The sequence below is a fragment of the Notechis scutatus genome, chromosome 11 (genome assembly GCF_049901735.1).
Source record: "Notechis scutatus isolate UNSWTSFEM ecotype Mainland chromosome 11, rNotScu1.2, whole genome shotgun sequence".
NCBI classification, from domain to species: Eukaryota; Metazoa; Chordata; class Lepidosauria; order Squamata; family Elapidae; genus Notechis; species Notechis scutatus.
The window spans coordinates 3360384-3504562 of NC_142019.1; the positions used below are offsets into that span (position 1 = coordinate 3360384).

The following is a 144179-nucleotide window of genomic DNA, read 5'->3' on the forward strand; positions in this document are numbered from 1 at the left end:
TGAAATCCGAGCTCTGCTTCAAAAGTTATGTATCCTACTAAATTGAATTCTACCTTACATTTTGAGATATGCCTTGGGATAACTCCACAGGAAAAGCTCGCACACGAAAACCACACAGATTTTGAATGTTTTCCATCCCATAGAACATGAAAATGAGCTTAATTGTGAAATCCGAGCTCTGCTTCAAAAGTTATGTATCCTACTAAATTGAATTCTACCTTACATTTTGAGATATGCCTTAGGATAACTCCACAGGAAAAGCTCACACACGAAAATCATGTTGATTTTCTATGTTTTCCACCCCATAGAACATGAAAATGAGCTTAATTTTGAAATCCGAGCTCTGCTTCAAAAGTTATGCCTTGGTATAACTCCACAGGAAAAGCTCGCACACGAAAATCATGTGGATTTTCAATGTTTCCCACCCCATAGAATAGGATAATGAGCTTAATTTTGAAATCCGAGCTCTGCTTCAAAATTTATGTATCCTACTAAATTGAATTCTAACTTACATTTGAGATATGCCTTGGGAGAACTCCACAGGAAAAGCTTGCTTAGGAAAATCATGTGGATTTTCTATGCTTTCCACCCCATAGAACATGAAAATGAGCTTAATTTTGAAATCCGAGCTCTGCTTCAAAAGTTATGCCGTGGGATAACTCCACAGGGAAAGCTCGCATATGAAAATCATTTGGATTTTCTATGTTTTCCACCCCATAGAACATGAAAATGAGCTTAATTTTGAAATCCGAGCTCTGCTTCAAAAGTTATGCCTTGGGATAACTCCACAGGAAAAGCTCGCACAGGAAAATCATGTTCATTTTCAATGTATTCCACTACATAGAACATGAAAATGAGCTTAATTTTGAAATCCGAGCTCTGCTTCAAAAGTTATGCCTTGGGATAACTCCACAGGAAAAGCTCGCACACGAAAATCATGTGGATTTTGAATGTTTCTTACCCCATAGAATAGGACAATGAGCTTAATTTTGAAATCCGAGCTCTGCTTCAAAAGTTATGTATCCTACTAAATTGAATTCTAACTTACATTTTGAGATATGCCTTGGGATAACTCCACAGGAAAAGCTCGCTTACGAAAATCATGTGGATTTTCTATGCTTTCCACCCCATAGAACATGAAAATGAGCTTAATTTTGAAATCCGAGCTCTGCTTCAAAAGTTATGTATCCTACTAAATTGAATTCTACCTTACATTTTGAGATAGGCCTTGGGATAACTCCACAGGAAAAGCTCGCTTAAGAAAATCATGTGGATTTTCTATGCTTTCCATCCCATAGAACATGAAAATGAGCTTAATTTTGAAATCCGAGCCCTGCTTCAAAAGTTATGCCTTGGGATAACTCCACAGGAAAAGCTCGCCCACGAAAATCATGTGGATTTTCAATGTTTCCCACCCCATAGAATAGGACAATTAGCTTAATTTTGAAATCCGAGCTCTGCTTCAAAAGTTATGTATCCTACTAAATTGAATTTTACCTTACATTTTGAGATATGCCTTGGGATAACTCCACAGGAAAAGCTCGCACACGAAAACACACAGATTTTCAATGTTTTCCATCCCATAAAACATGAAAATGAGCTTAATTTTGAAATCCGAGCTCTGCTTCAAAAGTTATGCCTTGGGATAACTCCACAGGAAAATCTCACACAGGAAAATCATGTAGATTTTCTTTCTTTCTTTTTTTTTTTTAACAAATTTTATTAATTTTTGAAGACAAACAAAACATAAACCTTGTACACATTAAACCTCTTTCCCTTGTAAATTTTTACAAGGCAGATAATACAATATTTTATACAGTGTGATTTTAATATATCCCATTTCTACTTAAATATCTTTTAACACTCTCATTTCTTCTCATTAAATGTAATCATCATATTCATATTTCCCTCTGTCTTGTTTGCAATTATTCTCCCGCTTTCCTCCAAGGTTTTACTAAATCTCACATAGACATAGACACACAAAACACATAAAGTAAAACTTCTTTTTCAAAAAAATAGCTTCGCCCGGATTACCACTCTTTGTATGGACTTCAATTAAATTCATATTCATCTTATATGCCATTACCTATCTTAATTACCATTCTGTAATTTCTTTATAACTTCTCCCCGCTTTCCTCTCTTCTTAATTCTATTTTGTTTATTAACTTAATTTAAATCATTATATTTCTATCCTTTGTCCATTGTTTTCCAATTGTCTATATATTTCATTCCCCATAGTAAAATAAAAGAATTTCTCCTGAAATCACAAATCAAAGTATGATGCCTTTCCATCGCACCTCTAAATTAACATTTAAGGTAACTCCAAATTCCCTATCTGATTCTGCTTAGTACATACTACTTACAAAAAGAAAATAGTGAATCCATAACATAATTAAATATGTCATTAAACATTAAATCTCATAACATTCCAATTATCTATTTCAAAAGCAAGTATTACAATAATATATTCATACTAACATCCACACAAGTCAATTAAAATCTATATTTAATCTAAATATTTTAGACCTTCCTTTTAATATTTTATTAAATCTTAAATTCTACCATTATTAAACCTTTAATATTTTAGTCTTTACTCAAATCTTATAAAATTATAATTTTCTATTTCTAATACAGATACTACAATACTATCATATGTACCTTGCAGAATCCTTTTAAAACCAAATTATATTACCCTTTATCCCTAAAAACCATTTCTTTTTCACATCTTGTTTGATACCCTCGTGGCCTTTTTCCCCCTTCTTCCTCCCTGTCTTATCCCATCTGGTCTTTTTACCCCCCTTAACTTCCCCTCTCTGTTGTATTTCTCTTTCCTTTTGCTTTCTAGCCTTATATTGATTTTGCATCTTATTTTTCTCTTTCTTAGATATTTTTTTAAGTCTTATATCCTTTTTCCCCTCTTTCTTTCTTCTTCCTTTCTTAAGCACCTCTATGGGTTCATTAAAGATGGCTTCTTCTTCTTCTTCTCCTTCCATCAAATGTTGTATTTGCTGATAAGTAGCAAGCGCCATTTCTAAAAAGCAAAAAATTTCTCCCACATCGTCTTTCTTTATTTTGCCATATTCCTCTCTCAGTTCATCAGCAGATAAAGTCATTGTAAATCCTCCTCTTCTTCTTCTTAAAACAGCCAAAGATATTTCCAAGCTTAAAACAAATCCCAAAGTCCCAAAGTCACCAAACAATCCAAACAAAGCACAAAATTCTTCCCTTCTTCCTGGGTTAAAATCAGTTGCAAGGGGAGAAAAAGAAAACCAGTCTGTATTTTAAGTTCTTATTACAGTAACTTCCAATCTCTAAAATCTTCCAGGCATCTCCTTCAACAAAATCTTAGTATAAATTTTCCTTTTGTCCTCTCCCTTCCCATTTATAACAAGAAGCTTTAGATTTTTACCTTTTATAGAATAGTAGCATTTTCAGCATTCATTTGTTAATTCCATGTGGAAGGAGAGTAAACTTTCACTTGAAACACTTTCACTCGCCGCTTGCCAATCTCTTCTGGAAACAAAGTATCTTTCAAACAAAAAACCAAATCTTAGATTTCAGGGTATTAAATATATCTTCTAATCCCAGTTCAGCCAAAAAAAACTTTCGCTTCAAAAATTTCTCCTTCTTCCTCCAGCACGATCTTGTCCGGTTGCTGGCTTCTTCGTGGCGGCCATTGCTGACCACCGCTGGACCGACTTGAGAAAAGGAGGTTATGCCGGGTGGGGAAGGGGTCTGCGAACACCCCAACCCCTTGTCCGGATCCTCCCTGTCTTCGGTTGCCTCTACGGGGCAACCTTATCCTCCAGACCCGTCTGGGTCGGAGGAACCAAGAGCGGCTAGCGCGGCGGGGATCGCAGAGATCGCGAAACCCTGCCGCCTCCGAAGCCGACAAACCGGAAATCATGTAGATTTTCAATGTATTCCACCACATAGAACATGAAAATGAGCTTAATTTTGAAATCCGAGCTCTGCTTCAAAAGTTATGCCTTGGGATAACTCCACAGGAAAAGTTCGCACAGGAAAATCATGTTCATTTTCAATGTATTCCACCACATAGAACATTAAAATGAGCTTAGTTTTGAAATCCGAGCTCTGCTTCTAAAGTTATGCCTTGGGATAACTCCACAGGAAAAGCTCGCACACGAAAATCATGTGGATTTTCAATGTATTCCACCCCATAGAACATGAAAATGTGCTTAATTTTGAAATCCGAGCTCTGCTTCAAAAGTTATGCCTTGGGATAACTCCACAGGAAAAGCTCGCACACGAAAATCATGTGGATTTTCTATGTTTTCCACCCCATAGAACATGAAAATGAGCTTAATTTTGAAATCCGAGCTCTGCTTCAAAAGTTATGTATCCTACTAAATTGAATTCTACCTTACATTTTGAGATATGCCTTTGGATAACTCCACAGGAAATGCTCACACACGAAAATCATGTTGATTTTGTATGTTTTCCACCCCATAGAACATGAAAATGAGCTTAATTTTGAAATCCGAGCTCTGCTTCAAAAGTTATGCCTTGGGATAACTCCACAGGAAAAGCTCGCACACGAAAATCATGTGGATTTTCTATGTTTTCCACCCATAGAACATGAAAATGAGCTTAATTTTGAAATCCGAGCTCTGCTTCAAAAGTTATGTATCCTACTAAATTGAATTCTACCTTACATTTTGAGATATGCCTTTGGATAACTCCACAGGAAATGCTCACACACGAAAATCATGTTGATTTTGTATGTTTTCCATCCCATAGAACATGAAAATGAGCTTAATTTTGAAATCTGAGCTCTGCTTCAAAAGTTATGCCTTGGGATAACTCCACAGAGAAAGCTCGCATATGAAAATCATTTGGATTTTCTATGTTTTCCACCCCATAGAACATGAAAATGAGCTTAATTTTGAAATCCGAGCTCTGCTTCAAAAGTTATGCCTTGGGATAACTCCACAGGAAAAGCTCGCACACGAAAATCATGTTCATTTTCAATGTATTCCACCACATAGAACATGAAAATGAGCTTAATTTTGAAATCCGAGCTCTGCTTCAAAAGTTATGCCTTGGGATAACTCCACAGGAAAAGCTCGCACACGAAAATCATGTGGATTTTCAATGTATTCCACCCCATAGAACATGAAAATGTGCTTAATTTTGAAATCCGAGCTCTACTTGAAAAGTTATGCCTTGGGATAACTCCACAGGAAAAGCTCGCACACGAAAATCATGTGGATTTTCTATGTTTTCCACCCCATAGAACATGAAAATGAGCTTAATTTTGAAATCCGAACTCTGCTTCAAAAGGTATGTATCCTACTAAATTGAATTCTACCTTACATTTTGAGATATGCCTTGGGATAACTCCACAGGAAAAGCTCACAAACGAAAATCATGTTGATTTTCTATGTTTTCCACCCCATAGAACATGAAAATGAGCTTAATTTTGAAATCTGAGCTCTGCTTCAAAAGTTATGCCTTGGGATAACTCCACAGGAGAAAGCTCGACATATGAAAATCATTTGGATTTTCTATGTTTTCCACCCCATAGAACATGAAAATGAGCTTAATTTTGAAATCCGAGCTCTGCTTCAAAAGTTATGCCTTGGGATAACTCCACAGGAAAAGCTCGCACAGGAAAATCATGTTCATTTTCAATGTATTCCACCACATAGAACATGAAAATGTGCTTAATTTTGAAATCCGAGCTCTGCTTCAAAAGTTATGCCTTGGGATAACTCCACAGGAAAAGCTCGCACACGAAAATCATGTGGATTTTCTATGTTTTCCACCCCATAGAACATGAAAATGAGCTTAATTTTGAAATCCGAGCTCTGCTTCAAAAGTTATGTATTCTACTAAATTGAATTCTACCTTACATTTTGAGATATGCCTTGGGATAACTCCACAGGAAAAGCTCACACACGAAAATCATTTGGATTTTCTATGTTTTCCACCCCATAGAACATGAAAATGAGCTTAATTTTGAAATCCGAGCTCTGCTTCAAAAGTTATGCCTTGGGATAACTCCACAGGAAAAGCTCGCACAGGAAAATCATGTTCATTTTCAATGTATTCCACCACATAGAACATGAAAATGAGCTTAATTTTGAAATCCGAGCTCTGCTTCAAAAGTTATGCCTTGGGATAACTCCACAGGAAAAGCTCGCACACGAAAATATTTTGGATTTTCAATGTTTCCCACCCCATAGAATAGGACAATGAGCTTAATTTTGAAATCCGAGCTCTGCTTCAAAAGTTATGTATCCTACTAAATTGAATTCTACCTTACATTTTGAGATATGCCTTGGGATAACTCCACAGGAAAAGCTCACACACGAAAATCATGTTGATTTTCTATGTTTTCCACCCCATAGAACATGAAAATGAGCTTAATTTTGAAATCCGAGCTCTGCTTCAAAAGTTATGCCTTGGGATAACTCCACAGGAAAAGCTCGCACACGAAAATCATGTGGATTTTCAATGTTTCCCACCCCATAGAATAGGACAATGAGCTTAATTTTGAAATCCGAGCTCTGCTTCAAAAGTTATGTAAATTGAATTCTACCTTACATTTTGAGATATGCCTTGGGATAACGCCACAGGAAAAGCTCGCTTATGAAAATCATGTGGATTTTCTATGCTTTCCTCCCCATAGAACATGAAAATGAGCTTATGAAAATCCACATGATTTTCTATGCTTTCCACCCCATAGAACATGAAAATGAGCTTAATTTTGAAATCCGAGCTCTGCTTCAAATGTTATGCCTTGGGATAACTCCACAGGAAAAGCTCGCACACGAAAATCATGTGGATTTTCAATGTTTCCCACCCCATAGAATAGGACAATTAGCTTAATTTTGAAATCCGAGCTCTGCTTCAAAAGTTATGTATCCTACTAAATTGAATTTTACCTTACATTTTGAGATATGCCTTGGGATAACTCCACAGGAAAAGCTCGCACACGAAAAACACACAGATTTTCAATGTTTTCCATCCCATAAAACATGAAAATGAGCTTAATTTTGAAATCCGAGCTCTGCTTCAAAAGTTATGCCTTGGGATAACTCCACAGGAAAAGCTCGCACAGGAAAATCATGTGGATTTTCAATGTATTCCACCACATAGAACATGAAAATGAGCTTAATTTTGAAATCCGAGCTCTGCTTCAAAAGTTATGCCTTGGGATAACTCCACAGGAAAAGCTCGCACAGGAAAATCATGTTCATTTTCAATGTATTCCACCACATAGAACATTAAAATGAGCTTAATTTTGAAATCCGAGCTCTGCTTCAAAAGTTATGCCTTGGGATAACTCCACAGGAAAAGCTCGCACACGAAAATCATGTGGATTTTCTATGTTTTCCACCCCATAGAACATGAAAATGAGCTTAATTTTGAAATCTGAGATCTGCTTCAAAAGTTATGTATTCCTACTAAATGGAGTTTTACCATCCATTTTGAGATATGCCTTGGGATAACTCCACAGGAAAAGCTCGCACATGAAAATCATGTGGAGTTTCAATGGTTTCCACCCCATAGAACATGACAATGAGCTTAATTATGAAATCCGAGCTCTGCTTCAAAAGTTATGTATTCCTCCTGAATGGAGTTTTACCATCCATTTTGTATTCCAGAGAAGGAACTTCCATTTGCAAGGCTTCGACGGCAGCAGGAATCCGCTTCTCTGCGGGTCTCTGCTGTGCTCGCCGCTGAGGTACCCCCGATCCAACTGGATTTGGGGGTTGTCGCTACCCCGAAGGGGCAGCAGAAGATAGAAGAGATCCAGGCAGGGGTTTGGGGATATCGCACCCCCTTTCCCCAGCCAGCTAGACTCTTTTTTCCTGAGGCGGTGGAGCGGCTGTCAGAAATGGCAGCCACAAAGGAATCTTCAACCGGATAAGACTGTGCAGGAGGAAGAACCAGAAGGAGAAGTTTTCTTGGCTGAACCGGGACATTAAGTTATTTTTAAAACACCCTGGAAACCTGACTTTTGGATTGATACATTTGTTTCCAAAAGAAGTTGTTAGAGCGGTAAAAGTGCTGAAGGAAAGTTCACTCCCCTTCCTTACGGAGAAAGCAAATGAGCACAGAAAAACCTGCTTCTTTAAGGTAAAAATAAGCTCTTTGTTATAAGTGGGAAGGAGAGGACTAAAAAAAATATTTAAAAAGTTGTTGGAGGAGACGTCTTGAAGATTATAAGACCAGCAACTAACTGTAATACGGCTTTAAAATATATTTGGGATTTTGCCCCAGGAGGAAAAATTGCAAAGAGAAGAAGAGGAAATAATTTCTGTCTGTTTGGATTGTTTGATAACTTTGACATTTGGAAACTAAGATTAAAAACATCTGGGTTGTTTTTTAAAAATTTACAATGGCACTATCTGTGGATGAATTAAAAATGGAATATGAAAAATTAAAAGGCAAGTCTTCCACTTTTTAGAAATGGTGGTTTCTACGTACCAGCAAATGCTTGAAGAAGAAGGAGAAGGAGAAGAAGAAGAAGAAAAGGAAGAAGCCATTTTTAATGGACAAAAAAGTTCGATTAAGAAAGAAAATAGGAAGAGAGGAAGGAAAAATGAGAATTTAAGATTCAATAAGACAACCAAGAAAAAGAAAAAGAAGGTGAAAACAAGGTACAATGTTAGAAAGCAATTGAAAAGAGAATTACAACAGAGAGGGGAAGTTAAAAAGGTGGAGGTTAGGAGAGGGGGGGGGGGCAAAAAGACCAGACTGGAGAAGAAAGGGAAGGAAAAAGGGAAGAAAAGCCACAAAGGTCTGAAACAAGATGCCAAAAAGCAGATTTTTTTTAGAGATAAAGGATAAAGGATAGTGTATAATTAAAGAAAGATTCTGCAAGAGTACATAAGATAGTATTGTAGTATTTGCATTTGAAATGGTCTATTGGAATATTATAAGATTTAACAAAATATTAAAATATTAAAATGTTTAATAATGATAGATCTCAATATTTAATAAAATATTAAAGAGAATGTTATGTTATGTTTCCACCCCATAGTTATAGTTTAATTCGTTATTGTTTTAATGTTATTATAAATTTACTATTTCATTTTCTTATTTTAAAATAATGTATTAATTAGAATTAGAACTAGAATGGAAATTATATACTTAACTATATTATAAGTTTATTATTCTTTTATTTTAAAATGCAACATGTAGAATGTACTAAGCAGAATCAGGATGGAAATTATGTATTATTTTAAGTTTTACTTTAGGGGAAAGATAGAAAGGCGTCACTTTTTAAAAGTGATTACAGGGGAAATTCTTTGCTAAAGAGAAGAGATAAATAGATGATTGGAAAAGAACGGACAAAAGATACAAGCATAATGATTTTGAAATAAGATGAAATAAATAAAATATAATTAAGAAAGTGAAAAGAAGGGAGAAGTTATATAGAAAATATAGAATGGTTAATAAGATATGAATGGTATATAAGGTGAGCATGAATTTGATTTAGGTCTGTAAAAAAAGATGTAACCCAGGGCTAAGCCACTTTTCAAAATAAGTTTTATGTTTTGTGTTTTGGTTAGCTATGTTTGATTGTGAATTAATAAAACCTTGGAGGAATAAAACTAAAGGGAAAGAAATTTGGAAAAGACATGTACAAATGATAATTAAGGAGGTTTTAACTTTTTATGTCTTGTTTTATGTTTTGTATTTTGTGTGTTTATGTTTGATTGAGAATTAATAAAACCCTGATAGAAAGAAATATAATTGAATAAAAGTGAAGGGAGAAACAATGAGAAATTTGGAAAAGATATATAGGTGTTTAAATGGAAATGTGATAATTTGGAACTATGCTGTATAAATGTTTATATTCGATTGAGAATTAATAAAATCTTGATAGAAAGAAATATAATTGAATAAAAGTGAAGGGAGAAATAATGAGAAATTTGGAAAAGATATATATGTGCTTAAATGGAAATGTGATAATGTGGAACTATGCCTTAAAAAATAATGTTTTATTTGCCTTGTTAAAACTTATAAATAATTTTTAGAAAGGAGGTTTTATGCTTTTATGTCCTATGTTTTGTTTGTCTTCAAAAAATCAATAAAATTTGTTGTTGTTTTTTAACTCCACAGGAAAAAGTTATGTACTCTGCTTCCTACTAAATGGAGTTCTACCATCCACTTTGAGATATGCCTTGGGATAACTCCACAGGAAAAGCTTCATGAAAATCACTGGGCTAGCCATCTTGGTGCCTCCGATCCTGCTTCAAAGTTATGGTCTGGAGGATAAGGCTTGCCGGTTCGCGGGCAGATCCCTGGCTAAGACTCCGATCCTGGGGTCTGGAGGATAGCTGCCCGTATGGCACGGAGTCCGGCTAGGGGTTTGGGGTGTTCGCAGAACCCCTTCCCCACTCGGCATAACCCCCTTTTCTCAAGGCGGTGGAGCGGCGGTCAGCAATGGTCGTCACAAAGAAGCCGGCAGCTGGACAAGATTGTGCTGGAGGAAGAAGGAGAAAGTTTCGAAGCGAAAGTTTTTTTGGCTGAACCGGGACCATAAGATGTATTCAATATCCTGAAAACCTTGTTTTTTGTGAACGATACTTTGTTTCCAGAAGAGATTTACAAGCGGCGAGTGTAAGTGCTGAAAGAGAAAGTTTACTCTCCTTTCCTATGGAATTAACAAATGGACATTGAAAAGCCTGCTTTTTTATAGAAGGTAAAAATTTAAAGCTCTTTGATACAAGTGGGAAGGGAGAGGACAAAAGACTAATTCATATTAAGATTTTGTTGGAGGAGATGCCTGGAAGACTTTGAGACTGAAAGTTAATTGCAATAAGACTTTAAAATACAGATTGGGTTTTTTTTTCTTTCCCCCCCCTTCCAATTGATACTACCCCCAGGAAGAAAAAGTGTGAAGGAAAGAACTTTGTGCTCTGTTTGGACTGCTTGATGACTTTGGGATTAATTGTTTTAAGTTCTGAAATATCTTGGTGGTCTTGAGAAGAAGAAGAGGGGGGGAAATGGCTTTATCTGTTGATGAACTAAAAGAGGAATATGGAAAAATGAAGAAAGAAGGCAAGGATGATTGGAGAGAAACTTTTCGCTTTTTAGAAATGGCGCTTGCTACTTATCAGCAAATACAACAACTGAGGGAGGAAGTGGATGAAGAAGAAGAAGAAGCCATCTTTAATGAATCCAAAAAGCTGATTAAGAAAGGAAGGAGAAAGAGAGGAAGGAAAAAGGACTTAAGACCTAAAAAAACATCCAAGAAAGAGAAGAATAAGATGCAAAATCAATACAATGTTAGAGAGCAAAAAAAAAAGAGAAATACAACAGAGAGGGGAAGCTAAAAAGGAGGAGGTTAGGAGAAGGGGGAGTAAAAAGACTAGGTGGGATAAGAAGGGAGGGGAAAAGGGGGAAAAAAGCCACAAAGGTATAAAACAAGATGGGAAAAAGATATTTTTTTTTTTTAGGGATGAAGGGTAATGTATGATTTTTTTTTCTTAAGTTCTGCAAGGTACATAAGATAGTATTGTAGTATTTGTATTAGAAATAGAAAATTAGAATTTTATAAGATTTAAGTAAAGATTAAAATATTAAAGGTTTAATAATGATAGATTTTAAGATTTAATAAAAGACTAAAAGGAATGTTTAAAATATTTAGTTTAAGTATAGAGTTTAATTGACTATTGTGTGGATGTTAGTATAAATTTATTATTGCAGCATTTGTTCTTGAAATAGATAACTGGAATGTTATAAGATTTAATGTTTAATTATGTATTTAATTATTTTATAGATTTACTATTTTTTTTCTTTTTTCTCTCTTTAAAATTAGTAGGTAGAATGTACTAAGCAGAATCAGATGGGGAACTAGGTGTTACCTTAAATGTGAATTTAGGGGAGCGATGGAAAGGCATCATACTCCGATTAGTGATTTCAGGAGAATTTTTTTTTTCTTTTACTATAGGGAATGAGATAAAAGGATAATTGGAAAAGAATGGACAAAAGATACAAGTGTAATGATATAAATTAAGATGAAATAAATAAATTAGAATTAAGAAGAGTGGAAAGCGGGGAGAAGTTATAATGAAGATATAAAATGGTAAATAAGATAGGTAATGGTATATAAGATGAGCATAAATTTAATTGAAGCCCATATAAAGAGAGGTAACCCGGGGCCAAGCTACTTTCTAAAAATATGTTTTATGTCTTTGTGTTTTGTGTGTCTATGTTTGTTTGAGACTTAATAAAACCTTGGAGGAAAGTTAGAGGAGAATAATTGTAAACAAGACAGAGGGAAATATGAATAATTGAATAAGAGTAAAGAGAAACAATGAGAAATCTGTTAAAAGATATTTAAGTGGAAATGGGAGATATTAGAATTATGTTGTATAAAATAATGTTTTATCTGCTCTGTAAAAATTTACAATGGAAAGAGGTTTTATGTGTTCAATGTTTAATGATGCTTTGTTTGTCTTTAAAATTAATAAAATTTGTTTCAAAAAAAAAAAAGTTATGTATTCCTACTAAATTGAATTCTACCTTACATTTTGAGATATGCCTTGGGATAACTCCACAGGAAAAGCTCGCACACGAAAATCATGTGGATTTTCAATGGTTTCCACCCCATAGAACATGAAAATGAGCTTAATTTTGAAATCCGAGCTCTGCTTCAAAAGTTATGTATTCCTACTAGGACTTCCAGTTTGTCGGCTTCGCAAGCAGCAGGGATTCGCGATACTGCGCGATCCCTGCTGCGCTAGCCGTTTTTGGTGCTCCGATCCGGACGGGTTTGGAGCTAAGGCTGCCCTGCAGGGGTGGCTGAAGATAGGGGGATCCGGAGAGGGGTTTGGGGGTGTTGCAGACCCCCTCCCCGGCTGGCAGAACCCCCTTTTCCCAAGACGGTGCAGCGGCGGTCCGTAATGGCCGCCACAAAGAAGCCGGCAGCTAGGTAAGAATGCGCAGGAGGAAGAGGAGAAAGTTTTTTTTTAAGTGAAAGTTTTTCTTGGTTGACCCAGGACTCTAAGACATATTTAACATAATTCCTGGAAATTATGGCTTTCTGAATGATACCTTCCAGAAGAGAAAATAAGCGGCAATTTTGAGGTGCTGAAAGGAAAGTTTACTCTCCTTCCCTACGGAATCAATAAGTGGATACTGAGAAACCTGTCTTTTTCAGTTAAAAAACTGGCTTTATGTGATAAGTGGGAAGGGAGAGGACAAAAAATATATTTATATGTTAAGATTTTGTTGGAGGAGATGCCTTAAGGATCTGAAGACTGAAATGTATTGCAATAAGGCTTTAAGATACAGATTTGGACTTTCTTTTTTTTGATTGATACTACCCCAGGAAGAGAAAGTGAGAACTTTGTCTTGGCTTGGACTGATTGATGACTTTGGGATTGTTCTATTTTTTTGAAATATCTTGGTTGGTGCAAGAAGAAAGAGGGAAAAAAAAGAAAAGAAAAGATTTATAATGGCTTTTTCTGTTGAGGAACTGAGAAAAGAATATGAGCAAACAAAAAAAGATGGCAAAGATGGTGTGAAAGAAGCCTTCCTTTTTTTAGAAATGGCGCTTGCTACCTCTCAACAAACACTACAACAGATGGAGGAGGAGGAGGAGGAGGAGGAGGAGGAGGAGGAGGAGGAGGAGGAGGAAGAAGAAGAAGAAGAAGAAGAAGAAGAAGAAGAAGAAGAAGAAGCCATCTTTAATTAATTTCAAAATTTAACTAAGAAAGAAGGAAGAAAGAAAGGAAGGAAAATGAAGGACTTAAGATTCAAAAAACACTCAAGAAAGAGAAAAATAAGGTGCAAAATCAATATAATGATAGTAAACAAAAGAAAAAGGAACACAACAGAGAAGGGAAGCCAGTAAGGCAGAGGCTAGGAGAAGGGGGGGTAGAAAGGTCTGGTGGGAGAAGAAAGAAAGGGAAAAGGTGGAGAAAAGCCACAAAGTTTTGAAATTAGATGGGAAAAGAGGAATCTTTTTTAGGGACAAAGGGTAAAGTATAATTTCTTTAAAAAAGATTTTGCAAGGTACATAAGATGGTATCGTAGCATTTGTATTAGAAATAGAAAATTAGAATGGTTTAAGAGTTAATAAGAGATTAAAATGTTGAAATGTTTAGTAATGATTGATTTTAAAACTTAATAAAATATTAAAGGGAATGTTTAGAATATTGAGTTTCAATTAAAGAGTTTAATATGACTATGGTATTGATGTTATTATAAAATTATTATTGTAGCATTTGTCTTTGGAAAAGGCAATGCGAATGTTATAAGATTCAATATTTATATCTATTATTTAACTATGTATTTAATCATTTTGGATTTATTATTTTTCTTTTATTAAAAAAAAAATTAGTAGATAGAATGTACCAAGCAGAATCAGATTGGGTATTAGGTGTTATTTTAAATGTTAATCTAATTAATTTAGGGGGAAGATAGAAAGGCATCATACTCTGATTAGGGATTTCAGGAGAAATTCTTTTTTTTTTTTCGTTATAAGGAATGAGACAAAGGGATAATAAAGAATGGACAAAAGATACAAATATAATGACTCAAATTAAGATGGATTAAATAAGATAGAATTAAGAAGAGTGAAATGTGTGGAGAAGCTAATATAGAAGACATAGAATGGTAAATAAAATAGGTAATGACATGTAAGATGAGCATGAATATAATTGAAGTCCATGTAGAGAGAGGTACCTGGGGCCAAGTTACTTTCCTAAAAGATTTTTTATATGTTTGTGTGTTGTGTGTTTATGTTTTTGGGAGAATTAATAAAACCTTGCAGAAATATAGAATGAGAATAATGATAACCAAGTCAGAAAGAAATAGATGAAATAATAATAGTGAAATTGAATAAGAGTAAAGAGAAGTAAAGAGGAACTGGATAAGAGGTATTTGTATGCTCATATGGAAATGGTTTAAAATAGAATTATATTGTATAAAATAAGGTTTTATTTGACTTGTAAAATTTATAATGGAAAAAGGTTCAAGTATGTAATGGTTAATGATGATTTGTTTGTCTTTAAAATTAATAAAAAAAAATTTTTTTTTTTAAAGTTATGTATTCCTACTAAATTGAATTCTACCTTACATTTTGAGATATGCCTTGGGATAACTCCACAGGAAAAGCTCACACATGAAAATCATGTGGATTTTCAATGGTTTCCACCCCATAGAACATGAAAATGAGCTTAATTTTGATATCCGAGCTCTGCTTCAAAAGTTATGTATTCCTACTAAATGGAATTCTACCATCCACTTTGAGATATGCTTTGGGATAACTCCACAGGAAAAGCTCGCACACGAAAATCTTGTGGATTTTCAATGGTTTCCACCCCATAGAACATGAAAATGAGCTTAATTTTGAAATCCGAGCTCTGCTTCAAAAGTTATGTATTCCTACTAAATTGAATTCTACCTTCCATTTTGAGATATGCCTTGGGATAACTCCACAGGAAAAGCTCGCACATGAAAATCATGTGGATTTTCAATGTTTTCCACCCCCTAGAACATGAAAATGTGCTTAATTTTGAAATCCGAGCTCTGCTTCAAAAGTTATGTACATGTATTTATGTATGTGTATATGTACATGTATATGTATGTATGTTTCTATGTAAATATGTACATGTATGTGTTATGTCTCACCTGTACCAACAAGGTGAGAAGTCCAAATTTCCAACTAAACACAAACAAGCAAGCAAGTCCGGTAATTACAGGGTTAAATTCCTTGAGCTGATAAAGTTCTTGGCAGTCTCACACAAGCTGTCTGCCAAGTCCAACATTAAAGCAGGAACATAAATCACAAGCTGTCTTCGCACACAGGATATTCCGAAGCTTCTCTCACTAAGTAACAAGTTGTCCCGAAAAAGTTCCCAGAGTGAACACACCCACTTTTATTCCCTGTGGGGCGTGGCAGTCCCTCATCTCCGTCTCTGATTCGTCCCTTCTTTCTGCGTTGCAGCTCGCACTTTTGCCTGCACCGTTGTCTCACATCAAGCCAGCATTCCTCAGCTTGATCCTCAGTCAGAGGCTCTGATACGCTCTCCTGGTTATCTGCCGAGACCTGAGGCACAATCAGGGAGGAAGGTCTTGTCGAAGAGGAAAGTCCTGGGGAGGAAGGCAACTCCAAATCCTCTAACAAAGCAGGCTCAAACCTCAGAGCCAAATCCTCCTCTTCCTCATTGTCCAAATCTTCGTCCTCTAACAAAGCAGGCTCAAACCTCAGAGCCAAATCCTCCTCTTCCTCATTGTCCAAGTCTTTGTCCTCTAACAAAGCAGGCTCAAACCTCCGAGCCACAACATGTATGTATGTATGTGTATATGTACATGTATATGGATGTATTTTTGTATCTGTATATGTACATGTATGTATGTATATGCGTTCTGTCTCACCTGTATCCACAGGTGAGAATCCCAAGTTCAAATATTCAAGCAAGCAAAAACCAGACCAAAAAGAGTTAACTGCCTTGTTTTCACAGTTCTTGGCAGTCTTCCTGGAATCCGTCTGGCAAGTCTGAACTGTCCATAAATCACAATGCCGCAGCCATACGCAATTCTTTCACACCATAAATACACTTTGCTTCAAGTGGGGGAGAGGCGTTAACACGCTCCTTATATATCCCCTGAAGGGGCGTGTCAGTCTCTTTAATTAATCATTGGCTTGACATCTCTTTTCTAATTGAGATTGACGTCTCAATCTTCTCCTAGTCCTAGCATCAAGCCAGCATCCGGCAGTTTCATCATCGCTTGAAGCCTCTGGCACATTTTCCTGATTAACAGTTAACACCTGAGGTGCAATCAGGGAGGGAGTTCCAGAAGAGGAAGGCGCCTCTGAAACTTCTAATAAATCAGGCTCATCTCTCAGATTCAACTCCTCCTCCTCCCCCAGACTCCTCTCAACGTCGCTCAATAATGCAGGCTTGAATCTTAATGCCAGATCTTTTTCATCACTCGAGCCTACATCTGCTGACAGACCAGGTTCAAACCTCGGAGGCACAACATATATGTATATGTACATGTACATGTATTATGTCTCCCCTTTAATTACAGGTGAGCAAAACGAAATTCAGCAGTTCCAGAAATATCACAAACCAAAAAACAAACCCCACAAGAGAACTGTTGAGGTATTTCCAATCCTCAGCAGTAAATCCACACTCTGTCCTACAATCCTGACGTGGCAATAATTCTCAAAGTCTCAAAGAGTTCTCATCGTGTTTTCACTCCCATTAATCACTTTGCTTCTGGCAAATTTCACCAGCCCAGCCGTTTCCTTTTATCCTCTTATGGAGCGTGTTAATTTCCCTAATTAGTCACTGGCTCGACGCCACCTTCCCAATTGAGATTGACGTCTCAATCTCCTTCTATTTCTTACATCAAGCCAGAATCTCTCAAAGTTCTCTTCTTCACTGGAAAACTCTCGCATGTTTTCCTTGTTAGCTATTCCTGGCTGCTGCTCAGAGGAAGAATTAGAAGAGGTCGAAGGTCCTGACATCTCTACTAAATCAGGTTCATCTCTCCTTGTTAAATCCATTTCCTCATCCTGGATAACATCCAAGTCACTTAGCAATGCTGGCTCATATTTCGCTGCCATATCCTCTTCGCTCGAACTCACATCTGCCAATGGAGCAGATTCCAATCCCGGAGTCACAACACACATGTATGTATGTTTGTATGTGTATATGTATATGTATGTATGTATGTATGTGTGTGTATATGTACATGCATATGTATGTATCTGTGTATATGTACATGTATGTATGTATATATGTACATGTATGTATATATGTGTATATGTACATGTATATGTATGTATGTTTGTATGTGTATATGTATATGTATGTATGTATGTGTATATGTACATGTATATGAATGTATGTTTGTATGTGAATATGTACATGTATGTACGTGTATGTATGTATATGTAAATGTATATGTATGTTTGTATATGAATATGTACATGTATGTATGTATTTGTATGTATACATGTATTTGTATGTATGTGTGTATGAGTATATGTACATGTATGTGTTGTGACTGAAAGGATCGATCCTGCTGTGAGTTTTGATTCTGATGACTCTGAGGATGAAAGGCTGGAGCCTGCTGAGAATTTGGAGTCTGAATTATTAGAAGACACAGATGTGAGCCAGGAGGATGAGAGGTTATCACACAGACACTCTTCGCCTGAACCCTCGACCTTATTCATGCCAACAATTGAGCCACAAAATGAGTCAGAAGAGTCGAGTGAGGAAGCTGACAGATCGTGGCTTGATGCCAGAACTAGGAGGCTGAAACGTCAAGATGTGGGGAGGCATCAAGCCAGACGTTGATTTAGGAAGATTGACACGCCCATCTAGGTGGTTTACGGAGGCAAACTCAGTTAGAAGGAGGAGGGCGAGTCAGTAATTAGCACGTTGCCTCAAGGAGTATAAAAGGACACAGCTGTGTGGGGGAAGATTTGTCAGGAACAAAGTGACTGATTATGTGAAGAGGTTTTCAGCAGAGGCTCGGAGCTTTGAGAATTTGTGCCAGGACTGTTTTTGCTGAACAGGGCGTGGAATATAATTGATGACAGCCGTTATCTTGTAAGACTCCTTTCTGTTGGATTTAAGTTTTGGAACGGCTGCTTTTGGTTTTGTGTTGTTTGAACTCTGAAGGGGGAGCCATAACATGTATGTATGTGTATTTGTACATGTATGTTTGTATGTGTATTTGTACATGTATGTATGTGTATATGTACATGCATATGTATGTATTTTTGTATGTGTATATGTACATGTATGTATGTATGTGTATATGTACATGTATGTATGTATGTGTATATGTACATGTATATGTATGTATGTTTGTATGTGAATATGTACATGTATGTATGTGTATGTATAGATGTATTTGTATGTATGTATGTGTATATGTACCTGTATGTATGTATGTGTATATGTACATGTATGTATGTGCATATGCCCATGTATATGTATGTATCTGTGTATATGTACATGTATGTATGTATGTGTATATGTTCATGTATATGCATGTATGTATGTTTGTATGTGTATATGTACACGTATGTATGTATGTGTATATGTACATGTATGTGTGTGTATGTATGTGTATATGTACATGTATGTGTATGTATGTATGTGTATAAGTATATGCATGTATGTGTATATGTACATGTATGTGTATGTATGTATATGTACATGTATGTATGTATGTATGTGTATATGTACATGTATGTATGTATGTGTATATGTACATGTATGTATGTGTATATGTACATGTATATGTATGTATGTATGTGTATATGTACATGTATGTATGTATGTATGTGTATATGTACATGTATGTATGTGTATATGTACATTTTATTTATTTATTTTATTTATTTGATTTGTCAATTGTTTACAAGATAATAAGTATAAGTGTATACATAGTTATGAATACATGAAATGGGTACATATAAGAAAAATAAAAGAAACAATAGGACAGGGACGGTAGGCACGTTGGTGCGCTTATGCACGCCCCCTAGAGACCTCTTAGGAAAGGGGTGAGGTCAATAGTAGACAGTCTAAGGTTAAAGTTTTTGGGGTTTGGGGAAGAATCTACAGAGTCACGTAGAGCATTCCAGACATTGACCACTCAGTTGCTGAAGTCGTATTTCCTGCAATCAAGTTTGGTGCGGTTAACCTTGAGTTTGTATCTATTGTGTGCTCTTGTGTTGTTATGGTTGAAGCTGAAGTATTCATTGACAGGTAGGACATTGCAATGTATGATTTTATATACCATACTTAGATCAGACTGAAGATGGCGTAATTCAAGGTTTTCTAGTTCTAGAATTTCAAGTCTGGTGGCATAAGGTATTCTACAACGAGTAGAGGAGTGGAGAACTCTTCTTGTGAAACATTTCTGGACTTTCTCAACTGTGCTAATATCAGATACATAATGTGGGTTCCAGACTGATGAGCTGTATTCGAGTATTGGTCTAGCAAATGTTTTGTATGCTCTAGTTAGTAGTGTGATATTACCAGAGAAAAAGCTACGTAGGATTAGGTTAACAACTCTTAATGCCTTTTTGGCTATGTAGTTACAGTGGGCTCTAGCACTTAGATCATTAGAGATGAGTACTCCAAGGTCCTTGACAGAGTTTGGATCATCAACAAGGTCTTGATTATTCAGCCTGTATTTTATTTTCTGATTTTTTTGCCAATATGTAAAACAGAGCATTTATTTGTTGAGATTTGAAGTTGCCATTTGTTTGACCATTCTGATACATAGTCAAGATCTTTTTGAAGGGTACCAGTATTGTCTGTGGTATTGAACAGCTTTACATCATCAGCGAAAAGAACGCAGTTGCTCTTGATATGATCACAGAGGTCATTTATGTAGAGTATGAAGAGAGTTGGTCCTAGAACACTGCCTTGGGGGACACCACTATTGACAGGTACAGAATTTGATAGGATGCTCCCAATTTTACCCATTTTTTGTCTCTTTGACAGGAATGCTTCTATCCAGTTATGCAGTTGTCCAAAGATACCATAGGATTTTATTTTTAGTAGTTTGTCGTGTACCACTGAATTAAAGGCTTTACAGAAGTCTATGTAGATTGCGTCTATTGCTTTGCCCTGATCGAGTTGTGTCGTCCATATGTTTTTGCAGTGTAAGAGTTGCAGATTGACAAAAGTCAATCATATTGTGGTCACTGCTGGAAAAGGGTTCTTTAGTTTGTATTCCATAAATTAAATTCAAACTATTGCAGAAGATGAGATCGAGGCAGTTGTTTAGCCTAGTGTTGTTGGTTACTAGTTGTTCCAGTCCCAGATTTGTAACAGCATTGTAGAAGGTTGCATGTATGGTTTCAGTTGTACATTCATTTAGGGTCCAGTCAATATGAGGTAGATTGAAATCACCAAGAAAGATAAAAGGGTATGGGCAGGATGCTGCCCATGTTAGTAGTGTATTTAGCTTGTTTACATGTTCGATGTCATAATCAGGTGCTCTGTAACATACTTAGAATCGAATTGTGATATTTAAGGATAGTTCACAGATGATGGTCTCAGAAAAAGCAAGCTCCTGGGTAACTTGGATATTTTTTAGATGTAAGGACTTTTTATAGAAGATAGCAACACCACCTCCTCTATGAATTTCATGATCTGATCGGTAAACATGATAGTCTCTTACTGTGATAATGGAGTCAGGGAGAGATGCGTTGAGCCATGTTTCACAGACAAATATAATGTTGAATTTAGCCATATTTAGTAAGAGGAAAAATTTGGGTATTTTATTCACGAGGCTTCTTGCATTGAGTAGCTTGCATTTAAGGCCAGCAGTAGTTGGAATTGAGGTAGTTAGGGGTGTGCGTGCCTAGTCTTGGGTGATGGTGGATTGGTTGAGGTAGGGTTGTGGTTGAAGGTTAAAGCTGAGTTGCGGGTTGTGTGACTTACTTTTGATACAGTCAGCATGGTAGTCAATGTACAGGTCCTCTCCATTGTCTAGACATTTTTTGAGTTCAGTGGGGAGTACATGGGAGCGGGCACATTGCTGTATGGTTAGGTCAGGGCGACAATGGAGGTTCTTATGGTTGATGTTGGTTTTGGCGAGTGAATTTATAGTGTAAATGAATTTACATTTGCTTGATTCATTTTTGCAAATGACCCTGCAGAAGTGTGGGGCCACAGAGCCGTCTCTGTTTTTGAGCTCTCGGCCAATGCGGGAAATGTCAAGTATTTCATCAGGGGAGATGGTTGATGCTTGATAATCACTGATGATGTTTCGGACAGTTGTGATGTCATCATTATCATTGATGTCTTCTAGATCAAATAAGATGCCATTGGACGTTTCCGTTCATGCTCAACAGCTTCTCTGATGAGGATTGGGATATCAATATTTGTCTGGGTTATATTTTTTTTGTGGATTGGGTTGTGGATTGGGTTGTGGTTATTGGGTAGAGATGTGGTTTGTAGCTATTGGATGTTCAGGTTTTTGCGTTGTGTCTTTTTTTTCAAGGTTGGATAATCTTTCTTTTAAGGCATCCAGGGATGCTACTATGGTGTCAAGGGATGTTAATAGTGTTTCAATGGTATCAACTCTTTCCAACAGATCCAGTTTGGGTCTGCATGATTTGCAGAGATATGGAAACTCATTGGATGATTCTAGATATTGAATCATTTGCTCGGGTAATCCCAAGAAGTCATGATGAGCTCATCATGAGAACATTTACACAGAGAACATTTGATGGAGTTTTCATTATCCTTTAGAGTTTTGTAGCATTTAAGGCATGTGCAGGAGTCTTGTGGTTCATTGGTGGGGATTACTTTCTCTTTAGGTTGTGGTTTGGCATTGGATTTTTTTCTTGGCATGGTAGGTTTGTTAAGATAGTACGTTGATTGAATTAATTAATGGAACAATTTTGGGTAATCAATATAGCCAATATCACACCAATCAATCAATTGCAGTAATCTCTCTAGTCAGATAATTTTCCTAAGCAACAATCAGCCTAATCAATTAATTACACTAATCACCAATCAATTAATTACACTAATCATTAATCACACTGTTCAATTAAATTCACTAATCACTGATTTTACTAATCAATTAAATTACATGAATCTTGATCTTTTAAACTAGTCAGTAATCACACTATTTGCACTAAACACTCTAATCACACTAATCAATTAAAACAATAAATCAATTAAACCATTAATAAAATATTTTATAGAAATTGATTGTCCAATCATTGATACAGGTGATGAAGTAGAAAAGTTTTAAGTTTTGAGGTAATGAATTAATGAGTGTTTGATTAAAGTAATGAGGTAGTATTGAGAGTCTGCAAGGAAAGGGTTGTTTGTTTACTAGCAGTTGTGATTTACTGGGTGAGAGGAATTTATTGCTCTGATTGCTGCTGCTATTACTCTGTAAACAATAGGCTGCTATTACTCTGTAAACAATAGGCTGTAACAAGATGTTCAAAGCACGCTGGGTTTTTTTTTTTTTTTTAAACAGACTTTATTCAGTTTTCACATTAAAAACAAAAATCTCTTTTTAGTGGACAACATATTTCCGGGTCATCATCTTTACATACAAATATGACAGAAATTATACATTGATATATGCATACTTAATTCTATTATTACCTTTTCCATTCCAAATTTTCAGTAAGGAGAGAAACAAACACATTAATTCTAGCCTCTTTCATTAATTTCAATTAATTTTGTTTCATTTCAATTATTTCAAATATAATCCTTTAATATTTATTTTTAAACGTAAAGATAAACAATATATATTTGCCTAATAAATAATAATAAGGTTTAATTCTAAATTCTTTCATTAATCCCAATCTAAACATTTTTAAATTTCATTTCAATTATTTCAAGTATAATCCTTAATATTTATTTTAAAAATAAAAATAAACAATATATATTTGCCTAATAATGGTAATAATGAAGTTCAATGTCTCTCCTTGCTTTTAATAATCTATATTAAACTTATTAAGCTTATTAATTTAGCTGGTTCTTTAGTCTGTCACATTCCCTTTCCATTACACTTTTTTTTTATAAATTCTAAATTAATACAGATCTTAACACACCCACACAAAAAGAAAAAAGAACAAGTGTAAGTTTCCCTTTTACTATTTTAAGTGTTCCACCTTAATGATTAGAATATACCTTTATTCCCTCATCTTAATTCCCAATAAACCATTAGTCATTACATCTTCTCAATTGGATTCCACAGCATATTTCCCCCCCTTTAATAAGAGTTATCAGTATCTATATTACCCTATTTTCTAAATATTTTTAATTGCAGAAATATTCTTATTACCCCTTGTCACCCTGCAGAATCCCCCCCTTAATTCATCAACCATTATCTCTGAAAAGGCAATTTCTTTTCAACATTTTACTAGTTCTGTGTTTCTCTCTTTCACCCACGTGTTTCCCACTGCTTCTCCTCCCCCTCTCTTGTCCATGTCTTTTCTCATTCTTTCTGCATTTCCTGACTTCACAAGTATTCCTTCTTTTAATTGTAAAGAAACAATTTCCTTTCAACATTTTACCAGTTCTGTGTTTCTCCCCTTCACATGCGTGTTTCTTACTGCTTCTCCTCCCTCTCTTTTCCCCATAACTTTTCTCATTCCAATTTATCTCCTTAATATCTTCCCTTCCCCTTTTCTGCTGAATCTTCCTGCGTCTCCTAACTTCACAATTATTCCCCCTTTTAATTGCTTTCCTGAAATTCAACTTTTTAACCTTCCTTCTTTCCCCACTTCTTTGTAACGTTCTTTGTGTTAATTGTCCATTCAAAATGTCTTCTCCTTGAGTCAATTCCTGCTCCTCTGAGAATCTTTCTTCTTGTTCTTCAATCGCCATTTCCATTTTTTCTAGCACAGAGCAAAGTGATTCGCCTCTTTCCTGTAGTAATTCTCTCATATTTTTAAGTTCCATTTTTAAATCCCAGAGAGATATCATCATTCTTATATTTTATGATCCTTAAAGTCCACAAAAAGAAACCACTTTTACTTTCCTTCTTCTTTCAATTTTTTAAAGTTCTCAGCTATTCCAGTCCAGGGTCTAAACCAAAAACATCAATCAGTCCCACAAACAATCTTTCCTTCCTTGCTTTTTCCTTTATTCTGGTTCTGCTTTCACTTTCCAAAATTCTTACTTTGTTTCAATATTTCTGTAATGTTATATCCATATCAGTTCATTCAAAAACAAAATGTTTTCCTTTTTATTTGAACTAAATTTTTATCAAAAGGTGACACTCTCCATTATACGAAGTCTTCACTTTCCCCCCCCCCCCTGTATTTTTATTTAAGGTTTTTCGAACCTCAATATTCCAACACAATCCAGTCTCCAATTTGTAAACTTTATTATTATTATTCTTTGACAATCTTAAGTCCAGCTTTAATTTTATACTTAATTATTCCCAAATTATTTTAGTCCAATTTCATAAAATCTTTAATTCCAGCTTCTTCCTTTCCCGGTTCGAAGCCCCATTTAGCTGACAAAAATATTTTCCTTTTTTTCTCTGTCTCTTTGTAATTTCGCCGCTCACGTTTCTTTTCTTAAAAGTTCTATGTTACCTTAATCCCGGGGTACTTTTATTTGGTTATGTTGCCCAGTTGTCCCGGTTCAGATGTTATCCACCTCTTTCTTCCCTCCTGCACAAATCTTAGTCAAGCTGAGTCATCCTCTTCGCCGCATCTCCCCCCCCGGGCTTGTTTTTTTTTCCTCCCGAAGACGACTGCAGCGATGGTCTAAAAAAGCACGCTGGGTTTTTGAAAGAGAGCAAAACTTGCTGAATTAAAATACATGCCAAAAAACAAGCCCCAAAATGCTAGATTCTGAAGCCGTGGAGCCCTAATAATGCTAGTGGAGCTCCTGCTAACTTGATCCAGAGCCCTCCTCTCCTTCCCCAGAGAAGTGAAGCTCTTTCCATCGAGCCCTATTAACCACACTGGTGGAGCTCTTGAACTGGATCACTTGGAGCCTGCGGAGTGCAAACAACGTACCTTCATTTAAATCCCTCACACAGCTGATAGAAGTATCTTCCACGCCAGACAACGCATTTCCATTAATATCCCCCACACAGTTTCCCCAGAGCCACATCGGACAGCTGGCAGGGAGAAACAAGGAGGGAGGAGAAAGCCCTGAGGTTCTTAGGAGCCAAAAGTCACCCTGGACGGCAGAGGAATGCTTCGGTGGTCGAGAGGAGAGGAGAGTCTCCTCGACTGACCCAAAGAAAACCAAACTAAAAAGAGAACTGCCAGCATGGCTAAATCGAAACCAGGAAGGCAGCTGAGACAGAAGTGAAAAAGAAAGGAAAGATCTTGTAACAGCAGGCTTAGTCTTGGTAAGAATCACTCCAATTTCTGCAGTGGAATTTTCCTTGGAAAGTGGGACTCAAAGGAGGAAAATAGCTGTGATTAACGATCTGGAGTGACTGTCAGATTTAGTTTTTTTAAAAAAAAAAGATATTGCAACTAGAAGTAACTTTAAAAGTAAAGGACAGACTGGATTGGTTAACCCAATTTTCTGGACTGTATTTTTACTACTACTCAACTTGAAGAACTTTAGGAAACTATTGCAAAACAATCTTATTCAGAGACATATTGATTGTAGTTAAAGTGTTTTAATTCAGCGAGTTTTGCTCTCTTTCAAAAACTGTTCCCTTCCCACCAAAATGGTTCCTATTTTTCTACTTGCATTTTTACCTGCTTTTGAACTGCTAGGTTGGCAGAAACTGGGACAAGTAACGGGAGCTCACTCCGTTATGCAGTGCTAAGTGTTAAGGTAATTCCCCGTTAGGAGAATGAGTGCATACAGGGAGACGTATAGAGAGTAGTGTTGGAATAATACACACAGAGCACACAGATACACTGTACAGTAAATGTAGGTTTTTACTTCCAGAAAGGTTTAAGCAAAGTCCAAAATAAGCAATCCAAAGTCATTCACAGGTAAAATCAGTCAGTTTTTCAATCCAGGGATAATTCAGTAACAAAGTCCAGTGTCAAAAAACAGTTCAGCATCAGACTTACATTAAATCCAGTAATATCAGTCAATTAGAAGAAATGGAGCAAGGGCAATACTTTCCAACAGAAGGAAACAGAGATACTCAACTCAGACACACTCTCTTCTGAGACTCAGACTAAACAACCCAGGTTTCTGGCTCCATCTTATGGCTGTCTGAGAAACCACACCCAATTGCATGGTCTTGCATTCCCTTAAAGATATAGTACTAAAATGTTTATCCTGGTTTATATATTTCTAACCCAAATACCAACAATCTTCCAGTAATGTCACCTAACACTAGGGATTCGAACCACTGAACTGTTGACGTTTCTGATCGACAAGCTGAGCATCTTAGCCATTGAGCCACTGTGTCCCTTAATAGCAATAGACTTATAGTATATACTGCTTTAAAGGCCTCTCTAAGCGGTTTACAGAGTCAGCCTATTGCCCCCAACAATTTTGGGTCCTCATTTTACCCACCTTGGAAGGATGGAAGGCTAAGTCCACCTTGAGCCTGGTGAGATGTGAATTGCCAAATTGCAGGCAGCCGGCAAGCAGCAGAAGTAGCCTGCAGTATTGCGCTCTTGCCACTATGGCTCATAGTAGAATAATGGGACTGCTTTACAGGGTGGCAAGTATGACCAATTAGAACAAGAGGCACTGAATCTAGTAACTTTCCCCTCCTGGCAGCCTGGCAGATAAATATAAAATTAAATTTAAAAAAATTAAAATTAATACGTTGGCCTGAAACTTCCTCTTGCAAAACCTAGGGCCAGCCCAACCTACTTACGGATTCCTACCTTACATGAATACGTTCTATGTGACTCTCATGGTGTGGCTTTTCTGCATAGACACATTACTCTGCCTTTGCGCTTTGAACATCGGTAACTGGCTCATTAGAGCCCCACCCTACATAGGGGAAGTGTGTGCAACACACCGAAAAGACTTGAGTTCCTACAGATACAGAAGACTATGAGTCCCACCCGAATCCTTTAGTTACTCCAAGGTGGGTCCTGTCCTTTGTTAGTTTTCATTTCATCCATGGATTTGGGGCAGAGTAGAATTAGCCTGCTAGATTTGTTAACTTAGTGATGATCACTCATATTCTGGTTTTATTGCTGCTAAGAATTTGTCAGTTAGTAGCTTCCAGGAAGGGAACCCCTCCCATTCCTCTGGCTTGGTATGATCCATGCAAATAACTCCCACTGGTGGCAAGTGAGAAAGGCTCATTCTTGTTTTGACTGAACAGGGGAAAACAGCTGAAACAGTTTCCCCAGCTGATAGTCTGGACAAAAAAATAGATCTTTATCAATGGTCCTCCGAATCCCCCTTCGCAGGAGTGCCAGCTTCACTCCTGACCACCAGCCTGGGGCAGAGATCTCCACTTTGACCCCTGTGAAAATGGAAGCCAATGTGGTGGTCCTAGGAGCAGACCACGTGGGAAAGTCAGGTAAGTTGGCAACAAAACTACTCTAGGGCATTTGCTATTTTAGGCTGCAAAATAATCTCTCTCCGCTAAACAACAACAACAACAACAACACTGAAAGAAACTTGCAAACATGCAATGCAAGCTTCTGCAGGGTATCAGTTAAAAGTAAAAGTTGCCCTGCCCAGAAATGGTAGACAGGTAAAATGCAATGCTGCAACATTTAATGAGTGATACTATTTAGATGTGGCTAAACAGTTCTCTGCTCCATTAACTAAACAAATTACTAACTGGCTTGTCAGATTCCGTAAGTGTTGCAGAAGAGCGAAAGGGAATTAAGGTGGTTGTTCACAATTCTCATCTTCCATGCACTTCCATTGCAATTATCTGCATGTTTAACACAGAGTGAGTCTTGTTGAATTCAGAGATCTCATGCCCAGCCACAACCTGGATCTCTAACCTTCTGAGCTGAGATGTTATGATCAGATTTGTGCATTATGTGCTTTTGATTAGTTGCCAACCTTAAGATGTGTTTGGGATGAAAGGGGATTGTTGAGCTTCCTTTCCAAAAAGATAAAAACATTAATACATGGACTTATCAATGAGTAAGCAATATGTAGAATAATGCCTAAACGTGTTTAGGATGATGAGCAAAAATTTGAGCATAAGTACATGGTTGCAAACAAGCTGATCACTTTTGAGGGTAGTTAATTTTCAGCTCTGCAAAAATTTTTAGCTTGTTATTTTCTATATTGAAATGTACAGGGTCTGCACGAAAGATTAAAAATAGGGTAATGTGTTAAAGAACAAAGGTAAATGTTGAGAACACAGGTCTTTAAATATTTGAATTTTATTTGGAAGCTGGGTTTATTTTTAATGTGGGGGGACAGCTTCCAATTTTTTTTGCTGGGGAATGATAACATCCTTTCCCATTCCTCCTCCTGCCCCATCTGTTCTATATAACAGTTTCAACTCCCACTCTTTTTCACAGCTCTGACGGTGCGTTTTCTTACCAAAAGGTTTATTGGGGAATATGGAGACATGGGTGAGTGTTTGGATCTTTACACAGTTTGGGGCTGGTTAATAATCTCTTTCATCCTAGGAATGGTGGGTGATGGATGGACCATCAAATTGGACACCCACAAGAAAACTACCAGAATATCTTTTGGGTTTTCATCTTGGCTGCTTTAACATATCTGGACTTTAACGCCTAGAATTCCCCAGCCAGCCTTGCTGGGTGGAGAATTCTGGGCGTTAAAAGTCCACACATCTTAAAATAGAAAAACTTAAGAAACAGTGGGCTAAGGGGTGATAGGGAAATAAGTAAGTTTCAGATTCATAGGGACATAAAAAGCAAACTCAGAATGCTACCCTGTGTTTATCTGTGATTAAATAATTCATTTTTTATTAGCATCTATGGGTTTCAGAATTGAATAGAAAATAGGATGGGGATGGGGGTAGAATAGAATAATAGAATAGAATAGAATAGAATAGAATAGAATAGAATAGAATAGAATAGAATAGAATAGAATAGAATTCTTTATTGGCCAAGTGTGACACACAAGGAATTTGGAAGGTACATCGGAGAACTTCTAGTCCAACTCTCTGCTCAAGCAGGAGACCCTATACCATTCAGACAAAAAGCTGTCATGCCTCTGGTGGAGACTGACTCTGAGGAAGAAGAGGAACAGCCGACAGGGAGTGGAAGTGTGGCTCCGGAGGTTGTGGAGGAGGCTGGGGAAGGGCAGAGGCCGGCTGAGCAGTCAGAGGAGGACCCAGACCCATCCCCTCTCCATCCTAGGGCACACAGGGAGGAGAGGATAAGGGAGAGATGTGGTTTCCTCAGGAGGAGAGGACCTTGATCCTCTTCATGGGCTGCAGGTGTGACAACTGAATAAGAGTTTGGACGTGTGTACTGGCAAACGCTGGAAACAAATCATATAAATATATCTAGTTTATAGTTCCTCTCTGAGTTTGGTGTGTGTTATCTGTGGACATCCTCGATCCCTTATCTTGCCTAGTTTGTGTTGCTTTTTCCTTCTTCATGTAACTGTTGGTGTGGGGTTTTTTTTTGTCTTCCATCAAAGATATTCGGAGCTTGGAAGCAAACTGAAGGAATAAAAGGGGCTTCCCCTGTTTTCTGTGACTGTGTTTTTTTGTATCCCACCCTGGATCATCACAGTCTCTTCTTAAAAGCCTCCAGTGATGGAGCACCCACAACTTCTGAAAGTGAGCTGTTCCACTGGTTAATTGTTCTCACTGTTAGTAAGTTTCTCATTAATTCCAGATTGGATCTCTCCTTGATTAGTTTCCATCCTTTATTTCTTCTCTTGCCTACTGGTGCTTTGGAGAATAAGCTAACCCCCTTTTCTTTGTGACAGCCCCTCAAATACAGGAATACTGTTTTCATATCAAACATATGACATATATTGTGTCATATATGCTATATGACCACATAGGTAAGATGGCTAACAACTTGAAAAAGAAAATGGATTGAAGTTTTAAAACATAATTTCAAATCAAATTTCAATTTCAAATGAAGTTCCATAGGCTTCAAAATCATTTAGTATTGAAAATCCTACCAAAAGAGATGGTGTTTTTTTCCCTCCAAAATGCTACGGTAAGAGAGGGGAAACTGAGCAGCACCAAATTAAACACAGTATTTGACCAAGATCACATGATACTCTGAAGTGATAAATGATTATTTTAAGATCACAGTGGGTGTTTTTAGAACACTTGAGGTAGAACCTAAACAAATCCAGGCCAATTTAGCCAGGCCATTAGCAAGCTTTACACATCTTGTCCAAAAGGAAAATAACTCTTATTTTAAAGCAATACCTCCAAAGAAGAAATTAGGCTGAAAAAAGCCAGGTCTGCTCACCATGTCATCTTCAGACCACTTCATTTTAAAGGAAAATTATTTATGTAAAACATTTTCAGATAAGTGCACAGTAATAATGGTAAGCTACATGCCATAGTTTATATTCTACAGTGGAAGGACTCACTATCATGAGTTGATTTGTTTCATTTGGCTTAATAGAATGTGTGAATTCAGTCACTTGTGGTTTATTTAAAAACATTATCAAGCTAACCTTGGCTTGGTCACCACCTTGTTTGAGGACAAAATGCTCTTTCTTTCCTTCCGCCATGAAATTAACCAATATAATATCAGAGTTAGATGGTGGAAGAAAAATGATTTAAAAGAAGACGAATGAAAAGCCAGCATAGGGCATGTATTAGGGCATTGAACTGGGACTGGAAACACGCAGGTTCAAGTCTCCCCTCAACCATATGGCTCACTAGTTTGTCCTGAACTTTCTGCTTTTCTCCACCCAGAATCTGTCTACACACACAGTTTGGCAGTAGAAGGCAAAGAGATTCTTTTTCACATCTGGGACTTTCCTTGCTCACAGGTAAGAAAGTAAGGATCACTATAAATATAAATCAGTGTCTGCATTTGTGTGCATGTATAGTCCAATATAGTTAAGGTTCAATGTAGTTATATAGTTACCTTTCAATAACAAAATGCGTGCCTAATAAAATCATTCTTCCCCTCCCCCACCTGCATTGTTTTTGGCTAATGACCATTCTCAAAGACAAATAAAGAAAATATATGCAGTAGGGTTGTGCATCGCTTCATTTTAGAAGCGGATTTTTACAATAAATGCTTGCACAAATGCAAGACTTGTTTGCAAACTCATTAAAGCACCCATGCCTGCATCAGTCTGGAAAAAGACATGGATTCCTTAATGAGATCAAGACAAGGAGTGTGTTTGTGCTCCCACCCATTCTAAAGCAGCTCATCTTACATCTAAGGCCCTTGAGTTGACATATATAGTTCTTTACTATCAAAGTATGGGAGAATATAGAACATGATAAAAACTCTATGCTGGTTGGTTTTGTAAAAAAAAATATCCTTCCCTTTGCATTCTTTGAGGGGTGAATTCATTGTTATCTATATGCCTCCTGGCTACTTACCTATACTTTGGTTTAATTTTGAGGTCAGTTTTCTTTTCAGTTCAAGCAATAGACATAGTATGTTGAGGCTTAACTCCAAAAAGGCTTGGGGAAGAAAAAGTGAGAATAAAAACTGGGTTTGACTTTTAATTTAAATTTAATGAAAATTAAATTACATTAATTTACAATTATGTGAATGTTTCTGATGCAATCAAGAATTTTCACCTTCTGACATGTTATGATTTGGTGGATTCTTTTGGAAGGACGCTGGGGGCCATATCCAAAGATTCAGCCGGCTGAACACCAGCTGAATGGGATTTAACTAACATAGACATCTCTCACACCAGACTTCATTTTGGTAGAAGTTGTGTTTTCACATTGCACCAAGCCACATTTTGATTTGCTTGCTTGTAATTATGAACATTGTGGTTTATAAGCCATGTTGTACCGATTTTTATTCTATTGTTGTTCTCAGTATTTTCATGCAGTCTACCAGAAAGTTCTGATAGGTTTGGATAGTTTTTACAAAAGTATCCTTCCTAAGGATCTAGGAGAGCCAAAGACATTGTGATAATATTTGGGCTGTTCTGGATGGTGCAACTTCTGTAATACAGGAGTTGAGGTTCTGTCCACTTTCTCCAAGTGCTTTTCCAGAACTTTTGGTATGATGCCAAACACACCAAACCATCATTAGCCCGACTGCTTTTGTTTCCCACATTTGCTCAAATAATTATCACTTTCAGACCAATCAATTAGCCAAAATGTTGCAAACGTACATGTTTTCTTATTCAGGAGAAGTCAGAGGAGAACTCATCCAAAGACAAACGCATCCAATGGGCTGATGGATTTGTCTTGGTCTACAGCATCTGTGACCGTGCAAGCTTCAACAGTGTCCAACCCAAAGTCCAATTCATCAAAGCCACCAAGGAAAGTCCAAGCCAGGAGAAAGTGCCCATTGTTATTGTGGGCAACAAGCGAGATCTACACCATCACCGGGAGGTTTCCAGTGAAGAGGGACGTCTCCTGGCCCTCTCCATGGACTGTGAATTCTATGAGGTATCAGCAGCTGAAGCCTATCATGGAGCACTCATGGTCTTCCATGGCTTAGCAGAACGTATCTGTGAGGCTAAGCTGACCCTGAAAAAAGGCACAGGAATCCGCAATATTGTCAAGAGTGTATCCGCTGTCTTTGCTCGGAAAAGAACAGACTCAATGTGAAAAAAAAGCTAACGTTCTGTAAACACTGTGGGAGAACATCCTGGTTTCCCCCCCTCTTATTTGGGTAGAGTGGAGCATGGATTTTGCTGATGTGGAGTCAGCCTCCTCATTCTGCTAGTCCCAAAGGAAAATCAATCCAAGAGTTGGTCTGTATGGCTGTCCTGGGTGGAAATTCAAGAAGAATGAGGTTCTCAAAGGAAGGAAATGGCCATGCCTGTCTCTCCATGCTGAAACACCAGAAGAAAAGGATTTGCCCAAGAGAAAATTAACATCTTGCCCAAATCCACCTAATAAGTTGGAATTGGAATTTGGGAGTCCTATATTAATGTGGTACTAGTACTGTACAAGTTCCAGTACTGTAGTCACTTTGGTATTTACAAAGAGCTATAATATGGATGGAACATCATCACTCTGTCCCCTATGTGAACAGGGCTAAATCAGGGTACATCTAACCATAGTTTACTAGATTAACAACAGCGTAATCTTTAACACTGATCTGAAGTCATAAGGGGATATAATGTGATGACACCCTATTATAAAATTTACTCCAGGATGTCTAGGAGATGTGATAGAACATGGCTCCCAACCTTTTGGGCACCAAGGACTGGTTCCATGGAGAAAGGTTTTTCCATGGACTGGAGGGAGCATGGTTTTACGTGCTGCCTGCATCCCACGGATGGGGTTTCACTTGCTTATATGGCCCAGTTGCTAGCATGCCACAGCCCAGTACTGGTCCATGGACCGGGGACTGGTGACACCTATAGTAGAAGGTCTGTCTGGGTACTTGGAAGGTACCAATGTGGATGAGGAGGAGCAAAGTGAGACTCAACCCTAACAAGAGGAAGCGGTTGTCCATTCAGACAGTGACTGAATCTGAGACAACATCCTCCTTAGGTCTAGAAGATGACAGGGATTGCTTTCCCCGAAAAAGCTTGTTTCCAAACCAGAATGCCTGGATTCATATTCTACTGTAAGCCTAAACTAATTAAATGTAGCTTAATGCAATGGATGATCCCTGCCCATAACAATGTTGTTTTCTGGTTGAGAATTCAGTCTGAGTGCACAGAAGCTAAAGTGTATTGATTTCAGAGGGATAATTTTAATAATCTCCTGCAAAAATAAATGGACCTAAATAGAGATCTACTAGTCCAATAGCAGAATTTCTGCTTTGCATTCAGAAGGTTCCTGATTTAGTTTGACTTTTTAAATTGGCAGTTCTCCAGATGTTGCCCCACTCCCTACCTCTGGATGCCCCATTGGATGGAGACTTCTTAATTAGATATGCCAAGTGTGGCAAACTGGCACCAGGCTTTAGCGGGAATCATTCCATGTTCTGGTGGGCTCTGGAAGGCCAACTGATCCAGTTAATACTGTAGTACTGCTTTACTATCTAAGAAACTAGGTGTTAGCAACATAACCAGAAGTAGGAACTGTCTATGGTTACTTTAAGCTAATATTGCACCTGCAAGGGTTTAATTTAAATATTTGTGCATGAAAATAACTGTTCTTCCTTGCTCCGTCTCTTAAATCCAGTGGAATTTGAACATGGATAATTTGTTTGTTGTCTTAGTAGCCTCTCTATGTAGATCAAAGGCCACCTATCTCTTTGCCAGTAAGCACCTGCGTGAAAAGAGAGAAAACAGCCCACCAAGGAAAGGGGAAAGGGGTGAAAGGCAAGGCAAGGCAAGGCAAGGCAAGGTAAGGGAAGGGAAGGGAAGGGAAGGGAAGGAAAGGAAAGGAAAGGAAAGGAAAGGAAAGGAAAGGAAAGGGAAGGAAAGGGAAGGAAAGGGAAGGAAAGGAAAGGAAAGGAAAGGAAAGATGGATGCCAGGTCAGAGAGAGAAACTGGGTGGCCTCATCCATTTTTGGGTTTGTCCAGCAGCTCCTCCAACTCCCCTCACTGCTGTCATCAACTTGGGAGAACCATATCAGTTCCATCTCTCTGCTGAGATATGAGGACCTCTGCCAAAGTCTCCTCCAACCTCCAGTCCTGTCTTGCTCGCTTTTGTTGACTCAGTTTTTGCCAACCAGCAGCACGGCAAGTTAGATGCTTAGAACTGGATGTCCTCGTGCGTCTTTTCCCTCCCTCCTCCTTCCTCTCTGACGGCATACAAGGGCTCCTGCTAAGTGAGACACAGCACACACGCCTGTACAATTAAAGATGTGGCTTCCTTCCAGGCCCTTGTGTGGGTGTGTCAAGCCTTAAATAAGAATAGATAGGATAAGAGCTACAGTTCTTGTCTCCTGCTGGAAAACAACCCTCAGGCCTCTACAACTGATGAAAAGTGGAGGGGGGGAAATCAAAAGAATTGATTTCCTAAGAGAGAGGAAATTCATTGGCAAGTATCTATGGAGATTCTCAGTCATCCAAGTTGTGGTTGTCCCAGCGGTGCTTTTCTTTTCAAGAGGCAACTGGACTTTCTTGTTTTTCTTTGAAGATGTTTTGCTTCTCATCCAAGAAGCTTCTTCAGCTCTGACTGGATGGTGGGGAATGGAAGGATTTATATTCCCTGCAGATAGATGGTCATTTGCATTCTTTTAGAGAGTCATTGAGGCAACTTGGAACTTTGTCTGTGTCCTCAGGGTCACCTGAGTGGTGCAAATGGGTGTGGAGCCTTCTTGGAACTGCTGAAAGGACTGTGTTGTACATTAGAGATAGATGACATATCCCTCCCGATTCTTTCACTGAGAAGTTAGAGATGTGCTTTCTGCAGGATATTTTCTGCCCTGTGTCCCTGCACTGTTGAACACAAGTGCAAACCGTTGGGGATGAGTCTGCATTGTCTTCATCTCAAACTGAAGCTCAAACAGTTCTTGTAGTCTGTAATTTTTCTGGAAAACCGTTCATATTCCCACATAATTCAAAGCATGTGACACAGAACAGAAAAGTCCCACAGAAAGCATAGCTCCACAACACAGTCCTTTTCAGCAGTTCCAAGAAAGCTCCACACCAGGGGTGGGATTCTACAGGTTCGCACCTATTCGCTAGAACCAGTTGTTAACATTCTAAGCAGTTCAGAGAACCAGTTGTTAGAAGAAATTACTGGCCTAATCCTGTAAGGAAGGCAGGAAGGAAACATTCTGGTGTTGCTTACAGAAACTGCCTCTCCGTTAACTCTTATTACATTCTTGACAGGACTAGATTTCCTGTCTCAGGAACTTCTCTGAAGTTTTTTTCCCTCCTTTGCTGGTACTTTGCTTGTGTGGAGTGACCATTCAAAGTTACAATGGCACTGAAAAAAGTGACTTATGACCATTTTTCACACTTATGACTATTGCAGCATCCCCACAGTCATGAGAGGCCAGGTGAGGAGATGCGTGCCTCCATGTGAGTGATATTGAGTTGGCCACGCCCAGCCAATAACATGACCACCAAGCCATGCCCACCACCTAAGCCATGTCCACAGAACTGGTTATTAAAAATTTTGAATCCCACCCCTGCTCCACACCCATTTGCACAACTCCAGTGACCTTGAGGACACAAACAAACGTCCAAGTGGCCTCAACAACTCTTTAAAAAGAATGTAAATGACCAGCTGTTTGCAAGGAATATAAATCCTTCCATGCTCCATCATCCAGTCAGAACTGAAGAAGCTTCTTGGATGAGAAGCGAAATGTCTTCAAAGAAAAAAGTCCAGTTGCCCCCTGAAAAAACAGCTTTGGCACTGTTTCAGACAATCCTTCCCTCAGGATTATTATGAGTATTTTTATGGAAAGCAGGACTGATGTTTGCTGTGCTGAATTTCAAAGAGGCAGCATAATGAGATAATGATGTGGAGAAATGGATCAATAGACATTTCCACCACTATCATCATTCAGACCAATTTATTTCCAATATTCAAAGGCAAGCATCATTGCAGAAAAAAAAGAACAAACCAAAAACTAAATCAATGCCAGGCACAAGATTCATAAATTGCATTAAGTCGATGTGTAAGAATACCAAAACATGATTAGAAGTACCAAACATTTTTATAAAAACATATGGACACAGACACACAATTTGGGTGTATGATGGTAGTGATGGGTTGAGAATGAATTTATAAACAGCCCAATGAGAATCAGATAAATCAGATAACATGTTCTGACTGGATTCATAATTGATAGAATCCTAGAATTGGATGCTCCTTAGTGCTCATCTCCATTCCCGTTTGGTGCAGCATCCACAATAGATGTGGTCATCCAGCCTCCACTTGAAGACCTTAGTGAAGGAGAACATATATCAGTCTCTATCACTGGTTCACAGCTCATACAGTCAAGAAGCTTTTTCTGATGTCCATCCTGAATCTTCTTGTTATTTTAACCCAGGTTCTGGTCCTGCTCTTTTGGGCAACAGAATAAGTCCCTTTCCTTGAAGACTTCTGTTATTTCTCCTTACAGTCATCTCTTTTGTAGCTTAACCATACTGAGATCTGTTGAGCATTCCTTGGTTTCCAAGTCCTTCAATATCTTAATTACTTTTGTGATAAAGCCAGAGTTTGTTGGATAAACCCACAAGCTGTGGCAAGCTGTATGGACCCAATGGTTTCAATTTTTTTTACTACTGGTTCTGTGGTCATGGCTTGATGGGTGTGGCATGGTTTGGTGGGCGTGGCTTGGTGGGCGTGGCAGGGGAAGGATACTCTAAAATCCCATTCCCTCCCCAGTCCCTACCTCACTAACCTGCTTTCCAGCTCCATTCTCCTGTGCAGGGCAACCAAAGAAGACCCAGCCAATCAGCTGGGACTCAATGGGAGGCAGAGAATAGATGGGGGTGGGGCCAGTCAGAGGTGGCATTTGCCGGTTCTCTGAACTACTCAAAATTTCCGCTACTGGTTCTGCAGAACTGGTCAGAATCTGCTGAATACCACCTCTGACCCAATCATGATTTAAGTGTCAACTAACAGTACTTAACAAAAACAAAACCATTTTCTAATGCCCTTCTTACTTTTAACATTTGGAGTTAAGTCCTAAAATTTAAAAAGGAGTCCTGAGCAGGAGTCCTTTACCACAACTCTTCCTTAAAGCAAAGCCAACTTTCTGATTTTTGCATACAGAATACTCCGCTCAAATCTTTTGAGGTCCAATATTTATTTCACACTCTGTGATGCTTTTACAGCATCCTAATAAATGTAATTATCAAGCGTGTAAATAAATGTGTAGGTGATGTACTTTGGTTTTTAAAAAGAAATAAAAACAACACGCATATATCTCTTTGGCATTTTATTTTATTTGTAGCAGGTGGAGGAGAAAAAAAAGGAATACTGGTAGAACATATGGAGTATATGGTACACTAGAAAAACTTCTTGATTTGACTATGGTGTTGAAAACTTGTTTTTTTTTTTTTTTAAACAAGTTTTATTGATTTTCAAAACACACAAGTCATCATTATCCATTACATGTTTAAACCTTTTTCCATTATAAATTTAACAAGTCAGATAAACTATAATTCTGTTTTAAACCATTTCCATATAAACATACAAAAACCTCTTATCCAATTTCCCTTTATTTCTCTTCACTCTTATTCAATTTTATTATTATTATTTCATCTACTTCTTTCTGACTTAGTTACCATTATTCTCATTCTATATTTCTACAAGGTTTTATTAATTTCCCCCCCCAAAAAAACAACATAATCACACAACACACAAAACATAAAAAGATCTTTTTGGAAAGTAACTTGGACCCAGGTATCTCTCTTTTCATGGACTTCAATTATATTCAGGCTCATCTTACATATCATTACTTATTTTATTTACCATTCTAAGTCTTCTATATTAACTTCTCCACATATTTCACTCTTCTTGATTCTATCTTAATTAATCATCTTAATTTGAGTCATTATATTTATATCTTTTGTCCATTCTCTATTATACCTTTGTCTCATTCCTTTTAAAAAGAAAGAAATTTCTCCTGAAATCACTAATCAGAGTATGATGCCTTTCTATCTCCCTACTAAATTAATCAAATTAATCTTTAAACTACCCAATCCGATTTTGCTTGGTACATTCTAACTGAATAATACATCTAAAACAATTAAATACATAGTTAAGCAGTAGATTTAAATATTAAAAACAAAATACTATAATGAAAGTTTTATAATAACACCAATACCGTAATCTTAATAAACTCTTTAATTAAAGTTTAATATTCTAAATCTCCCCTCATATTATATTTTCAAACCAATCATTATTAACATTCCAACATTTTAATATCTTATCAACTCTTAAGCCATTTAAATTTTCTATTTCTGATACAATACTACAATATCATCTTATGTACCTTGCAAAATCTTTTTGAAGAAATTATACTTATCCTTTATCCCTAAAAAAAATTTCTTTTTTCTCATTTAATTTCAAAACTTTGTAGCTTTTCTCCACCTTTTCCCTTTCTTTCTTCCCCCAACAAACCTTTCTAGCCCCCCCTTCTTCTAGCCTCTGCCTTACTGGCTTCCCTTCTCTGTCGTATTCCTCTTCCCTTTTGTTTACCATCCTTATATTGATTTTGCACCTTGTTTTTCCCTTTCTTAAATGTTTTTTTAAATCTTAAGTCCTTTATTTCTCTTCTTTTTCCTCTTCCTTCCCTCTTGGTCGAGTTCTGAGATTTATTAAAGATGGCTTCCTCTCTTTGTTCTTCTTCTGCTGTCTTCATCTGTTGCAATGTTTGTTGATAATTAATAAGCGCCATTTCTAAAAAAAGGAAGGCTTCTTTCAAACCAGCTTTACCATTTTGTTTTGCTTGCTCATAATCTTTTCTCAGTTCCTCGATAGAAGAAGCCATTATAAATCTTTTCTTTTCTTTTCTCTTACAACAGCCAGAATATTCCAAAGGAAAAATAAGACAATCCCAAAGTTCTCAGTCAGTCCAAACCAAGACAGAGTTCCCACTCTCTCCTCCTGGGGTAGTATCAATTAAAGAAAAAGAAAGTCCAAATCTGTTTCTTAAAATCTTGTTGCAATATATTTTAGTCTTTCAATCCTTAAGGCATCTCCTCCAACAAGGTCTTAGCATACAAATATTTTTTTTTTTTAGTCCTCTCTTTTCCCACTCACCGCTTAGAGCCAGTTTTCACCTAAAAAAAATAGGTTTCTTAATGTTCACTTTTTATTCCGTGAAAAGAGGGTAAGCTATCCTTTCAGCACCATTAAACTGCCGCTTTTTTTCCTCTTCTCGAAGGTATCATTCAGAAAGTCATACTTTTCAGGAATTTTGTTAAATATGTCTTAGAGTCCTAGGAACCAAGAAAGACTTTCTCCTCTCAAGCACTTTCTCCACTTCCTCCTGCGCATTCTTACCCGGCTGCCAGCTTCTTTGTGGCGGCCATTACGGACCGCCGCTGCACCGTCCTGGGAAAAGGGGTTCTGCCGGCCGGGGAGGGGTCTGCAACACCCCAAACCCTTCTCCGGATCCCCTACCTTCAGCTGCCCCTGCAGGGCAGCCTAGCTCCGTACCCGTCTGGGTCGGAGCCCCAAAAACGGCTAGCACGGCAGGGATCGCGCAGCTTCACAAATCCCTGCCGCTCGCGAAGCCGACAAACCGGAAACCCCCGGTGTTGAAAACTTGTTGTTCAACATGACAAGTATAATATATAGCCGTGATGGCAAACCTATGGCACGTATGCCACAGGTGTCATGCAGAGTCATTTGTGCGGGCATGCGAGCCCCAGCCAAACTTACCTGCACTGCACATGCATGCACCTCCCAGCTGATTTTTAGCCTGTTTGAGGCCGTTTTTGGCCTCCCAGAGGCTCAAGGGGAGCGTCTGCAGCCTCAGGAGGCTGAAAAGTGAGCCTTCCAGAAATACTGGGAGTGCCAAAACAGGCCTGTTTTTCGGCCTCCAAAGGCTTCCCTCAAGCCCAGGGGTGGGATCCAACCGGTGTAACTACCGGTTCAGTGATTTTATGATTTGCGCGCACATGTAAATCGTCGTCAGCTTGCTGCCTGGACAGCTGAGCAGTGCTGCGTGCAAGTGCGCAGCGGTTGAAAAAGCCTCTTTTTTCCTGCTTTTTCAACCTCAGCTGTGCAGCTGAGGTTGAAAAAGCAGGAAATAAAGGTCAGGTAAGAGCCCAGGTGGGCGGGTGGGCCAAAACAGCAGAAGACATAGAACCAGTTCTACAGAGCTGGGCAGAACCGGTAGAATTCCACCCCTGCTCGAGCCTCCAGGAGGCCAAAAATGGCTGAAAACGGGAGGAAAATCAGTTGGGAAGCACGCACATGCGCAGTGCAGGTAACAGGGCAGGGAGGGCAGGGAGGTGGGGCGCATTGCATTGTGGGTGCCGGCACATGCGTGCTTTTGGCACACCACAACAAAAAGGTTTGCCATCACTGGTATATAGTCACAGAATAAAAGCTGTGGTGGGACAGTGGTCAGAATGCAGTACTGCAGGCTACTTCTGCTGACTGCTGGTTGCCTGCAATTTGGCAGTTCGAATCTCACCAGGCTCAAGGTTGATTCAGCCTTCCATCCTTCTGAGGTGGATAAAACGAGGACCCAGATTGTTGGGGGCAAGAGGCTGACTCTGTAAACTGCTTAGAGAGGCACTGTAAAGCACTATAAAGCGGTATATAAGTCTAAGTGCTATTGCTATTGCTAAATCACTTTTTCAGTGCCTTTGTAATTTTGAATGGTCACTAAATGAACTGTTGTAAGTAGAGGACTACCTATATAAGTCTAGGTTGTATTGATATATATTTGTAAGAATGAGAAAAAGCTGCACATCCCTTCCTACATGGAATTCCAGCCATTGTTGGTTTCTGGGAGGGGACATACCTGGAGATAGGTACCCAAGTATACCTTCTGAGGAAGGAACGTTCCCTACTTCACATACTGCTTTTTCTCAGCAGCTTGTCCCGTGGCTGTTTTCCTAACTTTCTCGTCCTTGCTGGATAAACTGTTCTTTCCAGTCTATTGACTATGCAGTCCTGGTTTCAATCAAATGGCACATGGTGTATACAGTGAATGATTTGCTGCATTACAGTACTGTAAACATGCCTTAAAGAGACCTCTGCCCGGAGATTTTAAATCATTTTAAGCACAGCAACATTTAGAGATGGATTGGGATTTAGATCCCCCATGAGAAAGCAGGCAAATGATGTTTTCAGCCAAAAAGACAAAGATGATTTCATGCAATTAACCTTTCAGCCCCAGAGGATTTTATCTAATGCCCATATTACTTAAGCCCATCCCTATCCCCTTTGCTACTGTTCTAGAAAAATTGAGCAAGGAAATTGTCTTCTTAGCTTTATTCAATCCCTCCTTTCATGTGCTCTTAGTCACCTCTTTGCGTAGCCCCCTCCTCCCCAAATTAAGAATTTTCTACTGTTTCTTATTCCAGTTCTCCAGGGTGTACTCCCATTGTGCATCCGTCACTTTGTTCAGTCCTTGAGAATTATGGGATGCTTGTGTATTTAAGGACTGATTGAGAAATGCCTAGGCTAAGACTGAGAGAGCCAGGGATAAGGATTGCAAAAACCAGTTAGTTCTGCTTCCTCTCCAGTTGCCTGAGCAGGGCCACAAAGGCATAAAGAGAAATTATTATATCCAATTAAGCAGTGGTGGGATTCCAATTTTTTTGACTACTGGTTCTGTGGGTGTGGCTTGGTGGGTGTGGCAGGGGAAGGATACTGCAAAATCCCCATTCCCGCCCCACTCCAGGGGAAGGATACTGCAAAATCTTCATTCCAGAGGTGGTCTTCAGCAGGTTCTGACCAGTTCTGGAGAAGCGGTAGCGGAAATTTTGAGTAGTTTGAAGAACCAGCAAATATCACCTCTGACTGGAAATTTTACAGTATCCTTCCCCTGCCACACCCACCAAGCCATGCCCACAGAACCGGTAGTAAAAAAAATGGAATCGCACTCCTTCATTCCCTCCCCACCCCACTGTGGTGGTCTCTCATGAATAAAATACACTGAGACAATTGTCTTGAAGCCAGATCGGGATGAGAGCGTAAGGCAGGCTCTGACATCCTCTTTTATTAGAAGCAATCTTTGTTAACGTTGCAATTTTTTGTTAGTGTGTTATCACAAACTCATTACATCACACAAAATGCCATATAAGCATACAAAGCGGTAAAGTCTAAGTTTGCTACAATTCTGGGGAAGAAATGGCAACATTCTGACCTTGTTCCTTGCTTCGTGTTCCAGGCAACTACTAAAAAGCCCGTTGCCCTTGCACATACGCAAGGAACAAAGAGTAATAATTCCCACACCCCACTAACTTTCCAGCTTTCCAACTCTGTGCTCCTGTGCAGGGCAACCAAAGAAGACCCATCCGATCAGCTGGGACTTGGGAGGCAGAGAATAGATGGGGGCAGGGCTAGTCAGAGGTGGCACTTGCTGGTTCTCCAAACGACTCAAAATGTCCACTACCGGTTCTCCAGAACTGGTCAGAACCTGCTGAATACTACTTCTGGAGTTAAGGCTTAGATAGGGAGCCCGGGAGCCCAAAAATAAAGACCTGCAGCCCAAATTTTGTTCAGTTCAAACCGACAACATGCATTTGTATCTCTTTTAGCTCGAGAGCTCCAGATTTTAGGTATTTTCCCCAGATTTGGTCCTCTTCTATGGTGAAGGACCATGGGAAAAAAAGCCACTAGGTCTCCAGCCTACTGTATATTAAAGAAATCCAGCTTGCTTTGGTTTCTGATTTCACTAATCAGTTAAGAATCCCCCCCCCTAACATTTAATCAGGAATGGCTTTCTCTTAACTTGATTATTATTTGGTATATAGTGGAACATTAGATACCATGGATTTCTTTTATGCAACTATTATTATGAGCCATGGAGCCATAGTGGCACAGTGGTTAGAGTGCACTGCTGCAGGCTACTTCTGCTGACTGCCAGCTGAATGCAATTTGGCAGTTCAAATCTCACCCGGTTGACTCAGCCTTCCATCCTTCCAAGGTCAGTAAAATAAGGACCCAGATTGTTGGGGGCAATATGATGACTCAGTAAACCACTTAGAGAGGGTTATAAAGCACTGTAAAGCAGTATATAAGTCTAAGTGCTATTGCTATTATTCAGGTCCTTTGGAAATGCTATTCTATCTCCTTGGAAAGGCTCATCTCCAGCTGATGTCTAACCCATTTATTCAATCTGTCATTGAATTTTTACTCTTTTGTTCCTCGTTATTATCTTTCTGCTTATTGAGGTTTGTCTGAATTCTGTAGTGGTACCAAAATACCAAATATTGGAAACAAATCACACATACAGGAGTCACCTAGGGAAGGGGAAGCACAACTTGTCTAATTTCTGTTCATCATGCGGCTCTAGTGTCACAAATGGACACATCAAAGTCCAATTTGTTATTTCTTTCATCTCATGAGGTTTGGAAGAAACCAGTAACAAGATTAAGCAGAAATCTGCCATAACAGTAGACATGAAGAAAAGTAAAATGTTCTTTTTCACTGCTGCTGTTAAATGTCATACGAGCTCCAAAGACTTAGATGTTAATTTCGCTGCCAAGGCTGTACCACACCAAACCAGTCCTATTTATAGGCACTAAAGGTGGTAAAAAATTAACAAGTTAAGGATTGGGAAGGTATATACTACAGGTAGTCCTCGACTTATGGCCACAATTGAGCCCAACATTGATGTTGTTAAGTGAGACATTTTTTAAAAGGGGGTTTTGCCCCATTTTGCAATCTTTTTTTTTGCCAGATTTGTTAAGTGAGTCACTGCAGTTATTAAATTAGTTGTGCGGTTGTTATAAGTGAATCTGGCTTCCCTATTGATTTTGCTTGTCAGAAGGTCGCAAAAAGGGGATCACACAGGAAACCGTCATAAATGTGAGTCAGTTGTCAAGCAACCGAATATAAATCGTGTGACTGAAATGAAACGAACCAAATGTTAAACAGTTACGATATTGATGTCATTCCTTACCAAGCACATCTAAATTATATTACAGTAACCGAAATATCTTTACAATCCCCAAGGCATGTCCCTAAGCCATGGGGATGCTACTACGCTCATAAGTGTGAAAAATGGTCACAAGTCACTTTTTTCACTTCGAACGGGTCACTAAATGAACTGTTGTAAGGTGAGTACCATCTGTACATAAATAGATGCGGGATATGTGTGTGTGTGTGTGTGTGTGTATATAAATATATGGTATTCAGCTTTGTTCAGGTATTTTCCCACATCATTATAGTTGTGCTTTTAAAGTTGTGGTAGCATGAGACGGAGTCTACAACCCACACAAGTGGCTCAGGTAGTGCAGCTCATCCAGGATGGCACATCAATGCGAGCTGTGGCAAGAAGGTTTGCTGTGTCTGTCAGCGTAGTGTCCAGAGCATGGAGGCACTACCAGGAGACAGGCCAGTTCATCAGGACATGTGGAGGAGGCCGTAGGAGGTCAACAACCCAGCATCAGGTCCGCTACCTCCATCTTTGTGCAAGGAGGGACAGGAGGAGCACTGCCAGAGCCCTGCAAAATGAGCTCCAGTGGGCCACAAATGTGCATGTGGCTGCTCAAAGGGTCAGAAACAGACTCCATGAGGGTGGTATGAGGGTTGGACGTCCACAGGTGCGGGTTGTGCTTACAGCCCAACACCGTGCAGGACGTTTGGCATTTGCCAGAGAACACCAAGATTGGCAAATTCTCCACTGGCGCCCTGTGCTCTTCACAGACGAAAGCAGGTTCACACTGAGCACATGTGACAGACGTGACAGGGTCTGGAGATGCCGTGGAGAACGTTCTGCTGCCTGCAACATCCTCCAGCATGACTGGTTTGGCAGTGGGTCAGTAATGTGTGGGGTGGCATTTCTTTAGGGGGCTGCACAGCCCTCCATGTGCTCGCCAGAGGTAGCCTGACTGCCATTAGGTACCGAGATGAGATCCTCAGACCCCTTGTGAGACCATATGCTGGTGCAGTTGGCCCTGGGTTCCTCCTAATGCATGACAATGCTAGACCTCATGTGGCTGGAATGTGTCAGCAGTTCCCGCAAGATGGAGGCACTGATGCTATGGACTGGCCCGCCCGTTCCCCAAACCTGAATCCAATTGAGCACATCTGGGACATCATGTCTCGCTCCATCCACCAACGCCACATTGCACCGCAGACTGTCCAGGAGTTGGGGGATGCTTTAGTCCAGGTGTGGGAGGAGATCCCTCAGGAGACCATCCACCACCTCATCAGGAGCATGCCCAGGTATTGTAGGGAGGTCGTACAGGCATGTGGAGGCCACACACACGACTGAGCCTCATTTTGACTTGTTTTAAGGATATTACATCAAAGTTGGATCAGTCTGTAGTGTTTTTTCCCAGTTTAGTTTTGAGTGTAACTTCAAATCCAGACCTCCATGGGTTGCTAAATTTGAGTTCCATTGATAATTTTTGTGTGATTTTGTTGTCAGCACGTTCAACTATGTAATGAACAAAGTATTTAATAAGAATATTTCATTCATTCAGATCTAGGATGCCTTATTTTTGTGTTCCCTTTATTTTTTTGAGATATCTGTATCTATATATCTATATCTATATATCTATATCTCTATCTCTATCTATATCTATATCATCTATATCTATCTCTATCTATCTATCTATCATCTATCTATCTATCTATCTATTTATCTATCTATCTATCTATCTATCTATCTATCTATCTATCTATCTATCTATCTATCTTTCTGAGGTTTTTGCGGGTATTTGTATATGGATCTTTGGTTATTCGGGTTTTCTCCCGCGTAAAATTGGAAGTATTTTGGCAACGTTTCGACGAAATCTCATTCATCATCTTCAGGCTTGTGTCTTTGGCTTTGTGCTTCTTGGAGTAATGTGAGCTTGCAGCTGTTTTTTCTTTTAACTGCCAGTGGGAGTGCAACTTGACTGGGTGGGGGCTTGGCTGTGTTCTGATTGGGTGGGGGTGTGTTCTCATTGGTTGGGGGGCTGGCTGTGATCTGATTGGTTGGGGGGTTAGCTGTGTTCTGATTGGCTGGGGGTGTGTTCTGTTCAGGTAGGGGCTTGGCTGTGTGTATATGTTCCAGGATCACTCTGGAATGCCAGATGACTTACCCTCTGGAAACAAATATTGTGGGGGTAAAACACCTCTAACACCCCTTGTGGCATTTCCCCTAAAATGGCTTCTACTGTACAGCACAGTGGACTTGCCATAGTAACAGCTTCACAGTACTCCACAAGGGGGCTCCCTCTCAACCCTCCAAGGAAATGTCAGGCGATTGGCCGAGTGCAATAAAAAAAATGAAACACCAGCATAGATAAGAAACTCCTGAGGAGAGGAATAGAAGATTTGTGACGCTGCGCAACAGACAGTACAACAGGACTGGGATAAATAAATACCCAGGCAACAGGTATATAATAATAATTAATATAATATAATATTATTATGTTATAATAATATAATAGTAAATACTCAGGCAACGCTGGTTTATCCACTAGTTTTGAATAAACAATAAATCAAGCTACCTTCAATGTACTTTGGTACAATTGTCTAAGAAGCATGGGAAAGCCAGTAAAAGTTGGTCATTTTATTGGAGAATTGTTAAAGCTGTGCTAATAAAGCTAGCATTACAACAGTGGATGTAATTACTGGGTCACAAGGATCATGAGGGAGATTTCAGCTAAGTTAACGTAAGCAGTAAAATTAAGCAGAAGAGTTGGGTTGTCAGTTGCTTCATTCTCATAGCCCAAAGCCAGAATGTGGTTTTGTGAATTGCAGTGAATCCAGCCCTAGGGTTTTGTCAAGCCATGATTCATGGCTTAGTGTATCAATTGTGATTTTGCAATCTTTGCCGTAGCTAAGTGTGATATAAGATTTCAGCAACTTTGGAGTTGCTAAACTGTGTGTTTAACCTTTGTATGAAGTCATCTAACAGTGACATATATAGCAACTCATAAGTGTCTACAGAGATTCTCAATCATCCAGGTCATGGTTGTCTCAGATATGCTTTTCCAAAAGGCAACTGGACTTTCTTGGGTTTGTTTCCTTTGGAAATGTTTCGCTTCTCATCCAAGAAGGGAAGAAACTTCTTGTCAACCCCAAAATTGACATATGTTTAGCCATTTTATTTAGCCCTATTATATATTCCTTTTCTTTCTTTCTTTTTGCTGGTGGGGGGAGGGGTGTTGGGCTTGCCACATTCCTAAGGTGGGAGGAGTGGAGTGAGGTTTTTTTAGGCTAGGTGATTTTTCCTTCCCATGGGAAATGAAACTGACCTGGCTGAAACCTGGAGGTGGAGGTTGATGACACCAAGCAACGTTGATTTACTTCTATTGGGGAATGTGACTTTTGGGGACTATTTCTAATTTCCAATATTATGTGGTGTAATTCCGGGTTGTGTCAGATCCAGAATTAAAACAGACTTTGCCAATTTGATGCTTTCCTAAATAAAAGAGATTGTTTGGAAGATGGACTTTGTTCTTTTCTTTTTAAATGGATTTCATCACTTGGAAACCTGGATGACAAGCTAAATGTTTTCAAAGGGAAAAAAATGAAGGAAATCCAATCGCCTTTTGGAAAAGCACACTTGGGATAGCAATTCATACTTAACAAATCCTAGTTTAGCATAATGCCACTCACTGGCTTAGTCTTTCTTGACAGCAGAGCTATAGAGTCTTGCAAAGTGTGCCCTCATATAGGTAGTTTCCAGACTGGTCCGGAACAGCCCTTCACTCCATCTCCTGCTGCTGGAGAAAGCAGATTTCTTGGCCACAGCAGATTCTGTTTCTAAGGGTGGGCTTTGATGAGGGGTGAGAGGCTCATCGAGATTGAGGAAGGGAAGAGGATAATGTCCCCGACTAGACCGTCTTTCTTGAAGCTTCTTGCTCTCAGGAGTAACAAACTGGACGCCATCTTGTTCTTGGCAAGATTCTGGAGAACCCATCCCCATTGTTTCCTCTTCTTTCAGCAAAACCCTTGGGAAGCTGAACTAGTGAGTGGAAAGTGAGAGAGAGAAAGAAAGAAAGAAGAAAGAAAGAGAGGAAGAGGGGGAGAGAGATCCCTGGTGATTTAAAGAATTATTTTCTCTTCCCAAAATCTATGTTTTCCACCCAACTTGAGGTCATACTATCAATAACATTGGCATTTCCTGGACTTTGATACAACTCAAGGTCCCCTGGTTTTTGTCCTTCGGGAAAGTTGTTTTCTATTCTTGGTTGGTAGGGAGTTCAAAGAATGACTGACCTATGTACGTTTGCTTGTCTGGACTTCCCCCGAGTGTTTCCTTTGGGAAAAGAAAGAAGAAGAATGGCTGATTTTGCTTAATCTGCTTGACTAAAATTGTATACATTGTGGGAACTTTAATCATAAGGTGAATCAGACCATCGTGTTGAGTCATCCTTTTCTTTAAGCCTCTGAGGCATAACACAGACATTGTATTTGGTTCCTTTTCAACAAAGATGTAGTATGTGGCATGAACTCAGACACCAACTGCCAAACTCAGTCAAAAATAGCCATTGTTAATAGTTGTTGGGGTGTCAGCTTAAGCAGCTGACACCCAACAGCTAACTTGCTTGTCTGCTCTAGTCTAGGATCCTGACGGGCAAAGGGTAACAGTTGATTGCATGTATTTTTCATCAGGTGGGACACTCAAGGATTATTTAGTTCAGTTCATGGTTAGTTCCTGGATGAAAGTTATTGTGGACTAGATGAACGTTAGGGATTAAAAACAGCTCACAGCTGAGATGTAGGCATGTGTTGCTAGATTTAGTTCTCAATAACTCAAGGTGAGATACTCCTGTCTGAAATGTTGACAGTTGTGACTTAAATTCTAGGCAAGATTCCTTCCTTTGCAGCCAAGTGGTAAAAAAGAGAAGAAATTGTGACAACGGCTAAGAAAGAAGTAGCATTCTATTCTATTCTATTCTATTCTATTCTATTCTATTCTATTCTATTCTATTCTATATTCATCTATTCTATTATTTTGTAAATTCTATTCTTCTATTCTATTCCCTATTCTATTCTTTATTCATCCATTCTATTTTATTCTATTCTATTATTTCATAAATTCTATTCTATTCTATTCTATTCTATTCTATTCTATTCTATTCTATTCTATTCTATTCTATTCCTATTCCTATTCCTATTCCTATTCCTATTCCTATTCCTATTCTATTCTATTCTATTCCATTCCATTCCATTCTATTCTTATTTCTCTTCTCTTCACTTCTCTTCTCTTCTCTTCTCTTCTCTTCTCTTCTCTTCTCTTCTCTTCCATTCCATTCCATTCCATTCCATTCCATTCCATTCCATTCCATTCTATTCTATTCTATTCTATTCTATTCTATTCTATTCTATTCTATTCTATTCTATTCTATTCTATTCTATTCCATTCCACTCCACTCCACTCCACTCCACTCCACTCCACTCCACTCTAGCCCCATCTCCATCCCCATTCCATTCCATTCTATTCCACTCCAATATTTCATAAAGAGGATGCTAGAGACCAAAACCAAACAAGTGCTTCCCCTTTGAGCTACTGCCCCCCCGCCACTTCAGAATGTAGGAAAGTTCTTCTTCACAGCAGGTTGGATTAGAATACGAGCCCATCTTGTTCTGTATTCCTTGCCAGAAATGGCTGAACGAGAACTGGACGAGCACTTCTTTTCCACTATTCCCTTTTAGACACTGACACTAAAGAACACAATGCCTACAATTCAGTAGGTGGCATTCAGCCATGCAAGCTGTTCTCCTGCATCTGTTGAGTCCCTTTTTCTAGACAGCCCCATTGGTGGCCACATCTTACAATTAATTATGCATTGATTAAAAACACATCCTTTTAAATCACTCTCAAAATCTCTCTGGTTTTGGTTTCAATGAATCAAATTCAAGAAACATATAAAATCCAGCCCTCCCTCCCTCCCTCCCTCCCTTCCTTCCTTCCTTCCTTCCTTCCTTCCTTCCTTCCTTCCTTCCTTCCTTCCTTCCTTCCTTCCTTCCTTCCTTCCTTCCTTCCTTCCTTCCTTCCTTCCTTCCTCTTACTCATATTTTCCCTTCCTTCCTCTCTTAACTCATCTATTTTTCTTTCCTTCCTCCCTCCCTCCCCACCCCTCTCTTTGTGTTTGTGTATTTTACACATTTATCTTCCTGTTTAAAATCAGTAGTCCCAATGGACTTTGAGAAAGATGTTAATCAAATCCATGAATAACTATATAAAGCCAGTTAAAAATAAAACAGCCTTTTCACCTTCACCTCCATGTCCCAGAGATGGAAAGGGGATCTTTACTAGAGATTAGACTCTCAAAACAGGAGGCAGCTGAGTTAAAACTTCTTCACCATGATTATCCTTCAAAAGAGACCCAAGCCAAACGCCAAACCCCTTTCTGCAGGGAAAACAAAACCCATAATGGGGAAACAGGGGCATAGTTTGAAAGCAGGATCTATCACTGGTTTCTAAGCAGTAGCTTTTTTAGCCAGGACTTGTCCTGATTTCTGAAACAAGAATCCAGACTTATTTTGTCTGCTCAAAATCTGGATAGTAGCTTAGGAAATGATATGCAGAGAATCTAGGAAATAGCTGAGCAAGGATGATTATGTTGTTCATTGGACAAAAGGATCCAAACCTCACTAAAATCCTGGTTTGGCTTTCTTAAGATAAATGCAAAGTTTATTTTTATTTGTTGAATTTGGATGCTGCCCAACTTGCTTGCATTAAGTGTAATATGTACAATTAAACCATAAAAATCTAAAACCCATATAAAATACAATACTTCAAAATAGAGCCAGCTAAAAACAAGAATAAAATATGTTAAAAGTTAAAAGGTGAGGGGAAGGCTATCAAGGTGTCAATTGGCCCCAGGGATGGATCCTACTCAATGAGCTCCATGCTGGTTGGCAAAGCCAAGTCCTCAAAGTCCTATGAAAGACCAGGAGATCAGAGGCCTCGTCACCTCAGGGTGGGAGAAGTATTCCAGAAGGTAGGAGCTATGGCAAAGAAAGTCCTCTTCCTAGACCCTGTCAATTGAAATTCTTTCACCCAAGGGTCTTCAAACTTGGCAACTTTAAAGACTTGTGGACTTCAACTTCCACAATTCCTCTGCCAATCCAAGGAATTCTGGGAGTTGAAGTCCATAAGTCTTAAAGTTGTTAAGTTTGGAGACCTCTGTTTTAACCAATGTGATCCATAGCATACCTTCCCTTACTAACTGGATGAAATGGGTTGACATAATCAAGATGAGATTATTTCCAAGGTAACTTGTCCCCATGCCATGTAGGGCTTTGACCAACACATTGAATTGAATCTGGAAGCAAAATGAGCTCCTGCAGCCAAGGTGTTACATACTCGTTCAATTTGCACAGTAATCTACCTGAAGTCCTGAAAAATTCTTATTCCATACTCCAAACTACTGAATATGCTGTGCCCCTGGAACAGCAACAGATCTTAGAGAAAGATCTGAAGAAAATTTTCTTTTTCTTTTTTCTTTTTTAAAGTATAAATTGAACAAATGCCAAACAGAGTAATTTCTCACAAGATGGGCAGTTATATAAATTTGATTAATAAATAGATGAAAAGCCATTTACTACACTGGTAAAAGGACATGGTGGTTCATTGGCTAAGACGCTGAGCTTGTTGATCAGAAAGGTCAGCAGTTCGGTGGTTCGAATCCCTAGCACCGCGTAATGGAGTGAGCTCCCGTTACTTGTCTCAGCTTCTGCCAATGTAGCAGTTTGAAAGCATGTAAAAATGCAAATAGAAAAATAGGCACCACTTTGGTGGGAAGGTTCATGTGCCTTCAGCATTTAGTCCTGCCAGCCACATGACCACAGAGATGTCTTTGAACAGTGCTGGCTCTTTGGCTTTGTAACAAAGATGAGCACCTCCCCCTAGAGCCGGAAATGATTAGTACATACAGTATGTGCAAGAGGAACCTTTACCTTTTTATACTGGTAAAGTACTCTTTGGTTCAAAAGCATATACAAATTTGTCAACCCAATGCTATGGCACTTACCAAATACGAGATCCACAAAGCCAGTTTCAGTCCTGTGTCTTTGGTAACCTGGATGGCTTGAGATGTCTGTCTGAAAGCAATCTGGGAAACAGCAGCAACTAAAGACCTGATATTTGCAAGGGCACTGGAAGGAGTCATCTTTTCTGATTCCCATCCTGCTGGAGACTTGTGGACTACAAGTAAGAAATGGGAAAATGGTATAATTAATAATAAACCAGACCGTTGTTCTCCTATAGATTAAAAGAAGTTAAATGATGCCATACAGTCTATCCATGGTTCTCAACCTGTGGTCTGTGGACACCTGAGGGGGCCATGATGTCATCACAAAGGCTTGAAGAAACATTATGAGTTAAATCTTAAATCTTGGGGGTCCATGGCCACAAAAGGTATTTAAAGAGGGTCCATGGTGAAGAAAACATTGAGAACCACTGTTCTATATCACCAGAGCATCTCTGCCTGTGAGCAGTCTTGATTATGGATGAATGGGAAAAAGTAGATATTTTGGTAGCTCAGGCAACATACATTTAATTTCATCTCTTCTTCCAAGCCGTGGAACCCACACCGACCTCTCAGACATTTAGAATAGAATAGCATAGGATAGGATAAAATAGAATAGAATAACAGAGTTGGAAGGGACCTTGGAGGTCTTCTAATCCAACCCCCTGCTTAGGCAAGAAACCCTACACCACTTCAGACAAATGGTTATCCAACATCTTTTTAAAAACTTCCAGTGTTGGAGCATTTACAATTTCTGGAGGCAAGTTGTTCCACTGGTTAATAGTTCTAACTGTCAGGAAATTTCTCCTTAGTTCTAGTTGCTTCTCTCCTTGATTAGTTTCCATCCATTGTTTCTTATCCTGCCCTCAGGTGCTTTGGAGAATTGCTTGACTCTCCCTTCTTTGTGGCAGCCCCTGAGGAACACTGCTATCATGTCACCCCGAGTCCTTCTTTTCATCAAACTAGATATATCCCCAGTCCTAGCAACCATTCTCTATACTTTTTAGCTTCCAGTCCCTTAATCATCTTTGTTGCTCTTCTCTGCACTCTTTCTAGAGTCTCAACCCCCTTTTTTGTCAGTGTCAATCCAGAAACAATGGAACTATGGAACATCAGCTTTCCACTTATGAAAAAAAAAAGCTCCATCCACAATTCTTATAACTTGGATTTTGAAAACATTGCTGTAGCAAATGATGTGAGTTTGTGTGCAGTGTTGAAAAGGAATTGTGACTCATATTCAGCAAGTTCTTTAACAACCTCAAAAAAACGGAGGTTGGAATGTTTCTAGCACCATCTTGTGGAAAGAGGGGTACTGGAGCCTAAGGAACTGCAACCATATAACTTGACATTGTTGGCCAACCCCAAAATGTCTTATAAGAAATCAGGATTACAACATTTGAATTCCGAAACCGGAAAATACCCAGGTTTAATTTCTGATAAACAAAATGAGTTTATGAAACTAACAAGACGAGCATCTCATCAAAGGGAAAGCTCTGGCTGCCAAACAACATATGTTGTTTCTTTTTTGAAAAAGGAAAAATAAAAGATGCTCTCTCTTTTTATTTGGATACAATATTTTAAGTGGAACCAAAACAACCATGCACAAATAATGACAGGTTATATCCTCAATCTGATTTCTGTCACTTTTTAGTTCAGACTGTGGCAGAGATACAAAACTGCCTAATTTACATTCTATTTTTATATAATGTTATTGAAGATTTTTTTTTTTTTAAAAAAAGGCAGATAAATGCTAATACAAACTAATATAAAGTAAGAGAAAGAAAACAAGGAGAAAGCTAAGTGGAAAAATGTAACAGAAATAAAAGAAAAATAGAAAAAAAGATACTAAGAAATAGTTTCCGATCTTTCTTACAGCAGTCATAAGTACAATTACAAATTTATCTCTTAGTCTATGATTACAACATAACAACATAATTCTTTTTTTTTTATAAGTTGTCCTGTCTAATAATCAGAACCATAAATCATGTTCATTTTTTCCTGTTCTATGCAAAAAGTCCATAAAGAGTTTCTAGTATGTAATAAACATATTGTCATTTTTTAATCAAAAAAGTCAACTCAGTTATCTCAGCAAATTATCTCCATCAACCTTTCTATCTCACTGGAGTTATAGACTAAAACAGTGTTTCTTTATCCCAACAGTTTTGCTGGCTGAAAAACTCTGGAAGCTGAAGTCCACATATCTTAAAGTTGCCAGGGTTGAAAAACTCTGCTCTAGAGGTCTGCAAAGGGACAAGGTTAGCAGAATGTCCCCTTCACTCAAAGGTAGGAAGATAAACCAGCTCTGATGACAATACCAGACAGACAGTTACCTTCTTGTATCAGGAACATCTAAGGACCTATCTACTTTTTGAAAGCATTTTTTTAAAAAGTCTGCCCAGTTTAAAGATGAAGAATAAGAAGCTACAGTAGGAGAAGTGGATCTTGAAATGGCTTATTAGGAGAACAAATTGGGCATATAACCTAGCTTAGAACTAGGAGGTGGAGCAAACACAGTTTGAGATATTTATGGAGGCCCACCTAGGTTCAACTACTGGACTCTTTAAAAATTAATAAGAATTAAAAAAAAAACAGTTGCGGGTTCACACAAATAATTATTTTGTTCTCAGATCCAGTTTGGAAAACAGTTTTGTACCCTATGTTTGCAGCTGCTGAAATGCCTAATTCATAAATTCAGTATGAACCTGTCCTACACCAATCCTAGTACAGTCTCAACCCTGTCACTAGTTATGGGCTTGTTAATAACGATTAGCCACTCTTCAAAAAGTTATATAAAGATTAAGACTAGGCAAATACTGTATTAAAATTTTCTTTTGAAAAAAAATAGATAAAATAAAATTTTATAATATGAGGAAACAAGCAATTTGTCTCGAACTGTGTTAATGTCAGAACAATTTAGCTCTGTAACAAATATGGAAATATATTGCAATCTCTCAATAAAACTTTATATGCAATGTAAAAAAAAAAAGAATAACACGGCCAGGTAATCTCCATTGAGGAACAAATAAGACAATCCTGAAATATCTTGCTAAGCAGAACACTAGGGTACATATATGAAGTTTTCCAGCTCCAAGATGATATTTTTTTTTACAATAGATCAACCGAGCACTATATTAACCTGAATTGGGCTCCATTTTCCAATCCTCCACCTTCTCCAGCTTGTCAGCTGCAGAGGTTTTAGCTACCCGGTTCGCTTGTCTGCTCTTTGCATTCTCTTTCTTGATCTTCAGGTTGTTCTTGGACTGCTCATTATTTTCAGCAGACAGTCCTAAGACTTTGTCCAGGATGTCCACGACAGAGCATATAGCATAGTGAAGGTGAGCTAGAATGGTGTCCTTCAAATCAGATGTAGCCTGAGGAAGAGATAATGAAGCAAGTTCTTTATGACCATTTTACGTTTTCAAGCAAGATCTGTCTGGCAGAATTAGCAGAAAAGTAAATAGGAAGAAGGAGGTCCAGGCTAGTATAGTCCTAATGGAGAATTCAGCAGCTTCTAGACAGACACCAACATTTAAGTCATGAAAGCCTACATTTTTGAGATGAGAGCTATACTTGGAACTTGGGTCCAGGATGAAATAAGTGCAGCTAGGTTACAATCCTGGTCTAATTCAGCAAGACAGTTTTCTTATGCTTTAAAAAAAAAACAACTTACTTCTTCCACTGGTTTCTGAAGGATAGGTATCTTCTCCAAATGATCCAAACCTTGGCAAGCCAAAACATTGGCTGCTGCAACTGAACCAAAAAAAAGGAGAGAAGAACATTAAAACAGTCCTGGAATGGAAGGGATGGTCAGCCACTGGACTACTTGATTCCCCTATATCTTCACAAAAAATTCACCAAGAATTGGAAGGGCAAAAGAAAAATCAAAAGAGGGAGAGAGAAAAGTTTAATAACTGGAATGAGAAATGGAGGGGAATAAGAATGGGAAAAAAAGGAATTAAGAGAAAGGACCAGAAAACAAAGAGGAATAGGAAACAAACAAGGATGAAAAGAAAGTCCAAAGAGTGAGAGATAATGGGTGAAAAAAAAGGATAAGGAAGGAGATTCCACAAGGTAATATGTTGTGATGTATAAGAATATATTGAAAATAGTATTTTGTAATGTATAGATGATTCCTAAGGTGTTTGAGAAAATACAATGTGGAATCTGAGAAAAATATATATATCTGTGTTATGTACTAGACAGGGAGATTGATATTAAGGTAGAATGAAGGTGGTTAGCTCGAATTATTAATCAGAGAGGACAATTATATTTACAGATAAGGATTGATAAAATGACAAATGTGGCAGAAAAAAGTAATATGAGAAATGACAACAGAATGAGATGAGAATTTTAGATAACATTCTAAAATAAGATATAAGAATGTATTAATATAACATGAATTTGAATTGGATAAGATAAGCTTAATATTTAACAATAATAAGAATGACGCAATATGAAACTAAACAAATATAATGAACAGGTAACTATGGTTATGTTTGTATTGAGATGTGAAACCTGGAACCACACTGCTTGCCAAATGAGAATTTTTTATTTTAAAAAATAAAATAAAAGCAGGGAGAAAATTGAATAATGGGATTACTAGGTATGTTTAACTGATATGGTGGTAGGCATTTGGAGAGAGTTTTGAAAGGTTGAAAATAAGCATTGAAGGATTATGAATTAATGTGAAATATATGCATTGAGAGATATGATTGATATTTTTAATTTTGCCTATACTAAACTGTATGATATATTGATGTCACACTGTTAATGTATTGTTGTGCATATGCAGATTGAAATAAAAAAAATTGGAAACAAAAAATTTCACCAAGATTCATAGACTATGTTTGAGTGGTGCACTAAAACCACAGTTACAAGACATGCTACCATGTTACAAATTGCATTCCTCATCGTAGAGTGTAGTTATGTGCAAACCTCCTTTTGGAGAATGGTGCGTTTTGGAGAATTTTAATATGTGCCATCCCTCTGCTGGACTATGTTCTTCCAGAACATAGGGGTTGTTTGATAGTTATCTATAAGTCAAGTTTGCAACTGAAAATCATTGATATGGCATTCCATGGCATGAAACAGCTGGAGTGCTGCCAGACTTCAATGCTACCAGTATGGGGTATTCTGGAAAATCTCTGAACTATCTTGGAATGATCTGGTAGAAATTCAGCATGGTTCAGAGAAAGAACTTTATGGAACTCTATGGTTTATTATATTTTCCACAATGTTTCCCAAAGGTGCTTTTTCAGGAGGCAACTGAACTTTCTTATTGTTTTTCTTTCAATACATTTCGCTTCTTATCCAAGAAGCTTCTTCAACTTTGACTGGATGGTGGACAATAGAAGGATTTATATTCTTGCAGACAGCTGGTCATTTGCATTCTTTTAGAGAGTCATTGAGGCTATTTGGAGATTTATCTGTCCTCAGGGTCACCTGAGTTTGAGCTGAAGAAGCTTCTTGGATGAGAAGCAAAACGTCTTTCAAAGAAAAAACAAGAAAGTCCACTTGCTTCCTGAAAAAGCACCTTTGGGATAACCATAACCTGGATGACTGAGAATCTCTACAGACATTTCCCACAATGTGCCTTACATAGCAATACTTCAAGCCATGGTGGGAATTCAAAGGCACTAATGTACAAAAGAATTGTAGTCTAATAAAATGATTAATATTTATTCACTTACTGAGTCACAGAACAATGGGCTGTAATTTATTTAATTCTCCAGAAAATCCAGAATGTGTCAGTAATGCATCCACCTGGGGCGCTACCAGTGGTGGTATTCTACTGGTTCGGCCTGGTTCGGGTGAACCGGTAATAAAAAATGCTACCATTTGGCTGAACTGGTAGTAAAAAAACAGCTACCAGTTCAGCTGAACTGGTATTTCTTTTTTCCTCCTGATGATCAGCTGTTCTGATGATCAGCTGTGCTGGAAATCCCTCGCTGTCTTACTGCTTCGCCCAGGTTTCCCTGAGGCCCAGGAGGCAAAAAACAAAACAAAAACAGAGCGCGGGGGAAGAGGGTGTTGCTGCAAAAAAGAAAAGCCAAGAAAACCCAGTCCCATGGTCACACCCACCTAGACACGCCCACAGAACCAGGAGTAAAAATATTTGCATCCCACCACTGGGCACTAAAGAACGGACTTAAAGGTTAAAGCAGCTGACATTGTGAGAAATGAAAATGGAGGGGGGGCGGTGTTGGGTCCTTTTCAGAATGAAGCTTGTGCAACACTTACGTTGAGGCTCCAGCTTGTGTACCACAGGCTTCACACTCCACAGAGCCAAGGAACTGGCATTCTGGAGAGCTCGCTCATAGGTGGCACATATGGATGCCATCAAGGGATGAATCTCTTTGGCACTGGCATACGTCCTCTGGAGACTGCTGAGGGCTGAATTCACCACAGGAAACTGCAGAACTCTCTGTAACACACTGCTTTGCTGTACAAGAAAAAAAAAAGAGGATGCAAATATAATCAGAGGAGAGAAAATATCCCTTGAAAGAACAGTGAGAACATTATAGTAACTATCATTTATTCTTAATCTGGTTTAGAATTGACTGGGATCTGGCATCTTTGCTATCCAAAGCATAAGTTATCTATGGGATTTCTTTCCTAGACAGACCTGGGGATGCTGTGTTAACAACAACAACAACAACAACAACAACATTCCAAATGGCCCATTGATCAGCCAAGCTTGGTTATTTATTTAGCAATCTCGATCTAGGGAGAAATATCCTGAGTGTGAGAACAATGATTCTGTAGAATGTCTTGCCTTCAGAAGTTGTGGGTGCTCCATGGCTGGAGGTTAAGAAAAGATTGGACTGCATAAGCTATGCTCCGTATCATACATAAAGAATAGCTTGTGTTTGTGGGCCTTCAGAACAATCTTGACTTATGGCAACCACATGGACAAATCCATGTCCTTTTCTTGGCAACATTTTCAGAATTGGCCTGCTACTGTCTTCTTCCTGGGAGAGAGTCACTATTCCAAAGTCACCCAGGTGGCTTCACACCACAGGCAGAATTAGACTCAAAATCTCCCCGCCTGGTGCATTTAACCAGTACAACAAATGGGTTTGAAAGAACAACCAGTGGGACAATTTTCATCCCAAAACAATGTAAAGGAAAGTTAAAAGTAAAGGTTCCCCTCGCACATACGTGCTAGTCGTTTCTGACTCTAGGGGATAATGCTCATCTCCGTTACAAAGCTGAAGAGCCAGAACTGCCCAAAGACGTCTCCGTGGTCATGTGGCCGGCATGACTAAACACTGAAGGCGCATGGAACACTGTTTTATACCCACCAAAGTGGTCCCTGTTTTTCTACTTGCATTTTGACATGCTTTCGAACTACTAGGTTGGCAGAAGCTGGGACAAGTAAGAGAACCTCACTCCATTAGGGGAAGGATTCGAACCGCTGACATTTCTGATCGACAAGCTCAGCATCTTAGCCATTGAGCCACCACATCCCCTTAAAGATACGTCTACCCATTTGAAACTTCATCCTTCCCACCACCCCGCCCCCGCAAGCTGCTATTTACAAAAAATGTGAAAAAGGCAAAGAAATATTCTTAGAGCTTTACATTTAGGCTATGGAATCTTCTTTTTGTTGTTTCATATTATTTGCAATCCAAACTCTTTTCTGGAACAGTGGCCTGGGTTGCTCTCTTTCAAATGAAACGATTATGACATACAGAGATAGCTTTTTTTTAAAAAAAAAAATAGCAGGCATAGTGTCTAATTCAGCCAAGGTTAACATTTGCTTTAGCTTGTAGAAGTAGATCAGGTCTCCTGAACCTGTCAGCTAACTTTTTGAAAAGACATTCAGAAATAGTATAAATGGTGTCTCACCAGACATTTGCTGATGTTAATGATTTTTTTTTTTTTGTAAATTTTACTGGTTTTTAAAGACAAACAAAAACAAACAAAACATAAAAACATCCAACTTTCTTCCATAAGTGTACAAGCAGTGTGTCGGTTGGTTTACAAAAATTTTGTGCATCCATTTCATAGTCTCAATTAGAGTTACATTGCATAATAACTCATATTATCAATCCAAAAATTGAATACCTTAATACCGTGTTTCTCATATAATAAGGCCGGGTCTTATTTTTTTTTTGAGCCCTGAAAAAATGGCTAGGTCGTCTTTTTGGGGGTGACTTAATTCCCCCCTTGCATCTTCAGGCAGGCGGGCGGCGACAGCTTGGATGTTGACCTCGGCATTTGGTGGGGCACTTCGTATTGGGGTCAACGCAGGCAGCACCATATCCGGGTGTGCAACAAAAGTACTTCCTAATGGCAAGGCCCCCACCATTCCCCCATTTCGCATGTTTTAATATAGGCCTTAATTTGGGGGGAGGGGCTTAATTTCATTTCATGCCTATAAAACATGCTGGGACTTCCTATTGGGGGAGGCCGTATTGTTGGAGAAACAGGGTATCATTATTTATCAATCATTTGACTATAATTTTGTTCATTCATACTTTATGAGATAACTATAATTTACTTAGTTTATACTATAACAATTCATATAATCCTCCCAAATCTATCCTAGAAACATTTTATAGATATAATAATAAAAAAAGAAAAGAAATACATCTTTATATATTCGTTATTTTCTAAAAATCTACATATTCCATTATTATATTTTATTATCTAACCATTGATAGAAAAGGTCCCAAATTTTGCAAAATTGTTTATCCTCTTGTTCTTTAATTTCAAATGTCAATCTACTCATTTCAGCACATTCCAATATTTTCTTAATGGTTTCCTCCTGCAATGGTATTTTCTCATTTTTCCAATTTTTAGCAAATACAATCCTAGCCGCTGTTAATACATTTTGATGTTAATGATTTTTAAGCCATTTTGAGAGTGATAATTATAGCTTTATTATAAAAAGGAGGTTCCCTGTTGGATCAACTTACCTTGGGGCTTCCATTCTGCATTACTGGTTTGTTTTTCGCTGCCATCATCAAGCATTAGCCTGCAACTAAATCATGGGACATGTATAAAATGTTGCATAATCCAGGGGTAATATAGGGAATAAAGATGCAGGAGAGTTTCAATAAACCAAAGAAATTACCGCATATATTCACACAGCACCTAAGTAGGCTATGAAATTCGTGGCCATAACACAGAACAAGCTCCCCACCTTACAGCAACTATAAAAGGGGATTATATGATGACAATGCATTTCTCTTCAAGCTTTCCCATGATAGGGGGTGTTCATAATGTGAGTTGTATTAAGGATATGAAAATTACTTTGCCATGAACAAAATGAAGAGGGGGGTGAACCTATTTTCCAAAGCACCAGAAGAAAGGACAAGAAGCAATGATAACAGATAACAGATAATCAGAGTTGGAAGGGGCCTTATAGGTCATCTAGTCAAACCCCCCACCCAAGCGGAAGACCCTACACCATTTCTGACAGATGGGAATCCAATCTCTTCTTGAAGGTCTCAAGTGATGGCGCTCTCACAACTTCCGAGGGCAAGCTGTTCCATTGGTTAATTGTTCTCAATGGATGGAAACTAATCAAGGAGAGAACCAATGTAGAACTTAAGAGGAATTTCCTAATGGTGAGAACAATCAATCAGTGGAACGGTTTGCCTCCAGAAGTTGTAAATGCTCCAACATTGGAAGTTTTAAAGATGGGTTTGGATAACTATTTGTCTGAAGTGGTGTAGAGTTTCCTGACTAAGCAGGGGGTTGGACTAGAAGACCTCCAAGGTCCCTTCCAACTCTGCTATTCTATGTTTTATTGTTGATGGAAAGACCAGATGAATATAGGAACCAATGTTCCTGACTCTTGTTCAATTAATCCCCATTCCAAAGAGGAAATTCCAGTAGTTTGCAGGGAATATTCTTCTATAAGATTAGAAAAGTGCATTTTTGCCCTTGCTTATCTACTCTTTTACAGAGGATCTGTGAATGCTGAATACGAGTCCCACTAAGTCATGATTCTAATGATTTATCTTCTCTATATATAAAAATTGGAATGCAATTCCAACCAAACTTGGTACACAGATGACTTGCTCTCTGGAAACAAATACTGTGGGGGTAAGACACCCCTAACACCCCTCAGGGTGTGTGAGTACCTTAAAATGGCTTCTACTGTACAGCACAGTGGACTTGCCATGGTAACAGCTTCACAGTAGTCCACAAGGGGGCTCCCTCTCAGCCCTCCAAGGAAATGTCAGGCTATTGGCCGAGTGCAATCAAAAAAATGAAACACAGCGTAGACAAAAAACTCCCGAGGACAGGGATAGAAGACTTGTGACGCTGCGCGACAGACAGTACAACAGCGTGAGTCCCAACTACAGGATTTTCCTGTCTAATACAGGATTGGGATAAATAAATACCCGGGCAAAGCCGGGTTATCGGGTAGTATAGAATAAGAAGAACAAAAAGCTTTCTATTGTGCTCTCCTTCTGCATTTGGAATAGCCAAGTCTTAACTTCTCTCCTGAAACCCAGAAGAGAAGAAGCAGATTCGATCTCTCTGGGGAGGAAATAAAGGCTATGAGAGCAGTGACTGAGGCCCCATTAGGTGGCATTTTTGTACTGAAATGGAAGGAAATGACCCTATTTGAGCCAATCCAATAGAAAGACAAATATTGAAGAAGGTGATTCCTCAGATGACCTTTAAAGGTGACAATCAGAACGTCAATCCCACCCAGAAGCAACCAATGCAGCTCCCCAAAAGGCTCACCTAAATATACCGAGATAGACCCATTACTGCCCGGGCCACTTCATTTTGTAGATTCCAAATTCATTCTAAGGATATTCTTATTTTTACCCCATTACAGTAATCTAAACAGGAAGTGACTAAGACACGAATGACTGCAGCATGGCCACCATTGCTCATAATTGGCACATCAAATGTAACTACAGTATGCAAAAGCCCCCCTGGCTACAGATGCTACCTGCTGATCAGTTGCGAAACCCCCTCTGATGAATGCCATTCAGAGTCAGAGATGGCATTTCCGTGGACTCCTCTGGCCTACCAACCCAAAGCTAATCCATCTCAGATGGATTCAGTCCGAGTCTGTTCCTTCAGATGCTCCAGGATTCAACAAGATTATTTAAAAGAACAAAAGCCCAGGAATACAGCCTGTGTTAGAGAAAGCTGGCTGCAGCAATTGTTCAGCCTCAGTAAGAAAGGCCATTCTTTGCATGCATGACTGAATCCTGAGGATTTTAACAGGATGGGGAAAATTAAGCTCCTATTACATGGCTTTCAGCTTGCCCATGTACAAGAGAGGACTTTAATCTCTTGGAAGCAATGGCCAGGTTCTCACATCACACAAAACCCAAACTTGTTTGTTTGGTTTGGCATGGCCCAGTGCACTAACCCAACTACTGTAATTATAAACCATGGTTTGCTGGTCAACATGTTAAGCAAACCCAATTGTGGCTTACTTACTTTTGGGTGGTAGCTTGCCTAAAGTGATTCTAGAAACCAATTTCAAAGTAAGGGAAGGTACTCACAGGTTGCAGAAGTCAAGCAGTTTTGAACAGGGTGCCAGCAGTGCCGTCTCGACAGTGAAAGAAGAAACTCATGCTCCAGACTGTAATGCTATGAAGCCCCACCTTCCAGCTCAATCATTCTGCCAAGCTTCTTCAGTGATTAAGCAAGATGGCTCCCTTGGGCCCCCTGAAACTCAAACAGATGTCTGAAATACCAGCCAAGTGCAACTCCAAATTATGGAAAGAATTGTCCAAGCAACATAACAAAATGTGAAAACTCTTGGGATCTTTGGAAAGTACCTAACCCAACTCTTTTTTGGGGTGGTGTGGTGAATCCAGGTGCTTTTAGGGAATTCCTTGCTGATCTCCCTGTCCTATTTAAAAAGGAACCTTGCCTGAATAAGATGCCAGGGTGTCAGACTAGGTTCCCTGTGGCACAGGCTTTATTTTCTTTATTACCTTGACAATACTTGGCATACACCTGGAGGTACACAAGCTTTCGGACTCTAGCAGAGAGAGAAGTTCTGGTGAGAGAGAATTTCCCTGAAGATGGGCTCCAGCATGAGCTTAGAAGACTAAACCTCCAGACGGATCCAGACTGGATCCTGCAATACTACCTCTCACTTGTTAAAGACACATGCAGCTTTCCAGTGAATTGAATTGAATTGGCATCCTTTAGTCTCAAGACTATGGTATCGTGCTATGAAACTGGTAACTGCTACTTCCCGTGTTGTTTCCATGCTGTATGCAAAGCTGCAGTGTCCTCTCCAGAGCACGAGGCCTGGGTAACTTAATATGGAGGATAAACTGTTACCCAAGCAGCAGATTCCCCCTTCTCCACGTCACTGAAATAGTCTAATGGAATGGTAGAGCCGATACGATTAGTTCCAGCTGTGTCGCAGAACGTGATTGTACACAGTCACGAACTGCTTCCAAGACTCTGGCTCCGGCTTTCCAGTGTAGGAATATAAATGTATTAAGACAATGCTGTATGTGGAATCATCTGCTGTGGTCAGGGGAGTGCGCAAAGAGATACTGGACCTGCCCAGAGTAAGTTCCCCATATTGTGCACTAAAAGCCAATGCAAATTGGCCCTTTCTTCTCACCATATTCAGCCTCGACACCATTACATTTCATGTTAATTTGTGCAAAATCAGCAACAGCCTTGTTGTTGTCATTGTCAGGTAGCACAATTGTCCTTGGTGCTGTCTGAGCTTAGTTGTTTTCTTGTTGAAGTTTCATTACCTAACTTCAGTGCATTGATAATGTTAACCTAGTCTGGGTAATGAAGAGAAAGCAACCAAGCTCAGAGAGCACCAAGGACCAGTTCAACCCTGAGCTACAAATATTCCCTTCTTTTGGCAAAGCCCTGGGGCTGGTGGCAAATCAAAGTATGTGATGGGCACCCTCAGAAAACTGCTGCTAAGTTAAAGTCTATCCAAAAGTATCCATCTAGCATCCATATCGATCTTTCTGGACCACATCAATCTTTCTGGGTGTTATACATCATATAAGGAAGACCTTTATGAACCCAGAAGCATAATGCCAGAGCTTGGTGGGGGTTTTTTGTGGCATCGAAACCACCTATTTATTTATTTTTAATTACAAAATATTTTTGAGAGTCAGCTGCAAGAAGAAGTCTGCCAGGCAACAAGGTAGATGTCTGGGACATCTATACTCAGTCATTGCCAGCTATTCCTTTATAACTATGAAAAATCCTTCAGTGAATTCCAGAGTTTTCAATATGTTTCATTTTCATGCTTAAGTAAACAAGATTTATTTTTGTTGGAGACGTAGGGAAAGATGGATCAGCTCATCCTTGCCCCACCACTTAATCTAATACCTGCTTCTTCTGACTCTTGAAAACTACCATTTCCCCCTTTGCATGTTTAATGCTTTTCACCCTAATCCATTACTCCATGATGTAGGCAAAAAAGCAAAAGAGATTATGTAAACTAGAAATTCTTCCCTTAAGCCTGGCAAAGGGTCACTGAAGCACAAAGGGCAACAGCCATTCCAAAATGAAATATTTGGCAACAACTTTACTGTTGGCAGAGAGAGGACTGAGTAATTGTTACAATATATATACATATTCCAGAAGACAAATTCATCTTTGGCTTAGACATTGGGGACATTAAAGGAGACAACTGCCCTTCACCAATGAAGACACAACATATGCAGAGAAATTTAACCAGCATCTTAGGACATGAAGATGTTGGCAGAGAAACTTGAAACTTCATTTAAATTCCACCTCCAGTTAGTTCTTCTTGCTTACTCTCTCATGTGGCTCTCATTTGCAAATGTCCTCTTAAGTTTCTCATGCACTTTGGTAATGCAGCTTCAGGGCCAGAGGTGGTATTCAGCAGGTTCTGACCAGTTCTGGAGAACCGGTAGAGGAAATTTTGAGACGTTTGGAAAACCGGCAAATCCCACCTCTGACTGGAGATTTTACAGTAGCCTTCCCCTGCCACGCCTTCCAAGCCACGCCCACAGAACCGGTAGTAAAAAAAATGGAATCCCACCACTGTTCAGGGCCCATAAAATCCAGTGAAATGACACAATGCTTCTCTAGAATGAGCTTTAGAAAAATCTAATGACTCCCATATCAAAATGGTGCCGGAGTTAAGTTCTGTTACCAATCAAACTTTCCTATGAGAAGCCATTATCCTCCCTTCCCTTCAGATCACATCAATTTTGTATTCGATTTTCTTCTTTGTCAGTGCAGCCTTCCACTTATTTTATTACCTTGTTGATTACATTTACTTGCCGCCCATCCTGCTGTGGGGCTAACCTAGGTGGCTTTTTACAGTTTTGGTTTTTACCTTTTTTAAAATTATTGTTTACAGTTTGCTTTGTATTCTTTTAAAAAGTATTGAAAGCTCGCCCAGAAGGTGACTAAAATAACTTCCCCAACTAGCTGCTAGCCAGCCCTCAGTCATTTTGCCAATGGTACCAGAGGTGGTATTCAGCAGGTTCTGACCAGTTCTGAAGATTTCCGGTAGCGGAAATTTTGAGTAGTTCTGAGAACCGGTAAATCCCACCTCTGACTGGAGATTTTACAGTATCCTTCCCCTGCCATGCCCACCAAGCCACGCCCACAGAACTGGTAGTAAAAAAAATTTGAATCCCATACCACTGGATGAACTGACTATCTAAAAGATAATGACTTGTGCCACGATGGATAAATTAACTCTGATGTTACAAGAAAAGGAGGAGTCCGAGTATTATAGGATTTGGAAAAACGGTATGACTGGATTGAGCTAAGATAGATGGATGATGAAAAATTAATGATAAGCAACATATAGGTTAAATGCTTACATTTGCATAAATTGTATATACTTGTAAATAATGCACAAAATAATAGTATATGATGAATGCCACAAACTGTTAATGTCAAGATATTTATACATTTTGTTTGTTTTTAAAGTTATAAAAGATTAATAAAGTTTATTAAAAAAAATTTTTTGAATCCCACCACTGAATGGGACCCTTAACCAACTACAGGTAGTCCTCAACTTATGGTCACAATTGAGCTCAACATTTCTGTTGCCAAGTGAGACATTTGTTAACTGAGTTTTGCCCCCATTCTCGCCAGAGTTGTTAAGTGGATCATTGCAATTGATAAGTTACTAACCCAGCTGTTAAGTGAATCTGGCTCCTCCATTGACTTTGCTTGTCAAAAGGTCACAAAAGGGGATCACAGGGCCCCGGGATACTACAAACGTCATAAATAGGAGTCAGTTGCCAAGAGTCTGAATTTTGATCACATGACCCATAGGGAAGCTGCAAAGGTCGTAAGTCTGAAAAAACAATTGTCCCTTTTTTCAGTGTCGTTGTAACTTTGAATGGTCACTAAATGAAGTGTTGTAAATCAAAGACTACCTGTATACATCTTATTATGCATTATAAACAGTGGACTCATTTGCAAGGTGAAAGGTTTAGATATTCTTTTATTTTTCCCCTCAACCAAGTACAATTGCACTTATTTCAGAGAGAATCGGAATGCTGAAGAAAAAGGCACAATAGTTAGTCCCATCTGCCAACCAAGGTGAATGGTCTCATTTCTAGCAATGCATAAAGTACAAATACACACACACACACACACACACAAAAACACTTCACCCTCATCTCCACTGTACAGTTAGCACCTGAAAACAATGCTCCAATACTGTATACCCTTCTTCCGGGGGATCAAATGTGTTTTTGATGAACACATGCTCATCTTGATTTCACAGGCAAAAGAATGAGCGTGGCATAAAAACTAAAAGCCTAAAAAAAAACTTCACAGTCTGACCAGAAACAAAAATAACTAACAGTTAGCTAGAGACAGCAATTTGGCTGCCTGTGAACATGTAGTCTAATGTTTCTGGTTAAAGAAGGTTTGTTAAGCTCCGGAATTCATCCCAGATATCACCAATAAAACCTTATAAAGCAGGGGAGAGGGGATTACATAATCTGAGAAGGCCATTCTCTTTCAAATTAATTTCAAATCTGCTGCTCTCTATCCCAGAATAAACAACGGACTGGCTCCTCACCAAGGCTCGATACCGACACATCTTGAGTAGTGTGAGTTTTGCTTCTTTGGTTGCATAGCTGGAGAAAGATCTTCAGTGAAGGGCCCTTTATCCCTCTCCAGACTTAACCCAGGTCAAGAAGAAAGAATTCAGCTAGGGGTAAGAAGAACAAAACTCCATCATCAACGAAGGGAAGCCAATATGCACAAGGTGTGTGAAACGCCACTGTGCAAAAGGGGAGTCCTGAGAGAAGCTCAGTGTTTCAACCTTAAATGCGGCCTCATCACAGTAAGGATTCCCACCAGGGAGGAGATCAGGCCACAGAGCCCTATAACTCCAGGGTTGGTCTTGTAGATGCCCAGACGATCCAATGGACTAAAGATATCGCAAAGGTTCTTCACCGTGTCCAGCAAAAGGGGTGGATAGTTCCTTAACGTGAGGAATACAAGCAGGAGAAAAGTCTGTAGCTCACTGTTGGCCAGGAAAGCCATGTTTTGAAATTTTTGCCTGCCAGGAGTCAAGGTCTTTTCAGGCCTTTCAGCCTGGCTGGATGCTGTCTGCTTCATGCGCCAGCAGAGCTCGTAAAAATCCTTGACCAGGTTTATCACCAGGGAATAGTAGTAACACTTGGTCGCCCAGTTGCGCCACTTCTTCTGGTTGATCTCCGAGAGGAGCCCAGCGCTCTGCACCCACAAGACAGTGTCACAGGCGAAGTACATAGCCCGGTTCACATTGGAGGCAGTCAGGCAGAAGCGAGGAATGGCATGGGGCAACAGGGAAGCTTGATGGGCTGCCACTATGGCATGCACGATATTGCCAAGCCGAAACACTGCAAGAGAAACCAGAGCTGAAACATAGTGGTGGGAAAGGCTTAAGATGCCCCTGATGCATTCCATAGTGCAGCCATATACTCCATCAGCTTTGGACCATAACATCAGGGGTGGGATTCAAATTGTTTAACAATCGGTTCTGTGGGCATGGCTTAGTTGGTGGGCGTGGCTTGATGGTCATGTTATTGGCTGGGTGTGGCCAACTCAACATCACTCACATCGAGGCTCACATCTCCTCGCCTGGCCTCTCATGACTGTGGAGATGCTGCAACAGTCATAAGTGTTAAAAATGGTCATAAGTCACTTTTTTCAATGCCGTTGTAACTTTGAATGGTCACTCCACACAAGCAAAGTACCAGCAAAGGAGGGGAAAAAAACTCCAGAGAAGTTCCTGAGACAGGAAGTCTAGTTCTGCGGAGAATGTAATAAGGGTTAACGGAGACACAGTTTCTGTAAGCAACACCAGAATGTTTCCTTCCTGCCTTCCTTACAGGATTAGGCCAGTAATTTCTTCTAACAACTGGTTCTCCGAACTGCTTAGAATGTTAACAACCGGTTCTAGCGAATAGGTGCGAACTGGTAGAATCCCACCCCTGCATAACATAATTCAAGCTCTCTTCTTTGGGCTACTTCAGAGGTGGTCTTCAGCAGGTTCTGACCAGTTCTGGAGAACTGGTAGCGGAAATTTTGAGTAGTTCAGAGAATCAGCAAATACCACCTTCCCAAGTCCCAGCTGATTGGCTGGGTCTTCTTTTGTTGCCCTGCACAGGAGAACAGAGCTGGAAAGCAGGTTAGTGGGGTGGGGAGGGAATAGAGATTTTGCAGTATCCTTCCCTTGCCACGCCCACCAAGCCAGGCCCACAGAACCAGTAGTAAAAAAAATTTGAATCCCATCATTGGGCTACTTCATCTCGACCTGGCAGCTGCTCAGCCAATAATGGTAGAAACCATTATGGCTGAGACTGTTAAGTGCAAAATGGTTTGCCCCAGAATGTTCCAACCTCAGTGAGGTTTGAGTTTCTGGTGCCACTTCCTGAACACTCAGAATGGCCTGTTTCCCAGGTTCTCTTTCTCTTATCTATCTATCTATCTATCTATCTATCTATCTATCTATCTATCTATCTATCTATCTATCTACCTACCTACCTACCTACCTACCTACCTACCTACCTACCTACTTACCATCTTCTGTGTCCAGAACATCTCTCTTTAAAAAGAGAAAATATGATGTTTAAAATTAATATAATAATCTAAATAAAGAAAACTTTCAGTAACTATATAAATAAAGAATATAAAAATTAAAACATAGAAGGAATTTAAAGCAGGTATGTGTCATTATATAGAATTTGTGGCCCAGAAAGTAGGTCTGAATAGCTTTATCATTGCCAGGAGCAAATTGTCCATTGTACATGCTCCATCGAGATTCTGGCATGTCAATAAATGTTCATATCATATAAATTAGGCCTCTAAGGGTACCTTTAGGGCAAGGGTCTTCAAACTTGGCAAGTTAAAGGCTTGTGGACTTCAACTCCCAGACTTCCTGAGCTAACATGACTGGAGGAAGAATTCTGGGAGTTGAAGTCCACAAGTCTTAAAGCTGTCAAATTTGGAGACCCCTGCTTTAGGGTATAGGAAGAACTTACAGGAAGATTGCTTAATGAGCTGGGAGCAGAAAGCAGTTAGACCAGCCACAGAAAGGAAAAAATCTTATCTAAAGGGAAAAAAATACTCAGGTTCTTTCCTTTCTTCTGGTAACTTTTTGAATGTTTTGAACCAAGCCACGGTGATGGGGTCCCTCACCATTCCTGCAATCAAGTCCCACCATTAAAAGAAAGGCTGGGGGGCAGATACCAAGCCCCCAAGCACAAATGAGGACATCTGTCATGTCAAAGCTCAACATACATAGCTCCCTGCCTTCTGGTTAAATGCCATTGAATGTGGATGATTTTAAATGGAAATGAAAAGACTGCTGTGCTTAAAAATGCAAGCACCCCATTGTACAATAGCAAAGGTAGGGACTGGGAAAGGATCAGGCCAGTCAAACAGGCTATTCCCTCCCCAGATCAAAAAAAAAGTAATAACACATTTCTCATGTATGCATGGCATGCAAACTAATGAAACATAGATTGGGACACAAACAATCCAGGCCATGTAAATGCAATAATCATAAAGTGACATGCTAATTTAGAAATATTGATTAATAAGCAAACTAGACTTTCCCAGGCAGGCACAAGGAATGGCAATCAGCAGGTAGGAAGCAACATTCCTATTCAGAGAAACCCATAATGTCCATCATTGCCCCACCTTCCACCTCCTCCTCCCACCTCCCCAAAGGCCATCAAGAGAACAGTCCAAATATTTATTGACTCAGGAAGGCAGGAGGAGAAAAATACAGAATTTAAACCTCTGAGCACACTTATTTAAAGGGCTTTGATTGCCAATATTCCTGCAGTGGACACATTTGGATATATTACATAATTCCATCCATAGGAGCTACAATAGGCACCAAAACTGGACAAGGTTGAAGTAAAGACAAATTATCCATCTACTGCAACCAATCAGGAACCCTCGCCATTAAATTCCCATCAGGAGCTGTCCATGAAACCAAAATCTTATGCAGGTGACAAAAATTAGAGCACAATCCTAGGCATTAGGATTAAAAAATGCAATATTTTCTTTTCTGGGACCTCCTCCTAAATAAGGATAGTTGTGAACTTCAGCCTGAGTCGCTGTGCCTCAACATTAATAAAATCTTGGAAGCAGATCAAAATTGCTTCATAGCTTACACCTTCCAGTAACCTCAGCAAAAGTGAGACTATTTTGATTGATAAATCAAGGATAGGTTTCCTGTCCACTCATGTTCAGTTATCACAGACTCTCTGGACAGGTTTTTTTTTAGAAGCGGTTTGCCATTGCCTCCCTCTAAGGCAGGGGTGGGCAAACTTTTTGGCTCGGGGGCCTCATTGACTTTTAAAATTTGACAGACGGGCCACCACCTGGTGTCGAAATGCCTGTCATTACAAGTCAAAATCAAATGAATGCAATCATTCAATCATTCACATCAAACCTTAATTCTGTACCAATCTTCGGTGGGCGGATTAAAAAGACCAACGGGCCGGATGTGGCCCGCGGGCCGTGGATTTGCCCACCCCTGCTCTAAGGGCTAAGAGAAAGTGATTGGCCCAAGGTCACCCAGCTGGCTTTGTGCATAAAGCAGGACTAGAACTCACACTTTCCCAGTTTCTAGCCTGATACCATTACATCAAACTTCCTCTCAAGGAAAAGCTTACAATAGTCCTAATTTGCAAACCAATTCTGGTACACAGTATTAAGATCGATCAATCTCTCTCCCTCCCTCCCTCCACTCCCTCTCTCTTTTAAATGCAACTGTTCTTTCTGTCCCACCCACCTATCCCTTATTTTGGGATGATCAGCAATCCATTTCTTTTTCTTTCTTCAATAGGCAGTATCTAAAACTAACATACTCACTCTTGCGTCCTGAGCTCATGCTCGATTCCAGAAGTTTGAGCTTCATAATCACTTTCTCCCGGTGAGTCTTACGCTCTAAAATATAGCTAAGCAGCATGCATGAATATTGAGTTGCTCTGGAAAGGGAAGGAAAGAGAGGCGCATCGCTGGTCACACATCAACAAGCAAAAACACAGGCTGTGTCTACACACAACGAAACAGAGATTATATAAATATGAGTGCAGGTCCCTCCCCATGCAAAAGATGCTACAGGGCTGTTTTGCTCTAAGGCAAATGCTCTAATATATAGTTTTGCACACAGTAACATTGCTCAATCAGCAGAGACATTGCAAGTGGTGCATGAGAATCTATTACGCTCAATTATTCTGGAAAAACATGGTTATTTCCAAAAGCATTTGCTGGCAAAAAACCAAAACCAAAAATATTTGTCTCCTTCCAAACATCTTGCCAGCACTGGCTATCAGGAGATCAGTTGTGAAGCAACCATTACTCCCAATGGGATAACACTTTGAATCCTACCCAAAAGGTATCATAAATGGGATGGAATGAATCAACAAACAGCCAATTCCTTGCATCTATAGAGTACCCGTGATGATAGATCACAATAGTATTTTTTTACGTGCCTTTTTCCTCCTACCTGTCCTGAACACCCATGGAACTGAACCTGGGAGCTTCCCACCACCTTTTCCTGCATTACATATCAAGCAGCAGCTTGGTTTAACCAGCCAACAGTTCTAGTAGGACTTTTGATATTGGGGTTCAGTTTTATTTACAGCTGTGGAAGAACTGATTCCATTGAACCTAGCGCTAACATCCAGTCCGATGTATTGCACAGATGGTTGCACTGTTGCAAAGATACAATTGGGGGAGAGATTGCTACCCACACATTGCCTCGAGGGGATGAAGGTGAGGCAAGTTGTGAAGCTGCCAAACAAATCTCTTGGATCATCCAGCACATAGTTCAAGTTTGAAAGCAGCATGCGATGCTGAAAGATAAGTTTACATAACACCAGCAAATAACAACACAAAGCAAGTAAGGTTGAGACAATGGTGGTTAAGGCAGGCATTGGCAACTCTTTGGCATGGATATTTTTCCCTCCTCTTTCAACAACCTTGGGGGAAAGAGATGGGGAAAAATTACTAAGTAGAGGTATATGTGGTATGAGAATTATATAGGTGTTCCTAATTCTCACACCTATATAAGGCAGTAAGATCATCATGTTCACATTCTTTGTTTTACTCAAAAGCCTTCCCCTATTAAATTATCGGGAAAGTCTGTTTCTCCTACCAGATTTTCTTTTACATGCTCTTATTTATATTTTGTGGGATGATGCAGGGATCATTTTCCACTTTGGGATCTGGTTTCCATCCTATTTGTTGGACATCTTCAATCTTCCACCACCCTCTCCAAAAGCTTCCTTGGCTGGGAATCCAGGGAATTGTAGCCCCAACATATCTGGAGAACAACCAGCTAAATATACCAGGATTGGGAATTTTGGCCTGTCTGGGGATGTAGTTTACGGTTGTGTACAATCCACAAGAGAACAGTGCTCCAGGATATCATGCTCGCCACATGACCACGGAAATGTCTTTGGACAGTGTGGGCACAACGGCCTTAGAGATGAGCACCATCCCCTGTAGCTGAGTTAAAAGGGGCTTCTTTACCTTTACAATCCACAAGACAAGGCAACTCTGAGCCCCCCCGCAGCACCTATTAAATCTCAGCAATTCTCCACTCTCTTTCATTGCTGACACTGCATTATTTTTATGTGTAATTTCCATATGGGAGTGGAGCCATGCTTGCAAATCACTCAGAAAAAGAAGTAAAGCGCTATGAAGAAATACATCAAATATAAATTAAGGAAATCAGATCTACTGATGCCTCTGTTGAAGCAAGCCTCAATGCAAGTATTCCTACAATTCCTTCAAGTTATCAGATTTGTGATTGCCGTCACACAATGGCCAAAAATGACTAATGTGAGCCTTAACGTTGTGCAAACTCAATATGCAGCACCAGGGAACAGGTTGCTTCAGGAAGCAGATGACCAGGTTATGCAAAGATACCTACAGCCTACATTCACACATCCTGATTCATCAGGTCTCATGAAGCCCAAGGAGGTACAGGAATACACTACCTTATGCCTGATTGGTTGGTTTTTTTTCCTGTGGCTTTCAACTAATATCCAGAACCCATGAGTCCTTTGGACTTGAAATTTGCTAATTTTTATAAAACATGGTAAAAATGATCACAAAAGCCTCTTGTGAAGTAATATAAAACGTCGTAAAACATTTCCTGAGATCCACTGCTGAAGTTTGACTGCTTATACAGCTCCATCATTTACTTAATATCTCTCAGAACCTCTAAAAACTTTTCCAGGGAAGGCGCTGAAAGATCTAATAAGGTCAACCTACTCCCCCACAGCACCTGAGGGCAGGACAAGAAGTACTTAGGTGGAAGATCATTAAAGACAGGCTCAACCTAGAACTAAGGAGACATTTCCTGACAGTGATAACAATTCATCAGTGGAACGGCTTCTCCCCAGAAGTTGTGGATACTCCATCACTGCAGTCCAAAAAGTGCTTTTCCCCCCACCCCCAAGAAACAACTGGACTTTCTGGGTTTTTTTTGAAGATGTTTCACTTCTCATCCAAGAAGCTTCTTCAGCTCTGACTGGTTGGTGGGGAATGGAATCCAGTCAGAGCTGAAGAAGCTTCTTGGATGAGAAGCGAAACGTTTTCAAAAAGAAAAATCAGAAAGTCCAGTTGCTTCTTGGGGGGGAAAAAAAAAGCACCTTTGGGACAGCCATGACCTGGATGACTGAGAATCTCCAGACATCCATCTGAAGCTCTTTTTGAAGCTTTCAAAAAGAGACTGGACAGCTACTTGCCTGCAATGATATAGGGCAAGGGTCTCCAAACTTGACAGCTTTAAGACTTGTGGACTTCAACTCCCAGAATTCCTCCTCCAGTCATGTTAGCTCAGGGATTCTGGGAGTTGAAGTCTACAAGTCTTAAAGCTGCCAAGTTTAAAGACCCCTGGTCTAGGGTCTCCTGCTCGAGCAAGGGGGCTGGGCTAGAAGACCTGTAATATCCCTCCCATCTCATTGATTCTATGTCCTATCTTAAACAGGAGTTGAAGTGGGGAGGGACGTGGGAACCCAACCAGAAGGCGTGACTAAGGAGTGCCCTGGCCCAAGGGGGTGGGGGTGGGGGCTCTGCAAGCTCCTTTCAAAGGAAGGGGGCCCCGCCACCTCCTTATTCTCCGCTCTTGCGCTGCTTTCCTCACCGAAACAGTCGCTCCCGACCCTGCGTCTGGTTGGTGAAGTGCACAAAAGCCTCCATGCCACCTGCAAGCCCCACTGGACCGCTGCAAACTCTGGACTAGAATCAGCTGTTTCTCTGGGGGACGGAGGGAGGGGGGCGGGGCTGAACCTTGGCCACGCCCCCGCGTTCCATGCCCTGGACTCCCCTTTTCCTTCCTTCCCTTCTTCCTTCCGCCCGGGGGGTTGCCATAACAACGCGTCAACTTCCGGAGACAGGTGTGCGTTGTTTGGGGGTGGATGGGAAGAGACAGGTGTGTGCGCGGAGGCAGCCGAAAGCCAGGAAGAGCTTTGATTTGGGTTCCTCTGCCTGCCTGGGTGAATCATTTTTGGAGAACTTCTTTCCCAGTTTCTCGGGGGAACTGCAGCACCCATCATCCCCAGCTTTGCAGTTCGGCTTTGCAGTTCGGCGCCTCTAAAAGCCCCCAGGTGGTCACCTAGTCCTAGATGGTGCCAAAGCGCAAGATTTCTGGTTGAGGTTGAGCTTTTGGAATGCCCTGGAATCTGTTTTGGTTTGGTTTGGTTTTGTTCGTTTCTGTTCTGTTCTGTTTCGTTTGTGTTTCGTATTGTTTGTTTTTTATTTGTTTTTGTTTGTTTGTTTCTCTTGTTGGTTTTGGTTCATTTCTGCTTTGGTTGCTTTTGTTTTGTTTGTGTTTTGCTTCGTTTGTTTCTCTTTTGTTTCTGGGTCTGCCTGGCTCATACTTAGGGGACTTTTGGATAGTATACAAAAAGTTCCCCCAAGAGAAAAGCAAAATGGTCAGTCAGTTATTGCAAAACAGTGTTATGCTACGTGGAGAGCTGGCAAGAGTATTGTGCAGGATTGCAGTAAAATAATAAATCTGTTGTATAGAGGGCCTGTTGGGTGCCATGTTAAGGCACCTGGTTAGAAACCAGAACATTGTGAGTTCTAGTCCCACCTTAGGTATGAAAGCCAGCTGGGTTACTTTAGACCAGCCATTCTCTCCTCAGAGGATTCTTGTTGTGGGGAAAATAGGAGAAAAGAGTATTATGTATATTTGGTGCTTTGGGTTATTTATGAAAAATAAAAGTAGGTTTAAAAAAAAACCTTTAAAAAAAACCTCGAGGATGATCTTTGTTTCTCTCTTTTTCAAAACCAAATTCTATCCACCCTGATTAATAATTGGATTGAACTTTATTGCAGAACTCAGTTGAGCCAAGTGCAGGGCAAGAACGCTGAAGAGAAAAAATGCCTTTCTATCTTCGGAAGCAGCACTTTGATATTCCTCCACCGACTGAAAAAGACTGGCTTAAAAAAGACGAAGAAGAAAATTTCTTCCTCAATGACCCTGACCAACTCCTAGACTCCTTGCCTCAGCCTTTCTGCATGATCAATAAAATATTGAAAGACTTATTTGAAAGAGCCTGGGATCGAATTGAAGAAAGGCGCCCATTACAAGAGACGAAGCAGCAAAGTTTCACACCCTTACTCTGTTACCCTACAAATAAATTCATGGTAATCTAAATCTCCTTCAGATAAATAATTCAAGGAAACCTTCATATGTGACATAGGCACCATATTTTCCCCCCCTCCACAGTGGTCATCCTCTTGGACAACCAAACCGGTTTTATTTTGGCTTAACAATGGTATAATTTCAGTGAGATATGAATTGGACATTACCACAAAGACATACCCAATCTAAATATTTCTAGATCATTCCTTTACCTCAGAGGCCTCTTATTTATAATTCCATCAAAACCATTAAAATTACCAAAGGTTTATTAAACATGTTTTAATGAGTCAGAGATGTTAAAGCAAGGAACCATTTAAATATCAGATGAAGTAAAAAAAAAAATCCCCACATATAAAGACATTGTAGTATAGAGGGATGGAATTAAGATGGCATTCATATTGTACACGTTTCTGAGATAGGCATCATGTTCTCTTTTGAATCTTCACATTTCTGAGGTAGACATCATATTCTCTTCCTTTGGATCTTCCCAGGTATCGGGAAGGGTAAACTGCCTGTCAGCTTCTGAGGGGTACATCTTTATCGGACATTCCACTGGGATTTCTGTCTTCAGCTCAACCACCTGTGAGAACTTGTGTACTTGGGAGGTCACCAAACTTGAAATTTGCACTATTCAGCTAGCAGTTTTTGGTGGTACTTCCAATCTCCTTGGAACAGTGGATGAGATGGGTAGGTAGCTATGCATTTATATTTTTTAAGGAATGAGTGATTAATTTGCAGATTGGTTTCACAATTTATTATGAGGGTCTTTGGCAAAGTCTTGCAAGATGATTTTCAAGTTTTTACTAGCTGTGGAGAATAAATTGTTTTCTTCAAACAGAAGAAAATTTACATGATTTTCATTTATGGTAGTATTCTCAACCAATCAAAGTATGGTTACTGAATAAAGGCACTATTTGAAGGAAAAATTGCCCTCCCCTGGAATCATTCTTGTTTTGTTTTCCAGGTTTTGCACGTCTTTTTCTCTTTGTCAGGGAAAACCTCTTGCATATAAGATCCATAAATGAAGTGGTGAGTTTGTCTCATACTAGTGCTTATCTTTATCTACCTGTCAATTTTCAGTTGTCTAAATTGCAGATTTTTGAACATCCCAGTTTATTAATGTCCATTGTGGCATACCCATATTGCAGTAATCTTCAAAAGTTGCATTTTTAATTGAATTTCTACTGTTAGAGTTTAAAATCTAAGCAGAATCAGAAATAGTTAAGACTTAAAGGACTGTAGACTAAATTTAGAAGGAAAAACAATATAGGAGAAGGGTGGGTCAAACCACTTGCACACTGCAGCCAAGAATACTGCATGGACAATTCAACTTGAAGATTTCCCTTTTTTCTTCATTAATTGGGAGGATGCTTTACATACATGTCTTCTGAGTGCACTTTTATGACACATCTGGTTAATCACTATGGGAAAGAAGGACAGGTCAGTTTACAACAGTTCATTTCGTAACTGTTCAAAGTTACAACATCCCTGAAAAAAGTGACTTACTGTGATGACCCAGGGTGGGATACAAAATAAACACAGTCACAAAAAACAGGTGCAGCCCCTTTTATTCCTTTACTTTGCTTCCAAGCTGCAAATATCCTTGACTGGAGAGAAAAAACTCCCACACGAGCAGTTACAAGAAGGAGGAAATGCCGTTTAAACTAAAAATGCCTATAAATTTAAAGAGTAAAAATGTTTAGTTTAGTTTACTTTATTGTCATTGCACCTCGTACAACGAAATCAAACACCATCTTCAGTGCACATCATGACCATGACCATGAAAATAAACACAAACACACATCCTTCACACATTGAACCGGAAACCCCTGATACCAAACCAACACTGCACTATACAGCAGAATTCAAAAGAGCTACTGCCCTTTTGCCCTACTGCCCTAGAAGCGGTTTTTCAGCCTATTTGTCCTTGTTTTTATTATTCTGTACCATCTGCCAGATGGTAATAGTTCAAAAAAAGGATGCCCAGGATGAGATGAATCTTTGAGGATGTTTTGAACTTTCTTAAGGCAGCGGGAGCTATACAGCTCTTCCAAAGAGGGGAGAGGGAAACCCCTGATCTTCTGGGCAATGATGTTAACCCTCTGGAGTGCTGTCCTATCTGCCACTGTGCAATTGGCAAACCATACAGAGGTGCACTAAGTTAAGATACTCTCTATGGTGCAGCGGTAGAAGGTCACCAGCAGTTTTTCATTTAGTTGTTGTTTTCTGAGAAGCCTCAGGTAGTATAATCTCTGCTGGCCCTTTTGACCAGGGCTGCAATGTGGGCACCCCAGGTCAGGTCCTCTTTTAGGGTAACAGCCAGAAACTTAAAACTGGCCACTTGTTCCACTCGGTCTCCATTGATAAGCAAGGCCCATAAAAATGCCTATAAATTTAAAGAGTATACTCTATAAAGAGTAAAAAACAACACAAACCAGGCAAGATAAGGGCTTGAAGATATCAACAGGTATCATCACACACTGGGAAGGATGCCAAACTCAAGAGAGAAACAATAAACTAGAGATATTTCCACACTTTGTTTCCAGCACTCGCCTGTTCACATGCCCGTCCTCTTATCCAGTTGTCACAGCTGTAGCCCATGAAGAGGATCAAGGCCCTCTCCTTCCCAGTAGACTATATCTCTCCCTTATCCTCTCCTCCCTGCATGTCCTAGGATGGAGGGGGATGGGCCTGGGTCCTCTGACTGCCCAGCCGGCCTTTACCCTTCCCCAGCCTCCTCCACAACCTCCCTGTCGGCTGTTCCTCTTCTCCTCAGAGTCAGTCTCCACCAGAGGCATGACACTTACGATCATTTTTCACACTTATGGCCACTGCAGCATCCCCATGGCCACGTGATCAGAATTTGGACGCTTGGCAACCGGCTCCTATTTATGATGGTTGCCGTGTCTAGGGGTCACATGATCCCCTTTTGCGACCTTCTGACAAGCAAAGTCAATGGAGAAGCCAGATTTGCTCAACAACTGCAGTGATTCACTTAACAATGGTGGCAAGAAAGGTTGTAAAATGGGGGCACGATTAACAATTTTCTCACAGCAACAGAAATGTTAGGCTCAATTGTGATCAATAAGTTGAGGGTTACCTGTACCGGGCTGAATTTTTTTTTTTTTGCCCTCAGACCTTCTCCAATAAAGACTTTTTGCTGTAGAGCTGCGCAGCTCCCTGAGAAGTCTGACAGAATTTTCAGGGAGCTTTGCAGCAGCAAAAATATCTAGTATTGGACTCCTTGCTATCCTGGTTGGACAGGCCTAGCCTGATCTCATATTTCATATTCTCCTGTTTGTCAGGAAGATATCAGCAAGCGGAACATCTGCATGGCACTTGAGCTTTCGCCGGAGAGCGACTATGCAGGATTCCTGTTACAAGGCAAGTCTTAGCCTTTCTTAACCATCTGATGGGCTTAAGATCCAGATCCACAATTGGGTGGTGTTGATATAAAATAAGTCTTTAAAAGTAGCCCTTCCTACTGACATACTTAATACGTCCTGCTGATGATGAAATTTGTTTGAGTCCTTACCCTGGAGGCCCACCATTATTTTTATCTATCTATCTATCTATCTATCTATCTATCTATCTATCTATCTATCTATCTATCTATCTATCTATCCATCCATCCATCCATCCATCCATCCATCCATCCATCCATCATCTATCCATCCATCATCCATCCATCCATCCATCTATCTATCTACTCAAAGATTTCATAATCTTGACATGGTTTTGTTATTTTCCTTTTATATGGAGATGTGGGAATACATTTGGATATCTTTATAATTCATATATACAAACAACAGTAATTTGCACCATAAAGAGCCAGCTTGTTTTTTTCTTTCTCTAAAACCTGATTGTATCATAACGTGTCATTATCTGGTTAAGAACAGTTGTGTTGAAATCCAAGCTTCATTATTAACACAGGAACATTCCAAATAGTATTTAATATTTCAGGTTTGGAGACAACAGATACTTTGGAATGTATGTTTGCTTTTTTTGTTTTGTTTTGCACTTTGTAAATCAGGCTCAAGCAGTTCTTCTGCCACTGACTTCCCTTTTATATATACTCAGAAGTTTAAGGAATTTCCATTAGAAATTTTCTAAAACTTCTGTAAACTGAACAGTGGTAGACAACTTGAGCCTCTAAAATATTTCCCTTTTTTACCTCCAGTCTGAGCCCGTTTCAACTGCAGAATTAAGCTTTGGACCATTTTAATAGCAATAGCACTTAGACTTATATACCGCTTCACAGTGCTTTTACAGCCCTCTCTAAGCGAGGTCAACCTGAGTCAACCTTGAGCCAGTGGGATTTGAACTGTCAAACTGCTGACAATCAGCAGTCAGCAGAAGTAGCCTGCAGTACTGCACTCTAACCACTGTGCCACCACAGCTCTTAGTGTGGAATTTTAAAGTGAAAAACATAAAATAACTTTTGTATCAGCATAGACTGCCCATAATAGCTTTTGGTGAGAAAGGCAGCTATATGAATTTGACAAATAAATACATAAATATGCTTAACATAGTTTTCAAAAACAGCAATAGAAAAGTCTTAGCTCAACTTGTATCCGTCCCACTTTGTCTCATCCCTAAATTGGTCCCGTCATCCATCTAAACTGGACAACATTTACAGCTTCTATTTGTCCCATCTTTTACTTGTCCTAGAATTCGCAGTTCATGAGCAGGGGCAAAAAACTGTGAATCTGGTTTTGTTGTTATGGGACACTGTTAATAATAAGGACCCTCCTGTATTTTAAAGGACTGTGAGACCTTTCTTCTCCTTCCTGATTGCTTAATGTGCTTTCTTCTGATTTCTCAATAAAGGCAGCTCTGAGTCTTGGCTGGAGATTTATCGATTGCCTAAGGATGCCTGGCAGAAGGAGACCGAACATCTCCATGCAATTGCTCTCCCAGGTTCAGGATCTGTCAAGGACATGGGACTCAACCAGCTGCCAGTACAAGAGAAATTACCAGAGAAATCTATGGTAAAAAAACACTTTTAAGAGGTCCAAATGGTTGGCATCTCTAAAAGTTTTCTTTTAACTAAAGAAAGATCACTAATGTTCTAAAGGCACCTTACTGCTAAACTACCTTGATTCTTAACCCAACGTTTAAACCATACTGTAGATCTGCTATTGACAATGATGTTGCTATGTATTGCAGCATAGGTATGGCTGGAGAATGAGCCCATATTTCTCTAATTGTGTTAAAAGTGCCTAAAACAGCTCAGTTGTCTATGGGGCTCTTCCTGAGAATTAACCTTAATTTTGGATTATTTTCTTTTTCTTAAAATTTATATCTGGTGAAGCCAGATAGAAGCATCCTGGCATTTTCTTCTGACATAATACTTCTCCTCTCTATGATGTCTATTCATCGTTAGGAATTAATTAGTGGATCTTTGATTAAAATGAGCCAAGTTGATAGAGTCCTTTTCAAATAAGAATCAGAACCTCGTTGGTTTTCTGGTGTTGCTGTTGTCTGGTTTGGGGGCTAAACTAATTCCACAGGAGTGTAGTTTTAGGTAGAGTCAGTATATCTATCTAATCCCTTCTGCTGTAGTATTGTTCTATGTATTTCTGAACCATGGGTGTTTTTGTATTTCTGTAGCACAAGAATGTTGATATTCAAGTAACTGAAGACCTGGTAAGCAATCCTGTCTTTGAACTCTATAAGGCTGTTAAATGGCTGAAGCAACCTTGGTCAAACAACTAGATTGTCAAGAAGACTGCTTTGAGAAGGAGTGTCATGCCCCTGTCGGAGTCTGAATCTGAGGAAGAAGCCAAACAACTGACAGGGAGTGGGAGTGTGGCTCCGTTGGCTGTGGAGAAAACTGGGGAAGGGCAAAGTCCAGCTGGGCAGAGCAGGGAAGAGGTAGAACAAGGGAGACGGGATTCAGAGGCAGACCCAGGCCCACCCCCTCTTCATCCTAGGGCATGCAGGGAGGAATGGAGAAGAGAGCAACATGGGTTGCATGGTTTATGGGGGAGGAAAGGCCCTGATTCCCTTCATTAGCCACAGCTGGGAAGAGAGTTCAAAATAAATGCATGCTGCGTGTGGCAGCTGTTGGGAGCAAAGGTGAGTTTATCTTGTGTTGACTTTGCTTATCTGTGTTCCTGGTGTCTTCCCAATTGTGCTGAGTTATTGCCGTGTCTTCATGTCTAGAATTCTTGCTCCTGCCCTGTTGGATTAATTACCTCATTTTGCCTTCATTGGACTTACAGTTACAGTTTTTGTTGAACACGTTTTGGATTTGATTCTCTGCAGCCAAAGGCTGTTCCTGAGATAGTTTTTCTCCAGCCAGAAGGTAACCATGACACTGGGGGCAAAGTTGGAGCTAATAAAGAGACTCCTACTGATTATCTGACTGTGTTGCCTTTGTGCCACGCCCCGGGTCATCACAAGGAGTTTATAAAATGGGGTACCATGGATACATTTTTTTATTCTCTATATATGTTACTCCCAGGTAACACACGAGAAAGCAATGTGTTTATGGTTGTCTCTAATGAAATGCTTTTGTCCCACTTTGAATATGTACATTGGAAAAAGTACATTTTTAACAACAACAAAAAAAGTGGAGTGGTGGGATGCTCCAAAACAGGGGGATAGTCTGTGGCATCCCTTTTATTTCCAAGAGTGCCTGTGGACTTGAATCAGGTCTCAAAAACTTTCATGGCAAATGAAAATGGTAGATAGCTGCAGCTCAGTGAACCCTTGTGCCAGAAGAAGAGATTGAGAGAATCAGGGATTACAGGCAAAATCCTGGGTAAAAGAGATCTAGATGACAAAAGGGAAATTCTGATAAATTGATGGAGGGAATCGATTGTGTGCACCATGTGTGTGTCTGCCCACAATGCATTTGCAAAAAATCTATAGGCATTCACCCAACCCCCAAAAGGTTGAATAGTCCTGATCTAGTAGATCCCGTTTTTTGATATATTTCATGACTGTCTTGTCAATCATGAATGGTGGTGAATGAGAAGTCTTCAAGAAGTCTTCTAGGGCTTGTTTCCTCCACAAAACTTCAAAGAAAGCCACTGAGTTTTGACTTTAAAACTGAAATGGCACTCTGGGGCCATGAAGAACCCAGCCAGTTAACAGAATCCAGCTGATTTAGTACAGTGCCATGCTAAGCATCTGGTACCAGAGGTTGACAAAGTGGTGAAACATTGCAACATGACAACTTAGACCCTGCCTTTCAAACTTGCACCCTGATTCTTGACACAAAGACGTAAATCATGGAATTCTCATTGGGATGTTGCAATATATGTTTCATCATTTAACCCCTTTGCTACCACAACCCCCTGCTCCTCATGCTCACCTATGAACTCTTAGCCTGATTGGTTAATTATGTCTGAAGAGGAATGTTTTTAGGACAAGGCAGCAATGTCACCCAGAAGTCTGCAGTCTCCTTTAGACTGTTGGGCATATTTGGAATATTTCAAATTTAACATTGGGCTGTTAAATTTCAGCCATTTTCTAAGGCTGTGGTCTCCTTAAAAGATGCTTGCTGATAGGGAAAGAACAGTATTAAAGTGATTGATACTGTCTGCAGCCAATCACAAAGCACCTATTTATGATTTATTATGTTTTCCTCCTCCTCTTCCTCCTCCTCCCCCCCGCTCCTGAATCTTTAAGAAAATCGCAAGAAGCTGGATCTCTGCTGGCCACCACAGAAAATGATATTGGTGCTCACAGAACCATACTGTCTATTTATAGTCTAACCAGAATCCGCCCAACTACCAAAATCCCAATTTTATCAAGGAGCAACAATAACATATTGTTCAGAATTGCCATTTTGATTCTTTGTAGGATTTGCAACAGCTGCTAAGCAAAATTGAATCTAAGCTGCTTCCCCCCGTTTTACTGTTGAAGGTCAGACCACCCAAGCCTCTTTCAGGTTAGAATCTTCTTGACTCCTTTCTGCTTTCTCAACATTTGTGCTTTATTGTGCTGGGGCAAACAAGCAAGAAAAATCAAACTATGGAAAGCAATAGGTTCCTGCCCTTTGGAATATCTTGCCCCTGCAGTGAGGTCGGCTGCAGCCCCCCTGACCTTCTGCAAATGCTTAAAGACCTTTGAAAGCCTTGGAAAATCTTGCCATTTATTTCTAATAGCTCACCACTGAATTATAATGACATGATTTCAGGGTGCTCCAGAGCCGTAGAAAGATGGCCTATAGCAGGGGTCCCCAACCACCGGTCCGGGGACGGTACCGATCCAGCGGAACAAGTCCTACCGGGCCGCTGGTTGCTGGGCACCGCCATCTTTTTGATGAAAAGCGCTTCCGGTGAGCTTTTCCGGGTGAAAGCCATTTCTGCAGAAAAGCTCACCGGGCGCTGGCTCATCTTTTTGATGAAAAGTGCTTCCGGTGAGGTCACCGGAAGCACTTTTCATCAAAAAGATGGCGGCGCCCAGCTGATGCCGGTACCGGGCGCGCATAAAAAAGGTTGGGGATCACTGGCCTATAGTACCTGTGGGATGTCGTATTGACTCTTGTCAGTAAGAGGTAGTAGGGAAAGGTATTATCTGGAGGGTGAGAAAGAGTTCCCCTTATAAGCTGAATGTAAGACAAGTTGGCAGAAACTACTGAAAAAGAAAAAGGAGGCAATGATCAGAAGGTAGCTGTAAGAAAGAAAGAGAAAAAAAAGGGAAGAGTGAGTGAGCTGGGGTGGAAGGAAAGAAAGACATAATGAAAGAGAGGTTCAAGAACTAAAAACAAAAATCACTTCCTAAGATCTCCAGGAGAGAATCTGACATTTCAGTTAGCAACACCATTGCTGACCCAAGCCTTTCTAATATTGTCTAAGAGGCTGGGTCAGTTATGTGAATTCTTATTGCTATATTATTATAATTGTTGATAACTACTTGCAATGACCACTTTTTTAATAATGGGGTAATGAAATATTTATATTAATTGGACTGAGAGATGCTTAAAAGGCTTCATTCTTTAGGGGAGAAAAATGAAGCAGAGCGAAGTTTTTACAAAAGAGGAAATGTTGGACTTTGTTTTGTAAGGCTGATTCATTGCACCTCCTAAGCTGCACCAAGTGGGCCATGTGTCTTCAGACACTATTACCTCCAATATTCTCAAGAGACCAGTTGAAAAGGAGGGGAAGAAATGTTAATTTTGAGGAGCTGCTGCCTGTGCCAGGCTGTGGTCATCAACATCTGGAAAGAGCATGTTTATCTCTCAAGATGCTACTCTGTGGGTTTGCTCATGTTTTTTAGTCTTAGCAATTTTGAGATATGACAACTTCAACTCCCAGAATTCCTTAGCCAGCATGTGTGGATTTCAGCTCCCAGAATTCTGGGAGATAAAATTCACACATCTTAAAGATGCCAGGTTGTTGTGGTCCATCGGCAGCCTGTGGAGACGGCAGCAGAATTGGACAGTGTGGAGGAAGATGGGCTAGTCTGGGAGACTGGGGAGGACTCAGACTATGGTCCTGCGTCCGATGCAGAGATTGGGCCAGGGCCATCTGGGAGTTATGTGTTGACTCCAGAGCCTCCAGAATCTGACAGCAGCGAGGCAGAGGAACAAGGGGAGCCTGTTCCCAGTGCGCATGTGCACAGAGCTGCCAGAAAGCAAGAACAGTTAAGACAAAAGCAGCGACTTGGGAGTAAGGCTTGGAGGTGATTGGCCCTCCCATAAGACATAAAGGAGGAGCAAAGGGACAGGAATCTTTGCAGGAAGCAACTTTGTTCATACTAGTCGGTTTGAAACCTGAAGCTCGTGTTGAATTTTTGTTCCGTTTTGGCCTTGTATAACTAATTGGACATTTAGTCATTGGCAGCATTTCAAGGAAGATAAAGGTGCATGCTTATCAGACTTATCCTGAAGGACTTTGACAGACTTCCATGGGACTATTTACAAACTGTTCCAGGCTCATTACGGGCTGTGAATGACTAAAATTCACAGCCGTTGAAATAAAGAAAACAGGGTTTTGGGACTAACGTGTGTTTGTTAATGTCTCCATAAGCCAGAACAAAGGTTGAGAGACCCCTGCTTAGAAATAAACCACACTGTATTCCTTGGGATTTGCTCCCAGGCTTTCAACCTGAGCCTCTTACTTAATCAATTCACCCATTTCTTTTTTCTAAAATGTCCAAGGATTATAACTTCCCCAAATTAAAGATAAACAAGCAAAACGAGCAGAAGCAGGTTTCAAGGGTATTGGATTGACGGAAAGGGGGCTTTCTAACACCGTTTTGTTGAAATTTAGCAAGTACATTTAGGAGTCCGTTTGAAGCGTTAATGAAGAGTGATGAAGGACATGTGATCGGCATGGGCTACAACACCTTGATCAGAGACTGCCAGGTGGAGTGGCTGCAAGAGCTTTTTAACAGCAAGTTCCAGCAGTATCTGGAGATCGAGGATGACCTGGAGAGCAAAGAGGAAACACCTAGGTAAGAGGAGGAGAGGATCTGCTTCTGCTGTTGATTTCCAGTTGCATTGTTGAGAAAACATAACCATATTATATAATTCTGTTGCTGAGATTGAAGCTGGGTAAGGTGCAGGGACCTTCATCTGGTTTCCTAAGATGATTTGATAACGTTTTTCTGATTTTTATAATAGCCTTCCCATACCTTTTTCCAGTCATTTTGGCCATCAGGATTTGAACCATAATAGATTTGGAGGGAACCAGCTTACAGAAGGCTATTTATAATCTGCATTTTAATTGGAAGATAGGAATAGCAGTAACACTTAGACTCACATCCCGCTTTGTAGTGCTTTACAGCCCTTTCTAAGCAGTTTACAGAATCAACAAATTGCCCCCAACAATCTGGGTCCTCATTTTACCAATCTCAGAAGAATGCAAAGTTGAGTCAACCTTGAGTCGGTGAGGATCGAACTGCTGGCAGTGAGCAGTGAATTAGCCTGCAATACTGAATTCTAACCACTATGCCACCACGGCTCCTTCTCCTTTTTGTGAAAATGTGAGCGACGTGCAAGTAACCCTAATAAATAATGCTCCCCTAAACCAGTGTTATTGGCTTTCCTAAACTGTTACTGGCTTCCTTAAATCTCTTGATAATGTGTGTGTTTTCACGAATTGTCATCTCTGTCTATTTTAGTTGTGCAAAATTCCATTTTCACTTACCTGGCCGCACCTTTCAAACTGGAACTGAATTAAAAGCTGAGACAGGTAATTTTCCCACGCTGGGCAGGACTTTTGACAGTCTTGATGAAACTCCTTCAGCAGAATTATAGTTTGAATATGAACAGAGTCAATGTGTTTAGGCCCAGGAGTCTGCGCTCTGTGGGTGGGATTTGAACTTGCATGTTTCTTTCCTGATTTTCGTTTTCTCATGCTCCTTCCAAAGGAGAGAACAGAGGGTGGGAAAATAAAATCCTTTGCCTTTCAAATCTTTCTCAGGGCCTTATCTCTGAGTGCCTTTTGTTTTGTTTACATTTTCTAGATACGCCTGTCGCATTCAGTGTTCACTGGAGCAACAGTCACAATCTTTGCTTCTATTTCCTGAGTCGTCCACCCAAGGAAAAACCTGGTAATGCTACTGTGGAGTCCCCCTACAAGAATTTTCTGAAGTTTTATGTGCATTTCAGAGTTTCTGGTGATATATTTCAGACACCTCAAGGCATAATCCTTTGTACAGACTGTTTTATGGGGGGCTTGAAATTCAATAGCCAAATCCTGGTATCAGATCATATTTCATAAAATGGTTGGGGGGGAATAACAAGAATTTGACATTGGGAGTTGAATCACAAGAATTTGACATTGGGAGTTGAATCACAAGAATTTGACATTGGGAGTTGCCCCATGATTTTAGTTCCATTTGTTAGCAGAAAAACAAGAAAAGCAAAGTCTAAACACGCATATAGTTTTCGGTCTTGAAGAATAGCTTTAGACAGGCTGCTTTTAAAATTAGCCACTTGAAAAATTCTCTTTTGCAAAACATACTTTGAGATTACGCATTTTACTAACAGTAGTTTGTTTTTGTCATAGTTGTGTTGAATATGCCACAATTGATTAGATTTATGCAACATTTGTAGTCATAAATTGCAGTGGCTAAGTTTACATAACATGTTAAGATGAAACCAGAACTGAAAGTCACTTCATGAGGGTTTAGCACAATGTGATTATTTAGGTACTGGGTCAGACAGTTGGCCCATCTCATTCAAAGCTCATAAATACTAAAACACATAATTCAGCACCACCATGGGACCCTGGATTGCCAGTTTCTGTAGTAATTTTATATAAGATGGACTCTGCTTATTCCTATGTGTAGCTGTGTGAATCAAAAAGAGAGAGGTGGAAAATCTAGAATGGTTCTAAGCAGAAGATAACATTCTTTTCCCTACTATGGGGCCCATCTCTCATATGATCTTCTGTTCCTTCCAGATTCTGATCCCAAACCAGATATTATTTGGCCATGTGCTGCTCCGATTGTATATTCAACTCTCAGCTCTTGTGCATCTTACTTTGCTTTTGTCTGTGAAGATAAGGCCATTACTTTGTGGGACACATCAGTAGGTGAGCTTTTTCCCTATTGGCTTGGGAAAGTTAGAAAAAGGGGAATTCTCACCCTGAAATTTTAATGCAGTGGCAAACAACTTTTTTTTAAAACCAAGAGATTTCTGAGTGATGGTCCAGGACTTCCCTCCTTAAATAGCTGGGTACCATTTTCCTCCGCCACCTCCATATAATTAAACATCTTATTTTATCACATATGCACCCCAAATTAAATTTTGTTGGAAACCTTGTGGGAGAGTTTGGACTTTGTGTTTCTCTAAAAATAAAACCCTGTCTTATAATTTTTTTGCCACCAAAAAAAGCACCAGGTCTTATTTTCAGGGGATGTCATCCATTGACTAAGCTCACTTGCGCGTGTCGCCCCAGCCTCCTTTTCGCTGTCAGAGGCCTTCAGGAACTTCTTCGGCAGCTGGCAAGGCCTTCAACTGAAGGCCTTTGCATCCAATAACAGAGCTCCAGATCGATCCAGAGCTTTGTTATCAGCTACAGAGGCCTTCAGGAAAGCCTTGCCAGCCTTACCAGCTGCAGAAGAAATGGGCTGGCAAGGCAGATGTTGGGGTATGCAAGGCCTGGCTACAACTGTCCAAAGGTAAGTAGAAGGGCAGCTCCACCCACCCACCCCCATCCCCACCCTAGCTTAATTTTTACCTGTGCACTCTGGAGTGGGTGGGATCTTAATTAGGGCTTATTTTGGGGATAGGGCTTATAGTGGGCACATGTGTAAAGATCAAGATAGGACTTGCTTTCAGGGTAGGTCATATTTTCAGGGAAAATGGATACTTAAATGTTTAGGAGATTGTCCAATTTTAGAAGACTCTGGACAGCATGCAACATGGGCTGGGCTTGTAATTTAGTTTCTAAGAAGAAACCTAATGGCATTTTTGGATAGCTTAAGCCTTAGGCTAATAGCCACTCTACTAATTTATTCAGAAAACTGAACTCTGGCATAGTGAAATAAACTATAAAGATAACCTTGATGAAGAGCAGCCTGCTACCCTATGTCTTCATTTGTGATCTTCTAGGATTTCCATTGTGTGCCATGGTACTTCCAGAAAACTACACTGCACGAAACATACAATTCATGCCACGTTTGCTACCATCCAGAGAGAAAATATCTTGCTGTAGCAAGGATCCTGCCCACACCATGGTGCAGCTTTTGGTGCTCAGCACAGATGGATCACTTTACCTGCTCACATCCGGGACCAAAGAATTTAAGTCCAAGTTATTAGGAATTAGGTGAGGCAGCCCAGCTAAGGGTCCAGGACATTTGGGCAAATGGGGATGATTCCCATGAGTGGCATTCTCTGGCCCTGATTTCCCCCGAAGAAGAAATGCATCCTATCTTGCCAACTCCCATGCCATGATTGTGTTCATGATGAAAAGGCATTACATTTTATTGCTGTTGGGGGATGTCCATGGATATGACAAGCCAAGATCAGTAATATCCTCATTTGAAAAGAGTGTTGGGAATTGGAATCCACTGTAGTTACAAAGTGAGGGTGTTTCTTAAAACAGTGCTGTTCATTCTTAATTCATTCTGTTTGTTCAAGAAAACAAATCAGAATTTAAGAGAGCGGATTGGGGAAACAATGTAATAACTATGATGGGGCAGATGTATGAGAGTAATAAACATGCCAAGAAAAAAATTTCTCCATTGAAGAATGTAAACCTGTACAAACCAAGTTCAGAGAACTGGTTTAAAAATTTTTTTTACCCTTCTTCCACCCTTTTCCATGGCCTGTGTCCCTTAATTTCACTATCTATTGACACATTCTTGGAGGTTCAATGGTACTGTAGCATTTCATTTTTCTTAATAAAGTCCAGGTGGATTTGGGATGGTGTTTTGTCATGGCCAACATGACTACTATTGTTTTTCCTCAAGGACAGAAATTTAATCTTTGTAGATTTTTAAAAAGATTTAGTGGGAACTTCTGGTGCCATCCTAGAATGTTATCCTGCTAGCATGAGGATTAATAACATATTCCATGTAGAAAAATGGAATTCTGAGAAGTATCCAGGATGGATGGAAACTGAACAAGGAGAGATTCAACCTGGAAATAAGGAGAAACTTTCTGACAGTGAGAACAATCAACCCATGGAACAGAAGTTGCCTTCGGAAGTTGTGGGAGCTTCACTGGAGGCTTTTAAGAAGAGGCTGGACTGCCCTCTGTCAGAAATGGTGTAGGGTCTCCCACTTGGGCGGGGGGTTGGACTAGATGACCTACAAGGTCTCTTCCAACTCTGATTATCTGTTATCCAGGGGTGGGCTTCAAAAATTTCAGCAACTGGTTCTCTGCCTGGTTGCTGGGTGGTCGTGACCATGGTGGGTATGGCCTAGTCAGCCTTCTGCACCACAGTGAAGGGGTGGGGGGTATTTTTGCGTTCCCCAGCCTCCGGAGGCTTTTCTTGAGCTTCTGGGAGGGCAAAAACAGCCTCCCCCAGGCTCCGGGCCCGTTTCTGCCTTCCGGAGCCTCTGGGAGGCTCATTTTTTACCCTCCCGGAGCCTCTGTGTGGGCCCTGCACTTATCTCGCATCCAAAACAGGCTGCGTGGAGACTCCTGGGAGGGGCGGGGCAGAATGGGAGGAGGAGGGTGGGATGGGAGGGGCCAGCCAGGAGTGGGATTTGGCGGTTCTCTGAACCGCCCATAACATTAGCTACGTTTCTCCCAAACCTGGGTGAACCCGTAGCAGCCCACCCCTGGAAGTATCTTTCTTGACCCCTGCACACACTATCTCTAGACTGATTTACTGAGTACACTGAAACAGGGTTATGGGCAATGCAGAATAAATCCCATAAGTCTTAATGATCATTTTTAGATCAGAATCAAAGAAGGACTGAAAACATTTCTCTTAAACAGTTGTATGACTTATGCCTCTCTTGGCCATGAACATGCTTTCCTCAAGATACCAAGTGAAAAAAAAGTACATAAAGTCTCTTTTTTTATATAGACCTGAGGTTCCTGATCAGACAATCAGTGCTGTGGCCACCATTCCAACATTGCCCGATGCTGTGAGTGCCATATTGTTACTTTCTTAAAGTGTCTTGTCTTTCCAAATCCAAGAAACTTGAAGGTGGGAAAGATCAGGGAGAAATGCTTAGAGATGAAATATCTGAATACAAAATAATCAGTGGTGATGTTGGATCTCTTGTGTGTTGATATAACACAGATGGCTAAATGATAGATGTTGTACTGGACCAAGATCCATGTTAATGGTGGTGGTGGCATTTTTTTAAAAAATTATTTGTATCCCGCCATCATCATCATCATCATGACTACAAATAATTCAAAGTGGCAAACATCCAACAACCTTTCCTCCTCCTATTGCCCCACAATAATAATCCTGCGAGGTGAGTTGGGCTGAGAGAGAGGGACTGGCCCAATGTCCCCAGCAGGCTTTCATGGCAAAGGTATGACTAGAACTCCCTATCTCTCAGTGATTTGCCCAAAGTCATCTAGGTAGGTTGAATGCATAAGACGGGACTAGAACTCACAATCTCCTGGCAATTGGCCTCAAAACAGCCAGCTGGCTTTAATGCCTGAGGCAGGACTAGAACTCACAGTCTCCCCTTTCTAGTCTGGTACCTTAACCACTAGATGAAACTGGCTCTTTGTAAATTGTAGCTGTTGGCTTAACACATAGAAGTCATTGGGTTGCTATAAAACAACACCCATGAATGTGTGGAAGATCTGCATGTCATTTTTTCATTTGTGCCAGGTACTAATTTTCTTCTGGATTGGTGTCATTAATCTGATGGATACCACGACAGATGAGATCATTTGCCGATTCATGATGGCACCTTCATATAAAGTGGCATCACCTTGGCAGCCAGTTTTTTCCATGGATACAACTGGCAGGTGGTTAGCCATCCAAGGTAAGGAGTTCTGGAAATGCAACGTACACCGCAAGCACATAAGGAGAGGCAGGGTATATTTTCTTTCTTTACGCATGTCTTGAATTTCTTCAATTGCTTTCTCAGCTCTCAAGTGCTGACTCATCTTCAGCTTTTCTTTCTGTCTCTACTTTAGAAGAGGGTTGTTAGATCCTGCTAGTATCCTCCTTGGAGCACTTCCACAGTGCCATCATTTTATAAAGCATTTTGAAGGCGATTAACAGTTGTTTCCATGTTTGTTGGTCTCAGAGCACTGAGGAGGGCAGGTAGCTCAATATGTCTTGCTTGATTTCTCCGTTAGTACTGTGTTTCTCACATAATAAGACCGGGCCTTATTTTTTTGACCCCGAAAAAACGGCTAGGATGTCTTTTCGTGGGTGACTTAATTCCCCCCCCTTCCATCCTCGGGTGGGTGGGCGGGCGGCGACAGCTTGGATATTCGGGAGACCTTCGGGTTCAGGCCACCGTTGCTTTCCCTTCTCCCTTGCTGCCGCGGCGTTAGAGCAATGCCGCGGCATTTGGCACAGCCACGTGCGGCCAGTCAGGGCTCCTCCTGCAACCGGGCCCTGAGGAGACACTTGGCTTCAGGCGCTCCCGTCTTCCCTTTGCTTCGAAGGTAAAGCAAATTATTTTACAAAGCCTCCCCTGCCCGAGAGGGCAGCCCAGCCACGTGGGAGGCTAATTTCCGGGGCCTCTTCCGTTCCTCCCTGACCTCCCTACACTGCGCGCCTCTGGCTGGTCCCTTCAGCCCAGTGAGCTCTTCCACCTCAAAGAAAGGCCAGGCGGGCGGCTGTGAAGCAGCAGCAGCGGGTCTGAGCCGCTCGCAGCGAAACAGCCACCACCCTTAGCCCGACGCGGGAGAACGAGCGAGGTTAGCGCCCGCCAGCCCGTCCTTCCTGCCTTTGGAGGCACCTGCACCAGCGCCTCCGCGGCTTGGTTTCCCCTACCGGCGGGTCCTCCTTTCGTGCGGAGGGCTGCGGGGAAGGCGCTCGCCCGAGAGGATCTCTCCTCTCTCTCCCCGCAAGGTCAACGTCTGCGCTGCGGAGGAGAGGGCTGCAGCCAGTTCCTCCTGCTTGCTGAGAGGTGAGGAAGCCGCGGCTCGCCCGGGTGAGATTTGGGAACGAGGGGCAGGAGGAGGCACGCACACACCCGCAGCTCACTTTCCCAGCTCTGCCCAGCCCTTACGGCTCTGGCGCGGCCCTGGCAGGATGAGCGGAGGGTCCGGCGGGAGGTGCTCGCTGCCCGCCAGGGCCGCGCGAGAGCCGTGAGGGCTGGGCAGAGCTGGGAAAGTGAGCCGCGGGTGTGTGCGTGCCTCCTCCTGCCCCTCGTTCCCAAATCTTGCCCGGGCGAGCCGCGGCTTCCTCACCTCTCAGCAAGCAGGAGGAACCAGCTGCAGCCCTCTCCTGCACAGCGCAGACGTTGACCTTGCGGGGAGAGAGAGGGAGAGATCCTCTCGGGCGAGCGCCTTCCCCCGCAGCCCTCCGCACGAAAGGAGGACCCTCCGGCAGGGGAAACCGAGCCGCGGAGGCGCTCAGTGCAGGTGCCTCCAAAGGCGGGAAGGACGGGCTGGCGGGCGCTAACCTCGCTCGTTCTCCCCGCGTCGGGCTAAGGGTGGTGGCTGTTTCCGCTGCGAGCGGCTCAGACCCGCTGCTGCTGCTTCACAGCCGCCCGCCTGGCCTTTCTTTGAGGTGGAAGAGCTCACTGGGCTGAAGGGACCAGCGCGTCAGAGGCGCGCAGTGTAGGGAGGTCAGGGAGGAACGGAAGAGGCCCCGGGAAATTAGCCTCCCACGTGGGGTTGGGCTGCCCTCTCGGGCAGGGGAGGCTTTGTAAAATAATTCGCTTTATCTTCAAAGCAAAGGGAAGACGGGAGCGCCTGAAGCCAAGTGTCTCCTCAGGGCTCCGGTTGCAGGGAGGAGCCCTGACTGGCCGCACGTGGCTGCGCCAAACGCCGCGGTGTTGCTCTAATGCCGCGGCAGCAAGGGAGAAGGGAAAGCAATGGTGGAAGGTCTCCCGATATGAAGTGCCCCACCAATGCAGGCAGCACCATATCCGGGCATGCAACAAAAGTACTTCCTAACGGCAAGTCCCCCCCGCTTCCCCCCCCCCCCATTTTGCATGTTTAATATGGGGCTTAATTTGGGGGGAGGTGCTTAATTTGATTTTATGCCAATAAAACATGGTGGGGCTTCCTATTGGTGGAGGCCGTATTGTTGGAGAAACACGGTATAATTCTTGATTAATCAATCCAAAGTGAACCTTCTAAAATAGCATTTATATAGAAGGAAGGCTAAAAACATCTCTAACTCTAAGCTTGCAATCATACAGGGGAGTCTAAGGTTGGTAAAGCAGAAATGGAGACCATCTTTATTTATGACTTCAGTACGTATTCTTTCATGGAAACATTTGCTGCAAAAGCTCAGAATCTCCCTGCTGCCTCTCCAGAATTGACCTGGGACAGACGTTGTGATCTTTTTTTAAACAACAAGTAAGTTGACAAGCCACATTCCCCTATGGGGATATTCTTATGCAATGAGACTAACTGTGGAGTTCTCTTTTTATCTGCAAACTTCTTATGCGATTGATGTGCATCATCTAATGCTTTACGGGCAACTGGCCAATTAAGTTGGAGTTGAGATATCCATTTGTCTAGCGACTGGATGTTAGGTCTTTCACGAGGAAGCTCAGGTATGGGTACAAAGTCTTGTCCTGACGCCACTTTAAAGGGGGTGAACCCAGTACTACTATGGACAGAATTGTTGTATGCCACCTCGGCAAATGGCAGTAAGTCAGCCCAATTATCCTGTTGATAATTTATGTAACATCTGAGGTATCGTTCTAACACTGCGTTAGTTCTCTCACAGGCCCCATTGGTTTGGGGATGGTGGGTGGAGCTTAGCCCCTGGGCGGAGCCTATTAACTTCAAGAATTCCCTCCAAAAGTTTGAGGTGAATTGAACCCCTCGGTCAGAAATTATACATTCAGGAACACCATGCAGTCTATAGATATGTAGTATGAATAGTTTAGCCAACGATTTTGCAGAGGGAATCTTAGAGCAAGGTATGAAATGCGCTTGCTTGGAGAACAAATCGGTTACTACCCAAATAACCATGTGTCCAGTGCTCTCGGGTAACTCCACTATAAAATCCATAGAAATTTCCTTCCAAGGAGCTGTTGGCCTGGCCACATTCTGTAACAGACCAGCTGGCTTACCAGGAGGCCTTTTTGCTGAGGCGCAAACTGAGCAGCTAGCCACATAAGTCTCAATGTCCTTTTTCAACGACGGCCACCAAAATTGTCGCTTAACGAGGTGTAAGGTCTTCACGAACCCAAAGTGACCAGCCGCTTTGGAATCAAGGGCCTGTTGCAATATTTGACTTCTCAATGTCTCTGGTACATACAGTTTCGCTCCCATCCAGGCTAAACCATCTCTAACTGTACAGTTATTTGAATGCGCCAGGAACCACTCATCCAGTTTCAAGGCTTCCTTTAATTGCCCTGTCAAATCACTCGACAAATCTGCTTCTTGCTTCTTCTTTTGCGCTCTAGTGACCACCGGGGCGGCCAGCTGTTTGGTTGAAACAATCGGCCGTATCACTTCCTGACGAACACTGTTATATTGAGGCAGTCTAGATAAAGCATCCGCCATAAAATTCCTCCCCCCCTGGATGTACTTCAGTGAAAAGTTGAACTGCTTAAAATACTGGGCCCACTGAACTTGTTTAGGAGACAGTTTCCGAGGCGTCTTTAAGGCCTCCAGGTTCTTATGGTCAGTCCATACCTCAAACGGGTGTTTCGCTCCTTCCAAGAAATGTCTCCACGTCAATAGAGCCCAACGAACTGCAAAAGCTTCCTTTTCCCAGACAGCCCACCTTCTTTCGGTTTCAGTCAGTTTACGGGAGGTGTAGGCGCAGGATTGTAGAGTTCCCTTTTCATTGATTTGAAGTAGGACCGCTCCAACTGCCACATCACTCGCATCGGCTTGGATCACGAACGGGGCATCCATGTCCGGGTGCTTTAGCACTGGTTCTGCAGCGAACAGTCGCTTCAACTTTTCAAAGGCGGCTTGGCATTCCATGGACCACTCCAGCGGTTTGCTGGGCTTTGGTTTCACCTCCCCTTTGGTTTTCAAGAGATTGGTGATAGGCATTGCTATCTTAGCAAAAGACGGGATGAATTGCCGGTAAAAGTTGGCAAATCCTAAGAAGCTTTGAAGTTGTTTTCGGGTGCGCGGTGGGGCCCACTCCAACACCACCCGCACCTTCCCTGGGTCCATTTCGATACCCTCGTGTGAAATGCGATACCCCAAATAGTCAATTTTCTCTTGATGGAATTCACATTTGGACAGTTTAGCATACAGTTTAGCGGCTCGCAGCTTCTGTAGTACTGAACGTACCAGTTTCACATGTTCATCCCAAGTTTCCGTGTAAATAAGAATGTCATCAAGGTAAACCAAAACCCCCTTGTATAAATGTTCATGTAACACCTGATTGATCATCTGCATGAATACGGCTGGAGCCCCCTGCAGGCCAAAGGGGAGAACATTGAACTGGAAACAACCCATTGGGCAATTAAAAGCGGTTTTCCACTCATCCCCTTCTTTAATTCGGATTCGGTAATACACTTCTCTCAAGTCCAATTTCGTGAAAATTTTCCCTTTAGCCAGGTGGGCTAACATGTCCTTCATTAGGGGGAGGGGGTACACGTTTTCCACAGAAATAGCATTCAGGTTTCTATAGTCCACTACCAAATGCTTGGAGCCATCTTTCTTTTCACGGAACAACACTGGGGCTGCTACCCGAGGTCTAGCGGGTTGGATGAAACCACGTTTCAGATTCTTATCGATAAATGATCTCAGCTCTTCCAATTCCCATGGTGTCATCGAATATAACTTTGGTTTCGGGAGCGTCACCCCCAGCAGAATTTCAATACTACTATCTGTTGACCGATGGGGGGGGGAAGCTCGTCTGAAGCCTTTTCGCTGAACACTTCTTTTAAGTCCCAATATTCTTTCGGAATCTTTTCCTCCCCCTCCAAGTTTTCGGTACCTGTGGAGGCTAGCTCAACCGGATTCTGAAGCCTCTGTTGGGATGGCCCCTCTCCTTCCGGTCGCTGATTGGTGCGTATGCGTAACGACCCCTTCCTCCAGTTCACATGGGGATTCCACTTGCGGAGCCAGGGCAATCCTAGTATTAATGGTTGCTCCATTCCAGGGGCCACAATAAAACACAAAGTCTCTTCATGCTCCCCCATGGTCATCTCTAGGGGTTCCGTTATGAAGCGTGCAGGGCAACCCCCCACCACTGATCCATCTAATTGGCAAAAGGCTATGGGCGTTTCTAAAGTTCTCAGTCTGATGCCCATCTCCTCGACCACTTTCATGTTGATTACACATCTCATGCACCCAGAGTCTAGCAAGGCTAACATCTCCCCTTCGGTCCCTGAAGTGGGTACCCTTAACTTTACTGGAATGGTCATGGGGCCCTTATTTGGACTTACCAGGAAGTCATCTTCTGAGTCGGACTCACTCTCTTCAAGGAAGGTCGGAGGTCCCAGCTCTCCTCCTGCCGGAGGGGCGACCTCTACAACCTCCCCCATTTTTAGCGCGGTTTCGCGAGGCTTGGCTGGGGGATTTTCAGATTTCCTCCCTCCTCTCTGCACCCCCTTTGGATCCAGCTTGACCCTGCAGTCCGCAATCCGGTGGCCCTCCTTCCCACATTGAAAACAGGCAGTGGATTTGGGTCTTGCCATCACTCCTCCCTTCGGAGGCTTAGGGGCCTCTTGGAAGCATGGGGGAGATGGCTTGCTCCATCTAGCACCCCCCCCCCTGCATCTGCTTCGGGTCAAATCTATCTCCACTTCCTCTGCCAGCAAGTACCACAGTTGCAAATCCTTGGGATCCCTTCTGGAGATACACATCTGGTATACGTCTTCATTTAGACCATCTTTGTAGGCTTCTATCAGGGCTCCCTGGGACCAGCCTCGGTTATGGCATGCCAGCTGTCTAAACTCTTGGGTGTAGTCGGCCACTGACCTCCTCCCTTGATTTATGGTTTTCATCCTGATCCTGGCCTTTCTCTCCGCCAGTGGGTCCTCAAATCTTGCCCGCAACGCAGTCATGAATACATTGTAATTCCGCAGTTGGGGGGAGTTATCATTATGCAAAGTCACCATCCACTCTGCCGCTATTCCCTCCAGGGCCCTGGTAACACATCTCACTTTGGCTGCTTCAGAGGTGAACTCTTCCCCATATTCCTCCATATAGCTCCAAACTTGTGCTAGGAAGAAACCCAAGTCTTTGGGATTTCCCCCAAATTTCACTTCTAACGGAGGCAGCTTGAGAACTCTGCGTCTTCTAGGAATCACACCTCTGGCTGGGGGCCCTGGGGCTGCAGCTGGTTGCTGCGCTGGCGCAGGCTGAGCTATGGGGGTGGGGGCAGCCTGGCTGTCTCTGGCTGAAGTTGCTCCCCCTTCCCCCTCATACCTTGGAGCGACGTGAGGCTGTCCAAAAGCTTCATTAAGGAGCTGCCTGGCTTGATCCAGCAAAAATTCTCTCTTTTCCTTCTCTTGCCATGGCCCCTCTCCCCCACACTGCCGGGTCGTGGTGATTCAAGGGGGGGGAGGCTCGTCGGGATCCTTCCAGCCAACACCCAATGACCATCTGGGCCTCTCAGCTGGAATTTCCTCCAGAGTAAGGTCAGCTAGCAAGTCGGCTGCTGGCACCTCCGGTATCAGCCGATTCCCCCCCCCCCCACAGCTCCAAGATCCTCTTCTTCACTAGCTGGAGATGACATGATGTCAAACCCCCTCAGTAGAAAACTGGATATTTTCTCCGGGTGGGCTGGTGATGAGATTCAGAATAATGTCAGCCTGTGCTCCATTCAAAATCCAAGAAAGAAATACTTAGACTCCATTGATTAGAGAAAAGAAATCTTTTACTGAAAATTGAAGTGGTAGCTTCAGATAAAATTCTGAATCTGAGAAATTAGGCACGCAGATCACATATACAAAGGGATGGAATTGTTCCCACCCCCCAAAGTTCAAAAGATTCTTCCAATTAAAAGTTCTGGATATGGTCATGTGGGCATCTTCAGGTGGTGATGAGGCCTCTGTCCGTTGACCTTGACATATTTTGATAAAGTTTTGCAGTTGCGCAGAGAAAAGAAAGCTAAGCAAGGAATAGAAACTTAAGAGCAGGAATTTATACTCCCCCCCCCACTCCTCATTTATACAACACAAGAATGTAACACCTCCAGCTCTCTTCCCAGACATATCCCCTCCCACCGTTACTTATGGCAGCCAAAAGATGCAAAGCAGTAGAAAAGATCTTGAAGGCTGACACTAACTTTTTTCATGAATGACTGCTCTTTTTCTTTTCTTTTTTAAAAAAAGCAAAATTGGTACCCTTCTAAAACTGCTGCCAAATTAATCACCCTGAAAGACAGAATTAAATATATTGTAGGAAGGCATAGTAACTGTATTTAATGTCTTTAATTTCATTAAATATGGGTTTTTTTTGCTGTGGTTTTTCCCATAGTTTGGTTTGGTCCATTTACTTTTCTGGAATGTAGCCTCTGGTCAAATTCAGCCCTCAACTTCCAAAATCTTCTTTAAATCTTAGAAAAAGATCTTTACTGTTTCTAGCTGAACTCTTTTTTCAGTCCTACTTATCCTAGGGGGGGGGAAAAAACCTACAATTTCCACAATACGTTCCTGAAATGTGCACTTTATCCATAAAATCACTAGATGGCAATATGACGTGTGTTATGAATTTATGAATAGTTAGTTCTACACTTAGAAGATGAATAAAGAGATAGGTGTTGCTTCAAACAAATGAGGATAATGTTTAATAATTATGCAAGTTATAAACAAGGAAAATTCCAGTTGGGTTTATTTGGTTTCATCTTAGCTTGCTATGTGAACGTAGACTACAAGCTTTATATAGTGCACAAACTGAGTCACTCTTGGTTTGTCTGGCCCAATGTTGTCCATGGTGGCAGCTATTAGTTTTGGGTGTGGAACTTTTTAATTCTTCAAAGCCTTTCATTGGAATTGTCAAAGGACAGACTTGGGGCCTCTAGGATCAAGGCACTTGTTTTTGTTCAAAGGCCATTTCTGCTCCCAGTGCCAAAATATTTCCTGCTTTGCTCAGCATTGGGACTTTTACTATCATGGTTTGTGGCCATGACTTTGACAAGACACAGCCAAGGGAACAGTGAAATAAAAACTGAGCCCACAGATTTTGGGAAGAGCAAGAGGCTTGGAAGTGACCCTCCCTAGTTTCTTTGGCTGTAAAGGAAATGGTGGAGGGAGAGATGTACTTTCAGACTTACACAATTCTGTTCGGGTAGCTTCACAGTAACAGAATAACAGAGTTGGAAGGGCCCTTAAACCATTCCAGACAATCAGAAAAATGGCTGTTCTTAAAAACAGTATTGGACCACCTACAGCTTCTGGAGGCAAGTGATTCCACTGATTAATCGTTCTAACTATCGGGAAATTTCTCCTTAGTTCTAGGTTGGTTCTCTCCTTGTGTTGTGGCCCGCCGGTGGCTGACGGAGCTGGCAGCAGAGTCAGACAGCGAGGAGGTTGGGGAGGAACCTGGGCCAGTCCTGGAGGCTGAGGAACGCTTGGACGAGGGCTCTGTGTCAGAGGCAGAGATGGGGCCAGGGCAGGCTGGCAGTCATCAGCTGCCTTCCAGCTCGGACAGTAGTGAAGCAGGGGAGCTTCTGGAACTGGTTCCCAGCCTGTGCATGCGCAGAGCTTCCAAAAGGAAGGAATAATTAAGAACTCAGGGTCCACGAGGGAGTAAGGTCACATGGTGAATGGTGAATGGCTCCTCCCAATCAGGATTAAAAGAGGAGCAAAAGGGGAGGGGGCTTTGGCAGGAAACAACTCACTCGCTCGTTCGTTTGTTTGTTCCAGCCTCGTGAAGATTTGTCTGTGTAATCCAACCCTTCCCTGTCAGCACTGCGTGTGAAAATATTTACCGGGCAGCTTTCCAAGATAGATAAGGTCTGAGCTAATTAGTATACCTTTGTAAGACTGTTTGCCAAGCTGTTGGCTGAATGTGAATACACTAAATTCACATTCATTTAATAAAAGAGGTCTTACCAGGACTAGGAGTTGGTTTAGTGCTTTTGGGGGAAGCCTAAGACAGAACACCTTGATTGGTTTCTTTCCATGGTTTCTTATCACAACTCAAGAAATCAGGGTCTCTTCTTAGCCTCTTGCCCTGTCTATATTCCTGCTGAGAGCTCAGGTGCCTTTTATCTGACCCTTTCCTTGCTGAGTCTCATTGCTCTGCCTTTGATGGTCATTCCCACATGCCATGACAGTTACCTTTTGGATTGGGTGCCTTCTCCCAACTCTTCACACTCTGAACAGAGGGAGCTTGCCAGGAATTAAACCAGAGAAGAACTCTTTGGTAGAACATATTTTCAGTATGCTAAACTAACACTCTTTAGCAGAAGCAGCTGTTAAACGCAATGCCCTATTTATAGAGTTATTGTGCCGATCTATTTGCAAAGGCTGCTAAAATCCTTTTGCTGGAAGCACTGTGAAAACTTAAAAGTGCCATACAAATCCAGGAGCAACTATTTGCAGCCTGGAGAACCTGGTCACAAATAAGTTAACCCCCCAGGCAATGAAGACCAAATGGGTTCAGCCCAGGGAGCTGGAATCACTGTTTTATATCTCCTGGCTAGTTTGCAGAGGCTGTCCACAATTAGCCAACAGATGCCAGAATGCTGGAGCCAGCTGCAGGAATATGCAGCTACCTTGAAAAGGAAGATGTTTGGTGAAGTGAACGTGTATCAGGAGTCCAGGTTGGTTCTCTTCTTTGTTGTCCCCATCCCCCCCGAGACAGATGCTGAACCGTAATTGCTTTGACCAACCCAGAACAGATGTTGTTCTTTGTGTTTCCTATAGCAAAGATGCTTGGCAGATATTTTGCATGTCAACTCAGGCTAATTTCAGGCAATAGAGAATTGTACTTCAAATATGTGCATGGTAACAGATTGAGTTCCCTATTTCTATACTTACCTCCTTCATTAGCTGGGTTAAAAAGTGCCCATGTTTCCTTCGCTCCACCGCTTTTGACAATGGTTGCTACATGTCACATTTAAAGCCACGTAGCTGAAGAAGTTTTTTTTTTCAGAAGTGAAATGAAAAAGATTAATTAACCTAACCACTTGGTGAATTTTAACAGCCAGAATTCTCAGCAATGGCTGTGCTGACGTGGGCATTCTGGCGGGTAACATAACATCCACTTGTTTGAAAGTTCATTTCAAGCTGAGCAAAATATTTTGGATATAATTAGACAGGTTTTGAAACAGGGTAGGTCTTTTGATGATTATTTGCAAAAGCCCTATTGTGTTTATTTATATATATAAAAGCAAAATACCATTCATGCATCATCACAAAATCTCCAGAACTGTAAAGCCTATGAACTTGAAATTTGGCATGTATGTTCCTCTTGGCTTCTAGGTGCTCACTAAGAAAGGATTTTTCAAAATGACCATCAGAGCAATAGTATTTCCTATATTATTATTAACACGCTCTGAGGCTAAGGAGTTCTACTCCCCTCCCCACCTAAAAAAAAATCTCTTCCAAATGCAAAACACAAGCAGAGGAGAGGAGTTTCAGTTTTAGTTTCACAGCACCAACTAGCATTAGTACAGAACAGTTGAGCTAAGCCACGCCCAGGCTCTTTGCTATCTCCTTGCTCACACAGCAAATACTGCTTCACTTTCAAAACAGCCCTCAACTCTCTTACACACTGACAGGACACTAGCCAGATGTATACCAATGGATGCTGGTAGGCAGAGGCAGAATTTTTTCCCCTTATTTTCCTCTCCAAATCTAAGCCTGATCACATAGTTTTGTAGCGAAGCAAGGGTATAGAGCTAGTCCTGTATATTTGCTGTGATATATTAAGGAGTTACCATGGATGTGGCAAGACTCTGTTTCAAAAGTTGACTCTGGCATTTTTCTCTAAATCAAACGTCCAGTGAGAAGGGAAATTTGTGAGTATACTTTCTACTCAAACCTGCTACTCTTGTGCAAAGACTGGATTCAGAGATTTCAGTCAAAGGCAGCTTGAACAAATCAGATTTTGCTTCTGAATTCATACAGATTTTTAAAAAATGACTCTAAATAAGTCCAGCAACTTGATGGCTTCTTGTGCATGCATACAAGGGTACTTTCCCCAAGTCTTTCTGAATCAGTTAAGGCAAACTGAGGTTTTGTTTCCTCCCTCAGTTTTTAAGGGTTGGGGAAAGGAGGCTTGCCTTTGCTTTTTAGACCGCACAGAGCCCATTTTAGAAAGTACACTAAACTTTTTGTTTATTTTCCATCTCAAAAGGAGGGAAAAATTTGCGGTCAGACTATATTGTATTGCAGAATTCTGGAAAGGATCTGAGGGCCACAAAAATGGGTTGGCGGACATATTATCTTTCCTAGCAATAACCTGTCCATTTTGTACCATACCTATTGATAGGCCTTCTATTGAAGGGCAGGCTAATCACTGGACAACGGAAAAATAAAAAAATGTACTTAGGGGACACTTGATTCGCTAGCCACTAGGAATACTGACTACTGATATCTAGAATCCTGTGCATTTGCCTTTACTTTCCACTTTATGTTGTTTCTAACATCATAAAAATAAGCTCTCTTATATCAGTTCTTTTCTGTTTTAGCTTTTTTCCTAGGACTAGTGAAGAAATATTACATGTTGAACCGACACCTGAAACACCATCAACCTAAGTAGCAACTTTGCCATCTGATTCCATTGTTGGATGCTTTTGAATAGCATCTGGTTTCTAGCAACCACATTTAGAGGAAAGGAACAAAGTCAGAAACCAGTTGTGGAAGAATTCAACATGGGAAGAGTCTCCGGTTGCCCTTAGAGGTTCAAGGGGTAATCTCTGTTACACAGTTCAAAGTGCAGGAGAGAGGGACCAAATGCCTGGGAAATTAAGGTCTATGATGCTAAGGAACATACAAGAAATCTCTACCAATATACTTGTTTCTCTTCCTTTTTGCACCTGCTCAGACAGATCTTAAGCCTGCCGATAAAGCCTTCATTCGGTTATTTATTATTATTATTATTTTAAAAAGATGGACCTGAGCAATAGATGTCATTAGTACTCTTTTTACAAATAAACATAGCTGTTACTGTCATAATATTGGAACTTTCAGAAAATGAAATAATCTGGTACGATCTGATTACAATTTCAATTTCATTGGGTAGACATCCACTGATAGTTAATGTGGTATTCCTAAGCCAATAGAGGGCATTCTTCAACAGAATCATCACCCATTTAGGAGGATCAGATGTAACAACAGATCATGGTTTAGCACTATGTGAGTAAAGGAAGAGAAACCTGGGGATCTTTTTCCTTTCCTCCCGCCATCGCAATTCCATTTCCTTGATTCCATTCAATGTGACCCTGAAATAACGAATTGCTAAATCACAGAACATTTTAAGTCATAATGTTGCTTGTGTACGGTGTGATGTGTTTTGTGAATCTAGCCATTGTTGCTTCTGAATCACTGGCTAGCTCAGTGAGCTTGGCAAACCCAGCAAATCAAGCAATTCAGGGTTTAGCACAAATTGAAAAACCAGTTATAACCTGGGCTGATAAATAGTTGGCCTGCTCTCACTCATCGGCCTTTGGTCAAAACAAAACAGCAAATTGTAATTTAATTCTTACAATCCTGAAATAAGTAACTTCCTTTCTCAGTTTACTTGGTCTGAAGTTTCTGGCTGAAACTTTACTTGTTCGGTGTGTGTGTGTGTGTGTAGAGGGAAAATGTTTCAGGAAGCTTGTTTCTGTGGTTGCAGATTTGCAACAGCTGTCCATTGGTGACTATTAGAGGCTGTATTCAACAAATAGAATTTTAGCAGCTTGGCAGTCCACAAGAGAGCACTCATGCAACACATCCCAATTCTACGGGTTCCTTTAACAGCTTCCCTTTGCTGCAGTCCAAATGGACATCAGCAATGTGTTTTAGGGAACTAAATAGGAATGCTCAGTATTAAACACAATTGGCTTCATCCTATTACATCAGCCTGTCCCCAGATATATTGTAGACCCCGTAAGTTAAAGAACTCTGATCGGTGAGATCCAGGAAGAGAACCTTCTCTGCTGTTGCCCCTACCCTGTGGAATATTCTCCCCCCTCTCCCCCAGAGGTGAGGCCCTACTCTCTGGGCCTTCCAGAAAGGGGTTAAAACATGTCTCTGGTCTTGTGTGGGCAGGGATGGGATTCAAATTTTTTAACAACCGGTTCTGTGGGCATGGCTTAGTTGGTGGGCGTGGCTTGGTGGTCATGTTATTGGCTGGGCATGGCCAACTCAATATCACTCACATCGAGGGACGCATCTCCTCGCCTGGCCTCTCATGACTGTGGGGATGCTGCAACAGTCGTAAGTGTGAAAAATGGTCATAAGTCACTTTTTTCAGTGCCATTGTAACTTTGAATGGTCCCTCCACACAAGCAAAGTACCAGCAAAGGAGGGGAAAAAAACTCCAGAGAAGTTCCTGAGACAGGAAGTCTAGTCCTGCCAAGACTGTAATAAGGGTTAACAGAGAGGCAGTTTCTGTAAGCAACACCAGAATGTTTCCCTCCTGCTTTTCTTACAGGATTAGGCCAGTAATTTCTTCTAACAAGTGGTTCTCCGAACTGCTTAGAATGTTAACAACCGATTCTAGCGAATAGGTGCGAACCAGTAGAATCCTACCCCTATGTGTGGGGAACCCAAAGGAGCACACAGTCATGGGGTTGGTTGGTGCCATGATAGCCCACCCTGTCCCTTTGTCGACTAATTTTTAACAAGAATTAATTATTCTTGACTCCTAATTTTTTCTTTTAAAACATTGAATTTTTAATACTAATGTTTTAATTCTAGCATTTTAATTTTTACATACTGTTTTTGTGTTTTGATGTTTTATCATACACCACCCAGAACCCCTCTTTGGGGGAGATGGGGCGGTGGTGTTGAGGATTGTGAAAAATAAACAACAAACAAACAAACAAATCCAATAGATCATTGTAGATGCTCCATTGCTGGAGGTTTTTAAGAGCCTCGGTGGCGCAGTAGTTAGAACGCAGTACTGCAGGCTACTTCTGTTGACTGCTGGCTCCCTGCAATTTGGCAGATCAAATCTCACCAGGGTCAAGGTTGACTCAGCCTTCCATCCTTCTGAGGTGGGTAGAATGAGGACCCAAATTGTTGGGGGCAATAGGGGGGCAACTCTGTAAACTGCTTAGGGAGGTCTGTAAAGCATTATAAAGCGGTATATAAGTCTAAGTGCTATCACTATTGCTATTAAGAAGAGTTTGGACAGCCATTTATTTGAAATGGTAAATGTTACGAACTAAGCAAATGCATTGGTTTTGAATCCTAATAGTTTTACTTCCACAGCAGGCTCATAATCCTGCACTTCTGATTGGCCCGCAGTTAGCAGATTGTGATTGGTCGTCTCTGGCTAATCTGATTGGCTGACAGCGGGTCGCCGCCGATTGGACGCTTCCAGCGTGGCAAACTTGAATCATGGGACATTGTGACAGCAGCCAGCTCTATAAAAGGAGCTGCTGCTGCCCAAGCCTTCGTTCCTTTGCTGAAGTCACTAATAAAGAGTTGAGTCACTATTCGATGCCTCGTCTCCGTTCCTTGCGCCCACTCCTCCAGATCTAACACTGGCGACGAGGATGGGATGCGGAGACGATAGAGCTGACTGAGCACTCGCTGAGCACCAAACAGAGCACGTGGATAAGAGCGCACCCGCTAGTGACAGAATGACCAGCACGCCATACCACCCGCTCCATTTGACCTGGCTAACGAAGACTGGGACTCGTATATGGACAGGTTCCAGATGTTCCTGGAGACCAACAATCTAAAAGATGCTACGCCTGGCAAGAAATGAGCTGTATTCCTGACCCATTGCGGGCCCGCCGTTTTTAAAATGGCAAAAGCACTTGTGAAACCGGCCGAAGTCAAGACAATGGATTGGGACAACCTCGCGCCAATCCTCCGGGCCCATTATGCACCAGCGGTGCCAACACTCATCAGAAGACACGAGTTTTACCAGAGGGACCAACAGAAAGGCGAGAGTGTTGGAGACTTCATCACTGATCTAAGGAACCTGGCGGGACTTTGTGGCTTCGCAAACCTCGAGGAAGCCATGAGAGACTGAATTGTTCTGGGCCTAGAAGACCCTATGACCCAGAGCAAAATTATGGCGAAGGGGGACATTGGCCTCGCCGATGTCATCGCCGATGCTACTGCAGCAGAAGCAACCAGGAAATCAGCTGCTCGAATGCGCCGAGCGAACGCACCGCACCGCCAACTCGCCAGTGACACTACGCCTTTCTCCGAGAAGCACACAACGACCACCCACCATGAAGACCTCGAATCCTGATCAGAAAGCGAGGAAGAGGAGGTCAACCGCCTCAGGTCAGAACGCGACCAGCGAGACCAGCGTTCGGAACCCTAAATCTTCGCGACAATGCGCTGGATGCAGGGGTAATCACCCGCGATCAGACTGCAAATTCCTAGATGCACTCTGCCATTCCTGTGGAAAGAGGGGCCACATCGCAAAAGTATGCAGAAGCAAGCGAGGATCCAGCCCAACCCGAAGAGAATATAATTTCCGGCAGACAACAGGCACCCCACCAATAAATTGGGACCGCCTAAACAACCAATGGAGCCACTACTACTACAGAAATAGAGCACCCGCCAATTCAACTAGACGAGAAGAGACCCATCAAACCAGCACCATCGGCCACGCTTCATCCCTGGATGCAAGGAAAATCCGAGTGAAGGTCACCATTGCGAATCAACCATGTGTTATGGAAGTCGACTCCGGGTCGTCCTTATCAATGTTCTCTTGGAAAACCCTCAAACAGCTGATCCCTGACATCCGTCGCCAGGACCTCAGCACTCAAAAAATCATATTAAAAGACTACCAAGGAAACAGAATCCCAGTTGCCAGTACCAGCCACGTCCAAGTATCTTTCAAAGACCACACTGCAACTCTTCCTCTTACCATCGTCAATCGAGATCGGCCCAGCTTGCTAGGTTTGCAGTGGTTCGCGCCGCTAGGAATTGAACTAGCAGGCATCCACCAGACCGGAAGCGATGACTGGGAAGCGGCCCTCGTCCAGGAATTCCAGGACGTGTTCACCGAGAAACTAGGCAAGTACAGAGGATCCCCCATATCATTTAATCTCAGCCCTGATGTTGCACCCATTCGCCTTAAGCCTCGTCGAGTGCCATTTGCACTCAAGCCAAAGATTGATGAACAATTGGACAAATTAATAGCCCAGGGCGTGTTGGAACCGATTGACCACGCCCGATGGGAGACCCCAATTGTAACCCCCATAAAACCTGACGGATCCTTGAGAATTTGTGGGGACTACCGGGCCACCCTAAATCACGCGCTTCAGCAGAGCGCTTACCCTGTACCTGTGGTCCAACACCTTCTTCATTCCTTGGGAGGTGGAAAAATATTTGCAAAATTGGACCTAGCCCAGGCGTACCAGCAGCTGCCCGTAGATGCACAGACTGCAAAAGCCCAGACTATAGTCACGCACAGGGGTGCATTTAAGTGTAATAGACTCCAATTCGGAGTGAGTGTAGCACCGGGTATTTTCCAAAGTCTGATGGAGAGACTGTTACAGGGCATAAAAGGGGTTGCGCCCTACTTCGATGATGTCTTGATAGCTGCCCCCACTAGAAGCCTATTAGAAGAACGACTCAGAATGGTTCTCCAGAAATTCAAAGACGCTGGCCTGAAGGTCAAGAAGGACAAGTGCCAACTATGTACTGAGAGGGTTGAATTCCTTGGGTACCTTCTTGACAAACAGGGAATTCACCCTACTGAGAAAAAACTAACTGCCATAAAAAACGCCCCAAGACCTAGGAAGAAAACAGATCTCCAAGCCTTCCTGGGACTCATTAATTTTTATAACATCTTCTTGCCCCAGAAAGCAACCATTGCTGAACCCCTGCATAGGCTCCTCGACAAGAAGGCGTCCTGGATCTGGGGACACCGGGAAGAACGAGCCTTTCAGCAAGTTAAAGACCTTTTAACTTCAGATGCTGTATTAATGCAATATAACGAGACTTTACCTTTAACTGTCACCTGCGACGCCTCACCGTTTGGAGTAGGAGCCATCTTGAGCCACGTCCTGCCAAACGGAACTGAGGCACCTATTGCGTTTTTTTCAAGAACCTTATCTAAAACCAAGATAAACTATAGCCAACTCGATAAAGAGGCTCTCGCTATTGTGTCTGCGATCAAACGATTCCATGAGTATGTATACGGAAGACCCTTTGCCATAATCACCGATCACAAACCATTACTTGGGATCTTAGCGGGAGACAAACCATCTCCCCACATTTTATCACCCAGAATGACATGTTGGTCAGAGTTTCTGGCTGCATACAATTACCAACTACTACACCGCCCCGGAAAAGCCATTCCCCACGCTGACGCCTTGAGCCATTCTCCGCTACCGGAAGTCATAAGCAACCCAGCTCCAACCCTAGCTGCGCTACAAATAGAAACTCTTCCTTCACCACCCCTGACTGCACGGGACATCGCCTCGGAAACAAAGAAGGATCCTTGTTTGGCACGAGTCCTCAGCTGGGTGGAAAGAGGTTGGCCTGACAACGAACCCAGTGACATCCTTAAGCCTTTCAAAAACCGACAGACAGAACTTTTCTCCCAAAAAGGATGCATCTTGTGGGGAGACAGAGTCGTAATCCCAGAGAGACTACAGCATAAAGTTCTAAAACTCTTGCACGATGGACACCCAGGCATCGTGCGCATGAAGGCACTGGCAAGGAGCTACGCGTGGTGGCCAGGTATAGATAAGCAAATAGAGACCTGGGTGGCCACCTGCATCAAATGTCAGGAAACTCGCTCAGCTCCACCAAAAGCCCCACCGACTGAATGGGAAACGCCTCGAGGTCCTTGGTCCCGTATCCACATCAATTTTGCGGGACCCACCAAGGGACACACATTTCTTATAACAGTAGATGCCTATTCCAACTGGCTGGAGGTCCACAAAATGAAGAGCACCACCACAGAAGCAGTTGTCAAAAAACTAAATAGACTATTCGCTACGCACGGATTGCCAGATGTCCTGGTCTCAGATAATGGCCCCCAATTCACTGCTCTGGCATTTGAACAGTACCTAGCAGATCGGGGAATACGCCACACTTTAACATCGCCGGCTCACCCGGCGGCCAATGGCAGGACTGAGCGCATGGTCCAATTCATAAAGAAAACGCTACACAAGATGGAACATGGGGACATCGATGACAAGGTGACCAGGATGCTTCTGCTCCAGCATATCACCCCAAGCAGCACCACAAACAGAACCCCAGCCGAACTGCTCATGGGCCGAAAACTTCGCTCACATCTTGATTGCCTACACCCTGCCTACACGCCGGAAAAGCCCCTGGGGTCCATCAGCAGGTGTCGCACATTCAAGGTAGGCGACCTAGTCTTTGCAAAAAACTTTTCCGGCGACCCATTGTGGGTCCCTGCTACCATAACCCAACCTACGGGCCCTCGATCCTACCAATTACAAACTGCTGATGGGAAAACGTGGAAGTGCCACATCGACCAACTTCGTTCCAGACTAGCACCTACCCCCGTCACAAGCCCAGAATTTCAAACCGGGGAGGAAACTGAAGAGACCGGAAGAGAATTAGCATACGACCCAGTAAGCGAAAACCAGCAATCAGCACAACCAACCCAGGGATACTCACCTTCCGAAGGAGAACCAAGCCAGATGATCGCCTCGCCACAAAGCAGTACTGCGACTGAAGCAAATCCAAGGAATCCGAATGACAGCCGCGAAGGAAGCAGAAACGACAACCCCGAGTCACCCAGCGAAGAGGTTGGACCATCATTGCCATTAAGTTCAGCAAGCAGCCCACCGGAACCAGAGCCAGAACAAAGACCGGTGGAGCAACGCAGATCAAATAGACAGGTGAAACGACCTGCCTATTTGGAAGAATACATCACCCCACCCCTCAGACGGAACCTAGGGGGAGGGGTGTTACGAACTAAGCAAACGCATTGGTTTTGAATCCTAATAGTTTTACTTCCACAGCAGGCTCGTAATCCTGCACTTCTGATTGGCTCGCAGTTAGCAGATCGTGATTGGTCGTCTCTGGCTAATCTGATTGGCTGACAGCGGGTCGCCGCCGATTGGACGCTTCCAGCGCGGCAAACTTGAATCACGGGACATTGTGACAGCAGCCAGCTCTATAAAAGGAGCTGCTGCTGCCCAAGCCTTCGTTCCTTTGCTGAAGTCACTAATAAAGAGTTGAGTCACTATTCGATGCCTCGTCTCCGTTCCTTGCGCCCACTCCTCCAGATCTAACAGTAAAGACTCCCATGCTTAAGCAGGGGGTTGGACTAGATAGAAGACCTCCAAGATCCCTTCCAACTTTTATTCTGTTATATCCATAAATATGGAAAGCTCCAGTTTACTGCTCTGCCTGTATATTTCCTATATCTTTTCTCTCTTTCAGGACTACACAGTTATTTATATAACTGGCCTGGCATTGCTTTTTCATGGTTGTTTTTGTACATGTTTGGAAAAGAAGCTAATCCATGCATAATGATGGAGCAATGGTCCTTCATCTTCTGTCTAAATTTTATCTGAGAGACTGGATCATACTGTCTCTTCTGCCAAGACCGTTCGCTGCAAAAGTATATGTAGAAAAGGACAGCTTTAACCAGTTTAAAGGGAGGGGGGAGGCGGGGAACAAATAATATTGCAATATTGTGAGCCACAGTGGTGCAGTGGTTAGAGTGCAATAGTGCAGGCTACTTCTGCTAATTGCCAGCTGCCTGCAATTTGGCTTCTGCTGACTGCAGGCTGCTTTTGCTGACTGCTGGCTGCCTGCAATTTGGCAGTTCGAATCTCATCAGGCTCAAGGTTGACTCAGCCTTCCATCCTTCTGAGGTGGGTAAAATGAGGAACCAGATTGTTGGGAGCAATAGGCTGAATCTGTAAACTGCTTAGAGAGGGCTGTAAAGCACTGTGAAGCGGTAAATAAGTCTAAGTGCTATTGCTATTTTAAAGTATTTATTTATTCATTTATTTTGTCAAGTGATTATTAAATAACAGGTATAAGTATAAACATGGTTATGAATACATGAAATGGATATGAATAAGAAAAAAAAGAAATAGGACAGGGACACTAGGCACGTTGGTGCGCTTATGCACAGACCTACAGACCTCTTAGGAAAGGGGTGAGGTCAATAGTAGACAGTCTAAGATTAAAGTTTTTTGGGTTTGGGGCAGAAACCCACAGAGTCAGGTAGAGTATTCCAGAAATTGACCACTCTGTTGCTGAAGTCGTATTTCCTGCAATCAAGTTTGGTGCAGTTTACCTTGAGTTTGTATCTATTGTGTGCTCTTGTATTGTTGTGGTTGAAGCTGAAGTATTCACTGACAGGTAGGACATTGCAATATATAATTTTATGTACTATATCGGACCAAAGGCGGCGTAGTTCTAGGTTGTCTAGGTCTAAAATTTGAAATCTGGTGGCATAAGGTATTCTGCAACGAGTAGAGGAGTGGAGAACTCTTCTTGTGAAACATTTCTGGACTTTCTCAACTGTGCTAATATCAGATACATAATGTGGGTTCCAGACTGATGAGCTGTATTCGAGTATTGGTCTAGCAAATGTTTTGTATGCTCTAGTTAGTAGTGTGATATTACCGGAAAAAAAGCTATGCAAGATTAACAACTCTTAATGCCTTTTTGGCTATGTAGTTACAGTGGGCTCTAGCATTTAGATCATTTGAGATGAATACTCCAAGGTCCTTGACAAAGTTTGGGTCATCAACAAGGTCTTGACTATTCAGCTTGTATTTTATTTTCTGATTTTTTCTGCCAATATGTAAGACAGAGCATTTATTTGTTGAGATTTGAAGTTGCCATTTGTTTGACCATTCTGATAAATAGTCGAGGTCTTTTTGAAGGGTAGCAGTATTGCCAGTGGTGTTGAATAGCATTACATCATCAGCGAAAAGAACACAGTTGCTCTTAATATGATCACAGAGGTCATTTATGTAGAGTATGAAGAGAGTTGGTCCTAGTACGCTGCCTTGGGGGACACCACTGTTGACAGGTACAGGATTTGATAGGATGCTCCCAATTTTGACCATTGGTTGCCTGTTTGACAGGAATGCCTCTATCCAGTTATGCAGATGTCCAGAGATACCATAAGATTTAATTTTAGGAGTAGTTTGTCATGTACCACTGAATCAAAGGCTTTACAGAAGTCTATGTAAATTGTGTCAATTGCTTTGCCCTGATCAAGTTGTGTAGTCCATATGTTTTTGCAGTGTAAGAGTTGCAGATTACAGAATCGTTTTTTTCTGAAACCAAATTGTTTATTAGAGAGTAGGTTGTTTGTCTCTAAGTGGAGGATAATGGATTGGTTAATAATTGATTCCATGACTTTACAGGTGACGCAGCATAAAGAGACTAGTCTGTAATTTTCAACTAGGCTGGGGTCTCCCATTTTGAAGATGGGGATGACCATGGCTTGTGACCATAGATTAGTCAAGGAGCTGGTCCTGAAAGATTTTTCAAAGATTATGCTTAGAGGTTCTGCTATGGCAGTGGATAGCTTTTTTAAGAAGTAGGCACATATTCCATCCAGTTCAATATATAAGATGGTTTTAGATTGCGTAGTGCTTTTTCAACATTGTCTTCTGTAAAATCGATATGTATTAGACCCCACCCGTTTATTGGAGAGAGAATGCAAATGCCATCTTCACAGCCTTTCTATTCCTTCCCACATTTCTCCGCTTAAGCCATATTCACTATGGTCTAATTCGTTTTGCAGTCTTTTGAAAAGCTGGGTCTTATCAATTCGGATAACTTGAGGCTGGAACAATTGGAATTAGAAATTAGAGTTAGAAAACAAAGGGCTTTATTTATTTATTTCATTGTCACCAGATGACAACGCAAGCTAAAAATCATTCGAAGTGATGTTCCACCTCCCAAGAAGGTCATCTGGGAGTTACAAAGCACCAGCAGAAATGATTGATGAGACATTAACAAAGGGCACTACAGCATACTTGCCAGTGAGAAGACTAGCAGGGCTGAATTTTAGTGTTGATTCAAAAAGGTCTTCCCTGCTCTATGGTGAGAATGGCATATTTACAAAGGCTGTGTTTTCCCTCTTTTTGAAACCCTATAATTTGGCTACAAGAGAAGATAGAAATGTTTCAAAAGAAAAATGGAACAAAGTGGGCCCTTTATGTTTTGTTAAGGTCTAGTTTTGAAATAACCCCGAGTAAGTAGGGAAAAATGATATCTCAAGAAGAGCAGGGAGGGGATTATGGGTGTCAGACCAGCCATTTTACTGCCATTGTCCCTCCAAATACTTTCAGGATCAATAATAAATAGGTTATTGAAAATTCTCCTGATTAACAGTGGATTTGTTTTGGTCAATTCTTTCTGAAAGCTGTCCAGATCAACAGTACTGTCTGAAACTTGCACAATCTTTTATTAAGATCTGTTGTAGGTGGAGGAGAAGCAGCAGCAGAGCCCAGGGGCGTAGTCAAGAGAGGAATCAGCCTACAATCTTTACATTCCCACAAACAAACATCAACCCCTCTTGAATTCCATTAGCTCTTATCCAGTACCAAAATAGTGCCAGCCATTAATTGACTAGATTCCCATGCTTAGGCATCGAGAACTACGTCAGCTTAACTGGAACTTAATGTATAGCTCTCGTCTTTCGTGTCTGGCATTAGGCTAGTTTTTAACCTCTTGTGCTGCCTCATTCATGTGATTGACTTAATTCATTTACTGTTGCCAGAGTTTGGTCCTCTCTGAAGCCTACTTAAACAGATCATGAATTGTGCATATTCCACACCACATCTAGACCAAGCCCCTGGAAATGGTGGATTGCTTGAATATTAACAATGGTGCAATTCTCCATCTTTGCAAGTTATGCCACAAAGGGCTTATCATGCTTTTCTGGTAAGCACTGTTCTACTTCAACACCTTTCTCCAATTTGACTCATTCCAAATATTCTTTGGACTGCAATTCCCAGAATCCTCACCAATCATGAGCTTTCCTTCTCTGCCTCTGTGGCTACATAGATGGAAACAAGCTATGCTATCAATCCAATCCCTCCATACGCAGTCCCAAGATAATTGGGTTTATTTCCATCATCTTTAGCATCAGTTTATTTTTTGAAAGTAAAAATAATAATAATCCATGCTTGTTCCCACCTTCCCAGCATTTTCTAATAGCAATTTAAATAGCTATTTAAAAATACAAGTGGTTTGTAGGTCACTATTTCCCAAGGAGCATTATCTTACATTGTACATTGTTCTTTTCTGCACTAGTAAAATCATTTTGTTCTCCCAGGCTTTTTGAAGTCCCGGGGTTTTCTAAGAATTTTTTAATTGAAAAGATTAAAACATTTATCCCCTGTTCTTTCAGTCTGAAAGATTTTTCAGATCTTTCCTACCTCGTGGAATCTTCAAAGATAGATCAGAAAAGGAAGAACCCCAGAGGTGTTTCTCCTAGAGCTACAGTTCTAATGGAGGGTGTTGTCATAGTTTGTGGAAATGACTTTGAGAGATAGGAGGAAGAGTTGCAGACTGGACAACCGTCATACAAAAAAATATCTCAGCCCACAGAAGGTAAAGAGCTCTGGAAAGTATATCAGAGAAAAGGGAGAGAGAAAAAGAAGAATTCTCATATGCCAGAAAAAATAAAGAATCTTCTATGTCATGAAACTTCCTGATTAAAGCTTCAAGCTGTGCTACTGAGGTGGATAAAAAGGCATACCTTTTGAACTGCTGAAAATTTAATAATGGCCAATGGTGATTTGTCTTGCCCATAATAGTGCATTTGATGCTGCTTCTTTCATTTTCTGTTCATATTTTTGTTCAGCTACCCCTCCACTCAACTACATCTGGGTTACAGAAGAAGAAGATGTAGAAGAGAAGGCAATGAGGAGGACTGTCTGGTCATCTGAATAAGCTCTTTTTATGCTGGCTGGGGAATTCTGGGAGTTGGATCAAGTTAATGCTTGAGAAACAAGTCTTAAAGTTTTCAAGTTTGGACACCCCTACTCTATAGAGACCCATGAATATAAAAGCTCCACGCTCCACTCCCTAACTTTCATCACAAACAAGGTGTGATGCTACTGCTTTATCTTCTACCAATGTTATTAAAACTGGAAAGACAAAGTGTTGCTGTGCCTTTTTTCATTAGTGACCTATTTGCCACTGAAAAATGCAAGGACAGCATTTTGTGCATGAAGTCACTGTTGTAGCCGTGGCTACATTCATGTCCTCCCACCCACCCACCCACTGGGAGCCAGGTCTCAAGGTTTTGTCATTTATTTGTATTTCTTGCTTCCCCACCCCCCTTTCACTTCTGAAAATGAGAAATTCCCCAATAAACCTGCTAGCCTTTGTCACCTACCCTCCATCAGTATATATATTGAACAAACTACAAACTACTTGAAGTGCAACAAAGATGTTTAGGGGACTGGAAGCTAAAACATATGAAGAACGGTTGCAGGAATTGGGTATGTCTAGTCTAATGAAAAGAAGGACTAAGGGAGACATGATAGCAGTGTTACAATATCTCAGGGGCTGCCCCAAAGAAGAGGGAGTCAAGCTATTCCCCAAAGCACCTTAAAGGCAGGACAAGAAGCAATGGGTGGAAACTAATTAAGGAGAGAAGCAATTTGGAACTAAGGAGAAATTTCCTAACAGAACAATTAATCAGTGGAACAACTTGCCCCCAGAAGTTGTAAATGCTGCAACACTGGAAGTTTTTAGGAAGATGTTGGATAACCATTTGTCTGAAGTGGTGTAGGGTTTCCTGCCTAAGCAGGGGTTGGACTAGAAGACCTCCAAGGTCCCTTCCAACTCTGTTATTCTATTCTATTCTACATTTTAGGGATTGCTGACCATTATGACAAAAAACATTGTTCGTAAGGCTTCTTGAAGAATTTTGCCTGTAATGGGACTCTGATGGAGGATCCCGTATACAAGGAAGCGATAAGGTTATGGGTGGCCAGGGAAAGAATCTCTGGCAATTATTCTTAGACACTGGCATAATGAAGAGGAAAGAAGTGAAAAATTGTGGCTTCTAAAATGTGTGCACTTACATTAATATACCAGTTTTATTCTTCTACCCAGGTTGGTAGCTCTGAAATATTTTTTTCTGCAGTGAATGGAGCTCTCATTTCAAAACAGAATGCAAGGCTAAAGATCCAATATCATAAGCGTTCTTCAGTTCTTTGCTGAATAAATGACTAAATCATCTCTTGGAATTCTTTATAAGATTTTGTGGGAGAAAAATGAGAGAGACCAGTCTACCAATCGTTTTCAGAAAGGGGTGAAATTCAACAACTGGATTTTAAGCTCCTTTTCCTCATGCTGTGGTTTTTTTTTTCATATAACTGTTACACAACAGTAACTATAATTTATTTATTAATCTAATTTTTGTGCAGTTAGTCCTTGACTTATGACCATAATGGAGCCTGGATTATGGTTCTAAATTGTGGGAGTAGTTAAGCAGGTAACCATGTAACCATGACCAATTTTACAATCTTTTTTGCAACCATGGTTTTAAGCAAACCATATCCATATCAACTTTTCTGATCCACGTAATTCTTTTTCATCCCTCTGATACCAGTTTTAGTCCATGGTGGATTTGAGCAATGGGAGATCTAGTTGTTGAAAACTGGGGAATTCCAGGTTAAGGAAAGATGACCACAATCAAAGCTAAAATCTCAAAAAGACCAGAAAAAGGGGTTACAGCTCAATTATTTCAACTACTTGGGTTTTGATATTGCTTTGGAAACTAAACATATTGTTGAAGCCAAATGCCTATTAGAATTCATTTTTCAGTTAAAGGTCAAAACAACAAATTGAAACCAGCTGCAGTCTATAATTTCTATCTACATTGTAATTTGTGCGTGATTGCATTATTACACTTCCACCAAACTAATGTCTCTGGTGGAATTTTTCTCCATATGCCGGAGTGGCTATTAGCAATTCTATTCATTAAGAAGCGTTTCACAATATTGATTATTAAAATACATTTTTTAAAAATAAAAAGCAATGAATTCTGTATTAAGGTATCAAAATTCATATGGTTCTCAGGAGGATTGGAGAAACTTTGGCTTTCGAGCCTCTGGTGCCCTCAAAGGACAAGATCCTGCTCTTTTTTTGTCATCAGAAATATTAAGATGCTTCCTAGTTTGGTTTTATTTTTTTTCCTGTATTGTGGTTTCAGATCACTTATGATAATTTTGCTGTACTTAGAAAATGATGCCCTTTGAATCCAGAGTAAAGTATCCTGAGTCATAAAATATCTACAAAGATGGGTAAAGACAGCACATCATTCTAACAACATTGGGGTTTAATGCTAACAGAAGTTTAAATAAATATAGAAATATTCATACAACAATCTGCTTCCCCAAAACTCCAAGTGCAAATTGAAATTGACTTCTGCATATATACTAAATTGGTTGAGTGGTGTGGTGGCTTGGAGGTGGAGGTCTCACCTCACAATCAGGAGGCTGTGAGTTTGATTTAGGTAGAGGCAGATATTTCTTTCTCTGGGCATGCTGAGAATATATCCGCTACACAAAGCTCTGCATTGGTGACAGGAAAGGCATCCGGACATTAAAACTCTCTGCTAGCTTCATTCAGTTGCCCAGACTCCACCCCACGAGAGATTATGGGGTCGTTAAAAAAATAAGATATATACAAAGTTGGTAAAGCAAACTTTACTACCGCCATTCCTTAGCACAGATATCCAGTAGATGTCTCAGTGATATAATGTACAGATTGTCCTCAAGATATGGCCATAATTGAGCCCAAAATATATGTTGTTAAGTGAGACATTTGTGAAGTGAGCTTTGCCCCATTTAACAACCTTTCTTGCCACGGTTGTTCAGTGAATCCCTGCAGTCGTTAAGTTAGTCACCCAGTTGCTAAGTGAAACTGGCTTCTCCCTTGACTTTGCTTTTCAGAAGGTCACAAAAGGGGATGACATGATCACAGGACACTGCAACTGTCACAAATATGAGTCAGCTGCCAAGCGCCTGAATTTTGATCACGTGACTATGGAAATGCCACAACCATTGTAAATGTGAAAAGCAGTCGTAAGTCACTTTTTTCAATGCTGTTGTAACTTTAAACCAAGGATCTTCCAACTTGACAGCTTGAAGACTTGTGGACTTCAACTCCCAGAATTCCTGAGCTAACATGACTGGAGGAGGAATTCTGGGAGTTGAAGTCCACAAGTCTTCAAGCTGTCAAGTTGGAAGACCCCTGCTTTAAATGGTCACTAAACAAACTGTCTTAAGTCGAGAGCTATCTGTGGGCATCATGACATCAACCCCCATGACATGAACTATTATGTAATTTGTGTGTCATGCCCCTGGTGGAGACTGACTCTGAGGAAGAGGAGGAACAGCCAACAGGGAGTGGAAGTGTGGCTCCAGAGGTGGTGGAGGAGGCTGAGGAAGGGCAGAGGCTGGCTGGGCAGTCAGAGGAGGACCCAGGCCCATCCCCTCTCCATCCTAGAGCATGCAGTGAGGAGAGGATAAGGGAGAGATGTGGTCTCCTCAGGAGGAGAGGGCCATGATCCTCTTGATGGGTTGCAGGTGTGAGATCTGCATAAGAGTCCGGACCTGCATCCTAACAAACACTGGAGACAAATTAGTGTTTTATTCCTAGAGGAGGTTTATCTTGGTTGGCGTTCTTCCAGTGGATTGTACCTGGTTATCTTTCTGAAGTTGGTAATTATTTATCCTGGTCTGTCATGGAGCTTTATTCAGTGCGGTTTGTTTTTTGGTTTTTGCTGCATTATCTGCTCTTTGAATTTGAACTGTGTTTTCTTCATTTGGAATGTTATTTTGAAAATGGTTTAATCTTCATCTGTGAACAATTAAACAGTGAAGCCAAGTTGAAGGCATTAAAGGACCTTTATTTACATTTTGGTTTTTGTTATATTTCTGATACACTCTGGGTCATCACATTGTGGCCATCACACAAATGAAATGATGGCCACAATTTATATAATTCATGTCACGTGGGTGATGCTGTGACGTTGCTTACCCATTCATTCATCCACCATAGCCTTTATTTTTAGGAAGCTGCTTGTGAGCAACAAAAGGGACAAATTTAGTTTTTTGATCAACCTAAGTAAGAATAGAAAATGGGGAAAATATGATATTCTAATGACTTCAAACTTATTCACTGAGTCCTCTCACATTTGACTGATTCATCACGATTGTCCCAAATAAATAAGCTGCCTTCCTGCCTGGTTGCTATCACCTCTTTCCATAGTTAGAGTCTGTGCACACTGGGCAGAAATGTAGAGGAGAAGCTATTTCAATCACCACATCTCCATGATGAGAGAATAATTAGGTAGCTTCTGCCTGTTATTTGCAGATGTGAAAAGCACGGAATTTACTGATTTAAACAAGCACATAATCACAGCACCGACTCTGTCTTGAGAACGATGTCTATTACCATCCTCTGCACAGTTCCAAAAGATTTTTTTTTTAAAAGAATAATCTTCAGTCCTGAAAAGGCAACAGTTTGCCAAAACAATTAGGATGAGCATGTCAGGGTTCCAAGTAACGCCCCCAACAGAATCAAAACTCCAAGGCAATCATCTTCCTCAAAGCAAGAACTTATTATTAGAAATGTTATATTGGCACATCTGGAGGAAACCTGAATCTAAGAGCCCCACATTTTCCCTCCACCCAAATCCAAAATCAAACATCCATCCCCTTCCATTCCCATCTGCATCACATGGCCCAATCAGGTCACCTTCTCAAGTTCAGCCAAAGTCCAGTCACTCCTGCCCAGGTGCTGTTGAGATGTCCTTGAGTCCCAAGGGAAAGAATGTTGTTTATAATTACACCCCGTACCATTCTCCCCTCCCCCACCCCGTTCCAACAGCCTGCTCAACTATTGCGGTGGCAGCCCTGAGGGTTCTCATCAAAGATGGCTCCACAGCTGACAAAACTACGGTGGGATTCAATTTTTTTTTACTACCAGTTCTGTGGGCGTGGCAGAGGAAGGATACTGCAAAATCTCCATTCCTACCCCACCCCACTAACCTGCTTTCCAGCTCCATTCTCCTGTGCAGGGCAACAAAGGAAGACCCAGCCAATCAGCTGGGACTCAATGGGAGGCAGAGAATAGATGGGGGCGGGGCCAGTCAGAGATGGTATTTGCCGGTTCTTCAAACTACTCAAAATTTCCACTACCAGTTCTCCAGAACTGATCAGAACCTGCTGAATACCACCTCTGCTGACAGAGCTTTTGTATATGCGCATGTATATCCACACACATTCATCTGCATTTAAGGTTATATATTCATATAAGTTTCAAAATTACAAAAGGCAATTTACATAGAAACTTGCATAGAAATACAGAATAGAATTCTGTAGGCGAGGGATTTGTATCTCTTTCTAACTTGCAAATATAGAGTGCTTATGAATGATTTCCAAATTCTGTTCTATCTTTTAATTATTCTTTTTTTTTTTACTTGTGCCCACACAGATTTTCCCCTTTACTTCACTGAATCATAGTTTACCAATCATGGATTACTGAATTAACTCAATTAAATCTGGCTTTGCGTAGCCTGGCTTTGCGTAGCCTATTGAACTAATCCCCAAATGGGATTCACTCAACACATTCAGCAGTAGTATCTAGTGTGTTATGCAATCCATCTATTGTGGCTTAGATCAACCAGGCTTTGTACATGGGTCATCTAAAAATAGTAATCTCTGCTATTGTGCTACTCTGTCTCTCTGGAATAGCGCAATATTGGAAAGTAGAAACTCCTGGACAAAATGGCAGTGGCACAGAGACATCATCATAATACTCACAAGCAATGTTCAAGGGCAGATGAAAAGAAATAGCATCTCGAATAAAGACAGGGCACTAGGCAGGTAACTAACTCAAGTTCCTCTGGTAGGGTTCAAGATATAGAAAAGGTCAGGACATAAATACTCTTCTAGCAACAGCTTGCTACAAACTACCTACACTCAAAAAATATACTAGTCCAGTTATTGACCAGTTATTGGTATTAGCAAATGGAACTCAGTTAACCTTCTAAGCCCATTCTCTGTCAATAACCTACAGTAAATGATCATAAGTTTGATATGACATGGAAACACTACTGTTTTCTTCAACCGACATTGCCACCATGATCTTTCTGAAATTAAACTCAGTGTCAGCCAGAGGTGGTATTCACCAGGTTCTGACCAGTTCTGGAGAACCAGTAGCGGAAATTTTGAGTAGTTCAGAGAACCGGCAAATACCACCTCTGACTGGAAATTTTACAGTATCCTTTCCCTGCCAGGCCCACTAAGCCATGCCCACAGAACCGGTAGTAAAAAAAATTTGAATCCCACCACTGGTGTCAGTATTTCAAAGTTGGGCCGTATAAAATGTATTTAAAATAAGAGTTTGCACATGACTGGGCTGATTACTTTGGGAAAAGTCTTACTTGTAAGTTAGCTCATTGACTTATGCTTCCTAGCGGGACAAATGCTCATTTCAAAGCTGTCTCCCTCTGAAGATTTAAAAGCATATGTTTGGGTGATTTTTCTCTTAATGAAAAATGCAAAGTAGATTTGGGGCATCTCAAATTTTAATTCATTCATCTATTTGGTGGAGTCAGGCAGCGTACAAATTTAATAAATAAAATAGTAATGTGTAGCCTGTCTTCTTTCTTGAAAAGGAAAAGCAGCATCCATAGGGGTTACCGTTTACCCAAAGGTGCTTTTTTCAAGAAGCAACTGGACTTCCTTTGTTTTTCCTTGAAGACGTTTTGCTTCTCATCCAAGCAAAACGTCTTCAAGGAAAAAACAAGAAATTATCATTTAATTACTCTCCATCACCAGGACCCTGTAATACAGGGTGAAGAATGAAGTTGAGTGTACATGTTGCTGTTGAGCTCAGATGTAAACCTAGATCTCTCTTGGCTAAGTCTACTGTCTTAACCATTACATGAGTTACATTTTGCTTTGAAACCTTTGTACTGCACATCCATATTGTTGTTAAATCAATAGTAATGGTAGTACGGACCTTACCTACAAAAAGGTTGCATATTCTTGAAGCAGATCAACATAGTGGCTTATAGTTTTTGGACTCTCCTTCAGAATTTAGTTCTGAAAGTGATTCCTCAATGAACCCCTTAGCTGCAAAAATCAAAATTATTCCATAGCCACTGGAAAAGCATTGCTCCAATCCATCACTTGTCATCTTTGTTGTTTTACTACTGCAATCTTTCAATGTTCCAATTCTAGAACAGGCTTCATTCAGATCCATCTTTCCATCTCTTTCCGTACCCTTCGGTAACTATCCATGGATGTTGATGGTGCCCTATACATTATTAGCTGTGTTGATGATGCCCTATACATTATTAGCTGCCATTTTTGGAGTTTGGTTGCATTTGCAGCCAGCAGCCTGGGGAGAGAATACTGTGATGCAGATAGATGAGATAGTGAATTTGATATAGCAAATTTCATCGGCTCTCCTTAGTCATTTCTGCAGTTGGGGGGAAAATTGGAAAGGCTGCCAAGCTGAGTATTTAGGAGAGGAGAAAATATAAATTGGCTTTCTAGACAGAAGAGAAACAATGCATTATCATACCGAATTCCAGTTGTAGCCTGCAACTGTTTCTGTCAAGTTGCAGTTTCATCCTGATGTAGGTTTGGCTTAGGCTGATAACAAGCAGTCAAGTGGTATAACACATCTTTTGAAACCGACAATGTATTGTCAGTTTTGATAAGAATGTTAGTATAACTTCTTCCCCAAGACTCTTTCTAAGGGGTCTAAAGTTTCATCCTCTTCTGCTTTGGTTAACTATGAGAGATCTCTGTAGTCCTTCTACAGACAGTTGCTATGAGTAGCTACATCCCAACTGGGGCCAGGTGGACTTGAAGGCCATATGAAATCTCTCACCTGGAATTTCCTCCTTCTACTTGTGGTGTGCAGAGGTTCAAATGCAGTTATTATAGGCAAACTCTGCCCACAGTCAGAAGTTCAGTCTTGACTGGCTCAAGGTTGACTCATCCTTCCATCCTTCCGAGGTTGGTAAAATGAGAACCCAGATTGTTGGGGGCAAGAGGATGACACTGTAAACCACTTAGAGAGGGCTATAAAGCACTGTTAAGCTGTATATAAGTCTATGTGTTATTGATATCCTCTCCCAGAAAACCTACCCTGCCAATTTCAGCCTCAATATCAATTGACAGCTTCTTTCCCTGATAGTTCAACTGTCACAAGGGCTCTTTCATAGGTCAGATAGTACACCAGAAGGTTTCTTAGTGGCATTGCTGGCTACCCTGCTTAGAGATGCAACCACTCTTATTAGACCTCACCTGTAGACCACATCTGGCTTCCTAGGCCTGTAGCTGCTGGATCACCTCCATAAACTCTTAATGAGTCTTTCGGGCTAGAATGCTAGTTGTGTTTTGTTCGTGTAAAGTCAGTGAGCTAGTACAATTCTAAATGAAAATGCTCATTTCATGTTCTCTTGTGTTTTCATTTCCTAAAGCTCATGTGCTTTCCATCCCAATATTGAAAAAGTTGATCAATTCTGAAAGTTCTTTTTTCCCCCCCTCTCTTTAATAAAGAAAATGACATTCTCATGTTCTATCAGCCAAATTCAATTGACACAGGCACTTTCAGCACTCAGAGCGATAGACCTCACCTCCTGCCTTACATAACTCTTAATATAAAGAGAGTTTAAAAAATAATAATCAGAAAGGAAGTGAAAATCCTCAATCATTATCTAGCTCGGGATTCAACATAGGTAGTCCTCGACTTACAATAGTCCTTTTAGTGACCATTCAAAGTTACAGCAGCACTGAAAAAAAGTGACTTATGACCATTTTTCATACTTATGGCCTTTGCAACATCCCCCCTGGTCTCAGGGTCAAAATTCAGATGCTTGGCAAGTGGCATGTATTTATGTTGGTTGCAATATCCTGGGGATTCCCTTTTGTGGCCTTCTGACAAGCAAAGTCAACGGGGAAGACATCCACTTAACAGTTGTGTTACCAGGGGTGGGCTTCAAAAAATTTAGCAATGGGTTCTCTGCCTGGTTGCTGGGTGGGCGTGGCCATGCTGGGTGTGGCCTAGTTGGCCTCCTGCACCATGGCCTGGGGGGCCATTTTGTCCTCCCCGGACTCCGGAGGCTTTTCTCAAGCCTCCGGGAAGGCGAAAACGACCTCCCCAGCCTCCGGAGGCTCTCTGGAAGCCAGAAATGGGCCCATCTCTGGCCTTTCTGAACTTCCAGGAGGCCCATTTTTTGCCCTCCCTAAACCTCTGCATGTGCCCTGCACTTACCTGAACCCAAACGGGCCGCGTGGGGACTCCTGGGAGGGGTGGGGTGGGGTGGGGCCAGCCAGGAGTGGGATTTGGGGGTTCTCCAAACTGCACAGAATCTTAGCTAGGGGCTCTCCTGAACTCCTGCCAACCCCCAGCAGCCCACGCCTGTGTGTTACTAACATAACAACTGTAGCAAGAAAGGTCATAACATGGGGCAAAGCTCATTTAACAAATGTCTCACTCAACAAGAGAAATTTTGGGCTCAATTGTGTTTGTAAGTCAAGGACTACCTGTATGGTCAAGCTCCCTTTCTCCTGTATTCTTAGTCTTTAAAATGCCAAGTCCTTTTTATGCAAGTATTCCCATGGCCATTGACCCGTTTATTCAATGGTAGTTTTTTCTGTCCCTGTTTTCTAGTTGTGTGGTTGAAGATAGCTCTGTTTGGTGATTACCTTCACCTCTAATTCCCCTTCCTCTTTACTGCTTCTTTGAAGGAATTGTATTTTAATTCAAGGTGACTAATTCTGTCAATCTAATGTATGCAGATTCTCTCCACCGCTACATTATCTTATCTGTCCTGACAGTGAAGCGGCTGGCATCCTGATAAATCAGATGAATTATCTCATTCAATGGTAATGACATTTCTATTTTATAATTACTTAGTGGTGATACCCTTGTAAAGCCTTCCGCCTAATTTGGAACCACAACGGTCAATCAAAATGCACTTCATCTCAGGATATCACAAACACCATCTTATCCTTTTAAATCTAATATAATCCTGCAAAGGTTTAGGAGATAATTTCTAGTTTAAGGTTTGCAAAGGAGTTACATTTTACAGTAGTGCTTCTAACTTTCTCCCCAGGAAAACTCACCTGGCCTCTAATTGGAAGTCATTTAGATGCCGTGTAATCTTTGTAAAAACAAAACAAAACAAAACCAAATATCTAGACTTCAGTATCCTATTATTATTTCTGAATTTTTCTTGTACCTTTAAATGAAACTCTTATCTTGTGCTTCAAGATAATTATTTCAGGTATTGCTAGTCAAAAAGGCATTGATTAATTATACTGGTGCCAAAAGAAATATGTAAATTATTCTGGATCATCAGTGTCTTAAGACTATGGCTCTCTTCAAAAAAACATCCTCAACCCATTTATCTCTTTTCTGAATTCCCATTATATAGTTAATCATGAGCCAATTAAATGAACTGAGCTTTTAGAACATATTCAGCTACCAAATAACCTCCAAGCTTATATCAACCGGTGTTGTCTGTGAATATAGTCACTTTATCTTTAACTGACCCAGTTAAACATGTGGCATGAGCTCCATCCATACATGAATGCCAGGAGAAGAACTTGACCTGAAAAAGAACAGAGTTTAAATCCATTTTTTTTTTGCATCTGTTTGTTTCTTCCATCTTTTTTCAGCTTCCAAAGTTGCGGGTTTTATGATATGTTACCTAAATGTATAAACATTTGAGCAGTTGGTAGCACAGTGGTTAGAGTGCAATACTGCAGCCTACTTTTGCTGACTGCTGGTTGACTGCAATTTGGCAGATCAAATCTCACCAGGCTTGAGGTTGTCTCAGTTTTTCATCCTTCCGAGGTGGGTAAAATGAGGACCCAGATTGTTGGGGGCAAGAGGCTGACTCTGTAAACTGCTTAGAGAGGACTGTATAAGCACTATAAAGTGGTATATACATCTAAGTACTATTGCTATGGTAAATTCCAGCCGTGCTAAGGAGGCCTCTTCCTCAGAATAGGATCAGGTTAAGGAGCCAAGCTTCAGTACTATCAATGAATACTCACTCAGAAGCAGAATTTTGGTTCTGAGGCTGAGAATTTGTCTTAGATTGAGATAAGGTCTCCAACTCTCAAGAATGCAGGAAGAAATGGTGGACTAGTCTAGTGTAGTCATTCTTTTGCATTTGGTGCTCTACCCATTTCCTCCTAAATTTTTCTAGTGTCCTAGATTCACCTACAATTTTTGATTCAAGTTTATGAGGTTTTACTAAGAAATGATGTTTTCCAGACAATGTTCAAAGTCCAGAATGAGCCACACTTGCAGTTCTCAGTGGCCTACAATTCACCTAAAGTCACTACTATTGCGTGGGCTCTATGTTACTTTCTGGATGTATTGAAGGTGTTGGTTATTACTTTTAAAACTCTGTGTGACATAGAGGCTTTATTGCTAAGCTAGCTATGTTCATCTTCTTTTTGCCTAAGGGTTGTGTAGTGTATTCAAATACAGACTTCTAAGACTACATTCCTATTGGTTAGTTAATGCAGCATAACGATTGGTTAATAACGACAGTTTCGGATTGGCCGTCTAAGTGGCGGGAAGTTTAAATAAATGCCATTGGTTGCGAGCCGTGAGTAGCCACTATAAAAAGGGCTCCGTGGCTCGACTTTAGTTGAAGTTACTGGTTGCTAATAAAGAGCTGAATTCAACTCCGGTCTTCGAGTCTGCTTTGTCCTGGTGATAGAACACTGGCGACGAGGATGGGATTGAAGGGACAAAGACCGTAGCACGTGGCAACGATAGCCGAAGGACCGATGAGATGGCCGGCAACAATTCGCCACCCGCACCGTTCAACTCAGCTGAAGAAGACTGGGAGTCATACATTGACAGATTCCTGATGTTTTTAGAAAGCAACGAACTGCAAGGAATCACCAACCACAGAAAGAGAGCCGTATTCCTAATGCATTGCGGCCCGACTATCTTCAAAATGGCCAAGGCATTAGCAAGACCAAATGACGTTAAACAGAAGGCCTGGCCAGACCTTAATCGGATGCTGAGAAACCATTACGCACCAGTCGTATCCAATCTCATTAGAAGACACAAGTTCTACAAGCGCGACCAACTAGAACAGGGGTGGGCAAATTTTTTGGCTCGGGGGCCGCATTGACTTTTAAAATTTGACAGACGGGCCGGGTCAGCACAAGATTTTTTGGGAATCGCCCCCCACCCTTCCCCCTCTTCTCCCCCTTTCCCTCCCCTCGGAGGCCCCCTGAGTCAGGAGTTGCTACCGCCGGCGCGGCTCCGCGCGGCTCCAGTCCCACATTGCCTCGGGAAGGGAAAGGCAAAAAGGAAGAGCCGCGGCGGTGCTTTGCAACGGGAGCAGCGGCACCGAGGCTCAGGCTCAGCGGCTCCTGGTTTTGCCTTTTCCTTCCCAAGGCAACGCGGGACTGGAGCCGCACGGAGCTGCGCCGGCGGTAGCAACTCCTGACAGCCCCAGCCGGACACCTGAGCAGAGCCCAGGCGAAACTGCCTGTTGCTGCTGCCGGAGCACCGCCGGGTCGCCTCCTCCAAGCAGCCCGCCCGCCCGCCGGGCTTCCCCTCTGATGCACGGCTCGGGGCCAGGCGCGAGCGCCCGCGAGTTAAAAGGAAGCCGAAAGTTGCTGGGAAGTTGCTCGGGTGCTGGGAGCAGGCTTTTAAAGTGCCGCCCGAGCAAAGTTTAAGCCTGGAAGCCCCGGAAATCCGAGCAACTTCCCAGCAACTTTCAGCTTCGTTTTAACTCGTGGGCGCTCGCGCCTCGCCCCGAGCCGCACAGCAGCCCGATCCAAGCAGCCCGCCCCGCCCGCTGGGCGGAACCCTTCCCGCTCCTCAGTGGGAAGACGCTCCAGCCTGCAAACTTTGCCTTTGCAAAGCCCTGGAAGCCCCGGAAAACCGAGCAACTTCCTAGCAACTTTCGGCTTCGTTTTAACTCGCGGGCGCTCGCGCCGCCCGAGCCGCACGGCGGAGGGGAAGCCCGGAGCGCCGGCGTGTCGCCTCCTCCAAGCAGCCTGCCTACCCGCCCGCCCGCCGGGCTTCCCCTCCGCCGCGCGGCTCGGGGCCAGGCGCGAGCGCCCGCGAGTTAAAACGAAGCGGAAAGTTGCTGGGAAGTTGCTCGGGTGCTGGGAGCAGGCTTTTAAAGTGCCGCCCAAGCAGGACCGCCGAGCCGGGAAACGGGGCACCAAGGCAGGGCAAGGCTCCACCAGCAGCGGCCTAGCTTTAGGTGGCTCCAAGCAGCCCGCCCCGCCCGCCGGGTGGAAGACGCTCCTCGGCGGGAAGACGCTCCAGCCTGCAAGCTTTGCCTTTGCAAAGTTTAAGCCTGGAAGCCCCGGAAAAAAAAGGGGGATCGGCGGGGACTCACCTTCGGAGAGGTCGCACTCGAAGGTGATTTCGAACTCCCAGCCGAGGCCTTTGCAAATTTCTTTTCTTTCCTACCCCTAGATCGCTCCGCACTGTTTTGCAGCTTTGGGGGCCACGTGGCACAGGGCAATACGCCACGCCCAGCGATTTTTTTTCAGGGGCGGGCCGCATTGGACAGACCAACGGGCCGGATGTGGCCCGCGGGCCGTAGTTTGCCCACCCCTGAACTAGAAGGTGAGAGTATTGGAGACTTCGTAGCAGCATTAAGAGACATTGGGGGGGCATGCGAGTTCCTCAACATGGATGAAGCCATGAGGGATTGCATAGTCCTTGGACTAAGAGACGCAACCTTATAGAGCAAACTGCTAAACCAACCCAACATCACCGCGAACGAAGCCATTGCTGAAGAAACTGCCACTGAAGCCGCAAAGAAGTCTGCAGCAAAAATGAAGCAGATGAATACAATGAACAGTCCAAGCCTGAATAAAGAAAAGAAAACAGAGGGAGCCCAAAAGCACGCTGCCACAACCACTCACCATGAGGACATCGAATCATCAACTGATTCTGAAGACGAAGACGAGGAAGTAAACAGACTATATTCAGAAAGGAACCAGAGAGAGAGACGAGGGAGAAAACCCGAATTGAAATGTGTGTGGGTTGCGGTGGAAACCACCCGAGGTCTGAGTGTCGATTCTTGGATGCCACATGCTGGCATTGTGAAAAACGGGGGCACATTGCGAGGGTCTGCCGAAACAAAAAGAGCTATAGTCCAAAGAGACACGGCAGTACCCCCCCCCCCCCAGAAACAAAGAAAGGCCAGCCGGAAGTCACTGGAGCCGAGACTGTAGAAATCAACGGCTCAAAGAAAAGGAAGAAATGCATCAGACAATCACTATTGGGACGGCCAGAACAACAAACACTAAGAAGGTTCGAATCAACATCCTAATAGAAGGCGAGCCATGTGAAATGGAAGTAGACTCCGGTTTGTATTTATCAATGGTATCATGGAACACAATAAGAAGTTTGATACCAGACATAAAACGTAGAGAACTTGAAGAGCAAAGCCTGATCATCAAAGACTACCAGGGTAACAAGATACCAGTAGTGGGACTGGGACATTTCAAAGTGGAATTTAAAAAACACACCGAGATTCTTCCATTAACCATCGTTGACAGAGACCGCCCCAGCCTGCTTGGGTTAGAATGGTTCGAACCGCTCGGAATCAAAGTGACTGGGATCAACAGCATCACCATGACGGACTGGGAGAAAGATCTGATGGAGGAATTCCATGACGTATTCAACGGGACCTTAGGCAAGTACTGTGGGACCCCTATATCATTTAGCTTAAACCCGAACGTAGTCCCCATCAGGCTTAAAGCCAGACGGGTACCATTTGCACTAAGACCAAAAATTGACAAGCAACTAAACAAGCTCATCGCTCAAGGGGTGTTAGAGCCAACTGACCATACCAGATGGGAAACCCCAATTGTGACCCCTATAAAACCTGATGGGTCCGTGCGCATCTGTGGTGACTATAAGGCCACCCTGAACCATGCATTGCAACAGAGCGCATATCCCGTTCCGGTAGTCCAACACCTGTTGCATTCATTGGGGAGAGGAAGGATTTTTGCGAAGCTCGACCTCGCACAGGCATATCAACAATTACCCATTGATCCTGAGACAGCAGAGGCGCAAACCATCGTAACGCATAGAGGAGCTTTTAAATGCAATAGATTACAATTCGGTGTCAGCGTGGCCCCTGGCGTTTTCCAGAGCCTAATGGAACGCCTCCTCCAATGATTAAAAGGGGTGGTACCCTACTTCGATGATGTACTAATATCAGCCGAAAACAAAAAACAACTAAAAGACCGTTTAAGGGCAGTTTTGGCAAAATTTAGAGAAGCAGGACTCAAAGTTAAAAAAGAAAAATGCCAACTTGCCACAAACCGGGTCGAGTTCCTGGGGCACCTTATTGATGAAGCAGGAATCCACACCACACACAAAAACATACGAGCGATAAAGGAAGCTCCCAGACCCAAAAACAAAACAGACTTACAAGCATTTTTGGGACTCATTAATTTTTATCATGTCTTTCTGCCACAGAAGGCAACAGTAGCGGAACCACTGCATAGACTCCTCAATAAAAAAGACAATTGGAAATGGGGCCACCAAGAGGAAACAGCATTCCAAAAAATTAAAGACTTAATCACATCAAAATCTGTATTGATCCAATACAGTGACACACTACCTCTAACTGTCACCTGCGATGCTTCACCCTTTGGCATAGGCGCAATACTCAGCCATACACTACCAGATGGCAGAGAAGCACCGATCGCCTTTTATTCCAAGACGCTGTCCAAGACTGAAAGGAACTACAGCCAACTGGACAGGGAAGCCTTGGCAGCCATCTCGGGGGTGAAACGTTTCCACAAATACCTATACGGTAGGACATTTTCTTTAATTACTGACCACAAACCGCTATTGGGAATCCTAGCCGGAGACAGGGCCATCCCCAATATCCTGTCCCCAAGAATGACAAGATGGTCAGAATTTCTTGCAGCCTACAATTACAAACTCATTTATCACCCAGGGAAAGCCATATCCCACGCAGACTCATTAAGCCGCTCACCACTACCGGGTCACGATGACGATCCAGCTCCCACCACGCAGAACCTACAAATTGAAACGATCCCAAATTGGCCCATCACCGCATCGGACATCGCAAGAGAAATGGCTAAAGATGCACTGATGGCCCGAATATTGAACTGGGTGGGACGGGGTTGGCCGGAAAACATAAAAACCGAGACTTTTAAACCTTTTAAAAACCGGCAAACTGAATTATCGATTGAAAAAGGGTGCATTTTGTGGGGAGACCGGGTGGTTGTCCCACAAAAATTACAAGAAAACATGCTAAACTTGTTTCACGAAGGACACCCGGGCATGGTAAAGATAAAGTCCCTGGCCAGAAGCTACGTTTGGTGGCCAGGTATAGATAAAGACATTGAAACCTGGGTTAAAACATGTAACAAATGCCAATCATCCAGACCCCCCCCTTCAGCATCAGTTCTTGACTGGGAGACACCCAGAGGCCCCTGGTCAAGAATCCATATGGACTTCGCCGGCCCCATAAAAGGATATACTTACCTAATCATTGTGGATGTCTATTCCAACTGGTTGGAAGTCGTCATCATGAATTCAACAACAACTGAAGCTGTCACCAAACAACTTAAAAAACTTTTCGCCACCCACGGTCTACCAGATGTAGTAGTATCGGACAATGGGCCACAGTTTACAGCCTTGGCTTTTGAACAATTCCTAGCAGAACATGGAATAAGACACGCCTTGACAGCGCCAGCTCATCCGGCGGCGAACGGAAGAGCGGAACGCATGGTTCGTTACACGAAGGAAGCATTGGAAAAGCTTGACGGAAATGACATGCAAGAAAAAGTCAACACCATGCTCACCATCCAGCATATAACACCATGCACGGCAACAAACGAGAGCCCGGCTGAACTGTTGATGGGAAGAAAGTTGCGTTCCTACTTGGATAGACTGCACCCCACTTACAACCCCAAAAAGCCACCAGACTCTTACAGTAAGTACCACTCTTTCTTACCAGGCGACTTAGTATATGCAAAAAATCTTACCGGAGAACCATTGTGGCTACCGGCAACAATCACACAAATCACTGGCCCTCATTCATACCGGCTAGAAACAGCTGATGGCAGATCATGGAAACGACACATCGATCAACTACGATTGCGACACATCGAACGAGACACCGACGTTCCCTGAAACATGGAACAAACATTTTCCCAAGCACCCCCAGATAATAATAAAAAATCCAGGGGGGAAGACCCTTAAATAATAAAGAAAATGAAAATCATCCAGTTACAAACCACCAACCAGAAACAGAGAACCAAGAAAAAAATAAAAGTCACTTACGATTAGAAGACTTCGAGAAAAGAGAACTGAAGGAACCCCAGGAAAGAAGCAGCCAAGCTGACTCTACCTGCCCGCACACAATGCAGGGAGACCACGCCGACCATCCAACCAATCCAAGGCGCGGCGAGAGCCCCATCAACCCAACAAGGCACGGCAGGTGCAGCATGGCTGAGGCACCCTTCCAGGAGGTTCCTAGGAGAAGAATGGGGAGGACAGCAGGCCTGTCCAAACCGGTGGAGACCAACACAGGGACTGAACTGCGCAGGTCAACTAGGACTCACAAAAGCCCCGCCTACCTGCGCGATTACGTCACGTAATGTTGGAGCGAACCAAGAGGGGAGGGGTGTAGTGTATTCAAATACAGACTTCTAAGACTACATTCCTATTGGTTAGTTAATGCAACGTAATGATTGGTTAATAACGACAGTTTTGGATTGGCCGCCTAAGCGGCGGGAAGTTTAAATAAATGCCATTGGTTGCGAGCCGCAAGCAGCCGCTATAAAAAGGGCTGCCGTGGCTCGACTTTAGTTGAAGTTACTGGTTGCTAATAAAGAGCTGAATTCAACTCCGGTCTTCGAGTCTGCTTTGTCCTGGCGATAGAACAGGTTGTACCTTTGTTTTTATAATATTTAGTTTTTAATGCAAAATTTATAAATTTTCTATATTTTGAGGGGGGTGTTATATGTGGTTTTATCCATTTGCTTTGCACTGCCCAGTGTCACCTTTGGCGAGATGAGTGGCCATCTAAATTTGATTAATAAATACATGGTTTGTATTGGTTGTTGTCAGCTGCCTAGAACTATGATGGTGCAGATGGTTAGAATGCAGTACTGCAGGCTACTTCTCCTGATTGTCGGCTGCCAGCAGTTCGGCAGTTCACTCCTGACCAGCTCAAGTCTTCCATGCCTCCAAGGTTGGTAAAATGAAGACCCAGATTGTTGAGGGCAAGAGGCTGACTCTGTAAACTGCTTAGAGAGATCTGTAAAGCACTGTGAAGTGGTATATAAATCTAAGTGCTATTGCTATTATGTGAAATAGTTGGCCATATAAGTTCTATAAATAAATAAATCCAGTACATGGAGTCTCAGTTGCAGTAGGGGGAATATATAAATGCCCGAGGTAATCAGAAGCTTGATATTCTGCTAGAATAGCTGAGGTGTGCAGTCTTACCTTAGCACTTGTCTTGCCCCTTTTGGAATCTGATTCCGAGGGGGAGGTCGGGCAGCTGACAGGGAATGGTAGTGTGGCTCTGGTGGCTGTGGAAGAAACTGGGGGAAGGGCACAGTCTGGCTGGGCATTCAGAGGAAGACACAGGGCCATCCCCTCTTCATCCTAAGGCACGCAGGGGGGAATGAAGAAAGGGGCAATGTGAGTTATATGGGTTACGGCGGGAGAAAAGGGCCCTGATTCCCTTCATTAGCTGCAGCTGGGAAAACAGGATTTAAAAAGGGTGTTTGCACAACCATGCACAGCACCTTGCTGGAAGCAAAGTGTGAATTATCTTTGCTTGTCAAGTCTTATTTGGATTCTGGTGTCCTCCCAACTGTTTGTGTTTTGTTATCTTTTGAAGTCTGCAATTCCTTATTCTGCCCTGTCTCGTTAATTGCTGCAGCGTGGTTTGTGTTGGTTTTTATTTATAATTTATATGTACTTTGGGTTCGGATTGAATTTCTTCCCTTTAAAAACTGTTCTTGGGAGAGTTTTTTCTCCAGCTTATGATAACTGGAAATTGGGGGCCAAGTTGGAGGAATTAAAGGGACTTTACCTACTTTTGTGACTTTGTTGCTTTTGTGCCATGCCCCGGGTCACCACAGCACTGAAGATCTCTTTCCTATTTGTATGTTATCCCTATTTGTATGTTATCATTGATGACTGGGCTTGATTGTTGGTTGGATTTCACCCTGTGCACCTTAATGTTGGATATGAATTGCTTTCTGGAACCTGGGATGTTGCAACTACCTGGCTTAAGACTATGGGCAGATTTATGGTTTATCACTTGGAACAGTAGTTACTTGGAACAGTAATTTATAGTTGCTCTGCTTTACCCTTGGCCAGCATCTCATTAGGCCAGGAAGCTAGGTGAAATGAATTTGAGACACTTTCCTTTTCCCATCCCAGAAATCGTGTTTAGGGATATATATTTGGCAAGCAGCTTGGGTTACACCTTATAAAATGGCTAACGTCTATTATCCTTCTCTGCCATTTATCTGTTTGTATAGTGGCTGCTGTCTTTTGGAGTTTTGTTTTGTTTAGCCACCGCAATCTATTTCTTTAAAGTTTACACACATCCTGGAACAATGGGGAACAGATGACATGTAATAAATAATAAAATGGATGATCTGAGGTAGTGAAAAGAAAGATTTCATAAGGCATTTTCCCACCTTCTTTGCAGCATAAAAGCAGGAACTGGGGAAAAATGGTCCTTTGATAAATCTTAAGAAAACTGCAAGCATCATGTTAGCAGATTATTTTGCAATGAAGCAAACTGTATGCTTGTGTTTAGTACATGCTTGGATAATTCAACCACACATGATTAATAGTAATGCTTAGGAAAGCATTAGGAAAACACCCTACATTTTCATGAACATATTATGTTGAATATATAGAAATCTATACATTTGTTCTACTTACACATCATCAAATCAATTCCGACTCACAGCAAAAACATCCACGGTTAAATTGTCTAGGGTAAATATAAACAAAGCAATCAATAACTAATTGAAGTTATTCATTGTAGCCCTATTACAAAATATGGGTAAATTATCATAGAAAACAAATCAACAAAACCAAATGAAAGAGTATTAAGGATTAAGTCATTAGATGTAATTCAAGGTTAGTTAAGAATAACAAGTACAAACTATTCAAGCAAAACACTCTTAGGAAAAATTCCATCAAACTGCAGAAATTAACAGTGCCAGCTGAGTTTGGACAACACAAATAGACTAGCCTGTCATTAGTGGTTTAAGCTCTGATAGGCTGATTAAAAAATAAAACAACAATTTTCAACTATCCTTGAAGCATCAGCTAGACATAAGGTCATGTTCAGGAGTGGGATCCTGCTTTGATAGGGTCCCTGTAGTTGGGAAGTCTTTAAAATCAAACCATACATGTTGCTTTTTTATCTTAAGGCAGAATCATCATCTTCATTAACGACCCCATAATCCCTTGTGGAGTCTGAGCAACTGAATAGAGCTAGCAGAGTGCTTTAGTGGCCGGATGCCCTTCCTGTTGCCAATGCGGAGTTTTGTTCAGCAGATATATTCTCGGTGTGCCCAAAGAGAAAAATATCTGCCTCTACCTAGGGACTGGACAACCATTTACCTGAAAGGGTGTAGGATCTCCTGCTTGAGCAGGAAGTTAGACTAGAAGACCTGACAGTGAGAACAATTAATCAGTGGAACAACTTGCCTCCAGAAGTTGTAAATGTTCCAACACTGGAAGTTTTTAAGAAGATGTTGGATAACCTTCTGTCTGAAGAGGTGTAGGGTTTTCTGCCTAAGCAGGGGGTTGGGCTAGAAGACCTCCAATGTTCCTTCCAACTCTGTTATTCTATTCCAGTGGTGGCTAACCTTTTTGGGCTTCTGTGCCAAAAATTATGTGCGCGTGTGCCAGTACCCAGAAGGCAATGCATGTCCCCCTCACAACCCCTGCACATGCGTGCGCAATCCCCCCCCCCTTACCTGCACTGTATCTCACAGCTGGTTTTTGGCCTCCCAGAGGCTTGAAAAAAGCCTCTGCAGGCTTTGCAGGATGAATAATAGGCCCATTTTGTCACTTCTGGTATTACAGGAAGTAACGAAATTGGCCTATTATTCAGCCGAAAAAGGCCTCAAACCAGCCGAAAAATCAGCTGTGAGGCGCATGCATGCTCAGTGAGGTAAGTTTGCCTGTGGCACAAATGGCTCTGCGTGCCACCTATGGCACACGTGCCATAGGTTCGCCACCACGGTTCTATTCTATTCTATTCCAAGGTCCCTTCCAACTCTATGATTCTGTTCTATGTTTGTAGGTTCCTTTTTCTGGTTCGTTAGCATATTGCACAAGCCCAGTCTTTGGGTTTGTTCATGTTTCAGCATATTTGCAGCCAAATTATGTGGGTTACACAAAGCCCACCCCATCATCTGAGATCCCAGTTGTTCTCTCCAGGTTCTGCTTGTATCACCACCTCTGTCACACAATTATTTATTTATTGAATTTATATTGCTGCCTGTTCATCCATGGTGATTCAAGGTGGCTTACAGAATATAAAACAACAATAAAACTAACAAAAAGAATCAAATAAATTAATATAATACAATATAACACAATCACAGCCCCACCTCCCATCCCACCCCTGCCGACAGCAGATCACACGAGCCATTTACTGGGCTCCATCCCACTCGGGGCTCCCCAGGCCGGCTGGTAAAACCTGGTCTTCAGTGCCTTTAGAGTTAATAGTTCACAAATGCCAGTTTGGGCTCACGCAATATTTTTTTTTCTTCATTGCATTTTATTCCAATACCAAATCTATCAAAGCTTTCATCATCAGATAATAACACTTCCATTTAGGGTCTCTCTTTCTTTCTCTCTGTCTCTCCCCTACCCATTATAACTGTATGTAGTGTCAGCTGAAAATCTCTTGGAGAGAACTGTAAATAATTTAACCTGTAATTTTCTCAGGACTGCACAATGACTTACCATTTTGGATGTCATATAAAAGATATTACTGTTCAGGCTCTAGTTGGAATTTATCCTTAGCACACAGTCTGTAATTTATACCGATTGAAGTTGACAGTCACAGAACTCTCTCACTCCCATGGCCTTTCTCTTTGGTGTGAAGCACTTCCGAAGTAAATGTTTATTGGCCATTATCTCAATGAATTACAGAATACATGCCATGCATCACCAACCACTAATATATGGCAGACAAAGCAAAGAGGCTGATGGGTGACCACTCTTTTTCATCCTGTTGAGCCAGAGATGAAAAAGCAACAGAACTCAAATGATGATGTATGATATTAAGGCTAATATAATATCAAACTTATACAAGTGATTTCCCTTCTCTAGTCATTGGTATGCTGACTGGGTGACCAGCAGCTTGTTAACTACGTCAAGTTTTCTCGCATGCCCTTTCCATTTGCTTATCGACATCATGCAAGGATAGGCTCATTGACCAACTCTTTCATTACAGGTAGTCCTCAATTTACAACAGAAGTCAACATTCACTGTGTCAACTCATAAAATATTTATGGTTTTTTTAGAGTTGCCAACAGAAAGGGAGGGGGGAGCAGTGCATTAGCTTGCAAACCAAAACTGCATTCCATAGATATTTTCAAAGATAGTAACTAGGTGACTGAAGTTTCTGACATGCAAAATTCTAACTGGAGAGCATGTTTGATGGCTCTTGGTTATGGATGTGTCTCATTGGAGAATATGAATTACGATACACCGAGGGGGTGGGGGGAAAACCATGATCAAGGGTGACAATGAATTATGTGCCTCAGAGTTGGCTACATCCAGGCAGTGCCAGACAGTTTAAACTCATAATAAATCATTTTTAAGTTTTGGAAGTTTGGCTCAAGACTCATGATTTAAATGGGGGTAATTGCTGGAATCCTGACACACTGAAAGAAGCGACTTACAACCATTTTTCACATTAATAACCGTAGTAGCATCCCCACGGATACATGAATAAAATTTGGATGCTTGGCAAACTGACTCATTTTTATGACAGTTGCAGTGACACATGATCCCCTTAAGTGACAAGCGAAGGCAATGGAGAAGCCAGATTCACTTAACAGCCATTTTCCTGATTTAACAACTGCAGCGATTCTCTTAACAAATGTGCCAAGAAAAGTCGTAAAATGGGGCAAAACTCACTTAACAAATGTCTCACTTAATAACACACCTCTTGCGCTCAATTATGATTGTAAGTCGAGGACTACCTGTATCTGTATATACAGTGGTAGTTTGGTACTCAGCTGTTTGAAACGCATTGAATTTGATCAGGGGTGGGTTTCTACCAGTTCTGTCCACCTCTGTAGCTCTGGAGAGTAGCAGACATAGAACCGGTTCTATGTCTGCTGATGTTTTTGCCCCCCCGCCCACCTGGGCTCTTACCTGACCTTTATTTCCTGATTTTTTCAACTTCAGCTACCATGCGAGGCACAGCTGCATTTAAAAAAGCAGGAAAACGGGCTTTTTGAAAGGCTGCTTCTCTACACGCAGCATGCTGATGACGATTTACAGGCGCGCACCGGCAGCGTGCAGGGAAGGACATCGTAAATCACCGAACCTCGTAAATGACCGAAATGGTAGTTAACCCTGTCAGATCCTACCCCTGAATTTGATACTGAACACAATTTGATGTGAAAATTTTGTCCTGGTACAATTTTTTGAAATATTGCAGCTAAACTAGACATATCCATCAGTTCCAACTAATCACATTCTGGGCAGCTGATGGTGGTAACTATGTGGCTAAACCCAAGTTCCACCTATTTCCATTCTGCAACAGGACACCAACTGCAACTTGATTTTTTCCAAAACAGGATCCATTCCAGCTAGGTACTGATTTTTTTTTAAAGAATCAATCAGCTATTCCTATCTTTTGAAATATTTAGCACCTCAACAAGTTGTGCAACATTTTTCCAGCCACATGGAAGGACTTACAAAATAAGAAAATAACAGGATAATAAGGTGGGTCTAGGACAAAAAAAAAAAGCCTAAGGTTGATTTAATGCTATTTAGATATCAATTTCAGTAAAATTAAATTCAGCTAATGGGATTATTCTTGAGAATATTTAATCTTTTTTATTTTCTTTATCACATTAAAAGCTTTTAGGGAAAGTTATTAGGGATCCCATCCATCATGTTTCTTGTTCTAAATCCTGACATGCTTATATTCCATTGATTAATTCCGTGACACAAACTTCTGGATCGTACACAAGCTCTCAGGGAAAGTCCTCTTCTTCTCTGGATAGACACCTTGAGATCTGACTAACAGCCAGACCAGAGTCAAACTAATTGCTTTGCTGGATTCTGTAGCCAGCTTGTGCAAACTCTCAGAATGAACCAGGAAGAGAGGCACTGTGTACTCATCCATCTGTTTATTCCACGGGATCAAATGACCTGTTGGCTCATGGCACCTGCTTAATTTGTTTTGATTGAATAAACTTTGGAGGCAAATGTTCCTTCAAGTTATGAAAAGAATACTTGGCCCCATATCATCTGGACCATGGAAGATTTTTTTAAGCTTACCATAGTTTGCCCTTGAATATCAGGAGTTTTTAACTTCACTCTAATTCACATTTCATTTCCATCTGAGAAAAAGATCTCAACCTGTCTCCTGAGAGTTATTTTGATGGTGGCAAAATCCAAATGTAAAAAAATAAATACATATATGTCCCAGACTAGTGACTTATTGCTGAGCACTAGACACCATCTCTTAAAGGGTAGTACCAGACTTATTCTATCTTCTGTATGAGAAACTATCACACTGAATAATTTCCAGTGATTCACTCAAGGTAAACTTTTAGGTAAAAACCATCCTTTTTTGTAATTTTTCTCCTATTTTCTGGTTTTAGAACTGGATGATGAAACAAATTGTTAAAAAGTATTTTATTCTCTTCCCATAATGTATGATAATCCCCTTTATGAAGGTAAGTTTCTTGTGGGCACGCAAATCAGCAACTTCCTCAAGAGATTACCATACTAATTCAAGATGAACAATTGTATTAAAAAGCTCCATTGATTTTTTAAAAAGATTTAAAATCAGTTTAATGCCAGCAGGCCCTTTTAATCTCATTTAGTATCATGTGGTACATAAAAAGGTAAAAATTTGGGTATCCCAAGAAGATCTAGGTACAGCAGTGGTTATAAGACATCAAGAACATCAGTTTTCTAGCAAGATAAACAAAATAACAGAATAACAAGAGTTGGAAAGGACCTTGAAGGTCTACTAGTCCAGGGGTCCCCAACCACCGGTCCGCGGACCGGTACCGGTCTGCGGAACAAGTCTTACCGGGCCGCTGGTTGCTGGGCGCCGCCATCTTTTTTTGATAAAAAAGTGCTTCCAGTGAGCTTTTCTGGGTAGAAAGCTCACCGGAAGCACTTTTTCATCAAAAAAAGATGGCGGCGCCAGCGCTCCGGTGAGCTTTCCAGAAAAGCTCGCCGGAAGTGCTGGCGCCACCATCTTTTGATGAAAAAGTGCTTCCGGTGATGTCACCGGAAGCACTTTTTCATCAAAAAAAGATGGCGGCGCCCAGTTGATGCCGGTACCGGGC

The 144179-nt window shown here is 41.4% G+C and overlaps 4 protein-coding genes across 8 annotated transcripts; 2 read left to right on the top strand and 2 right to left on the bottom strand.

Moving 5' to 3' along the window:
- Positions 1-27725: 27725 nt before the first annotated feature.
- LOC113418324 (ras-related and estrogen-regulated growth inhibitor-like protein A) lies at positions 27726-34665 on the top strand. The gene is made up of 4 exons (XM_026677141.2): positions 27726-27930; positions 28898-28951; positions 31243-31319; positions 32656-34665. The coding sequence occupies exons 1-4, from the start codon at positions 27792-27794 to the stop codon at positions 33079-33081; spliced, it is 696 nt and encodes a 231-aa protein (XP_026532926.1). The 5' UTR covers positions 27726-27791; the 3' UTR covers positions 33082-34665.
- Positions 34666-47526: 12861 nt separating this feature from the next.
- On the bottom strand, positions 47527-65183 carry PLIN1 (perilipin 1). 4 transcript variants are annotated; one of them, XM_026677035.2, is made up of 8 exons: positions 64445-64533; positions 61880-61944; positions 59196-59397; positions 56626-56705; positions 56092-56326; positions 52959-53131; positions 49195-49234; positions 48726-48940 (listed from the first exon to the last, which is right to left on the bottom strand). In XM_026677035.2, the coding sequence occupies exons 2-8, from the start codon at positions 61925-61927 to the stop codon at positions 48840-48842; spliced, it is 879 nt and encodes a 292-aa protein (XP_026532820.1). In that variant the 5' UTR covers positions 61928-61944; positions 64445-64533; the 3' UTR covers positions 48726-48839. The 4 variants fall into 4 exon arrangements, with proteins under 4 accessions (XP_087828730.1, XP_026532818.1, XP_026532819.1 ...); XM_087972604.1 differs by lacking the exon at positions 49195-49234 and having other exon boundaries at positions 47527-48940; positions 61880-61938; positions 64445-65183; XM_026677033.2 differs by lacking the exon at positions 49195-49234 and having other exon boundaries at positions 48483-48940.
- A 3165-nt stretch (positions 65184-68348) lies between these two features.
- PEX11A (peroxisomal biogenesis factor 11 alpha) lies at positions 68349-76673 on the bottom strand. Its single transcript, XM_026677036.2, has 3 exons — positions 76543-76673; positions 73257-73372; positions 68349-69766 (listed from the first exon to the last, which is right to left on the bottom strand). The coding sequence occupies exons 1-3, from the start codon at positions 76596-76598 to the stop codon at positions 69192-69194; spliced, it is 747 nt and encodes a 248-aa protein (XP_026532821.1). The 5' UTR covers positions 76599-76673; the 3' UTR covers positions 68349-69191.
- Positions 76674-76701: 28 nt separating this feature from the next.
- On the top strand, positions 76702-106662 carry WDR93 (WD repeat domain 93). Of its 2 annotated transcripts, none has more exons than XM_087972603.1 (18): positions 76702-76795; positions 77739-78050; positions 78540-78735; positions 79013-79077; positions 81354-81436; positions 82883-83039; positions 83662-83697; positions 85864-85951; positions 88278-88461; positions 89131-89201; positions 89476-89562; positions 90417-90548; positions 91571-91784; positions 93498-93558; positions 94266-94422; positions 96766-96925; positions 104145-104264; positions 106137-106662. In XM_087972603.1, exons 2-18 carry the CDS (start codon positions 77784-77786, stop codon positions 106201-106203), a joined length of 2145 nt encoding a protein of 714 aa, XP_087828729.1. In that variant the 5' UTR covers positions 76702-76795; positions 77739-77783; the 3' UTR covers positions 106204-106662. The 2 variants fall into 2 exon arrangements, with proteins under 2 accessions (XP_087828729.1, XP_087828728.1); XM_087972602.1 differs by lacking the exon at positions 76702-76795 and adding an exon at positions 76800-76894.
- The last annotated feature ends 37517 nt before the right edge of the window (positions 106663-144179 follow it).

Coding starts and splice junctions, on each gene's coding strand:
- LOC113418324 (XM_026677141.2), top strand. CDS start 27,792: ATGGTCCTCCGAATCCCCCTTCGCAGGAGTGCCAGCTTCACTCCTGAC. Junction 28,952..31,242: donor TGGGGAATATGGAGACATGG/GTGAGTGTTTGG, acceptor TTCTCCACCCAG/AATCTGTCTACACACACAGT. Junction 31,320..32,655: donor GGGACTTTCCTTGCTCACAG/GTAAGAAAGTAA, acceptor TTTCTTATTCAG/GAGAAGTCAGAGGAGAACTC.
- PLIN1 (XM_087972604.1), bottom strand. CDS start 61,927: ATGATGGCAGCGAAAAACAAACCAGTAATGCAGAATGGAAGCCCCAAG. Junction 56,706..59,195: donor ACACAAGCTGGAGCCTCAAC/GTAAGTGTTGCA, acceptor TTTTTGGTTCAG/TTGCAGCAGCCAATGTTTTG. Junction 48,941..52,958: donor CTTTGTGGATCTCGTATTTG/GTAAGTGCCATA, acceptor TCCACTCACTAG/TTCAGCTTCCCAAGGGTTTT.
- PEX11A (XM_026677036.2), bottom strand. CDS start 76,598: ATGGAGGCTTTTGTGCACTTCACCAACCAGACGCAGGGTCGGGAGCGA. Junction 73,373..76,542: donor GGTCGGGAGCGACTGTTTCG/GTGAGGAAAGCA, acceptor TTCCCTTTCCAG/AGCAACTCAATATTCATGCA. Junction 69,767..73,256: donor CATGAGCTCAGGACGCAAGA/GTGAGTATGTTA, acceptor TTTCTCTTGCAG/TGTTTCGGCTTGGCAATATC.
- WDR93 (XM_087972603.1), top strand. CDS start 77,784: ATGCCTTTCTATCTTCGGAAGCAGCACTTTGATATTCCTCCACCGACT. Junction 81,437..82,882: donor GGATTCCTGTTACAAGGCAA/GTCTTAGCCTTT, acceptor CAATAAAGGCAG/CTCTGAGTCTTGGCTGGAGA. Junction 90,549..91,570: donor TTTGTGGGACACATCAGTAG/GTGAGCTTTTTC, acceptor GTGATCTTCTAG/GATTTCCATTGTGTGCCATG.